At 35.8% G+C, this 128760-nt stretch overlaps 8 protein-coding genes across 10 annotated transcripts in view; 3 read left to right on the top strand and 5 right to left on the bottom strand.

Moving 5' to 3' along the window:
* Positions 1–13890: 13890 nt before the first annotated feature.
* Positions 13891–48562, top strand: LOC137406387 (uncharacterized). Its single transcript, XM_068092962.1, has 6 exons — positions 13891–13994; positions 30436–30562; positions 31688–32502; positions 36425–36492; positions 45606–45644; positions 47839–48562. Exons 2-6 carry the CDS (start codon positions 30478–30480, stop codon positions 48089–48091), a joined length of 1260 nt encoding a protein of 419 aa, XP_067949063.1. The 5' UTR covers positions 13891–13994; positions 30436–30477; the 3' UTR covers positions 48092–48562.
* LOC137407027 (uncharacterized) lies at positions 29724–30347 on the bottom strand. Its single transcript, XM_068093631.1, has one exon. It carries the CDS (start codon positions 30345–30347, stop codon positions 29724–29726), a length of 624 nt encoding a protein of 207 aa, XP_067949732.1.
* On the bottom strand, positions 43070–44508 carry LOC137406122 (tigger transposable element-derived protein 6-like). Its single transcript, XM_068092655.1, has 2 exons — positions 43527–44508; positions 43070–43383 (listed from the first exon to the last, which is right to left on the bottom strand). The coding sequence occupies exons 1-2, from the start codon at positions 44506–44508 to the stop codon at positions 43070–43072; spliced, it is 1296 nt and encodes a 431-aa protein (XP_067948756.1).
* A 2059-nt stretch (positions 48563–50621) lies between the features above and the next one.
* Positions 50622–73459, bottom strand: LOC137407320 (lithocholate 6-beta-hydroxylase-like). 3 transcript variants are annotated; one of them, XM_068093940.1, is made up of 12 exons: positions 73350–73459; positions 72386–72498; positions 70419–70461; positions 67516–67726; positions 67267–67349; positions 66260–66435; positions 65820–66056; positions 62496–62620; positions 59846–59967; positions 58839–58976; positions 55083–55245; positions 50622–51426 (listed from the first exon to the last, which is right to left on the bottom strand). In XM_068093940.1, the coding sequence occupies exons 1-12, from the start codon at positions 73421–73423 to the stop codon at positions 51331–51333; spliced, it is 1581 nt and encodes a 526-aa protein (XP_067950041.1). In that variant the 5' UTR covers positions 73424–73459; the 3' UTR covers positions 50622–51330. The 3 variants fall into 3 exon arrangements, with proteins under 3 accessions (XP_067950041.1, XP_067950040.1, XP_067950042.1); XM_068093939.1 differs by having other exon boundaries at positions 70419–70471; positions 72393–72498; XM_068093941.1 differs by lacking the exon at positions 73350–73459 and having other exon boundaries at positions 70419–70471; positions 72398–72494.
* LOC137406121 (uncharacterized) lies at positions 56083–57281 on the top strand. The gene is made up of 3 exons (XM_068092654.1): positions 56083–56267; positions 56358–56731; positions 56866–57281. Exons 1-3 carry the CDS (start codon positions 56083–56085, stop codon positions 57279–57281), a joined length of 975 nt encoding a protein of 324 aa, XP_067948755.1.
* Positions 57374–58486, top strand: LOC137406120 (caldesmon-like). The gene is made up of 4 exons (XM_068092653.1): positions 57374–57632; positions 57834–57949; positions 58038–58230; positions 58428–58486. The coding sequence occupies exons 1-4, from the start codon at positions 57374–57376 to the stop codon at positions 58484–58486; spliced, it is 627 nt and encodes a 208-aa protein (XP_067948754.1).
* Positions 73460–75771: 2312 nt separating the features above from the next.
* On the bottom strand, positions 75772–116913 carry LOC137407026 (uncharacterized). Its single transcript, XM_068093630.1, is given in 25 exon segments — positions 75772–76199; positions 77349–77511; positions 84825–84962; positions 85651–85772; positions 89007–89131; positions 90949–91197; positions 92059–92234; positions 94084–94166; positions 94267–94477; positions 96291–96339; positions 97573–97682; positions 100448–100563; positions 101358–101483; positions 102735–102815; positions 104065–104227; positions 108156–108293; positions 109532–109653; positions 110390–110514; positions 111250–111486; positions 112056–112231; positions 112354–112436; positions 112537–112747; positions 113099–113151; positions 114301–114406; positions 116772–116913. Coding segments are annotated over 25 exon segments (3333 nt in total). The 5' UTR covers positions 116846–116913; the 3' UTR covers positions 75772–76103.
* Positions 116914–117793: 880 nt separating this feature from the next.
* LOC137405865 (cytochrome P450 3A24-like) overlaps positions 117794–128760 on the bottom strand; it is an 11591-nt gene continuing 624 nt past the window's right edge. Inside the window, exons 2-12 of the mRNA XM_068092299.1 lie at positions 128476–128581; positions 127546–127598; positions 127039–127249; positions 126774–126856; positions 125150–125325; positions 123109–123345; positions 122733–122857; positions 121868–121989; positions 120955–121092; positions 120024–120186; positions 117794–118562 (exon numbers count right to left, since the gene is read on the bottom strand). Coding sequence (XP_067948400.1) covers positions 118467–118562; positions 120024–120186; positions 120955–121092; positions 121868–121989; positions 122733–122857; positions 123109–123345; positions 125150–125325; positions 126774–126856; positions 127039–127249; positions 127546–127598; positions 128476–128581 — 1510 coding nt within the window. The 3' untranslated portion in view covers positions 117794–118466. The remainder of the gene's footprint in view (positions 118563–120023; positions 120187–120954; positions 121093–121867; positions 121990–122732; positions 122858–123108; positions 123346–125149; positions 125326–126773; positions 126857–127038; positions 127250–127545; positions 127599–128475; positions 128582–128760) is intronic.

The raw sequence follows: 128760 nt of genomic DNA, 5'->3' as shown, positions 1-128760 counted from the left end.
AAGGCCAAAAATAATAATATATATTGCTATTTATATTTTAACCAATAGTTTTGCAGTTTTGTTATTGTACAGCAATTTGTATAAAACCTACTGTATTTCAGGTTTGAGTAACTATGAGTTTTAGTAGTGTTCTGGCCCTTCCTATCGCGTGTTTTCAACATTTTGAGGTAATTATTAAAAGCCATGAGTTGAATTGCGCAACTTCAGCAGCATCTTATATATATATATCATTCGCCAAACTCATTGTCTTGAATCATCAAAGTTCACTAAATCATTCAAAAGGAAATACATACACTTGTATCTCTAATTCTTTTATAGCTTTACCCTTTTACTGCCACCCATGTACAAACTAAGCTACCGGCCTACCGCCAGCCATTTCACCGAAAATTGCCAATTTAGCTTCATGATATGTACATGAAGCATGTATACAATTTTGTTTCAACTTCAAAGTTTATCTATAAACTTTTTGTAATATATTTTATTTTGTTAAAATGTTAACATATAGTGCTTTGCAAAAATCAATGTACCTTCACTTTGTGCATTGCTAAAGCTATGTGAAGCTACAATCGCTACGAAGCTAAAACGATGCTGTACAATGTCCCTTACACTTAAAAAAACCATTATTTTCACTATCATCATAGTCACTGCTGCTAATTTAATTATCTGTGTAATCACAAAAATCTGAATTTGAAATGACTATAGTGTCATCAACATACATGTAAGCAATTATATGTTTTCTGACTTGCGCGATACTTAACAAAACTTACACAAAAAATGTCCATTTTTATTTTGGAAATTCTCAAAAAAAAATTTGAAACTGCTTGGTTATTTTAGACTAATCTATTAGAGAAATATTCGAACCACACTGACAATACCATCAAAGTTTTAAAATCATCCGTTATGTTTTTAATGGATAATAAAATTAGGTGACCACGCATTTGTTGGAAAATTCGCAAAAATGTGCATACGGCAGTTGCTGATAGATTTAGCATAAATTCGCATACGGCAGGGTAAGAGTAAAAACCAACAAAATATTTGTCAATCTCCTGCCTCTAAACATGATATCTCAAATCTGATAATTACTCTCAGTGTTGACTGAGTAACTAAAAGTGGTAATGAGTAACCATGGAAAACTATTCATTTTATATAATTATGCAATTGCTAAGCAATTGCAACCATGACTCATAAAGACTAAAAAGAGCAATACTAAATCTCTTTGCTATGCTACATTCCTTTGATTGGTTTGCGCTATTTATATTATGTAATCTGCCAATAATAGATGAATAGAACACAAAAGTGGCATAATGGTTTATGTAAGCGTTTAAATAATACAATGCCTGTAAAAATTAACAACTTTTCTTACTGAAGCTATGGCTATATCAAATTATTACACTAATTTTTGGCTCGCATGTATAATGTGCTATTTTACAGCAACTTATTGCAATATCGCATACCTTTAATTTGATGTCTGCAAATCAGTCTTTGGTGTGGGCCATCAATGCTTCTCATCCAGCAGTTATCTATAACTAAAGCGTCATTGATTATTTGCAACTATACAAAGAAAAACTACTTTTGGGCATGCTGTTACATTCTTACGTCAGGTATACATTTGCTAGTTACAGTAAAACTTTGTACAGTATATTTTGGCCTATTTTGTGTTGGTGAATTTAAAGTTTTGCTTATCATAGTGACTTTACCAAAACGTCAAACTTTACTACATTTCAAAATACAACCTTACTGATATAATGTTTTATAGTTTATAATCTGTAATTATGTATATGTTAAAAAATATTATAAATTTCGGTAGATGAAACCTTGATTATTTTGACATATTTTGTATGCAAACCAACGTGTAATTAGCAACATACCTTTTCTAGGAAAGAACATCCAACTTTGTCTAATACTTTCTGCCATCTGATGAATATACCGACAATAATGCTTACCAAGTTTCTACAAAAAATGAAAAGATAATTCAAATAGCATAAACAGATATACAAACCAAAATTAATGCAAAATACACATTTTAGTTCACTGGTTAGGTTTTTTTTGGCAAACTTGAATGTCTGCCTCCTACTACTGAAGCTCTATAAAACAGCTAAGCTCTTAATTACTACACAATTACTACACAAGATTCAAACTAAATACTAAAAGTTTTAAAATTCAAAGGCTGCATATACCCACTTACTTGCTTATGCCTATGCATGTACTACTATTACTTACAAAATCATAACTGAAATACGCAAACTCTCACTATTCATGATAACAATAATACAATTACTTTATGATCATGTTATTCTAATAACAGTTTTGACTGTTGGTAGAACCACATTAATAACGTTACTTATCATTATAAAAAACATCAAAAATTATAATAATAATAACTGAAAATAGATTAAAGTTGGAGAATTAACTGATTCACTAAAATAACTATTAATTGTCAGCTGGCGTGTCTGTGTTGATGTTACAAAACTGAACATTCGTGTAACAATAATAGAGTCAAAAATTAGGACTTTACAAAAAGTTTTGATTTTTTCCTTTTTGGTAATATAATGCTGACCTTTCTTGACTTTTCTATGCAGAACAATATCAGCAGTTGGATGACATAAACGGATGTAAAAAATATATGAAACGTGTTCTGTGCTACATTCCTTAAAAATTATAATAATTGAAACATACTTTTTTCACGCTAGTCCTATTTCAATATTAAATAAAATTTATACTGCTTTTCTACAACTGTATGTTTCAAGTAAATAAACTGTAAATTGACTAAAATAGCATGAACAACTTACCGAATGTGACTTGCTCCCTTACATGTAGTCATTCTGCTGCTACCAAGCTCTAGTAGACTACATGGGTGAAGAACTAATAGTCCTAACAGCCACAGCAACATTATAACAGCCACATCTCTCTAGCTGTTATATACTGTGGTTATACTTTTGCCACTTTACTTCAATAAATTTAAAAAATCAATTCTTCGACTAAAAAACCATCTCTCAGGTATTGGGTTTGGATGCAAAGTTTCAAAAAAAGATTTATTTTGTGGCTGGATGCAACGGCATCGAAAATATGAATTGTACTGATTATAGACTTATTTAAACTTTTACTACAGCCATGCTTAAACATCAGTTGAAACCATAATGTGCAATTATTGTGAATTTTTACAAAAAGAGCAGATCAATGAGAAACCTTGCAAAAAAAGGGAGTGCTTAAATGGCAGTCTTGAAAACTCTAAAGAGGGTCAGCAAATAAATTGTAATGTATTGTAGTTTGTTAATATACAACTTTATTTCGCAAATCTAATAAAGCTATCATGAATATTAGCAAAACTGACTGTATCCGACATAGCTGCTAATTCTTCGTATTTGCTGATGCTTAGTCATAAACTTATTGCAATATGTTTTTAAATAGATTGTGCTATTAACTGAAACGATACCAAAACAGTTAAAAGTAAGAATGTTTTAAAATTGATATATGCCTCCTAGTTCCATATATAAGAGCCTCCTAGGGTTTATAATTTATTGATAGAAAATTACACATTTTTGTTGGATTTGTCTCCTCTTTTCTATATATATGAATATAGATATATAAGGCGATTATGGGAATCATGTTTAAAATACTTCTATAGGGTTGTTAAGCACTATAAACACTGCTAGAATTAGGAGGCTCCCTGGACGCCTCCTAATTTTTCAGAGCCTCCTAACATGGATTATATATTGATAGAAGCCTCCTAGTTGGGAAATATAGTTCTATATATATATATATATATATATATATATATATATATATATATATATATATATATATATATATATACTTAGGGACCTCAATAAGCTGAGAAAGCTACATAATCCTGCTAGCCTGTGTGAGAAGCTTTGCTTCTTAAAGCCTATTTGGTTTCCTTAACCCATGTTTCTGTAACATAGCCAGGCGCGTGAGAGACGCCTGCATATACAACAAACCTTAGGGTGATGTTGATAACATGTCTGTTAGCTTACTTGTGTTATGTTGTAATCACTAGCAGTGCTTGTAATATAGTTCATTTTTTGTTTATAGTACTGTAATCCTATATGTTGAGTGGACCTTATATTATATAAAGCTGAAACTAGCAATCTATAGTGTTCAATCAACAACTCGCAACGAACAAAATCATAAACTTCAGCCCCAAGGGAGGAACTGAAAAATTATCAATCTAGGACAATCTAATTCTATCAGCTTGCCTGCACTACCAAGTAGCATTGATACCACTGATCTTGAAGTTGAAGCTGTACACACAAAGCTTAGCAATCCAGCAAGACAAGTGTTAACTTTCTGGTTCCAAAACCCATACAAGATGGCTCCGATCTCTCTGATAAATGAAGCAAATTTAAAGAAGAATTTGATCATTTCCGCACTGCTGCTGAGAAATCAAATTCTGAAGACAAAGTTAAAGTAGCAATCATACTCAGATTCATAGGCCCTAGTGGTGTGGACATTTTCAAATCCTTCATTTTCACAGGTGAACAATCCAAAGAGGCTTATGCTGATGTAGTCACTAAGTTTGATGCCTTCTGCCAATTATTTAAGCGGCATCAACTTCTTTCTATTAAGCAGGGCGTCCTGAGCATTGACGAATATGTCACAGTATTGCACAAAGTGGTAAGAGACTGCCAGCTTGATGCAATGTATGATGATTGTATGCTCCAAGCACAGTTGCTGGGCATAAGTGATGATCAACTCAGAAGAAAGTTGTTTGATAACGCTGGTGGTGACCAAGGATTGAGTCTGGAACAAGTAATCAAGAAATGCAGAGTAGTGAAGAATTCAAAGAACGATATGACAGTCATACAGTCAGATGAATCTGTTCAAGTTGTTCAACCTAAGAGAAAGCATTCTAAACAGAACCAATCATTTGTTTCTAAAGATGATGGAAAATCCGTCGTAAGGTTCACTCGCAGGAAGACAAACAAGAGTCTTTGTGGTAACTGTGGTTTATCCCACCCCCGAGAAAGTGTCCTGCTTTTGGAGAGCAATGTCACAATTGCCACAAGCACAATCACTATAAATCTCAATACAGATCTATGAAGGGTGTGCAGATGGTCGAGGAAAAGATTGACAATTCAGAGAATTCTCCTCTATGTGTCCAAGTAGTTCGTAAAAACAGAAAGCTTTTGTCAAACATGGGGACACTCTCTGGTCAGAGTCGCAAACAGGTCAAGTTTCAGCTAGATGCAGGTTCATCTTGCAATATTATCAAGTTCACAGATTACGCTGATCTTGGCAAACCTAAGCTCGACAACAAATCACTCTAAGCCTCGTCAGTTTGATGGTTCCACAATAACAGCACTAGGTGGCTGCAATACACAGGTAGAAGGAACAGATCCCTACTTTCTGGTTCATAAGCAACTAAATCACAGTTTTCTGTTCATAGATGCTTCTTTAAATCTTGGTCTGATTTCAGTCAAAAAGGAATGGGCCAATTTAGTGAGTAGTAGCAATCTGCAAGAGATTCTGGGCAGCTACAAAGAGATTTTTACTGGTATCAGATGCCTGCCAGGGAAGTACAAGATTGAACTGGATGAATCTGTTGTACCACACCAGTGTCACAATCAAAAACACCACTTTCTATGGTCAGTGAATTAAATGAGAAATTAGACTCCTACACCAAGAAAGGAATTCTTGCCCCTGTTGATTACCCAACTGCCTGGATAAACAACAATGTATCTGTCTGCAAACCCAACGGTACCTTGAGAGTCTGCTTGAACACCTCTAATCTCAACAGGGCCACACAGCGCAATCATTTTCTCATGCCTATTCTGGAGGATGTGATCAGTGAGCTTGACGGGGCTAAAGTGTTCTCACTTTGTGACGCTAAAGACGACTTCCTTCAGATCAAACTGAGTGATCTCTCAAGCGACCTTACTACATTCTGGACACCCCTTCAAAAAATACAAGAGGTCAAGAATGCAATTTGGTTTGTCTTCAAGCTTCAAAGAGTTCTAAAGAAGGCTCTCAGATGCATTTGGTGGTCTCAAGAGAGTCACTGTGGTAGCAGAAAATATACTCATATATGAGAAAGAATCCACTCAGGAAGTAGAAATGCAGGACCACAACTCCAACCTCGAGAGACTGCTGACGAGAGCAAGGAGAGTGAATCTGAAGCTGAACAAAGAGAAATATAGATTTCACCTAAATGAACTACCATATATTGATCATATCATTACACTTGACGGTGTCCAACCTGATCTGAAAAAAAGCAGAGCAATTAAGGACATGGAGGCACCCAGCAACAGCGATGGACTACGTCGGCTTTCGGGCTATGAAAACCATTTGGCCAAGTTCATTCCCAACTGCTCAGCAGAATGTGAGCCTCTGAGACGGATAGTTGGGGTGAAACACGTTGACTTCATGGGGCGAGTAGATCAAACCAGAGCTTTTGCTCGAATAAAGTGTCTTATCATAGATGCCTCCCAACCAAAGTACTTTCGGGTCAAGGAACCGGTGGTTGTTCAAACAGATGCGAGCACTGATGGGCTAGGAGCAGTGCTCTTGCAGAATGGTCAACCTGTGTGTTATGGCTCAAGAGATTTATCAGCCAGCAGGAAGAACAACACCCCTATTGAACATGAACTACTATCTACAGTGTACGAAATGCAGAAGTTCAACCAGTATATGTTTGGTAATCCAGATGTGACAGCGCATACTGACCACAGTCCGTTAGAACAGATCTTCACTAAACCCATGAACAAGACGCTAAAAAGGCTCCAGTTTATGCTACTGGCTCTTCAAAAGGTATCCCATAAATGTACTCTACAAACCTGGTGTGGAGCAAATCGCTGTGGATATGCCATCAAGAGCCCCTGTTGACGAGGCAGACGCAGCAGGAGTGACGAATGGACAGATTTTCACTGTTAACCAACTGAGGACCTTCATGTCTGATCTGACATTACAAAACACAAAAAAAGATCTCCCCGTATGTGCGACTACATATTAGTATATTAAACAAAACACCAAGCATGATCTAACACTAAACATGCTACAGTCAATGATCGCGTCAGGATGGCCAGCCAGGCCAACAGATGTTACGGAACCACTGAAAGGATACTATGCATTCAGAGACGAATTGGTCATGCTTGATGGGGTCATTTACAGAAGTCCAAGTTTGGTTATTCTAGCACATTCCAGATCAATGATTTTGGACAAACTGCCTATCAGCCATCAGGGAACAGCGGCCACAGTGCGGAGAGCCAGAGCTGCAGTATTCTGGCCCAAGCTGTATGAAGACATTCATAGAAGAACAGAGCAGTGGGTTGCATGTGCTCTTGATGCAGCCAGCTAGCTGAGACTATTTATAGTCAAAAAATCCCAGACACTCCCTGGAGTAAGATTAGCAAGGATATACTGAATTACAAGGGCAAATAATACCTGATATTAGTTGACTACTTTTCAGACTTTTTTGAATGTGAGCTACTCGTCAACCAATAGTCTGCCATGGTCATTAAGCTGTGCAAGAAAACTTTCGCTCATTATGGCGTACTAAATCAGATACACTCGGACAATGGTTCACAATTCACATCATCAGAGTTTGCTAAATTCAGCCAGGAGTAGGGATTCACACACGCACGCACGCCTGCACACACACACTACTTATTTACCAGGAGACCAGCAGTGTAACGGCAAAGCTGAGGCAGCAGTGAAGATCATGAAACAAATCATGCGACCAGCCAAAGACCCATACTTAGCAATCTTGGAGTATTGAAATCCATATCCCTCACTCAGATAATGCTTAGCAATGCTACACGATCAACACTGCCGACAAGAAACCTCTCCTGGAAAGTCGATGTTCTAGATCAGAAACTCAAATGAAAAGAAACTGCCAAACATTCTTACAACAAAACTGCAAGAGATCTACCACCTCTGAACATGATGTACAGTTCTCCTTAAAGACGTACAATCAAAGAAGACAAGATGGTAGTGTCACGTGAGAAAAATAATAAAATAAATAAATAAATAATATGTAATAAATAAAATAATGTAATACATTTAAATTATATAAATATATTTTTGTTGTTGGTATAATGTATTTTTAAATTACTCGTAGTGTGGTGCAAAGCTACAGCTTTATCACTGAAGAAAATTTAATAATGTTTTACAATTATATATATATTTATTTAAACTAAATGAAAGTTTCAGAATTTAATAAAATGTAACTTATAAATGCAATCGTGCTTTTGTGTGTGTGGTTCTATATAATGTGTTGTAAGGTAGCACTCCTGACTGATTTTCTCACGTAACAAATAAATTTTTCGAACTGTCAAAGTGGCTCTTCCTGCCAGGCAAAGAAATGTTCTCTATATCAATCAACTTTCAAATCAATCCTGCGAATTTGTGCTTGATCTGTTACCGTATTTGCGATTCTGACACAAGTTGCCTTCTCCTGAATATTTTATACTTATCTGCCAGCTCAGTAGTTGTCTCGTCTCGCTTGGGCACCAATGTATGTTCCTCTGTAGAATGAGTGTTAGCCACTGTTGTTTTATCGGTATATAGCCTCTCTTGGGCGTCAACTTCAAATGCTGGTTGCAAGCTCAAATATCGTTGTCGTATCAACAATAGATTGGCCTATCTCAGGCTTCGATATAAAGTATATTTATCAATAACAAGCCTCACTTGGGCATAAAACGAATAAAGAAGATCGTTCAAATAATTCGTAGTATAATAAATGCATATCTCGTCAAAATGAGCGATAAAAGATGTCTTTAGAAACGTACAATTATTATCGTAGTGTTCAGCCAAATGGCTTTATCTCCTCGAGGTAAAACAGTAGTAAAAGGGGTATACAATTTCACCCATTTGGCCTCCCTGGCCCGCTCTCTCTGGCCTCCCTGGCCCGCTCTCTCTGGCCTCCCTGGCCCGCTCTCTCTGGCCTCCATGGCCGGCTCTCTCTCCCCTCTCTCCCCCTCTCTCCCCCTCTCTCTTTCCCTCTCTCTTTCTCCTTCTCTCTCCCTCTCTCTCTCCCTCTCTCTCCCTCCCTTCCTCCCTCTCTCTCCCCTCTCTCCCCCTCTCTCTCCTTCTCTCTCCCTCTCTCTCTCCCTCTCTCTCCCTCCCTCCGTTCCTCCCTCTCTCTATCTCTCTCTCTTCCTCTCTCTCTTCTTCTCTTTCTTTCTTCCTCTCTTTCTGTCTCTCTCTCTCTCGCGATCTATCGCCCTTTAATCGCTCTCAGAGGCTCCTTATATACAAGCCGTCTGAGAATAACATCTTTTAATTGGCTTCTAGTCAGCATTTTGCAAACTTTGTGCAATTGCTGACTGTGCATATCGCAACAGATCAGCTGTGGTGGAGCGGGTGAGCTCATCTTTCAGGGAAGCCCACTATGCTTGAAAAACTTGGCCAATTTTTTGAATGTGGAATTTATAAAAGTGTCTCTATCTCTTTTGTTTTTAGCTTTAAAAATCTAGAAAAATTCTGGAGTATGTATTTTGCTCCATTCTTTTCATTACTATAAATGTCATATTTTTAAAAAATTTATTTTAGCTTTGAAAATTAGTAAAGCTTTTTTTTAGGCTCTGCTTGCTGCTAGAAGCCAGCTCCCTGGGAAATTCTATGATTAAATGGAATCCCATAGAGACCTAGTTGAAAGGACTGTTTTTCATGAGTTTGATAGTTTCTGAGGACTGCTTTGACATTGTTAGTGTATAATAAAACAAAAATTTGCATAAAACATAAAATTTAAAACTAATATAAAGTAAAAGCATAAAATACAAAGATTAAAGTGTAAGCTCAAGTCATGCAGTTATTGTTTATGTAAGATACTCAATCTTTTCATTGTAGCTCGGGGATGTACGCACAGAGGCTCTCTTTTACTCTGTACAGGCTCTATATAGGATTGGATGGCTGCTCAGCTCTCACGTCTCTCCTTCCGATGTTTATGAAATATTTTGATGTGTTATGTTGAGTCTGAATAAGTATATAAATAAATGTATATATTACGGTGAGACACAGTGATTTGTTGTTTTCCGTCCAGTTAGCATCTGACATCCTGGGGTGGTCTGTTTGTTGTGCTAAGATGAATAGGTGATTAAATTTCCTTTCTGCGTGTATTGTTGTCTTCATAGGTCATAGTAGTTGCTGGTTTCCTGGACAAAATAGGTTCTCCTGGTTTTCTTCCAGAACTGATACCTGACAGTAGCAAGGAAAGGTCATTGAACAACTATCTGATCGTTTATATATGGCTCATATATGAACCAAGCAGTGAGGCGTAATCGTGTAGACCTCCGAACCTATCAAGAAGCTGATGTAAGCTCTGCAACCATCAATCAGTACAATGCCGCTGTCCAAAACCGTCCAATCTCAGATCTCTACTCAACCCTCAATGCCGCTGATTTCAGAACTGAGAATGTTTTTTCTGATCATACTATGGCCCACATACTAGTTAGCAATGACAATCTAAAGGGTACTGCAGATGAGAGTTCTCCCAGACCTACATGGAGACGATGCAGACAGCCGAGAACTATCAGACAGGCCGACGTACCAGTTACCAGTGACAATTCAAAAGGTATTGCAGGTGAAAGTTCTAGAACTACTTGGAGACGATGTAGATAGCTAAAAACTCCAACCAAGTTCAAGAACTTTGTGTTGCATAAGTAGATAAATAAGCACATGTGCTTTGTAAATGACAACAAAACTTGTTGTTTGTGTGACGCTAGCGGCTGTGCACTTTGACTTTTGTTAAGCTTAATGTAACCTGTCGACCGTTTGTACAATCTGATTTTTAATATTTATTTATCTTTGTTTGACTTTAAGGACGCTCCCTTTTAATTTAAGCAAAAATGGATGTTGATAACATGTCTGTTCGCTTACTTGTGTTATGTTGCAATCACTAGCAGTGTTTGTAATAAATTATCGTTTATTTTCTGTTTATAGTCCTGTACCCTTTGTCACGTGAGAAAAAGAAAATAATAATAATATGTAATAAAATAATATAATATATATCTAAATTTTATAAATATATTTTTGTTTGTATAAATATATTTTTGTTGTTGATATAATGTATTTCCAAATTACTCGTAGTGTGGTGCAAAGCTACAGCTTTGTCACTGGAGAAAATTTAATAATATTGTATAAATATGTATATAATTATTTAAACTAAATGAAAGTTTCAAAATTTAATAAAATACAACTTATAAATGCGATTGTGTTTTTGTGTGGTTCTATATAATGTTGTGTAAGGTAGCACTCCTGACTGATTTTCTCACGTAACAAATAAATTTTTCGAACTGGCAAAGTGGCTCTTCCTGCCAGGTAAAGAAATGTATCTATATCAATCAACTGTCAAATCAATCCTGCGAATTTTGTGTATGATCTGTTACCGTATTTGCAATTCTGACACAAGTTGTCTTCTCCTGAATATTTTATACTTATCTGCCAGCTCAGTAGTTGTCTTGCCTCGCTTGGGCACCAATGTATGTTCCTCTGTAGAATGAGTGTTGTTTTATCAGTATATAGCCTCTCTAGGGCGTCAATTTCAAGTGCTGGTTGCAAACTCAAATATCGTTGTCGTATCAATAATAGATTGGCCTATCTCAGGCTTCGATATAAAGTATATTTATCAATAACAAGCCTCACTTGGGCATAAAAAGAATATAGAAAATCGTTCAAATAATTCGCAGTATAATAAGTGTATATCTCGTCAAAATGAGCGATAGAAATGTGTCCTCAGAAACGTACAAATATTATCGTAGTATTCAGCCAAATGGCTTTATCTCCTCGAGGTAAAACAGTGGTAAAAGGGGTATACAATTTCACCCACTTGGCCTCCCTTATGGCGCCTTACAGTGCCTCGCGTTGCGGGTTCACAACTCGAGTTGTAGAACTCGAGTTGCACAACTCGAGTTGTGAACACGCAGCGCGACTTTTCAAAAGTAAGGTGCAATATACTGGTATTACGGTAGCATAACCGTAGATCTGGTTATGTTAACAATGGTATATCAATAGGCACCCGTTAGCTAATAGAAATTAAACCATGTATGTACTGTAAAACTAGAACTAATAGCGAATTATTAAAATTATACTGTGCCGAGTTTGCAACTCGAGTTGTACAACTCGAGTTGCACAACTCGAGGCGCCTCGAGTTGTGCAACTGATTGAAGATTATAGATTCTATAATCTTCAATCAACAACTCGCAACGAACAATCATAAACAAACAGGTGAGAGTTCCCTTTGTTGTACTAAAACTTATAATTTATTATTAATTGGTAGTTTATTAATATTTTGCAACTCATAGTTGACTAGTATTATTAAGTCGATATGTTTGACATTGTTCTGTTTGTCGATAGTGAGTTAATAGTAAAACAAGTGTGGATGAATAAATGAAACAACAATTTAATTATTTGAAATTAATAGTAAACAAATAAATAATTGTTTATAGCTTAATTATTCCATTCTTCGGGTCACCTGTGGTATGTTTTATTGTTTTAATTAAAGTTATATTATACATATTGATAGTAATAATATTACAAAGATATATATCTTTGGTATATATGTGTATATTATATAGTGGTTCTTATATTATTTTGTGTTGGTTGATTGATCAAAAAATTGAGTCATCAGTTCAAACTGTGTTTTGCTGGGGATTGCTAATAGTAATGAAAGTTTATAACACTACAATAAAAAATTCATTTTTTGGGCAGTATAATTAGTCAAAAACTGTAAAAGATGGAACACCCATATCATTTAACAGGTTGTGCACCACAATTTTACATATAGGCCTATATGTAGTATTTAAATTGCATGTCCCAGGTAGCGGCTTTCAGAGTTTGTCACTTCAGTCAATCAAAATAATTATAACAAACAAGAACTACATGCCTTCATTAGGCTAGAAGTCATTGTAGCACCTTCATCATAATCATTCCATAGTTTCATAAGTCTTCTCTGAACTGTCTAGAAAATTTCTTAGCCCTTTTTGTGATTTTTACTTAGCATACATGGCACTTAGACATGAGTTTCATTTTGATTACTGTCAATCTAGATTTTCTATCTAGGTTTGTAATTAGTTTGTAGACATTTGGGCATCATTGCTATATGCCATGTGGTTGAACCGCCGGTGCCACCCTTCCACCTCGTTGTTGGTTCTTGTAGATCTCATGAACTGCGACCATGAAGTAGGTGATGTCATCCATGTGAACCTGAATACTCAGCAAAATCTTCAAGTCTGTCATATCTGTTTGCCAACCTGGTCTAACATTCTTCAATGTGTTGAGCAGGCAGCATAGAAAAGGCTAAAAATTTGATAATTTTCGAATCTTACTGTCATCTTTGAATAGAATAGCAAATCCTAATGTCTGCACCTTTCTGTACACAGCTTGAGTTTAGTGAAAGTGACATGGCTTTGGCAGCTTTTCATAAACTTATAGGACAAGCACTGAATTAGTTCTTGTTGCAAAAAAGATCAACCTAGTTTAGTAAAGCCGTCGTGTTTGTATATTCTCATGTAGCCTGCAGTTTATAACTGTTGTTTATATCAATGATATACAGCCCAAATGGGGCTGTATATCATTGTTTATATGCTGTTTTTCAATAGCATCTGCTTAAGTAACCTTACTGCAATATATACGTAGTTTGGAAATAGCTATATCATAATGACAGCAATATGCATACTGCTATTAAATATTGCATTTATACATGTATAATTCAGTGGATTTGATGTTGTTTAGAAGTGGTTTTAATCATCGCGCGTTTTACTAAACCCGCCTTTAATTGGCTAAATTAAAATTAGGCGAGCACTACTAGTCGGTACCAATGATATACGGTCAGATCTAAAAAAGATAACTCGTAGGGTGCAGCCCCCATACGGCCCTCTATACAGCCCGCCCCCATACAGCCAGGGGGCTGTATATCATTGTCGGTACTGAGCCGCGAGGTTTTAGGTTCACTGTTTTAGGTTTTAAGCCGCTACCAACGTTTAGTTGTTTAGAAATTGAGAGTCAGTAATCCTTTTGTTTAGTCGTTTAGGAATTGGGTAAGTAATATTTTTGTTTAACAAAATATAGCGTAAGCATCATTTTCAGGCAAATCTTTAATGACAAATATGATATCTTCAGACCTGCCAACCCGAGAGCGGGGGCAATGCGTGAGATTTGGTTTTGGGGCAATTGATATATCAATGATAGTATATATAAAATTGTGGAAATTGGGAGGTTGGCAGGTATGAAGATCTTCTAGCGAAATAATATGACGTATTTACATTTAAGCTGTTTATCGTAGTTTTTTTTTAAAAGAAATGGTAACATGCTAACGAAACGGAAAGAAATCTTCTCAAAATACATCATAAATTATTCTTAATAATAATTATTATATCAGTATTATTAAAATACATCATCATAATTCGTTTATATATGAAAAATGTCCTTCATACGTTGTAATATGATTGCACTTTTGTAACGCGGTATTACATAAAATATTGAATAGTTACGATTATGTGCTGAACAAATAAAACGCTCATTGAAACAGTGGTCTACCTTGTTACCATTCTGAGAGCTTGAAAGATATTTTATTTCACTGTAATTTGTTATTTGGAAATTTCACTAAAACAAAATACCGACAGGGAATGGAGTCAGACCACTGGATATACAATATGTCGTTTGGAGATATCCAGACACAAACAAAGAATGGAGTAAGGCCAGAAGATATTCATACGATGCATGCAAGACCCATATTCAAGGCCTGGTAAGACCAGGCCTTGAATATGGGTGCGTGGTTTGGGATCCACATCTTAAAAAATATATTTTATTATTAGAGCAGACACAAAACCTAGCACTGAGATTTATTTTTAAGAAAAAAGGAATTACTAGTTTCACCATAGATATATATACCTATATATATAGGTATATATATATCTATGAGTTTCACTAATTTAAGAGAGAATACTTCTTTTGAATCGCCGGAGGAGAGACGATCCAGACTGCGTAAAAATATTTTTGATAGAATCGTCGGAGGCGATATTGATATAAATGTGGGAGTTAAAGTCAGGGAAAGTGGTTCTGATAAAGAGGGAAGGCCTCCTGCATTGTCTACTCGATTTGGGAAGTATTACTTGCCCCACATTAATACCGATCAGTTAAGATATTCTTTTTGGCCTCGGACGGTGAGGGAAGTTCGTGCCGAGGTTGAATAGCTAGCTTGCTCTTTTAAGCTGAGTTCCGCTATTTTTTTTTACCTCCATTGGAGGGTCTTTTGCGGAAAATTTTTATCTGATCTGATCTGATGCAACTGGAAGTACAGATAGCGAGCCACACCAGCATACCTGCCAACTCTCACGCATTGGGCGTGAGACTCACGCAATCACCCCAAAGAAAAAATGGAAATGCGTGAGAAATGCGTAAGATTTTTGCCCCAATTTCCACAATTTTATATACACTATCATTGATACATCAATTGCCCCAAAACCAAATCTCACGCATTGCCCCACTCTTGGGTTGGCAGGTCTGCACACCAGCAACAAGACACCCTGAAGGCATCAAAAGTCCAATAGTTAGAAAGCAGCCACGAGCTAATTAGGAACTCCAAACTGAGAAGAATCAACCACAGAAAATGAGTAAATAACATATCAAAGAAACCACCAAGAGAAGTAGAAATCCATCCCCCCCCCCGCCAGCTAACACCAAGCATTGACAAAAGAACTAGAATATACCATCTCATTAATCTGGTGAATTTCCATTGATGTACCCGAAGACAGTGCTTCCTTGTTGATCAACCTCAGTAACATAAAGACACAACCTGAACGCTTATACATCTACCCTCAGGCTAATCGAATGTCTATAAAAGAGAACAATTATAGTAGTTGATCATTTCGGGGGAAATCTAATAGAAGTTCAGATAGCCAAGGAGCCAGCATGACAGAGGAAAACTGTGGCGCCTTACAGTGCCTCGCGTTGCGTGTTCGCAACTCGAGTTGTACAACTCGAGTTGCCGTGTTGTACAACTCGGCCTGGGTTTTTGATGAACTCGAGTTGTGTTACGCAAAATTAACACGGGTTCGTAAAGAAAGCAAAGTGAATAATTGGGGTGTCTCATTTACAGAACATTTACAGAAAATTAATAATAATTTAAATGTATATACACATTTAAATTATATATATTGGCGATATTTGCGCATATTTGTTTCTATAAATATAACGAGACAAAAGCAATTGTAGAATGAAAAAGCTAACTAAAAAACAATCTATGTGGGAGCTGGGCCACTTCTTTTTCAAATGAAAAAAGAGTTATCTCTCTAGAACTTGACAAGAAACTGAATGAACATTGAAAATAAACAAACATAGAAATTATGTCGACGACGTTTAATGATGCACCAAAAAAATTCCATATAAAAATATACCGTAGCTAGAAAAAGTGAAATGATGAGATGTTCTCAAGCCGAGTTGTTTAACTCGAGTTGTTGTTGAAAGAACTCGGCTTGGGTTTTGATGAACTCGAGTTGTACAACTCGAGTTGCAAACTCGGCACACTATAATTCGCCATTTAGTTCTAGTTTTACAGTACATACATACATAGTTTAATTTCTATTAGCTAACGGGTGCCTATTGATGTACCATTGTTAATATAACCAGATCTACGGTTAAGCTACCGTAATACCAATATATTGCACCTTACTTTTGAAAAGTCGTGTTGCGTGTTCACAACTCGAGTTGTGCAACTCGAGTTGTGAACGCACAACGCGAGGCAGTGTAAGGCGCCATAGAAAACTAATAGAAACCCAAGATAGCTAAGGAGCCAGCAGCAAACAGCTTGCCCGAGGATTGACTCATCTAGAAGAAAGTACACAGCACACAGCAAACACGATTCACTCAAAGAGGTGGCAAGCCAGGAAACCATAAACTCTTGAGAGAAGAAACCATATAGCCCTGAGAGAAGAGAGTTTATTCAGCATCCCTGCTAATAGAAAGAGCTATTACTACACGCCGGGTAGACACATACTCATTGAATCTAGAGAGGCCATAACAAATAGGGCTAAGTATACCAGCATAATTTTATTTTGGCTTGGTCTAGTGAGTATTGACAGAATAATTGTTGTTTTGACCTTTTGAAAAAAAAGAGTTCACAGAGACTTGGAAGCTATTGTTGATTGTAAGATAATTGCCTACAGATAGTTAAGGCCTTGTAATCCTAACACTATTTGTTGTGAACATTGACACTTGGGCTCATTATTGGCAACAGTGCGATATTGTCAAAACACAAGCACAAAGAAAATTATAGTAGAGCCCTTCTCCATTGATTGATTTGTTGACTCAGTTTCGCCTCAGAGCAACAGTGTGATTTTTGTGGGTCAGAAGTGCCACTCAGTCTACGGTCAAAATTTTGTCTTGGGAGGAATTGAACTTAGGTCCAGAGTTTAACCATTACGCATAGAACCATTTAGTATTTTCACTCAGAAGAAAATAAAAGACAGTACATTTATTCATCATCATTGTTGGGACCCACTTACCCAATTATAATACAACAGTTTCTTGTAGGCAAAATCACTTGTACGCGTAACCTCTCCTAGGCTCAATGCAGAGCTGTCAACTTTCCCGGATTTTGCGGGACCCTCCCGGAATTGAGATTACCCTCCCGCAAAAATGAACTTCCCGTTAAACTCCCAGATTTATGTTTTGTGCTCTAGAATAAAATACCAAGCTATTTATTTACCAGTCGCTATAGCATTAACGCGATGCGTGTAATCTAATGATAACAAAAGACTCGCTGTATCGCCAAAGACACTTTTTTATGGCTTCGTGCATAGGACTATCCTTCGGTAATTTTACGGCCTCTGAACTAGACCACAGGTGTCAAACACATGGCACGCCGGCCACATGTGGCCCAGCATGTCATTGTAGGTGGCCCGGCGAGAGCTTAATTACTCGGAGTTAACTCCCGTATTTATAACGTTGCTAGGCACCGAGCGTGATTTATCTTGCCTGTGAATTTTATTTATTCTCTGTATCGTTATTTTTAAATTACATAAGAATAATTTTGATTAGTCTGAAATAAAATTTTCTGGCTAATCAAACAAACGTACAAATATGCCTCCATGATTTCTCAGACAAAAGTCATATCTAAAATACGACACCTGTTGCGACATCTAGCTAAACCGAAAATCATCGCTGTCACTTTAAAATTTATCGTTCGCGATCAATTTTTTTCAACTCCAGAAGTAAATATGCAGATTCAGATGGGGTAAGACAGTGAAAAACTGCATAAATCAAATCAAAACATTATTTTGAATGTTTTAAAGTTTTTACTAACTTTTAACTTTGTCAATTTGAATCGTTATGCTTGAATAAAAATGCACTTTTTAGGCTGTCAGCGGTAGTCAAATTAAAGTTATCATTCAATCTTGATAGGATCATATTGATTCTTAGAGCTGCCCCTGAAGTCTGAAAAGTCAAGAACAGAGTTACTGAACATATTTTTATTATTTGAAACATGTTTATGACAGTTTATTTGAGTTATATTGGGATGTAGATTTGCTATGCTTTGAAGGATAATACGCGCGAGGAAAAATTCGAAATTATAGTTTTGTGATTTTCATGTACATGTTTAACTGTATATGTATAAATAATATTCATAATTTTGTATTGTATGTAACAAATAAGTAATTTTAGTCAAACACTGTATATTGTGCAATTTCTTTGGTGCAAGTCTAACTTTGTTTCAGCAAATAATTTTTTGATTTTTTGCCGCTTACGTATTGATTTTATGTTGCTGTTGTTGCAATTATTTAGTGTTTGCAGGTTTAATGTGTGTATGCAAACAAATTCATGCTCTTAGCAGCTCACATTTTTTGATTTTACTGAAGGTATGCCCATGTTAATGGGTATGGTGTAATTTTTCTGATTTAAAAAAACAAAGTGTTCTGCATGTTTTGTTGTGCAACTGTTCTGTTTGCGACTTTAAGTAATAAAACCAGAGTTATTTAATATCAAATACTAGTTTAAGTTATTTTACATTATTTGATTAAATTTAGTTACAATTATAAGTTACATCGGGCCCTTTGAGGAAAGCCATTATGCTGAAATGGCCCTCGGTGAAAATGAGTTTGACACCCTTGAACTAGACACTCGAACATTTCAAAACATTTGTTTGTCGTAGGCTTCCGCGCCACCTACAAATCACGTGCAAAAGAAAGGGCCCACCTCTGATTCTCATTGCCAATATACATTATGTACATGTAGACCAAATTTCAAATGCTCATAAAATTGTGCCAACTTGTTGAAATCTACTTAAACTATATATCAATAGACTCAGCATTTACTCAGCTTTCTTTTGATGTGAGTAATTCCAGTGTAAATGGATTAGCAATGGATGAGCAAGTACTAATTAGCCTCCTTTGATCCTACTCTATTTTCGCTAATCCCGTCAAACAATGGCCAATTTTTAATTGGCTCTAGCTTTTGATTGTAGTGAGATATTCACTCACTTTGAAGTTTGTCTGACACTTCAACTCATTCTTGAGATGATATTAAAATTTTAGCATTCTGCAAAATTTAGAATTTGTGTATATAAGGCAGCGAAAACGGGACTTCAGGCATTCGCAATTTTGTCATCGACTAAGCATCATGGCCAAGCATCTGACTACTGAGGAACAAGCTGTCATTGTTCACCTCCACAAGAGTAATAAATCACAGAGAGAGATTGTTAGAGAGACAGGACACTCCAGGAAAAGTGTCAGGACAACCATTGCTAACTGGAAAGAAAATGGGAGCCTTGCTGAGAAGCCAAGATCGGGGAGACCAAGAAAGTCTACTGAGAGAAGTGAGAGAACCCTTGTCCGCATGCCCTTGCACGACCGTCACCTCACCAGCCAACAATTGACTAAGGAATGGAAAAATTCTGCTGGTGTTCAGGTTCATCCTTCTACTGTGAGACAGATATTGATCAAGTATGGGCTGAGAGGCTGCAAGGCCAGACGCAAACCCCTGCTCACGGAAAATCACCGAAAGAAGAGACTCGAATGGGCTAAAGAACACAGATACTGGACCTGTGCTCAGTGGAAAAGAGTGATGTTCAGTGATGAATCAACCTTTACTGTACAAAATCATGCTGGAAACAACTTTGTTCGGAGAAGGTTAGGTGAAGAATGGAAACCACAATGCATCATACCAACAATAAAACATCCGACTTCCGTAATGGTATGGGGATGCATGGCTGCGTCAGGTGTCAAAAGGTTGGAGGTTGTTTCTGGCATTATGAATGCTGCGAAATATGTTGAGTGTTAAAGAAAAAGATGCTGCTTAGTGCAGAAAAGCTATTTCCTGAAAGAAGGCTGCCTTGGTATTTCCAAGACGACAACGCCCCATGCCATCGAGCAAGAATTGTGAAAAGTTGGATCACAGAGAACAACGTCAAAACGATACTTTGGCCAGCCCAATCACCTGATCTCAACCCAATAGAAAACTTGTGGCAGAGGATTGGCTTAATAGTGAGCAAAGACAAACCAAGGTCAAAGATAGAGCTGATAGAGAAAATCATAGCAGCTTGGCACCATGTCGTTACCAAAGAAGAACTGCTCAAACTTGTAAACAGCATGCCTAAACGCTGTCAGATGGTCATTCGCAACAAAGGATGGCCAACAAAGTACTAATGACCTTCCAAAATCAACCCCAACGGCCCTTTTCAGGGCCACCAACACTTCCAAGAGAGTGAATTGTTCGACAAAAAGAGTTTTCCAATGATACTTTGTGTAATATTGATGAAATTAAATTACATGTAGGTCCAAGCAAAGATTTATATATATATAGCCCTTTGGGTGAGCATTTCATACGGCCTTGACATTTTCTTGTTTTTAAGTCGCGAGATTCTATCCACCATTCAGTCATGTCCAAAAAAGTCAAGTGCGCATAAAAATTAAAACCCGAATGGACCAAAGAATGGCCCTTCATAATCAGGGCCGTATCCTCTTATATTACAGCTATTGCCATGGCAGTACCATTTTTTGAGGCTCAAAATCTCGGAATTCACGTCAATTTTGCTTGATTTTAACCCTTTGGCTGGGGAAACGACCAAAATGTTGTTTATCGGTTGCGTGGAAAAATGACTTTTATGTCGCTTTCGGTAGACAAGTATAAAGCTGTCGTTTAGTAACGTTAAGCAAAAAATATGAATGCTAGAAAGTTTCAAATATCATCAACGAGATATTAGTCGATGAATTACAATATGAAACGATTATCTGAGAGGCTTTGTGCTAAAAGCTAAAGAAATCACTCCTCCTCGGAAAAGAATACAAGTTGGAAAACCCAGTCAACACCAGCTCGACTTTCAAAATGGTAAAATAAAAAATTATTTGATCCTGCAATCGTTAGTGATTTTTTGTCTGATCAGAATAAAAATAATTCAGATGATAGAAGTGATGTCAACTTTTAGTATATTTGGAATATACAGAGAAAAACGATCGTTATGGTAGCTCGCACGGCAACGTTATAGTGTTGAGCTCTACCGAAAGGAATGCTTCCAAGCATTTCATACAGAGACAATTGTGCATGGTTGTATTTTTTTTGTAGTAGTAGATATGTAAATTAATGCTAATGTACAAAAGATTTTGTTCATAGAAATGAATTTAAATTTGAGCTATGCATGTAACATGCATAGCTGAAACTTAAATCTGCTACTTGCTCAGTATTATAGACTATAGTATAAGTGCATTATTTTTAACATGGTGATCTATTAATTTTACTTTATAATTTCACAATATTATTTAATTAAATTATTTCATAGGAGACTACTCGTCTCCTACACCATTCAGCATTGAACATGGTGATAATTCTACCTCATGCTAGCTGTGGCCAACCCCTTTAGCAGCTTTCATTCACATTATATTTTTAATAAGCGTTGTTAAAGACAATCTCGATAAACAGTTTTATATTTAGAAAACAGGATTATAATGTCAAATTTGCTGTTAGAACATGTGCCCCATCAGAAGTCAAGTTTGCTAGATTTGCACCATTTTGACTAGTTATACTAAAAAATTTCCCGGGGGAGAACCCCCGGACCCCCCCCCCCCCCCCACCAAAAGGGCGCTCGGCACCCCTCTCGCACTCTCCCCGCAGTACCATTTTGCAAACAGGTAGATACTGCCCTGCCTTCATTGCATCAAGCACTAAGGGTAGTTGGAATGTGAGTTGAGCATAGTTTTAGAGCTGAAATCCAATTTTAACCTGCCTAGGTCCCCATTGAACAACTTGTCCGCTGGCGCGAGGCTTTAGAGGCTAATTTCTCTCTCATTTGCATAGCACCTGGTTGACAGGTCTCGCTCAATGTTCTGTGAGCGTAATCTCTGGATACCGAAAGACATGCATGTTTTTGCACACAGGCGGATGAGCATTTACGCGTGATGTAACCAGATTCCAATCTACGGCGGCTTTTCGTTTTTGAGCTTTTAAGAGCTTGTAATCACATTTCCACATATTTGGCACCTACAACACAACAGAGTAAGACATAATGAATCTTGATACCAAGTAACTGTAATGTAAATTTTGTTGGAAGTCAACCTTTAGTAAAAGCATAAATACGCCAAGCCAACAATTCGAAGCATTGTTTTTGAGAGTTGAAGATGAGCATTGATCAATCGATTTTCCTCACTTTTTACAAGTGAGAAATGAACATAAATTCTAATCATAAATCTAATTTACTAGCTAAAAATGCCAAAGAAAATGCTATGGCTAGGTAAAATTATAAAAAGTTGCGAAATGATTAAAAGGTTATGCAATGATAATTCGTGATAGCAAAAAGTTATAATTTTACTTATTAGATGTATTCATGAGTACTAAAATTAGCACTGTTAGTTTAGAATATATGTATAGGATACTCAAAGTTAAATTTACCTCCTTTCTAATATCTTCCTTTGCAGCATAACGCTGCTGACGCCTGTCAGTTCTAACCATAACCTGTCTGCCCCAGTCTTTATAATCTTAAACTCAGCGCGTAACTAAGGTAACTAGTATCTTAATAGAGTAAACCAGTAATAGGGTAACCTCTCTAACAACGAGACTCTTCGATATCACAGACGCTTTTTACGAGCGATAACATTTATTATGACCTATATAAAAAAATTTGTGCTGATGATTGGCTAATGAAGCGATCTTATATTTATCGCTCTTGGTTTCTTTTCAGATGTATCATTCGTTACGTCACGAATGAAGCACTCGCTCGAATCTGAGCTTTTTAAAAGTTGGCCTCATTCAAATGCATATATCTCTGGACAGGGTTAGCCTATAAAGACAAAAAAGACATCAAATTGTAGCTGATGTTTTAGCCTTTTATTGGTCTTAATTTCATTGAATCGACCTTTTTGACGAAACCACATCTTTAAGCTTTCCACCTTCCATAAACCATTCATGTTGCTGGGGGATGGGGCATTCATTGATAATGGTTTGCTTGGCTCTTCTCCATATTGCGGCCTGATAGGCAGCCCTAGATATATGGAGATTTAACTCATCTAGTGTGGGTGTTAGGATTGATTGTGATGTGTGAGACGGTGAGCAGAAGATCTTATACCATGCTTCATAGATGGAATTTGTCTCTTCACCATATAATCTGCATATGAATGTCTCAAATTGTAGGCAATAACACATCATGTAAACTGCAAATAGTTAGTTTTGCTGCTTACAAAATATGCAGACAAAAATGAAAATGTTTTCTTTTTCTCCCACCAAAATACCATCATCATGGAGTAATCATCATGAATTTGTGAAGTAATAGATATCTAGTCTCACCTCTTCTGCAGTATCACATTTTTTCTGTCTCTTCTCATGTCTTTTCTCAGCTCTTTCCATAACGAGTTTGTTACAATACTTATAATAGGCATAATGACATAACAAGTCTGAACTCTCATCAAAGTTCTCAATGCTTAGCACTTTTTGAGCAATTTCACTTTGAATGCTCTATTCTTCCAATATCAACCATCTTTTTGAATACTGTTTGGCTGTCTCAAATTGAACTTAGTCACTCTGACTAGGGCTTCATTCACAGAGTGATCAAGACAGTGAAACAAGCAGTCTTGCTGCATCCTTGGCATGGGTTAAGGAATGCTAAGAGTTGACTCACCTAATCTCAAATCAAAGCATTTGTTATTTTTCGAGATTATAAAATAGTTTTCTTTGTCTGATACAGCGACAACGAAAAAGTTAAATGTTATTGATGTAACTGAGTCATTATTAGTAATATTTTGTAGAAACTTCTACTGATCACTTTCTATTATGGGTTCATAGAGATCTAAGAATGTCAAAGTGGTGGGCAAGTAGCGGTGGTGTTCCATTAAAGGGTGGGGCTGTATTTTTTTCAACCCTGTTTCTATAGTGGCGTTCTATTAGAGGTGGTGTTCAAATAAAAGTGGTGTTCAAATAGAGGTTTTACAGTATATATTCATTCGTAAGTTTTAACGTGATGCGAGCAGTTTTATATCTGTTTGAAACAAACTTCTAGTTATTGGCAAACAGCTAAGTATATTTTTCTTTGGGCAAGTAAGGTGTACAATGTTGCTTGTTTCTAAGATTTCCATCTGGAGCTTCGAGTTAACATTCCATTTATTATAGCAAAATCGGTAAAGATACAAACCATCCTTGTGAAGTGTAAGTCACCATAAAGATTTTTACTGTGGCTTATTTTCATGTGTTGCAACTGTTGCATACGTGGAAAAAATAAATCCTTTAGCCGTCAACTCTTCCTGTATCCGCAATCTGCACTGTTTTTAGCTGCAAGTGTATCTAATGTATTTGCTCCTACTCAGGGTTGGAAAAACCCATGGTTTTTATGAAAAAAACCAGGTTTTTTGGTTTAAACTGGTTTATTTATAATTTGATCAAGGTTTTTGCAATTTCAAGTCTAATTAACATCACTTACTATAGCTGCTTGATTGAGTATTGAACATACCGTACAGGATGAATTTATTTGCGGAGTTATATTTCGCGAAAATTGTCTTTTAATGCATATTCGCGGATGAATTTATTCGCGGCTGAAAACTGCCACTCTCTTGGAAAAGTTAACTCTTACGTCTAGCAATAGAGTTAACCTTACGCATGCGCGGCTACGCGCAGTGCGCGTATTGTTTTCTATTTAGCTTACAACTACGCGTGGATCGTGCTAAGCTATAAATTCTTTGTTGCGTTCTGAGGTTTTCACGAATATTCATAGATTTGGAGGCCTTTGATGAACCAACAATTTGTGGTAAGTAATGAGTTTTTTCTCAAAACCATTTACTTAATTAGTTGAATTTTACTTTGGTTCTTCGGTATAACGCAATATTTATTTTTTCCATCCTTACCGCTTCATTATTTGTTTTAGTGTGAGAGAGAGATTTTTCATCATACACGCGAGTACAATGACTGCAAGGGTGGTATATGTCATTCTTAAAAGATCACCAATTATTCAGGGAGGTCTGGAAATTGAGGTAGAAGTGACTGCAGCTACTTACGAAGAGAATATATCTGTTTAAAAAAGGAACAAAAACGCCTTTACGAGCACAAATCTTTGGCCAACCGGCAGAACTTTGCAATAGTAAGCCACGAGGAGAGTTCTGATGATAACTTCCTTACCAGCTATGTAGTAGCGAGAGAATCGCCTTTAACATCTACCCAAGACAGTGACAGCGATATAGAGCTGCTATTACCACAATAACTAATCAGAGAGCACCATTACACACTAGTATTCACTTATCAAGAGTATCAGTTTAATTTGATTGCTCTAGACGATTGCCATATAGACTAAACTGTTTATATTTACTCCATTCATTGTTTGTAAAATTGTATTTGTTTTTGAAACATTGTATTTGTACACTCAAGTTTGTAATAAATTATAATATATCTATACATGAAATAAAATATATAATTTAATCATGTTTGCTGCAGCGATATCAAGGAGTTGTTGTCGATGAAGGGGTTGACTGGTTGCTTTTCTGCCTGGTTGCTTTGCTTCTAGGTTGACTGGTTGCTTCTCTGCCAATATTTCTGCCACGGTGAATATCACTACTTGTCTCTAGTTTTCGTAATCGGAGAAGGTTGTTTCATTCTCAATCTGCAGCAAACACAAAAAAGAAAAAAATATTAATAAGTGTTAAGAAAGTACAAAAAACAATACCTGAAGCATTTAATGAAAGCTTTTTAAACAAACGAATTAACTAATGCAGTTGATTATAGAAAAAACGTATCTGCACTGCAAAACAAATACATACCATAATGTCCAGATCATAATCGTCCTCAACTTCGGTAATAGAGATTGATGGAGTTGATTTCAATGTAAAAAGACTGGGAGAGATTTTTTGCGATGACGAAGCCATGCCGAATAACTTGTGAAAACCTTGAATAATTTTGTAAAGTTTGACGCAATGGCAATAAAACTCGAAGCCCAGCGATGATTTTAAAGAAGTTTTGGAACTCGGCTACGTTTAGTACTTCTGCCTAGTGGCTATTTTTGCGATGACGCCATTCTGCATATCTTGTGACAACCTTGAATAATTTTGTAAAGAAATGTGATGCATTGGCAAGGGTGTTAGCTCAAAGCCCAGACAATGATTTTAAGAATGTTTTGAAACTCAACTACGTTTAGTATTTATATTAAAAACCAACCTAGCGGCTAGTTTTTAATTTGATGCAGTAGTTATTCTCCCTTGTGATTAAAAATAGAACTAATTATTCACGGAATTTTATAATTCGCGGAGTTGTCTGTTCGCGAAATCGCGAATTTGTATAACCAACGAATATTTTCATCCTGTATGGTACATACATGTACAGTGCACCCTCGAGATACGATGTTAATTCGTTCCAGGGTTGGCATCGTATGGTGAAAAGTTCGTATATCGGGGTATAGAGACCATTGTAATTAAACAATGCAAACACCCCCTGGTCAAAATCGTCAATTTTTTTTTACAAAAATGTGTACATATTGACAATTAGCAACAAAATAGTATGTTAACTTTAGTAATTATAGTTAACTACAGTAACTGTATTGTATTTAGTGTATTTTAATGGTTATGATCTGCAATAAAACGCAAAATTATAATGTGTGTACCAAATGCAGTACGTACGTTAAGGAGTTCTTGCCTTCAAAAGGTACACATAACATACTCTGAATTCACTTCAAGTAAGTTTAGCTTGCTAAACCTACACTTAAAACTAAGTTTTAGTATGTATCAACTTTTTATCACGAAATTTTATCCTTCAGCAGTTCCTATCTTCACTTTCACTATAAACTTTAGCCTATCTGTTTGAAACCTTTTTCAACCTAAATCAATAAGGCCGAGCGATGCAGTTATAGAAAGCGGCACCTCGCACACTTGACCATTTAATGGCTACCGAAAAGAAAAATAAAATTTTATTTTCTACACAGGACGTACATACCTTGGGAATAACGTGGCTTTAGCTGGTACATGTAGCGAGTAAAGCAGAGATGATGCAAAAGCGTATCAATGCTAATTATGGTGCTGTACACTTGAAAATAAATTTAAAACGTAATGAATTGGAATTTTTTAGCAGGCTAAAAGAAGTTGTCCATTCCTGTCCAATTCTTCTACCTTTTCAACGAGAAAATTGCTAGCTAGCGCTTGTAAAAGGATCCAGAGAATGTGGTACAGTAGTTGGTCTTGTATGAAATGTGCACAGGAATCAATGTAACCATACATACAAAGTTTGTACGTATTTATACCCTATGGGGGGGACAGGGCTTTAGCAAGTTTCAGAAAGTAATGTGGATGCGTCAACTATCCTGAGCAGCTAGTTATATGCGTTACATACATACATACGATGAATTGTATTCACGTAGAAGATAACAAGCCCATATGCAAAGACATGGTTAAACAAGAGAATAAAACATAAAATCAATAAGAAACAAAATATGAAAAACATGCCACACAAGAGATAAATAATATATATTATACATGCATTGTTTTAATGTACCAGTCCACATCAGTAAATTAAACACATAAAATATTTCTGCGAATGCGGGTTTCCTGTATCTTTTACATCCTCGCCTTTACTAAATGGTTGCTCCTTTTGTATGCTGATCGCGTGCATGACCTAGCTCATTCAAATCTTGTGCTTGCTTTAATGGAGTTCTTGTTTTAATAATAATTGCAAATGCTGATTGGTTGCAATCATATTCCTTGACAATGTTGATAATACGGGTCCCTTCTTATTTACGACATCCAACTTTGTTGACATAGAAATCAATTTTCCTTCGTTTTGTAACGTTTGTATCGGTCTCAGATTCCATAGGTAACGAATTAAATGTAGATACTTGTAGTTATATACGTATGCTGACTTAAAAGTTTATAGTAAAAGGTATAATAACGCTACAAATGAATATTTGCTCTCGCTTGTGCATTTTACACGAAATTTTCCACGCGGATATGAGAGAAGTCGATCATCGTGTCTCTTCTAAACGTTCTAAGAATGTTTTCGGGAAACCATATTTCGGTGTCTTTTTTATTTCGACGTGTGTTATGAGCACACTGACGGCCAAATTTTAACTCGGGCGAAACTTTTCTCAAATTCGTATGGTGAAATAAAATTCGTATAGCGAGGTGAAGATATCACAATGTTTCACTTCGTAAGGTGAAAAAATCGTATATCAGGGTAATCGTATCTCGAGGGTGCACTGTATGTGAAATCATCTGTTGAAGATGGTACTGTTGGAGTTGCTATGGGAAAAAAGAGAGAAAACATGGAAATTTTAAAATGAATCTTTAAGCAGACATGATTGATGAAATACAGAGCAAAAATCTTATCACATAAAGTGAATATATTACATATAGCTCTATGTATAAGTAGGAATTTTAATCCTCGTGATTAGTTGTGTGGTGGTGCAGAGCATAATGCAGATGCATTGCTAGTGTTTGGAGCAGTGGCAGATAACTCAACTTCTATCACCTGAATACTAGCATCACTGTCTAAATTTGTGTTGTCAGCTTGCCATTTTGCTATTTGAGCTTCAAGCCTATCTGCGTGACCTTGCGTTATGACAGCACACCTATTACATTTTGCCTTAAAACCTTTGCCTTTTGCAGTTCAATTGAAAAACTGCCAAACAGTATCCTGTTTGCGAGGCATGTTGGAAATTTGAGGCACGACTTCAATTTTTCAAAACACAAAAAACTTGATAACCTGAGTTCTACCAATCCAACTACTTTGGCTTGTGCCCAATAAATGACATATTAGTTTGCAAACTTAAAGCTTTTGTCCAAAAGGATTTTATTGTTTTAATTTCTAATTATAAGCAATCCTTTTTCACTGACCAGACTTGAGAAATTATTCATTCATTATTAGAGACGATGATTGGATTAGTATATTTCTTGTGATTTTTATATTTCATCAGTAAAATGATCATCATATCACTTGATAAAACCAATTGAAAATGAAATTCACTAATTCATTGTTGCGCTAGGATTTCATGTAGTTTTAACTTAAGCTTTGCCATCACTTTACTGCTGTGTCCTAAATAAACTTCCACAGCTGATAATTACATAGAAATGCATTTCTGCCGCACATGAACCACTAAGATCTTAAAATATCATGTTTTTCACAAAAAATAATGAAAAAATCATAAAAACTGTTTTTTTCGACTGGTTTAAACCGAGCCAACCCTGCTTCTACTATCTAAAACCAATGACAGCGAGCAGTGCCTTTTTGATTCTTTAATTGTTTCCCATGGTTGATGCAGTTGTTCACTGGTGTAGATGTTAAAAGAGATAGCATATGTGACCCAGTGGACTAGAATGCCTGACCTACAAACAACAGGTCAAGGTTCGATTCCCAAAAGCCCACTGGTAGTGGTAGGAATGACATTCACCCCTAAATTGCTCTCTGCAACTGGGCATGTCTACAGTTGAGGTACCCTGGCCACTGGGCATGTCTACAGTTGTTGAGGTACCCTGGCCACTGGGCATGTCTACAGTTGTTGAGGTACCCTGGCCACTGGGCATGTGTACAGTTGTTGCGGTACCCTGGCCACTGGGCATGTCTACAGTTGTTGAGGTACTCTGGCCACTGGGCATGTCTACAGTTGTTGAGGTACCCTGGCCACTGGGCATGTCTACAGTTGTTGAGGTACCCTGGCCACTCGGCATGTCTACAGTTGTTGAGGTACCCTGGCCACTGGGCATGTCTACAGTTGTTGAGGTACCCTGGCCACTCGGCATGTCTACAGTTGTTGAGGTACCCTGGCCACTGGGCATGTCTACAGTTGTTGAGGTACCCTGGCCACTGGGCATGTCTACAGTTGTTGAGGTACCCTGGCCACTGGGCATGTCTACAGTTGTTGAGGTACCCTGGCCACTGGGCATGTCTACAGTTGTTGAGGTACCCTGGCCACTGGGCACAGACATGTTCAGCCTGGATTGCAGAGCCATTGTTTGTGCAATGATGCTCTCAATAAGCACAGCCTCTGCAAAGCGGATATGCACAAAAATGTTGGACATGAACTAATTTATGTTACAGAGTGCCCGGCTTTGAGTTCTTTTCTTCTTCATCAATTTCAAAATGGATTATGATATATTCTGGCCGGTAGCAATGTTGCTACTAATATGGTCTTGGATAAAGAAAGCCCCAAGAAGATCTCGAGAAAGTTAGTCTCAGTTACTATCCATTGTTTTTACAATATTTTTTCACAATTGAGAATAATGATCTTGCTTGCATTTTTGCAAAATTTTGAAAAATACCAATCACTTCATTTATAGGTTTAAATAGAAATAAATTTTGATTTTTCTCTTCTAGTCTTCTATTTATATGAATATTAGAATTTTATATATAATAATTAATATTAATTAATAATAATTATATATTAATAGTTATAATATTAAAAACCTGTTAAGCTTCGCTGTATCTGATTAAAACTGATACACTGGGTTTCGTTTTAATTTTCTGGTGAGCTAATGGTTTGCTATGGATTAAGAAGTAAATCTTTTCTTGTTTCCTGTTATCTGTATATTTTCCTGTAGCACATTCAAGCAATGCCATTAGTTATACATGTAGTTATTTTTAATTTAAAAATTGTTTGTGTAAACACTATACTACTATATTCTATCATCACCATAGAGTACTATATTCTATCATCACCATAGAGTACTATATTCTATCATCACCATAGAGTACTATATTCTATCATCACCATAGAGTACTATATTCTATCATCACCATAGAGTACTATATTCTATCATCACCATAGAGTACTATATTCTATCATCACCATAGAGTACTATATTCTATCACTCGCCATAGAGTACTATATTCTATCATCACCATAGAGTACTATATTCTATCATCACCATAGAGTACTATATTCTATCACTCATCATAGAGTACTATATTCTATCCTCACCATAGAGTACTATATTCTATCACTCACCATAGAGTACTATATTCTATCATCACCATAGAGTACTATATTCTATCATCACCATAGAGTACTATATTCTATCACTCACCATAGAGTACTATATTCTATCATCACCATAGAGTACTATATTCTATCATCACCATAGAGTACTATATTCTATCACTCATCATAGAGTACTATATTCTATCCTCACCATAGAGTACTATATTCTATCACTCACCATAGAGTACTATATTCTGTCACTTTCCTTAGAGTACCATATACTGTAACTCTCCACTTTTACGCTTGGTTAGTTGACAGCGCTAATTTCAAAAATGTTTTACTAGGAATTAATGACTAAAGTATCAATTGTAGATGCCAGTGTAGCTGGACAAGCTACTACCAGTTTATCCACTGATTCACAGTCACAGATATCAAAGTCTCTCCAACCAGTGATATATAACATATTACAATTTCTAAAGGACCTTTTGGATATATGGGACGTATTTGGGGCCACAGGGTATGTCCTGTTTACATTTGATTGCACTGTACAGACTTTAATGGAAAGACTACTGGTTCGTCATGCCCTTGACAGTTCAACTCCAAAAAAGAAAAAGGAGAGAATCAGGCAAATTAGAAATATGATTCATAAGCACGCACACACTCTAGCAGACGGTTCTATAGAAAATAGTCCAAAAGAAAATGCAGAGAAGCGACTCCGGTGCTATGACAGCCTCTTCGTCGACCACTCCATCCCTCTTCATTCTGAGAGTGAAGACCTAATTAGGACAGCATTCAACGAAGCTAAAGGAAGAGAGTTAGTAGGTCCAGTGCCTGATACATTAAAAGGTATGATGGAATCGCTCAATGATTCAGCTGTTGGAGATGCAGTCCAACGGATGCTACTGGAAGATGCTCTTCACCAAGCTCGCATTAGTGCTAATATACTCCTAAAACAGCTCCGAGCCAGACGTATCTCTATCTTTTGGACGGATAATGCAACGGAAATTAATATAGAGAAAGTGCATGCAGAAGCCAAAGACCATATGCATGACATGCTGTTGATCCGAAATGACACACTCCATTGGATATTCAAATGGAAAAATTCTGAGCTGAGAGACACCTACATGGACTATGTTAAAACAATGCAGAAACAGTTGGGCCTTTGTTTTTCTGGAGAAGAGATTGAGGTAGATATGGTGCAATATTTTATACTCTGACCAATCTGTATTAGTTATCCAGCATCAAACAGCATTGTAACAAAAGAGTTACAATAGTGGTGCTGATAATATTGCTTTTAGGTATTGGTTTTATTGAAGAAATATCCTTCACATTTTGTTTTCGCTTAAATGTGGTTTATTTGTGCTTTAGACCACAACTACCCTGCTCTTGGTGCTTATGGCTCCAAGAAGAATCATTTTTTAAATATAAATAACAATTGAAATATGAATTGCAGTTAGTTATTAAGTTGCAATTTTTTTATCCTGTATCGTAACATGTTTATTATTTTTTATCAAAGTCTAATTTATCATCATGGAGATCAAATAGTGTACTATCTGCTAACTTGAAAAATGTTTTCTGTGATGCGTGGAATTGTAAGAAGCTTCATTAACATAGAAGTCTTTCTTACTTGCGCCAACCATTCCAGAATCTATTTAGAATCTACCAAAGTTTATTTAGAAATATTTGATCATATTTTGTTGCGAATGGCATGCATAAGTATAAGCTCAAGAATAAAACAGCGATACAGTCATATTTCGACATACGAGCTTAATGTGCTATGGGACTGAGCTTCTATGTAAATTTAATCACATCTCAAGGCACTTTTTCCTATGAATGTGAAATAACTAAATACAAATTATCCGTCACCATACTATAAAAATATCACATAAAACAGAATATTATGGTGAAAAAAACGGGTTTTTGATTGTTCGAATCCAGTACCTATGCTAATAAAGTAACAAATACTTATTTAGTTGTTAAAATCTGCAATAAAGTGTAACATTACTATGCACTAGGAGTTTTTACCTTTGAGATCTATGTACATAGTTGCTAATGGCAGTCTGGGAGAAACTTGCTTGCAGCGTGCTCAGTAAATTAAACATATGTGACGCTAAGTAACAGAAACTTTGAATTAAACTTTGAATATATTTTACTCAACGCTCACTTATAGCCAAGCTTTTATATTTTTACTTCAATTCTAATGTCTAGTTTTTCATTACTTTAGGACACTTATATTTCACTAGTATTTAGTTTCGCGAGTAGCATACAGAGTAAAATTTTACTGCAACTTAATTTCGCAGCTTTGATGAGTGGTAAAGTATAGTGATGTGAAAATGAATGCGGTGGAACAAACATCATTAGATTCCTCAGGTCCAGTTCACCGATAAGAAAAGAAATTCAATTTGGGACTAGTTTGTAATTGTGAACTGCAGGTAGAATGGTGTGGGCGAGGTCGATAATTCAATTTGATGGCTTGCTGCCATTTGTTTCTTGGACTATCAATGAACAAAGCTATTCAAAGCTATGTTTTCGCTAGTTCGTTACATAGTTGATAGTTTAGTTTCGCGCATGAAATTTTCGTGAGAGGATGACTCCACGAAAACGGGAAAGTTAGATGAGGCGAATACATAAGTGTCCTAGGGTATCTGTTTCTGGTTTGGTGCTTTTTGCCTTGCATTCACTATAACCTTTAGCCAACTTTTAAAAACTTTTTAAAACTGTTTCGAGGAGAAAGACTGAGCAGCGGTGTTCTCGAAAGTGGCCTCTCGCATACTTGGCCATTGAGAACCTGCTTGTATCCCTAAGATTACTCCTAAATACATGAAGAAACTTGGCACTTTTATGTTTAAGTATGTACTTAAACATCTTTGGGTAGACAATAGACTTTTCAATCGCAATAGTAGTTGCATAAATGTCTTGATAAAATTCAGACATTCACTCTCTGTAAAAGTTTACCATTTGAGCTGTTAGTAACCTTTATGAAAATAATTATCGATAGCCAATTTCTCCGTTTATTTAGAAAATATCATATTTTAATTGTAAAAAAGTAAAATATCTGCATGCAACCTCATCAAACATGTTTCCTTAGGTTTTTGCAGTTTCAAGCGGAGTCCTTTTAAATTGAAGAAAAACTATATGTAGTGAAACTGGGTTGGAAAATTGCTGCATATGTTATATGACTCAGTGCTATTGGAATTGCACTCTAAAATAGCTGATCTGAAATTGATATTTTAGACATTCTTAAACATCTATGACGAGGTTGTAAGTGATTTCAATGCAGCATGCATAAAGTATTCCTGTTCAGTTTCATTTGATGTTTTATTGTACATTGGCTCAGTCTTGACTGAATGGCAGTACAGATCTTGTGGCACATGACTCTAATCGTTGGTGGGCTAGCACCTCGGCATCAGGTACCACCAAAAGGTTGATTTAAATTTACTGGATCCAGTCATTTATATATAAAACTTTTCTAAAATCTAAAATTAACAATTTTACTAACAAATCGTGGTTAACAAATTAACAAAATTTGATATTCTACTTGGTATACTGACATGTAATGACAATTATTGATTCTTGTTTAAATAATACATTTTTTATATTAACTGCTACAGTGATATCAAGATGACGACGAAACTTAATTGAGAAATACTGAAGTATTTTGAGATGATTGATAACAGAACTGAAAATAAGAAAATATATAATCTAATTACTCTACATATATAGTATAACGTTTTATTTAAAACTTCCGAGTGCTCAATAAAATTATGTAAAATAAAAATGGAGTGGTATAATATAGTATACATTACTAAAAGTTTTAGTAATTCGTATTATATGATAACTTAATTAATCTACTGATAGTTTTTTATGCCAAAATTTAAAGCAGCTTCACCATTACCACTAGGATTAAGCTGCAAACTACTTTTTTCTTCTGATATTATCACAACCTGAATTATTGCTTTCACAAATTTTTCCGTATTTTGTAATCTCTTAAAAAATTGCTGGTTCATAATGCATTTTGGCCACTTCAGCAATAAGAGAAACTCTCTGCAAGATAAAATCATATACAGTAGACGTTCCTATAACGTATACCTCCTATAACGTAAATTCCAGATAACGTAAAAAATTTATGTGAAGTTTTTGTTTCCTGCTACGTAAAAAATTCCATGTAACGTAAAGTGTCGAGTCGAGCGAGTCTTCAAAATCGATTTGGATGTTAGTTTATTTTGCCGCACTTGAAGAAAAAACGCAGTGCGTTTAGCGTTTTATCCATTATATATAACTTTTGCGACATTTTAGTTTGTCATAATAGATCATTAAATGTGTCGATAAAAAGGCGAATTGGATAGCTGCGCAAATGTTCATAAATACAAGAGCAATCGATTGGTGCAGGTGTACAGCGTCAGTCTACCAGTCTTAATGTCACGAGTTGGAGTATCGTCGAAAATTATCTTAATCCTAACCTTGACCCCTGGATATTGATAGACGACGTAAAGGTAGAACTGCTTTTTATAGTAAAAATATTTTGTTGTTTTGCCTTGTAGAGGTACAAAATATGTGTTATTAGCTTTACTTTGCAGGATAGACTTTGTTGTTTAGAAAAATAAGCAAATCGTTGTAAATGAACGTCGAAAATGTGCATTCCCTATCAACTTGCTGTAAATTTACCGCAATCATGGTCTATAAGACCAGTGAGAATGATCATGAAAAGGAGCAAGGTTGTTGATGCAAGCCTATAATTCTGCAGTTGCGGTACAGCCCACAAATTAAAAGAGTCAAGTAAAGTTTTTCCTTTTTTTGCATTACCAAAAGGGTGAGTTTGGAAAGATCTTGGAATGGATTAGGCAATTTACATGTATTTTACTGTTCTTATAACATAAATTCCCTAGAACGTAAACGTTTGTAACAGCTTATTTACGTTATAGCAGCGTCTACTGTACAGTTAATCACGGGACTCAAACTTATGCTTGCCGATAGCCATTGTCACAATGAACATATTTTACATTAAAATATTTGCGATTTTAAAAGTTTCATGAAGCTCGAGTTGTCAGTTGAAGTATTGAGGAATTTTCAAATGACATTCATGTTTATAATTGTGTATGCACATTGTAGAAATTACACAAGTTCAGTCGAACTGCTGGAAATGAAAACTCCAAGGGCTTCATTAGAGAGTGTGTCAGGTAAGTATTTAAGGTATTTACATTTATTGAACTTGCTATTAAAATCTTGATGTCTTAATCTTAAATATGGTAATATGTAAATATGATACTCTCAGTTGTTTGTAAAAGTATTTTTATTAATATGGTAATATGTAAATATGATACTCTCAGTTGTTTGTTAAAGTATTTTTATTAATATGGTAATATGTAAATATGATACTATCAGTTGTTTGTTAAAGTATTTTTATTAATATGGTAATATGTAAATATGATTCTATCAGTTGTTTGTAAAAGTATTTTTATTAATATGGTAATATGTAAATATGATACTCTCAGTTGTTTGTTAAAGTATTTTTATTAATATGGTAATATGTAAATATGATACTCTCAGTTGTTTGTTAAAGTATTTTTATTAATATGGTAATATGTAAATATGATACTCTCAGTTGTTTGTTAAAGTATTTTTATTAATATGGTAATATGTAAATATGATTCTATCAGTTGTTTGTAAAAGTGTTTTTATTAATATGGTAATATGTAAATATGATACTCTCAGTTGTTTGTGAAAGTATTTTTATTAATATGGTAATATGTAAATATGATACTTTCAGTTGTTTGTAAAAGTATTTTTATTAATATGGTAATATGTAAATATGATACTCTCAGTTGTTTGTTAAAGTATTTTTATTAATATGGTAATATGTAAATATGATTCTATCAGTTGTTTGTAAAAGTATTTTTATTAATATGGTAATATATAAATATGATACTATCAGTTGTTTGTTAAAGTATTTTTATTAATATGGTAATATGTAAATATGATACTATCAGTTGTTTGTAAAAGTATTTTTATTAATATGGTAATATATAAATATGATACTCTCAGTTGTTTGTAAAAGTGTTTTTATTAATATGGTAATATGTAAATATGATACTCTCAGTTGTTTGTAAAAGTGTTTTTATTAATATGGTAATATGTAAATATGATACTCTCAGTTGTTTGTGAAAGTATTTTTATTAATATGGTAATATGTAAATATGATACTTTCAGTTGTTTGTAAAAGTATTTTTATTAATATGGTAATATGTAAATATGATACTCTCAGTTGTTTGTTAAAGTATTTTTATTAATATGGTAATATGTAAATATGATTCTATCAGTTGTTTGTAAAAGTATTTTTATTAATATGGTAATATATAAATATGATACTATCAGTTGTTTGTTAAAGTATTTTTATTAATATGGTAATATGTAAATATGATACTTTCAGTTGTTTGTAAAAGTATTTTTATTAATATGGTAATATGTAAATATGATACTCTCAGTTGTTTGTAAAAGTGTTTTTATTAATATGGTAATATGTAAATATGATACTCTCAGTTGTTTGTGAAAGTATTTTTATTAATATGGTAATATGTAAATATGATACTTTCAGTTGTTTGTAAAAGTATTTTTATTAATATGGTAATATGTAAATATGATACTTTCAGTTGTTTGTAAAAGTATTTTTATTAATATGGTAATATGTAAATATGATACTCTCAGTTGTTTGTTAAAGTATTTTTATTAATATGGTAATATGTAAATATGATACTCTCAGTTGTTTGTAAAAGTATTTTTATTAATATGGTAATATGTAAATATGATACTCTCAGTTGTTTGTTAAAGTATTTTTATTAATATGGTAATATGTAAATATGATACTCTCAGTTGTTTGTAAAAGTGTTTTTATTAATATGGTAATATGTAAATATGATTCTATCAGTTTGTAAAAGTATTTTTATTAATATGGTAATATGTATAAAAAATATGATGTACTTGGTTTTTAAATAGGTTTGTAAAATGAAAATTGTGTACTAGCACAACATTGGGTAGAAAATTGCGAGATTGTTTAAATTTACATCATTGAAATTTGGAAAGACAGTTTATAATTACTCCTACATTTTCTTTCAGTTGTTTTGATCGTTTTAAATCTTTTTTTGACAATAATATGATTTTTCATAGAGAAATCCCAACATTGCTGTAAACTAACAACCAACTGATGGAAGCTTTAGGTAGGAAAGAATACAATTAGCAATGATATATAAGCGAAGTCAATCATGGGTAATTTGCACACAAAGGTAGCAAAATATCTACAACCAAACTGAATAGAACCATACCTTACCACTTATGATTAATGTGTTATTTCTGACTCTCAATGCTGATAAGTTCAGATTTGAGCCAATATACCACTATTTCCATGTCTGTGATGCCACCTTGGCTTATGACCTTTTGCTAGTTTGGTAGGCCAGGCTTTTTAGGGTTATATTTCAGTATAATGAAGCTATAATAAGCACTTTCATCATAGGCAGCTACTCTGGACAATAAATATTGAAGGGTTGAAAGAAGGGTTGAAAAATAAAGCACCATGGCCCGTAAAACCTTTAATTGAACATCATGGTGCTCTATTCTTCAACCGCTCCTCTATAGTGGCGGTCAATTGGAGGCGGCATTCAAATAGAGGCTGGCGGTCTATTTTTCAAATGGCTCGTCATAATTTTCGAAGATATATTTAGCCTTATTATGGGCAAGGCAAATGTCGCCTATATTCTGCTCTCTTGTTTCGGTGGAATGATATTAAACCTTTTGAATGCAATAAATCTGCTAACTTACCTCCAACTTGTCAAAGATCTCTTAATAAAGGTGCATCGAGAAACCGAGAAATATCTCTACCAGTTGATATCTATAGTTTGTAATTGACCTGCGATGATATTATAGCCTGTGTCTTTCTTGGCATTTTCACTTTTTATTTCATTTTATATCTATATTTAACATTGTTGAAGAAAAGCGTTTGCACTCACTGATATGTTTGCTACAGCTTGCAGCCAAAACTAGCTTTTTATGTGCAATAAAAGTGGAGTTATGAGCATCGAGCCATTGTAAGATAGTCGTGTTAAGATAGCCGTAAGAATGCTATTAAATAACGTACTATAGATCTGCATATTTATAAGTTATTCAATTATAATCTATCAAGTGATACCAATATATATTCATGAACAAGTGACATAAACGAACCATACTTATATTATCTGCAGAAACAAAAATTGATGCTTTTAAAACAAAAATATTTCCATCCAAAAATATATCATTTTCCATATCTGTGTTCTGATTGTTGCTTTCAATAGAACGAATATATTCTAGTTGTCCAATACCTTCCACAATATCTTCCGGTCTCACCTCTTCTTCTGCACTGCTGAACTAGTCGACAATTTTTGGCAGAGCAAAACTTTCACACGCTGCATTTAGCACTAATGCAACGCGTAAAACGTTATCTCTGGTCCAAAACTTGCGAGTCAGTTTTGATATATGTACATGCACTTCGAAGTATCAGGACCGCATTAAACAAGAAACCACTATTAGAATGAGAAAGTAATTATTTCTATAGCGTTGCTTTGAAAGTTCATCGACCATCGTAAATTTAAGCCATTTTTTGTATATATGTAGGCTACTTTGAAGTAGAAAGACCGTGTTAAACAGAGAGTTAGTACTAGCCTGAGACCGTTATCGATTATTACTACGGAGTTGCTTTCAAAGTTTTAATGAAAAAAACGAAAAGCTTTGGAATTGGACGAGAGAATTAATTGTTATTGATTTAAACGATTCATAATTAAAATGATTTTGTGGACACTTTTCGCCTTATCAGTTAATATTATGGTCTCGTAAAGATCAAATAATGTCAAAGGAGCGGTCAAATGGAGGTGGCGTTCAATTGGAGAATGGTGGTCTATTTTTCAACCCTTCTCTCAGGGTGGCGGTCAATTGGAAGTGGCGTTCAAATATAGGTGGTGTTTAATTAGAGGTTTTACGGTAAGCTAGTTATCTAGGCTATTCCTTATACATAAAATGACGTTGCACCATAACGGAGAGCGGTAGAGTATTTTCACCCACATAGTGGCATATATCGCCCAATCAATCCATCAATTTCGGGCAGCGCAATGGTTCAGCAAATTGTCTGGAGTATGGGAGGTTCTGAGAACAAATCTTCCGCGATACCAATTTTTCATTGCAAAATTTTAATAGCTGTAACTGGACATATCGAAGGGCAGACACACTAACTTTGAAATTTATATAAATACTAGCTGTGCCACCCGGCGTTGCCCGTGTAATAGAAGAGTATTTGAACAGAAAATTGATTGGTATTTAACATATAACAACATTTGCCATTCTAACTTTCAAACTACATATCATGAAAAAAAGGTTTTTTTGTCTTATAAACAATGAGAAGTAGTGAGAGTTTTGCTATTAGCCAGTTTAATAATGTGAGCGAACAGTTTCTCGTGACGTTATGCTATGACCCGCGTCATACGTAAAGCAGTTAGGTATTGCTCTGATATAATGACTAATATTAGCAGGCTAGCAATTCGACTTTCGTAGTCTAGTGGGCTAGGCGGAAAACTGGTGAACGGCTTGGTCAGAGATAGAATCCTCTTCGGTACGGAATATTTATTCCAAGATTTTAAGATCTATAGCCGGAGTTCCGACATGCGACATACTTTGAGAAACATATATACAGTCAAACATGGATAACTCGAACTTCAAGGAACCGAGCAAAAGTGTTCGAATTATCAGAGCATTCAAGTTATCAGAGCACTGTCACAAGTCCATATATTTACTTATTTATTAGTAGATACATGTACATATACAAACTATAATATAAATCAAAAGCACAAATGGCTTGTTTCAAATTAAATGCTTCTAATGTAAAGTTTAAAAAGTTTTCATGAAAAAGTATAGAGATTTTTCTATCACTTGAGATTGGTTTGTTGTTTGAGGTGATGTTATTGCCAGGACGTTTTTCAGATTGACATTGGCAAAACTTGATCGTTGTTGAAATGCTCAAAAGAAAAGACATTTTTTTCTTTTGAGGTTTTACCCACGATCAATTTTGCCGTTTTTTCTTGAAGTTTATGCAGATTACCTTACTTTACCTGGGATTCGTTAAGAGCAACACTCCGAGGCAGTTCTATTAGAAGTTTTACGAGGTTTAACGGTACATTCTATATCACTCACGCTTTTTTAATAGATACTTATTGAATGTACACACGTATTCTGTGTTTAGGTCAAACGATGAATAGTTTTTTTTAGCTCAGACAACGTATACTTTTAATTACAACATTTTTAAGACGTTTTAAACATTCAACATTCCGACGTTGATTCAACACGGAATCAACGTCAGAAAACTATTCATCACGGGCTAGCCGAGTCACGCACTCAAGGATTTTCGCCACGCACATACAAAACAACATGCGATTTTTGTTTTGTATGTGCGTGGCGAAAATTCTTGCGCGCGTGACCCGGCTAGCCCGTGCTATTCATCGTATCGCAGTATAAATCAAATCTCACCAAACTTTTAGAAAAGTCGTTGACAAAAATATTTTGCCGATGGTGGTAATAACGACGCTTATGAATTACGAAAAGATGAAGTTTACCTCTATGGCTTTGAATAAAGTGATTTTCTAAAGCGAAAACAACCATTTCGGTAGCTGTTGGGCAAAAAAACAGTTCGAATTAACAGTGTTGAGTTCGAGTTATCTATAGCAATTTATCATTACGTGGGAACGGACCAAAGGAAATGTTCGAATTAACCATGTGTTCGCGCTATCCGTGGACGAGTTATCCATGTTTGACTGTATATATATAGACTAGTTATGCCTCCCGGCGTTGCCCGGTATTAAAAATCAGCTTATAAACCATGAGAAGTGATGAGAGTTTTCTATCACTTGCTATTGACCTGGCACATTGCTCATGGAAAATTTAATAAAAAATCAACTTATAAACAATGAAAAGTAATGAGAGTTGTCTGCCACTTGGCAGGCAACTCTCCATCAAGTGGCAGGCCATGGCCAATTTTCCATTGGCAATGCCATGGCACATTGCCAATGGAAAACTTTCATAAGCTTGCTAAGTGCTAGACTTCTAATGACTGTACGCCACGACGGGGTGCGGCATCGTTGTCCAGCTACAGATATTCTAATAATAGCTATAGCTGGACATACAGAAAACATACTTTGAAAAATGTATATACAGTCAAACATGGATAACTCAAACTTCACAGGACCGAGCAAAAGTGTTTGAGTTATCAGAGCGTTCAAGTTATCAGAGCACTGTCACAAGTGCATGTATTTAACAGAAGATAAACGTACATATGCAAAATATGTATAAAGCGAAATCATAGATTGCTTGTTGCAAGTTATAGGGCCTCTCATGTAAGGTTTCAAAAGTATTTATCAGGAAGTATAAATATTTTTCTATCACTTGAGATTTGTTTGTTGTTTTAGGTGATGTACTGCCATGACGTTTTCAGATTAAAATTGGCAAAACTTGATCGCCGTTAAAACACTCAGAAAAAAGACCCATCATTTTCCTCTGAGTGTTTTAACAGAGATCAATTTTGCCAATTTTAATTTTAAAACATCCTGGCACTCACATCACCTAAAACTACAAACAAATCTCAGCTGATAGAAAAATATTTAAATTTTCAGATAATTTTTAAAACTTCACACGAGTACACATTTACGACCAATGCAAAAACGCATGCTTTACATCTGATCAGTTGTTTCATTTAAAAAACTTATCGAGTGTAGTCTGTGAAAAGATGTTTTGTTGAGAAAAATCAACAGTGTAACTGAGTGTAGATATAGCTTTTAAGCAGTTATTATAGTCCTTGACCTCTCTCGTATCTATAAAACGTCTGAGGACATCTAAAGCGTTGTTTGCATCAGCCATGGTAGGTGGATTAGGTTCAACAATCTCAGCCTCATCTTCTCCATCAGAATCATCCAGAGTACCCCAAGATGTCACAGACTGCACAATTTCCGCATCACTCAAATGCTCAGCAACAGTGACGTCTGCATCAACCGCTAAAAGCTCATCTGCAAAACAAAACTCTATTTTAAGGGAAAGTAACACTACGTTTAAAACATTTGTTAGGCACTATTGACGGTCATAAATGTAGCCCTTTATTGGGTCGAATTCATGATAATTTAACAGCATAGGCTATTTCAAGATTACCTACTTGCTGTCACATTTGATGTAGGATCTATGGTATGTAGTAGCAGATTTAGATTTCTCACAGTGTCACCTTCTTCATTATCATCAACAGTTGAAGTCACATCTGTTTGATCAAGGTTGGTATGACCGAGCCCGTGGTGAAAACAGCGAGCTATGGTTTCTTTCGTGACACAGTGCCATGCTTTGTGCACCCAGCGTATAGCTTGTAAAACATTAATAGATGCATCTGGCTTCTTTCCATGAGTGTCAATGTAATCAACGGTAAATTGCAAAACTTGCTGACGATAGTAAGATTTGAAATTTCGAATAATTCCTTGGTCCATAGGTTGCAGCACACTTGTGGTATTGGGTGGTGTGAATAAAAGCCTGATTGACATAAGCCTATTCATAGTTGGGTGTGATGGACAGTTGTCAATGACGAGAAGAACTTTTTTGTTTTTGCTGGTCATCCGCCGATCAAAATCTCTTACCCATGCTTGAAAGATGTCACTCACCATCCAAGCCTTCTTGTTGTGGTAATACTGACATGGAAGGTTAGTAACATTTTTGAAACAGCGGGGCTTTCCAAACTTTCCTATTACAATAGGAACTTCCTTCTCGGTGCCCGACATGTTAGCACAAAGTGCCACAGTCAGTCTTTCTTTTGACAGCTTCCCTCCACTACACTTCTCCCCTTTAAAGTGCAACGTTTTGTCAACCATGAGCTTGTAAAACAACCCGGTTTCGTCCATATTGAATATGTCATCATAAGTATACGTTTGAAGTAATGGAGTTAGCACCTCTTCCTTCCATTTTTCAACCTCTCCAACATTAACTGCAGCTGACTCTCCAACAACTCTCTGACCGCCAATAGAATGCCTTTTCTTCCACCTGTCGATCCAACCGCGAGAAACAGTAGTATCCTTTCCTAAATCCTGTAAAAACTTGTTAGCCTTTTCTAATAAAATTGGCCCATCGATAGGTGGGCCTACGCCTTTACCACACATTTGTCTAAACCAAGTCAATAACACCCCATCCAAATCATCGTGCGACGTTGAATGATCTCTTAACCTTGATGAACTTTGGTCACATAACGATCTTATTCTTTCTTTCTGTTTAATCCACGTTGACAATGTACTTCTTGGAAGATTTTCTCTTTTTGATATTGCAGATGACTTTTGTCCTGCTTCAATTTGCTCGATTATTTTAAGTTTTTCAAAAGGTTTTCACGCTTTTCCTTGTTTTCGTGAGGCCATTGCAAAGCGGATGTTTGGTATAGCGGACGCCGGGCCACGAATATATTTTTGACATTTTTTCTTTATATATCCACGTAATTATAATCACTCTTACAATATGCATTTTGCTTGTTGTGTCGATCTTTATTAAATTTTTATCGCTAATACTTTTTAACGTTTTTAGTTTGGCCGTAACTTAGCCGACGCGTTAGCGACCCCATTAATCAGGTTTTATACGGTTTCTTAATCAGTTCCATTATACGGTACGGGGGAAATATATATACACTATACACATATAGAGAGCGCTTTCCTCGCTAGGAAGGCAGAGTAGTCGTAGCTCCGTGACTAATGTAAATTCCTTCGGATTAAAACCAACTTCGGTTTGTTTTAAGTTGGTTCCTTTGGCACAAAAACTGTTCGAATTATCAATGTTAAGTTCGAGTTATCTATAGCAATTTACCATTACGTGGGAAAGAACCAAAGAAACCGTTCGAATTAACCATGTTTTCGAGCTATCCGTGGCCGAGTTATCCATGTTTGACTGTATATATATAGATGTTTATGCATAATTTGATTCAAAACCATATTCACCTGAATTGCTTTTACAGCATCACTTGGTATCTACTATCTACATTGTTATATTATTAACTATTTTTTGCAAATTTGATTAATTTCTTGAAAATTTAAGTTCCGTTTCTGTAGTATCTACTCTCAATTTTTCTTATTATTTGTGACCCAAGCTTTGTTTTAGATGATCTGTAAGAGGTTCTTTTAGTTGATTAACAGAATATTTTGCTTCTACATCTTTTTTTTAGCATGAGATAGTCATGTGTCGGACTATCTCAAACCTATATCAAAATGTTTTGTAGACTAATTGAAGGAATACCTGAGAAAGACGAAAAACTTAGGTAAGTGTTAATTGTTGTTTACTAGTATTATGGCTTACTAGTATTGTTTTTGTATTTATCATCTGGCTTTGCATAAGGATGAACTTGGGTAGTTATTTATATGGAGTTTGTGACTATCGCCTTGAAATGTTGAAAAATTTGTTGAAAGAGAGCTTCATGTTTAGAAATAAAATCATCTTAAAGATTGACTGGCAACAAAGTTCACATTACAGTTATTTGGTATCAAAAGATTCACGGTGTCTTACTCTGCTGTGTTGTAGGTGCCAAATGTGTGGAAATGTGATTAAAAGCTCAAAAACGAACAGTTATTCGCAGCCATCACGAAACCGCCGTAGATCGGAATCAGTTTATTTCTCTGACGTAATCAATCCATTTGGTTATTGTTTTGACACGTGATGTTCTCGCATGAATTGAAAGGCCAATAAAAGGCTCAATATAAAACTTCTCGTAGCACTAGTTTATGACAAACACTTCGGGTTTTACCGAAGAGCCCGTATCAAATATAGATGCTCGCTACTTCACAGTTTTGTTTCGACTTAGTCTAATCGTCTAGTCGTAATCATGTGACCCATACTTCCTGCCAAACAGCATGAATAATTTCTGCAGCATATTTCGATTATCGCAGCTAACCAACAGGCTCGTCATGTTTATCAGAGAATGATATGTACTCCTTCGAGCTAAGGTTGAAAAATCAATGAATTTCACGGTAGATTATAAGATATCAGTGCTGAAAATAACAGCATTACAATGATGTTGAAATAGACGCGAAAGGACAATAGACATGGTTTTATTGAATGCGTGAAGTATATTTGCGAAAATATTTCGACGAATGAGGTTGCATGAAAGTGTAACCAGAAGCCATCTCGTTCAACTATGTTCCATTTGAGCCATATTGGAAAGAGATTCTAATAGAGCTGGCACGGGTAACTCATCCGGTCTTGACCCACAAGGTCAGAGGTGCCCGGGTCGGGCCACTCGACCCTCGGGTCTTCCTATACAAAGACACGGGTAGGTTTATGGCTAAATGAGAGCGATTGTATAGCGATTTTCAAGTGCGTCTGAAATAGAGTCACGCTTAGTCCTAGCGTGGAAGGACTAGGCGAAATAAAACAAGGTGAGTGAAGACTGTATTTTTGCGTCTGTGACAATAGTCACTATAAAACTATAGGTTTCGCAACGTTTTTCGGCAAGAAATAATCAACGTGTAGGCGGTCTGAGAGTTCATGAAGAAGCCAGTCACGAAAGGGAAAGACCAAGTTATTTGTACAATATGCGAAAGCGAGTTGAGCTACAAAGAAGGGTCCACCTCAATACTATTGAGGCATTTACAACGAAGGCATCCTGAGGAAGTTAAAAGCGCGTCTAAGAACCTTCAATCCAGCAAATTTGTTTTATTTTAGTTTCTTTCACTAATATCAGAAGCTTTAGGGAGGTGACGGAATTTTGCTTTCCACTATGCTGGGTTATGTATTTCTATATTTGTCAAGTATTTCTTAACTAATCTCTTCTTGTTGATTATAATAGCAGAGTTAAAAATAAAATGTGTAATAAAAACACTAACCAAAGTCATGCCATTAATCTATCACCCATTGAGTAGCATTGATCCACCAATGTCTAGCCATAAATTGTAGATGGCATTTATAAACCAAGCCACAAAATATAATGATTGGTGTGATAATGGGTTCTTTTATCTTGGGTTATTGATGTCACAACATTAGGCTGTAATCGAACTATCTCTTAACCTTAAATGAATAAAAAAATCGCGCGTGCTGACCTGGCCTGACTCGATCTTGGCCCTCATTGCTGATCCTGAGTCTGGCCCTGCATTCCTTGGTCTCGTTCCATCTCTCGTTTCTAGTCTGCGGCAGTTTCGTGATGGCGGCGATTAACTGTTCATTTTTGAGCTTTTAAGAGCTTGTAATCACATTTTCATATATTTGGCACCTACAACACAGCAGAGTAAGACATGGTGAATCTTTTGATACCAAATAACTGTGATGGGAATTTTGTTGTAAGTCAACTTTTAAGATTGCATCAAAGTTCCATGCTGTGATTCATCACACTTACATAAATACATTTATTCCTAATGGTAACTGCTTTAGCATTGTGGCTGTTCACTTTGTTTACATCTTACTCAAGCGTACGATAGCGACTCTTGCTTTTACCTTGTCCAACAGCATTAGGTCTATTTTAGAAACCTTCATGCTCAATTGAAAGAAGTGGAAGCTCTCAATTCCATAATAGATGATAAGGATGCTGAAATCGACGAATTGAATGATAAAATGGACGAAGTGAAAGAATATGTGAAAACATTAGTTTTGTGTCCAAAATCTGAAGAGCACAACACGAGGGTTCTACAGAACATCGGGATTCTACGGGGTTCTAAGAGCGACGACATTCCACTTGACAATATAGAAGTTAAAACAACAAAGAACAACTCTGCATGATATCGTTTTAGTTTTACACGCAAGAAGCATTTTGTAGCAAACCACTTAGTGTAGTGTGTCAGTATTTTTAGTTTTAACACTTCGAACGTGATGGCCGGTATTCTGGCCTCGCTTGCAGTTTTAAAATAATTTGTTATGCAAATTATATATTTATAAAATCCTAGACAGCTTAACGTACTGATTTATTTATGTAATTTACAGCAGTGCCCTACCATTAGCGCTGAGATCATTAGCTACCACAGATGGCAATAGTAAAAAGTTTACTAGGGTTGTCCGTGAAACATACACAGCTTGCCACTGGTTTTAAGCCTTGTTTTGTCATGTCGCCGTTTTGGTCTTGTGATATAGTCTGCTGACATTCTTGTCAATAGCTCTGGTCTATTACATAATCATATACCATATTACATAATCATATACCATATTACATAATCATTTTGTGACGGTAATACATTGTTATATTCTGTTTAAGACAACTGCATGTGTGTAATTGATGTTAGCGACTGAACTTAACAAACTGAAATAAACTAATGGTTATATTATTATAACTAAACTAAATGCTTATATTGTTTACAGGTAAGCTGGCTGTGTGGCCTGCAAACCGAGTCATTAGCGGTACAGTGGACCCTTACGATTTCAATTTGTTCCAGTGTTGGCATTGTAAAGCGAAAATTTCGTATGGAGGCGTGTAGAAACCCATAGTAATCTAATACAAACACCCCTGATAAAAATCGTCCAAATTTTATATATGTGCAGTACATACAATTTTACATACGCTAAAAATTAGTAACAATATAATATTGTAACTTTAGTAATTATAGTTACCTACAGTAACTGAAGTGTATTTAGTGGTTAAAATGTAACATAACAATGTACTATATGCAGTACATGCTCTAGGAAGCTTTAACCTTCGGGGCAGACGTATAACTTAAACATTGAATTTAACTTAAACATTGAATTTAACTTAAACAATGAATTTAACTTACTAATCATATACTTGAAGCTAAGTTTTTGCATGTATTTTTAATTATTTTACTAAACTTGAACTTTTTCATCGGCTGAAATTTTATTACCTGTTTCCGATATCGTTTTCACTATAACTAATAATGAATAACACTGAACGGAGAGAGATTGAGCACCACAGCTCTTTCATGCATTGCGGGGGGGATTTCGATGAGTAGCATATAGGCATATTTGTTATTCAAATGTATTCATCACATTGACTGCCAAATTTGAATTTGAGAAAAGTTTTTGTTGATATATGGTGAAAAAATATTTCGATGGAAAGGGCTAAAAAACATTGTGTTCTACATCGTAAGACAAAAATATCTTATAACAGGGTCATCGTAACCTGAGGCACATAATTCTCTTATTAGTATACGCTCATTATGTTTCCATGATGCAGATAATCCGGATTTAGAGTTGTACGCCCGCTACGTTACCGTGCAATAAGTGTTTCAATAGACATTCGCATGTTGCGGATTAATAGAGGCTTCGTTTAAAAAGATCATAATTTATACGCCAGAGCTCATTGCGTGCATTCAGAACTGTTTGAATCAAATTAAGAACAACTAAGTGTGGGAAATGTTTAAAATGGAATAGATTAAGCGGCATTGTTTTGCACATCTACAAGTGCCGCTTCCATCCTTCGCACGCATGAAACATCGGTCAACAAAACTCATCTGACGCGAGTAACAAAACTCACCTGACTTGGAGATTCTTGCCACTTCCATCTTACTCGTAACGCAAATTGCGGATTAAGGCCTTAGCTAATGCTGAAGGTGCACCAGTCGTAACACTCGGCAACCTCTTATCAGGGCAAGTGAGCAACCAATAAACCCAAATAGCTGTTGGAGAGAGGTATAGCCTAGCTTATGGTGTTCAGAGCTTAACTAGCTTCCTTGAAAGCCCAGACTGCTCTACTGCATGTTTGGACAGCAATTTTTTCCATATTGCAACAACCAAACATACCTCACTTCTTGCTCACATATTCCTTGACAGTGTACAGAAATCAATAGCTGTAGTTCAGTTGTAGTTCAGTTTACTAGTGTTGAACTTGTGATAAACCTTTGTAACACAGTCTATGTGCAGCAGGTAAAACACTGGGTCATCCAACGGACTAGTTTGATGAGGCTGTAGTTTCAGCTTGGTAACACAGACAACTGAAGTCAAAACAAGCGACTGTTATCTTACGAAAACGTAATAACACTTTTTCCCCACTCACTAAACAAGCAGTGTGTACACTTTTCAAACAATCAATTGATTTTAAGGTGGATTTTTAGTACAGTTGTTGAACCATTTTGTGTTATTTTTTTAAATATTAATTTGCATTTCTTGGTGTTCTTTAGCCATAAAAGACAACTAAGATGAACACGTAGTTATGTTGTGTAGTCTCTGCTAGTTATACAATAATTCTTTATTAGTCAATGGTCAAAACAATTTTATTTTTGTTATAACTAAAATAGTATAGTGTAAATAATTGGAATATAAACTTAAAATTATGATAAATTGTTATTGAAGACGACATTAAAGATGAATGCATAGTTGGATTATGCATTTGCTGCTAGCTATATAATAATTTATCTTTATTAGATAGTAAAATATAAAATAATATACAAATACAAAATCATAGAAGTATTGATGCCAAGGTGAAACTAAGGCTATTTTTGTATTATCGTGATGCAATCAATGTTACTATGGTAGTGATGACACAACCTTTGCTGGAGAATATGAGCTGTTTATTAAGGTAACTGTCCGAGATACGCATTGCTGATACTGAAAATGCGTAGTGGAGATGGAGGAAAATTGTTTTTGTTTTTTAGTATCAAATCCCTTGAGTTGTTGATTGTTGCATTTGCTTGTAAATATTTTAGTCTTTTTCAGACCAAACCTATTCATTTTGTAAATTATTATATTGTAGAAATGTGTGAGAATTACTATATGGTGGCAGCTTGAGAAACACTAAAAGCTTATACTCTGTAAACTCAGCAATGACACTTGAAAATTGTAGCTTGCTCCGGAGGAACAGAAATAGTCATAATGATAAGTTTGAAAACAGGAGAAAAATAATAAATGCAAGAAAATAAAATTTCCTTGCTGAATTTTCAAAAAGTAATCTATTGAAGTCTCATCACCACTTCGCTACCTTTCACTGTGGTGTCATGAGTGGTTGTACAACCCATGACAGGTAGCAGTCCATAAAAATATACGTCTTTAACGAATAGCCTTAATTTGTAATATCATCAAGGCTGGGTCACTTGAGCTCGGCGCTTAGCAGAGATCATAATTGGCTTTTCAGGATCCATTCGAAAGTTCCTTGCCCACGTCAAAGGTTTAGTCTGAAAAGCAATAGAATAGTGAGCAACAGATGGTAGGTCTAAGTAGAATAATAGAACTGGGACACAAACCAAAACTACAATATGGCCGCAGCTGCTATCCAAATTTAATAGTTTGTTGTTTTATCACTACCTGTTTCTACAAAAAAAGACATTTTAACAACATTTTTACTGATTCAGTTATCATATTCTTGTCACATACAAAAGCATATGTTAATATATTCACTGATGACTGCAAGATTAAAATTTTTATTGGGAATTAAATTAGTACGGAATTCTTTGCAATTATGACTGAAATAACAGTTATCATGGAAACCATATATTATGAAACCCTGCTTGACACAAATTATAGAGAGAACATTGCTCATCAGTTAACCTGTTACTTCTATTGTACTCTGTCATAATATAATCACTTATTTTATTGTTCATCGTTATATTTATTGTTCATTCTTATATCCGCAGTCTCACTCAAGATTAGTTAAAAAGGTGCGTGTTCTCATGCAGTAGCACTGCTGTATTGACTCTAATGTTTTTATCATTCAAAGCAACACTAGTGCTAGTTTAAATAATCTTTAAGTTTGTTGAAACACTAGCTGAATGCCCAATGTCGCACAGGAAATAAAAACATTTGCCGTTCTAAATATACAGGTATTTATTTCTGTTATTTATATATTTATTTGTTATTTATTTATTCAATGAATTTGAGTAACTTGAGTAGCTAGTTTGAATCTTTACTATTGCTGGGTCTCCATGCTTCAAATGGATTTGAAGTTTCTTCCACTCTGAATCATAGAAATGATAAAATTTCAACGGATCCGCTTTGCCAAAGCGAATCCGTTGCCAAGGAATTTGTGAGAAGGCACTCGCAGTGCGACTACTATTCAATGTCATAGAAACGCTCACTACTGATAAGTTTGGATTGATAATACCCAGTTAAGTTCTTCTCAATGGAGGTAAAACTTCAGCACACTTCATCACACTACCCCCTAGCATACTAAGGGGGTCTACTAGTATATTCTAACTACTATTGCCAAAAATTTGTTGCTCATGTGACAATGATGAAATAATTACCTTTTTTATTTATTTTATTACCTTATTCATTAAATAACTGAACCTACCAATTGTACAGATTCCCACAGCGCTAGTGCCGACATCTTCCTACGATTAAATCTTTTAGCATAGAAAAATGTATTTTTTAATAAAGGTGATGGTCATTCATGCGACCTTTAAAATATTAATCTTATAGCAAGTATTAAATTATGTTGCTGTCTTGTAATGTATAAGGGGCAACAATAAAGAAAAGAAAATACTCATTAGAAATTATGGCCAAGTTAGTTCAACAAGTGTACAAAACGTGAATTGAAAGGCGACCATGACCTGATAGCGAGCCTACTTTAACAATTTATGTTGTGAAGAGTACATAACTAGTCTGAAAAAATCAATAAAGTGCAACTCCGAATTGTTAGAATGGTGAGGTGCGAATTTATCGGCAGAGATCAACTCCAAATCCATTAGAAGTGTGGAAACCCAGTGTATAATAAGAGCTGTGACTGTCCTTCCATCTTAAGCATTAAGAAAATAGATAGCACCTCACAGGAATCAAACCTATACATTCGGTGGATGCATGGATGTGAAGCTAAGCGCACCAACACTAAACTATGCAGAACTACACTAAACTAGCTTACTACCGCATGGAATGTCATGATCTCTCATACAATCATGATCTTTAGATAATGATAGATGATCTTATTATAACATGCTAATTATTCCTTAGTAACGTAAGGGGGCCATGTGGCATAGTGGATTCGCTATAACTTTATAGCTGTAACTGGACATACGATAAACAAACACTTATATATATATATATATACTAGCCGAATGATCAGCATTGCACGAGTAATAGAATATTACGTAATGAATTTGAGTAACCTACCTGGAAAGCTAGATTTTTACTAAAATCTTCTCTAAAACCATGCTCATGTTTTGGGCCAGCTTAACAATCATTACGTGTAACTGTCAACAGTGTTAGTTATTAACCCCAAGCAAGCGCTTCAAGTGTGGGTATCTGGAAGTCTCAAAATTTTTCATTGCTAGATTTGAATTGCTATAACTGGACACAGGGTTTAACAAAAAGACAAACACTGAGATTTATAAATATACACATGTATGTTTAATATGTCCATTTAATTTTACTCTAGTGAAAATCTCGATAAGAAATCTCATGTTTGGTGAATTGCATGTCAGAATGTAGACTATATACATTGTCGATATGACAGAAAAATAGTACGTTAATGCCCATCAATTATATCAGTAATTTTATCGTATATTTTAGTATTTCAGAGTCTTGGCTTTCGAATGATTCTATATTCAATACACAAAGAATAATAGAACTATGAAAAACAAGGTGTCAAAAGTATGTCCTGCAATAAAAAAACACTTGGTCGTGGTTCCCACAGTGTGATGTCATAATTAGCATTTTGCCTTACGTCGTCGATCCCTTTCGCTGCCATTGAGGCTGCGCTTTTCTGTGCCAATCGATGCTCTGAAACCCAGAGAGCACTAATAATAAACTAGGATTCTAGATAATCAACTATGCCCGGGATCATGCTAATGCCTGACCAATACAAACACATGTTCTTGGTTAATAGATTTTAGGTAATTGTTAGAGTTTGCTTTTTTCATCCTTTCGTTCATTTTAAACACTTATAGTAATTATTATCACATGGTTTTATATGATGGCAGTATATGACAGTATAATAAATATGCTGTCCTTGATAAAGGTAATAAAATCACATCGATTAAATTGTGACCTGCAGTGGCGTGGCCCTAGGATTATATGTATCTTGCACTCTCGCGAGATCACGCGATGCTTGAAATTAATTAGCTTCAGTCCTGCCCCTCAACATCACAATAAAAAGAGAGGGCTAGTGCATAATATCATCGGGAAAACAGTATGATGCTTAGAATCTGAGCTATTTATCATAGAAATAATCTGCACATGGAGAGCTAATGACACTGATTCCTTTGTCATGTTCATTGGTTCTTTGGAGTTGACCTACTTTCGCTTGCCACTAGTGTCATTATCGTAGTTGATAAATAAGCGGTAAGAGCACACAACACCGAATATGAAAATTGTGACGTCATTATTTGCGAGCCTATACCATTTTTGTGGTAGAGCTCTGGGAAAATCCTATAAACACCAACCAATGTCTGTCTCACCATGTCAAACAATAGCTCATTTAAAAGCCAAGATATTGAAAAACCCGAGTAAGCCGAAACAGTACTGATATAATTGATGTGCTTTGAGCTCAAATCCATTGGCTGTCACAGCCAGTGACTTGAAACCTAATCTTTTGTCGAGACAGTTTGACGTTTTGACCCACTATGCTATAGCCAAAAGTCTTAGTATCTTTGACTAAACTTACGAGACATTTCCATGAAAGGCCTACAATCACTATCAAATAGAAAAGTAGACAATCTTTTACTATGAAAACATACGTTTGAAGTCATTTACAAATAGCGGAGTGGCTCAGGACAACTATAAGTCAGAGCTGGTGATTCACTGAACCAGCCACACCATCATTTAGTTAATAATGCTTATGCTCAAAAGCATGAGTGTATTAAAGTAGACTTAGATATCGATGTAATGTTAGACTTACGGGTGTGCCTTCGCACGGCTCTAACACATAATTCTTCAGGGTTTTCACCATGGCTATTTTCATGTTGAGCAAGGCCAGTCTCATTCCAATACAGTTTCTGTTACCAAGGCCAAAAGGTATCCAAGCATATTGATGTCTTCCCTCTCGGTTCTCTGGACTGAATCTACAAGGAAACAAGTCTGTGAAACTTGTAAGTACACAGATCTAATAGAGATCATGCGAAAGAAAATGGTGAGCGGTTGTGAAAGTGGTAAGCAAGTGGAGAGATATTAGTTAGGTCAACAGGATTGTATGTGGACAAAAAATTAGTGAGAGGACAGAGAAATAATAGTTGAGCGGAAAGTTGGTAAGTGGGCAAAGAGATGGTAAGTGAGCAAAGAGATGGTAAGTGAGCAAAGAGATGGTAAGTGAGCAAAGAGATGGTAAGTGGGCAAAGAGATGGTAAGTGGGCAAAGAGATGGTAAGTGGGCAAAGAGGTGGTAAGTGGGCAAAGAGATGGTAAGTGGGCAAAGAGATGGTAAGTGGGCAAAAAGATGGTAAGTGGGCAAAGAGATGGTAAGTGGGCAAAGAGATGGTAAGTGGGCAAAGAGATGGTAAGTGGGCAAAGATATGGTAAGTGGGCAAAGAGATGGTAAGTGGGCAAAGAGATGGTAAGTGGGCAAAGAGATGGTAAGTGGGCAAAGAGATGGTAAGTGGGCAAAGAGATGGTAAGTGGGCAAAGAGATGGTAAGTGGGCAAAGAGATGGTAAGTGGGCAAAGAGATGGTAAGTGGGCAAAGAGATGGTAAGTGGGCAAAGAGATGGTAAGTGAGCAAAGAGATGGTAAGTGGGCAAAGAGATGGTGAGTGGGCAAAGAGATGGTAAGTGGGCAAAGAGATGGTAATTGGGCAAAGAGATGGTGAGTGGGCAAAGAGATGGTGAGGGGGCAAAGAGATGGTGAGGGGGCAAAAAGATGGTAAGGCGGCAAAGAGATGGTAAGTAGGTCGCAGGGGCGACGGTGAATGCGCGGAGCGACGGCGGGTGTGCGGAGAGACGGTGGGTGCAAAAAGAGAGACGATGGGTGCAAAAAGAGAGACGATGGGTGCAAAAAGAGAGACGGCGGGCGCATAAAGAAAGACGGCGGGCGCATAAAGAAAGACGGCGAGCGCATAAAGAAAGACGGTGAGCGCATAAAGAAAGACGGCGGGCGCATAAAGAGATACGGCGGGCGTTGAAAAAGATACGGCGGGCGTAGAAAGAGATACGGCGGGCGTAGAAAAAGAGACGGCGGGCGCAGAAAGAGAGACGACGGGCGCAGAAAGAGAGACGGCGGGCGCAGAAAGAGAGACGGCGGGCGCAGAAAGAGAGACGGCGGGCGCAGAAAGAGAGACGGCGAGCGCAGAAAAAGAGATGGTGGGCGCAGAAAGAGAGACGGCGGGCGCAGAAAGAAAGACGGCGGGCGCAGAAAGAGAGACGGCGGGGGCATAAAGGAAGCCGGCGAGCGCATAAAGAAAGACGGCGAGCGCATAAAGAAAGACGGCGAGCGCATAAAGAAAGACGGCGGGCGCATAAAGAAAGACGGCGGGCGCATAAAGAGATACGGCGGGCGTAGAAAGAGATACGGCGGGCGTAGAAAGAGATACGGCGGGCGTAGAAAGAGATACGGCGGGCGTAGATAAAGAGACGGCGGGCGCAGAAAGAGAGACGACGGGCGTATAAAGAGAGACGACGGGCGTATAAAGAGAGACGGCGGGCGTATAAAGAGATACGGCGGGCGTAGAAAAAGAGACGGCGGGCGTAGAAAGAGAGACGACGGGCGCAGAAAGAGAGACGGCGGGCGCAGAAAGAGAGGCGGCGGGCACAGAAAGAGAGACGGCGGGCGCAGAAAGAGAGACGGCGAGCGCAGAAAGAGAGACGGCGAGCGCAGAAAAAGAGACGGCGGGCGCAGAAAAACAGACGGCGGGCGCAGAAAGAGAGACGGCGGGCGCAGAAAGAGAGACGGCGGGCGCATAAAGAAAGACGGCGGGCGCATAAAGAAAGACGGCGGGCGCATAAAGAAAGACGGCGAGCGCATAAAGAAAGACGGCGAGCGCATAAAGAAAGACGGCGGGCGCATAAAGAAAGACGGCGAGCGCATAAAGAAAGACGGCGAGCGCATAAAGAAAGACGGCGGGCGCATAAAGAAAGACGGCGGGCGCATAAAGAGATACGGCAGGCGTAGAAAGAGATACGGCGGGCGTAGAAAGAGATACGGCGGGCGTAGAAAGAGATACAGCGGGCGTAGAAAAAGAGACGGCGGGCGCAGAAAGAGAGATGACGGGCGCAGAAAGAGAGACGGCGGGCGCAGAAAGAGAGACGGCGGGCGCAGAAAGAGAGACGGCGGGCGCAGAAAGAGAGACGGCGGGCGCAGAAAGAGAGACGGCAGGCGCAGAAAGAGAGACGACGAGCGCAGAAAGAGAGACGGCGAGCGCAGAAAAAGAGACGGCGGGCGCAGAAAGAGAGACGGCGGGCGCAGAAAGAGAGACGGCGGGCGCAGAAAGAGAGACGGCGGGCGCAGAAAGAGAGACGGCGGGCGCATAAAGAAAGACGGCGGGCGCATAAAGAAAGACGGCGAGCGCATAAAGAAAGACGGCAAGCGCATAAAGAAAGACGGCGGGGGCATAAAGAAAGCCGGCGAGCGCATAAAGAAAGACGGCGAGCGCATAAAGAAAGACGGCGGGCGCATAAAGAAAGACGGCGGGCGCATAAAGAGATACGGCGGGCGCATAAAGAGATACGGCGGGCGTAGAAAGAGATACGGCGGGCGTAGAAAAAGATACGGCGGGCGTAGAAAGAGATACGGCGGGCGTAGATAAAGAGACGGCGGGCGCAGAAAGAGAGACGACGGGCGTATAAAGAGAGACGGCGGGCGTATAAAGAGATACGGCAGGCGCAGAAAGAGATACGGCGGGCGTAGAAAAAGAGACGGCGGGCGTAGAAAGAGAGACGACGGGCGCAGAAAGAGAGACGGCGGGCGCAGAAAGAGAGACGGCGGGCGCAGAAAGAGAGACGGCGGGCGCAGAAAGAGAGACGGCGGGCGAAGAAAGAGAGACGGCGGGCGCAGAGAGAGAGGGCGAGTGCAGAAAGAAAGACTATAGATGGAAGAGAGACTATAGACGGAAAGAGAGACGGTAGGTGCTGCATACAGTATTTTATAATGCTATGTCACATTATTTGAAGATTTAAACACAGTTAAAACATGAGTAGGTCTGATAGGTAAACTTCAAGCTATTATAGTTGAGGTTCACTCACTAAGAGTAAATTTAATCAAACACCACCACTCAGAATTCTTTGGAGTTGGATTATTAGACAATCTGGTCTTATTCAGCACAACAGCTAAATACAGAAGTTGCGTTAGATTCTGAGCAGCCCTGTTGTGGTACTTAAATGGTAAAGCCCCTAAAAGGGTTATTGACTTACTTGAAGTAAAAGGGTGTTATTCACTTTTTATGAAAAGAGAAACTCACTGCTAGTGTACCAAATTGAAAATTTTCAGAAATTGTGTTGCAACTACCTATTATCAAATTTTTCCAACTGCTACACACAGTTCAGGTAATAATAGTGCTATGATGATAAAACATCCAACTGATATCCTCTGGCGGCAACTGGGTGTTCAACTAGTCTTAAGGTTTTTAATATTTGTACACTGACAGTAAATAGTTTATCACACGCGTATGCTAAAACAACATGGAAGCTCAAAAAAACTGCCAATCTTATAAGTCTAGAGGCGAAAGAATACCTTTCAGGGTCGAATTTCTCTGGGTCAGGCCAAATCTCAGGGTCGTGATGTATTGGGTAAACCAAAGCAGACACCATCGAGCCTGCTGACAGATGAACTCCAGCAACTGTTGTGTCTCTACCCACCAACCTCTCTAATCTAACAGAAACTGAAGCTATGTATTTGATGTATAAACTGATAAAAGTAGATATGACAGGTTTGGCCCAGAGCTTGTGTGACACGCGTAGTATGTGCTTGAGTAGCATGCGTATTATGTGTATATCAATTCTACTCAATGATCAATTGATATTCCCAATGAGTCATTTAGCAGTAAAGAAAAAGTGTGCATTCATACAAAGCATACTGAAACCTAAATCAAGTGCAAAATAAATAAAATCCATATGGCAGCAAACTGTCATCAAACAACAATTTTGAAAGTTGAATACTCAACTCTAAAGATGAAAATTATGCAAGTCGAAAAGTCAGTTTTGTTTAGGAGAAATGGGTATAAAAAGTTATATATTAATTATACACAAAATAGTTTGCTATATGCTATCTACTTGACTTTATATACATTTTAGTGCTGCTTGTACCATGTCAGTCTAATGTGCTGTGAGAGACCATCAGCTGTGTCAATGAAGCACAGAGCATATAGTAGAATTATTCATCCCTTCATGATCGCGGTGAACTGGTGCAGTAGCTGGAGTGTCGGATCACCAAGCTGAAGGTTCGAATCTCGTATGATGCAATATTTTTTCTCAGCCTCCAACCATGGTTTTGGAAAGATGGAAGACACGGCTTTTATTACATCAATGATTTATTTATAATATACTTTTCTTTATGTAGGTGTACACCTTTCACCCGCCATTCAAAAGAGAGCAGACAACCACAACTCTTCATATTTTACTTTTCCTAGCATTTTCTCTCCAGCCCTACTAGGTCAACCAAATCAAATTGGGTGACTAACAACATCTAAATCTAGTTGAGTTCTCACGCTTTTCGAGCTCTCCACTAAATTATAAACAAACCTCAGGGCAGCTGGATATAGTCTCATGGCTTCCTGTAGAACCCAGTCTACATACTCCATTTTTGATAGCTCGTCGTAACTTGCCTCTTCTCCACTCATATTTGTTGTTATCTCCTCATACACCTGCCGTAATGACAGGAATTAGGTATTCAATATTTGACAGCTTGTGATGTAAGACGCCAAAATGAACATCTGACTGAATGCCCTTGCAGCAGTACACCATTTCATATCACTAGTTCATTGTAGCCTAAGTTCTTGCTTATTCACCTGTTCATTATCTCTTCATACATCTGCAGAACCATAAATAACTTATGTCTGTAGTTGAAGGGGTTGAATGTAATGACAACAGACAAAACAAGCAATTATTATTTTTTATTCTACATTGTACCGGAATATCCAAAAAGTAGGACTAAGGAAGGAGCTACATTACTGTTTAAATGTTAAACATTATCCAGATGACTTAATAACTAGGCAGCAGCCAAGAGCTACACTCTATATACTGTACACACATTAGTTTAATATATAGTTTAATATTGTCTTTAAGCAAGAATTACAAACCAAAATGAGTTAGAAATTTCATGAAGAGATAGAAAGTAATATAACGAAATCTTGTAGTTGTAAACTTGAAGTCCATGCATGGGCTCATGGAAAACACAAGTGTATTTAATAATACGTTTTCATAGATGCATCTCATTGAACACACAGGTTTATTCTATGGGATGCAATAATTAAGATAGCTTCAGATCCCAGCTTAGATATAATTGGAGAAGGCGATGTAAAGCATGATGAAAAGTAAGAATACAGTCGACCCTATTATAACGTAAACTTCTTATTACGTAAATTTCAGTTAACGTAAAAATTTTATGAAAAGTTTGTATTTTGTATTACGTAATAAACTCCATATAGCGTAAAGCATCAAGATGGTTGAAGTTCTCAAATTTGATTTGAATAACGATAATTTCACAGTTAGTATTAAAATTGTGATTTTCTCTCTTGCCGCACTTGGGAGAGAAACAATGTATAGGGGTGTCTCTGTTACATATACTAGTACTCTGGTAGTCTGGTGAGCTGTGAGAGAATGTCATGTATGCTGATAAAGCACAGAGAATAAGTAGTTGTATAACATATAGAGGTATCTCTATTATGTATACTAGTACCCTGGTAGTCTAGTGAGCTGTGAGAGATTTTAAGGTGTGCCAACAAAGCACAGAGAATAAGTAGCTGTAGAACCTATAGAGATATCTCACTTGGAAGAAAAAATGACATATAGAGTATTTTTATTATATACACTAGTACTCTGGTAATCTAGTGTGCTGTGAGAGATCGTCAGGAGTGCCAACAAAGCACAGGTAATAAGTAGCTGCACAATTATTCAGAAACACTTGAACGCGGTTGATTGGTGCAGGTGTTAGAGTGTCGATCTAACAAATTGAATGTTGAGAGTTGAAGTATCATTGAAAGCGAATGCTTTATCCCCACTTTTAGAACCCCGGCTTCAGACCGACAGACAAACAAACAAGCCCCGCTCTTATTGTAGTAAAGATGTAGTTTCGTTTTACTTCATTCTAGACATACAATTTTTTGCAGTGTTGATCTTGCTGTGTAAAAAAGTGAAAAAAATTGTTTTAAATTGATATTGATGCACTCTTATCAACTCAATTACCCTAATCGTCGACCCTAAACTAAGTGTGGGTGATGAGAAAAAGAGAAAAGTTGTTAATACCAGTTACTGTATAACTATTAAATTAAAAAACCAAGTTTAGTTTTTTTCCTTGTAAAGGGCTAAAGGAGTGAGTTTGAAAGTTTTTGGAATTGATTGGGCTATTTACAGGTATTTTATCATTTATGTAACATAAAATCCCTATAACATCTACTGTATGAGCCAAACGGAAAATATGGTTTTCTAGCATAAATAGCATGCACTAATTTGGTTTAATATTTTCAGAGTAATGTGATATGTCTGGGTTCATTTAGGAAGGGGTAAAAATATGAAATCTTCACTATATTAAGAGCAATGTCCATCTGTAGGAAGCCACGAACGTTATGAAAAAAGTCATGGTAGCCAAGATTGCTACCAGCTGCACCCCTTAATCCCCTTTCTACATCTAAGAATAATTGTGTACATAGTTATTACACACAATGATCTCTCACAACACACAAAACTGCCATCGTTTTAGCAGGTAAAAAAATAAAGGTGCCACAGCTCACTAAAGTGAGAATTGTCTACTCTCAGGCTCAACGTAATTAGCAGTTTTCTATCATAGGAAATCTGTTGTGCTTGCAGTTAGTTGAGTAAATGCAAACTTTGTGTATCTTAGGACAAAGGTTTTTGGCATAAATAGCTTTTATCACCAAGGATTCTGATGTATTGTTGGAAAAAGACTATTTACAAAAACAAAATTGTTCTTTTATACTAGAGCAGAAACTTATTTACAGAGCATCCAGGTAAATACGTTTCTTTTCTATAACTTATTTGTAAAAGCGCTTATGTTTTGACCGACTCATTTTGCGCTTGAGGTCACTTGGGGGTCACGTGTGTTCATCGTAAATGGCTATTAACACCTTTGGATCATCTTTAGAAGGTTTAATAATGTTTTATAATTCTGCTGCTGAAAAATGTTCTTCACGCAGGTATTTCAGTTTAGACCCACCCTCTTCTGTATGTCAGGGTTGATGGTGAGCTCGTACAGTACATAATGCAGTGTCAAAGCTGTTGTCTCGTATCCAGCCATGAAGAACAGCACCGCATTAGCCACCACTTCATCTTTAGTCAGCCCTAAAACAGGAAGTCAGCCATCAAACTCCACTTCTTTAAAGTACCATACGAATTCTTATCATTTAAATGCAATCTTTACTATAATAAGAGCTATGTTCGACCGTCTGAAGCTGCCTTCAGAAATTAGGAAAAAGTGCATTGCCCAGGATTCAAATGTATAGCTTTAGCTTATCAGCCAGTCACGGTACCAACTTTACCACTCGACTACCATGTTACAGCATGGAATACTTATGCAGATACTTATTACACCTGATGATCTCTCACAGCCCATAGGGTTGCCTACATACTAGTCAGGTATAATTTGAGGTGGTGAATAGTAATTGTTGATCCGCATCCACTGACCATAGTGGTAGCCAGTGGAACCTTGTTTACAGTACAACGTAGGGTGCTACCCGATTTTTTAGCCTAGTGGCGTACAAAGTGAAAAATATGAAAATAATTTATTTTATGGTATGCGATGTGTATAAGCCTTCATTTAATTATATGCATATCTATATAATTGTAGTATCCCTGGCACATGGCTTTCAGCGATTCGTGACCATCATGATAGTCGCTGTCAATGACCTGTGAGAAATCTAATCAAGCCTTTCTGGCATACATACATGAAATTATCTATCAAGATCTCAGACTATGGATTCAATTATGCTTCATCGTTTAAGTGCTTATCTACCGTAAACAGACTCGTGTGCATTTGCCGAGACATTTGCAGGTTTTAGCCAGCTGGTGAATATAGATGTTTTCAGATTCCCTACTCATACCCAGTATGACAAAAAATTGAAAAAACATTATGTGCAAATCTATGAAGCCCCCTATAATTTGCCCCCTATCTTTACTATGATAAAGATAATTCTGTGCACTTGCGTTTTAGGACTCAATAAGTCCAATATAATTAACTTAAATTTTAAAAGTTTTATATTATTTCAATCTTCAAAGTGCACTCTTTTCTGTGATGTTATTTTACTGTTTGCAAGTTAGAATTTTAATTCTAACTTGCGTGTTACTCCCATTCAATGAGATCTGCTCTGTATTAATGAAGCATTAGTAAAAGTAGATTGGGGATCATTTTTCCTTTAAAACCATTAGAGGAAAATCTAGCATAGCGCACCTAGCACACAACTGTATCATTGACAAGGTGTACACAATAAGCATTTTTCATTGCAGGGAGTATCCATAAACTTGGAGTTATCTTCTTCTCACCACTTTCAGTGATATGTGACTATGTAATCTGCACCTCTATGTAATTTATAATCACTCTATGGATGACTTGAGAAAGAATCCAACAAGTCATTTTCAGCATAGTCAGATACACTGATATGAGCGAGCTTTCAATTGCTGTAGCCTAAAACCATTAAAATATATAGTAATAATATGTACTTTCTAAGTCAAGCAATCCTATTTTAAACAAGATCTCAGATCATCACTTTAAAGGTTGACTTGCAACCAAATTCACATTACCGTTATTTGATATGAAAAGATTCACCATGTCTTACTCTGTTGTGTTGTAGGTGCAAAATACGTGGAAATGTGATTACAAGCTCTTAAAAGCTCAAAAACGAACAGTTAATCGCAGCCACACGAGACCGCCGTAGTTTGGATTCTCTTTCCAAAACGGCTCAAATGTGATGTAGCTGTGGTAGATGGTTTCTGTTTACACTTTCATGCAACCTTATCGAAATATTTTCACAAATATACTTCACGCATTCAATAAATCCATGTCTATTGTTCTTACGAGTCCGTTTTATCGTCATTGTAATGCTGTCACTTTTAGCAGTGATATCTTATAACTTACCGTAAGAATTCATTTAATTTTTTAGCCTTAGTTTGAAGGAGTACATATCATTGTCTGATAATCATGACGAGCCTGTTGGTCACTTGTGATAATCGAAAAGTGCTGCAGAAATTATTTGCGAAGTATTGGGTCACATGATCAGATTACGACTTGCCAATTAGACCAAACCGAAACAAAACTGTAAAGTAGTGAGCATCTATATTTGATACGGGGTGTTCGGTAAAACCCGAAGTGTTTGTCATAAACAAGTGCAACGAGAAGTTTTATATTGAGCTTTTTCTTGGCCTCTCAATTCACGTGAGAACATCACGTGACAAGACAATAAATAAATCGCATGACTACGTCAGAGAAATAAAGAGATTCCAATCCAAGGCGGCTTTTCGCTTTTGAGCTTTTAAGAGCTTGTAATCACATTTCCACATATTTGGCACCTACAACACAACAGAGTAAGACATGGTGAATCTTTTGATATCAAATAACTGTTATGTGAATTTTGTTGCAAGTCAACCTTTAACTATTCATACACTGATATTCCTTGTACTTATCTACTGTCACTAGAGCCTACCTGTCTCACTCTCACTATTCTGTCTTGGTTATCATGTGCCCTTATGTCTCCCTTATGACAAAAACTATTACATTTTCAACACTGGGAGAATACAAGATCAAAATCTGAATGCCTCGCTTTGACACCCTGACATACTGAGGCTCCAACAGCGCCCTCAAGGTCTAAAGTTTTTGAGAAAACTATGGTAGAACCTACACATACGAAATAGTCTACAAACAAAATTCCAAGTTACCAAACATTCTTTCATAGAAATATTGCTGTAACTTATAAAAAGCTTTTTTAGACGTGAAAGGCTGAAAGGCTTTTTCTTTTTTTGTATTTTCGTTTGGTTTTATGGATTCGTACAACAAGTCTCACCCGACTTCAATTACTAGCAACAGTCAGAAAACAACAAGTGTTCGTTTTCACCTGTGTTTAGTGTTTACTTCTAACTTTTGATAACCTTTATTCACCCTGATCTGTACCCCCACTATCCGCAGTTTTCACTTAACCTATTGTTGTCAACCAATACCTAAGGTAATTAAACATACAGTTCAGTTTTAATTCATCATTTTGTTGTTCATTCTTCTTTCTGTATGTACTTTTTATATTAGGCAGCAAAAATGTCAGCGTAAACTCATTGCAGGTTTTACCTTCATTTATAATTTATACAAACATTCTGTCCGAGTTTTGTGGGAGTCGGAATGGATTAGGGTAGTTATATAGTAAATGTGTTCCAACTTAAAAAAGTTTCCATTTATGAAAATTTTTTGGAGCAAATTAATTTTGTAAGTAAAGGTTCTACTGTATATGAATATCCGCTTTGGGCTCATCTTGTTACGAACTATACAATAAGAAGTTCTTACCTTTGGTTGACCAAGCTCTCCCATATTTGTCAACTTGGGTTTCTGGATCTCTCAACGCAGGCTCATCTATTAGTTGATTTGTACAGAGCTGCACAAAATCCTTCTGTTTCAGATCATCTTGCCCTCTCTCAGTGATGATCTGGTTAGATAAGTCTTCAAAGTAGCTTAGTGCTTCCATGTTAATAAAGCTTAGGCCAAACTTTGACAACCATCTCTGCATAATGTTAGGGAGGAGAACTGCAACAAAAATTACATTAATATATTGTTAAAACTTAAAGATTTTCAGGCCTGATTCTCAGTTTCTGTACATTTTGTGAAGCTTTTTGTTGCCTAATGACACTATCAACAAAATATAACACGAATACTTCATACTGCAAGAGAATATACTGCGACAGAAAAGGGAATATCAAAAGGCAAATGAAGGCAATTCCGACACTTACTAAAAGAGAAAATTCGAAGAACTACAAGAATCTTTTCAACTAGAGTCGTTTTCATGTTGGTACCCATAGCTCTGTTAGCGTTGACAATCATTGGGTGGTCTTCATCTTGTAGACTCACCAAGTCAACTCCAAAAGCCGTGCTGCTGATGGTGTCCATTGTATAACCTCCCACCAACCTGTCAACACATGTCAACCAAATGTTTACCTACCACCAACCTGTCAACACATGCCAATCAGATTTTGAGCCTTCCACCAACCTGTCAACACATGTCAACACAAGTCAACCAGATTTTAACTTCCTACCAATCTGTCAACAACACATGTCAAACAGATTTTAACTTCCCAACAACATGTCAACACATGTCAAACAAACCTCGAATCACAGTGTAAGCGAAAAAATGTAATTGCTTTTTAAAAATGAGTTCAATATGATTTGTGTTTTTTCAATTTTGCTACATAATTGGTTGTTATGTTCTACATATGAATATATTTGATATTGTCAGGTAACAAGCTAAATAAATGGCACCCAGTGTATAAAACATTCGTCCATTATTAAAGAATAGTTTTACACAAGTAACCTATATTTGGCCATGTTCTGATTATTTAGCCTTTGATTACAGATTTTACACTCGACCCGACGGATTAAAGTGTAATCAACAAGAGCCATATCTCAACTGTTTTCATCCTTAGTGATAGTTCACAGTCTAGCTTCATAGTGAATGTACACGTTAAAGTTGTTTGTGAGGTTTTGATGAGCTCGGTTAGTTTCAATATGAACTATTCTGACGTTGCACCATTTTTCGTTCACTTTCATGTTTTTGGCTTATGCTTATGACTGTTTACATACAGAAGGAATTGTTTAGGTCATAATTATACCTTAAGAATTTATCATTAAAAATGTAAAACATTAAAAGTATTGTTTACAATACGATCTCAGCAGAGTCAAGGTGAAGACTTATTCCTGTCTCAGACTAAAAACTATAAACAACCACAAGTTGTGTACTTACTTTTTGAGGTCAAAAGGTTTTTCTTTTGTGTCAGCGACATACTTAACAAATTGATTAGCACAGACATCGATTCGAGCTTTTAGCTACAAGAAATATCAACCGATTAAACTTGTAGGTCAAATCTATCATATGTCTGTAACATTTTTATGACAACAGACAGACACCAACAGCCCGTAAACTGTCTAAAGCACCCAGAAAAAATTCGTTTTCAGAAACTGAGTGTATTAGTGATAACTTGCCAAAACTTACCTGCTTTAGCTTGCCAGAAGTGAAGGTTGGAGAAATGCAGGCTCGTACGTGTTTCCAGTGGTCATCGGTTAGCGACGTGAGAAAGCAATCTAGCGTGTTGCCAAAGAAAGAATCCTGTCTGTTTTCCATGCTACTAAAGTCTTTTATCATAGCAAGTCGTAGAAACTCTGGGTCAGCAACATTCAATACTGGTACTCGACCTCTGTATGACCTACAAGGTTAATTACAGTAACACCTCAATGCTCTCAATTGCACCATGTTAATATATGCATGTAAGCTAGGAACATACATGTATATGCAATATTATTAATGTAGTAAATACTAATGTAACGTAGCATTCCTAATTTAATCGAGTAATGTAAACCTCCTTTTACATAATAATAACTTATATAAAATCTTTTGCTTCATATCACAAAAATTTCATATAACATATTTCATACTGTATAACATACATGTAAATTGTCAAATCATGACAAGTTCTCAAATTCCATTTGAATAACGGGAGTCTCATAGTTAGCTTTTAAAAATATCCTTTTCTCTCTTGTCGCAACTGGGAGAGAAACAACGTATAGAGGTATCTCTTTTATATATACTAGTACCCTGGTAGTCTAGTGTGCTGTGAGAGATTGTTACGTGTGCTGATAGAGTACAGAGAATAAGTAGCTGTATAACATATAGAGGTATCTCTATTATATATATACTAGTACCCTGGTAGTCTAGTGCGCTGTGAGAGATTGTCATGTGTGCTGATAAAGTACAGAGAATAAGTAGCTGTATAACATATAGAGGTATCTCTATTATATATACTAGTACCCTGTTAGTCTAGTGTGCTGTGTGAGATTGTCGTGTGTGCTGATAAAGTACAGAGAATAAGTAGCTGTATAACATATAGAGGTATCTCTATTATATATATACTAGTACCCTGGTAGTCTAGTGCGCTGTGAGAGATTGTCATGTGTGCTGATAAAGTACAGAGAATAAGTAGCTGTATAACATATAGAGGTATCTCTATTATATATACTAGTACCTTGATAGTCTAGTGTGCTGTGAGAGATTGTCATGTGTGCTGATAAAGCACAGAAAATAAGTAGCTGTATAGCATATAGAGGTATATCTATTATATATACTAGTACTCTGGTAGTCTAGTGTGTTGTGAGAGATTGTCATGTGTGCTGATAAAGTACAGAGAATAAGTAGCTGTATAACATATAGAGGTAACTCTATTATATATACTAGTACCCTGGTAGTCTAGTGTGCTGTGAGAGATTGTCATGTGTGTTGATAAAGTACAGAGAATAAGTAGCTGTATAACATATAGAGGTATCTCTATTATATATACTAGTACCCTGTTAGTCTAGTGTGCTGTGCGAGATTGTCATGTGTGCTGATAAAGTACAGAGAATAAGTAGCTGTATAACATATAGAGGTATCTCTATTATATATACTAGTACCCTGTTAGTCTAGTGTGCTGTGAGAGATTGTCAGGTGTGCTGATAAAGTACAGAGAATAAGTAGCTGTATAACTTATAGAGGTATCTCTACTATATATACTAGTACCCTGGTAGTCTAGTATGCTGTGAGAGATTGTCATGTGTGTTGATAAAGTACAGACAATAAGTAGCTGTATAACATATAGAGGTATCTCTATCATATATACTAATACCCTGATAGTCTAGTGTGCTGTGAGAGATTGTCATGTGTGTTGATAAAGTACAGAGAATAAGTAGCTGTATAACATATAGAGGTATCTCTATTATATATACTAGTACTCTGGTAGTCTACTGTGTTGTGAGAGATTGTCATGTGTGCTGATAAAGTACAGAGAATAGGTATGTGCACAGTTATTAAGAAGTATTTAAAGGTGATCGATTGGTGCAGGTGATAAAGTGTCAGTCTACCAGCTGAATGTTACGAGTCTCATTGATAGTTATCTTTCACCCTAACTTTTAACCTTTAACCCTGGCTTCAGACAAACAGACAGACACCGCGCTTGTTATAGTAAAGATATGTTTTTGTTTCACTTCATCTAAAGTATATACAATATTTTTCTTTTTTTTCTTTTTGTAGTACAGGCATTTTTGTCCACAAAAAAATGAAAAAATTGATTTAAATTGACATCAAAGGTGTGCACTCTCCTTAAACTAAAACTGCCGTCGTCACTCTAAACCAAGCGAACGTGACAAGTAAGAGAGTTTTCCATACAAAGCAATAATACTGCAGTTACTGTACAGTTTTAAATTGAAAAGATAAGTTTAGTTTTTCATTTTTGAAGTGCCAAAGGTGTGAGTTTGGGAAGATCTTAGAATGGATTAGGTAATTTACAGGTAGTTAACTGTTCAGATAACATAAAATTCTTATACATATTGTAAACTTTCAAGGAATGGATTGTTTATGTTGTAGTAGCGTCTATTGTATATACATCTTATGAATATACACTTATTTAAAAAATTACATACTAAGATAGCTTTAAACTTGTAAAACTCTGGTTGGGATAAAATTGGGCATATTAAACTGTCGATATACCTAATTCATTGACTTTAAGGAGTGGTATTTCGAATTCAGGAAAATGAGATATATTTAATTTCTAAAAATCTTAGCACTACAAAAAAATTACGTTAACATCATTTTAAGTCCTGTATTAACATAAACAGGTACTATGCACATTTCGAACTTAATTCTAAAGCAGAGCAGACAATTTCTTGCTTGTTTTTGATATGCCATGAAGTCACAACTTAGTTGAAAAAATAATTAGGTCGCGGTGTTATTTTGCCGTTTTGCAGTCCAACTAACCTTTTTACAAATTCGTAAATTTTTACTTCCTCGAGTATATGCAAGTACTAAGAACTTATTTTAGGCTTTCAATTTTTGACCTTCTCACGAGCAATCTTGTACTCTTCACTCACCCAGATAACTTCCCATACTTCTTGACGAGTTGTGTGTCATTTACTGGAAGGTTCTAAAATAAAAACACATAAATGAGCAAAGGATTTTTCAGAAAGAAACCATCAACAGCTTCATGAACAGGTCTGAAGTAAACCTTATTCTGAAACCTTTGTATATGTAGACTATGTTGTAGTATGAATTTTATGGCTTTAAAACTAGCACAAAAATTGGCTTGCCCTTAAGTCCTCTTAAATCACACACCGGCGTATACATAAATATTTGCTGTCGCAAATAGATTAGCCGATGATAGTTGGTCTCAGTCAAGTGAAGGCCACGGCATAGCAGCTAGACTTTTCAGTATTGTTATAGAAAGTTTGTTAGAATAATTGCATTACAAAATTTGTATAGCAATTACTTGTGATAGCAAAAGTGTTGGTATGGCTATATGCATTGCTATAATCGCTCAAAGGAACTGGGCGCGTTAAGGATGGAAACGACCGAGTTAAAATACTTCGTGACACAAACTTAATTACAGAAAAGAATTGTTGTAAGCATATTTAATTACTTGAAGATATACTTGAAATGTTTTGTAAACAGTTTATAATAGTGTTTTTCATATAAATGTTACAAGTAAGAATATCTTTGTCCATATGCGTTTATAAATAGTTGTTTAAATGAAGCACTTTCATCAATGTTTGAAAATCAATCAGCACGCGTTAGAAATGAATAAAATTTGATTAAGATAATCATCGACTATTTCAGCCAATCATAAACACCAGCGTAAACAGGTTATAGTTTCAAAATGTGCAGCCTGTTGCCAAAGCATTGGCTATGCAAGCAAGGCATTCGCAGTGGTGCTTATCTAGGCCTTCATATTTTGACCTCATCGAATGCATAACGCATTATACATTGAAGCACATTGAAATATTTACAGAGTCAAACGTTGTCCGCATTTGCATCAAGTTTGATGATGATAGTATTATAGAACAGGTTTGCACTAATCTGTTTATAGATGCTATTTAGCTGGTTACTCTATTGGTAAGATAGAATTAGGTTACTTTAGCAAATTACTAGTAGAGATCTATATTATAAGTTGGTGAGGAGATTAAGCTCCTACTTCAAAAATGAACAGCAGTCATGTAGTGATAATAATAACCAAAAATCTATACCTACTCATGAACCAGGCTAGGCTTCTATAAGCCATTTGACAACAATGATCCATTGTAAGCCGGCTTGTACAGAAAGCTCGCAGTACTATTGATGTAGCTCTATAGAGCAGAGAAGGTCTCTAGCAGAGGAGGTTGAGAAAATCACTCGCGGTGAGTTATGAAAAACTATTAAAAACACTTTAGAGTTTAAACTATATTTGTTGTCTATACTTGAGTCAACGAATAGAGCAGGCTCAAGTAAAGAAACGCGAGTTTTAATCAACCTTTTCAGTAGAATTGTAGGTAATACACAAAACGTAATATGCAATACACAATCCCTACATAATACACAAAACTTAATACGCAATACACAATCCCTACATAATACACAAAACGTAATACGCAATACACAATCCCTACATAATACACAAAACGTAATACGCAATACACAATCCCTACATAATACACAAAACATAATACGCAATACACAATCCCTACATAATACACAAAACTTAAGGTTTCAGGTTCAGTAGATACACCAAACTTTAGGTTTCACAAACATCAATGTTATAACAATACTGTTTGTGAAAAGTGCATATGCACTTTTTCCTATCATACACATCACTGTATCTCTCTAATAGAAGGTTGACTTCATTTCTTATATATATATATATATTGTATATAGTACTTTATTGGCAATAATCTAGCTTTGAAATGCGTGAGAATACAAATTAGTTTAGCCAATAGCGTTCAATCTTTAAAGGAGTTTTGAATTGCCAGACAGAGTAACGATAGACCTCAAGTATGCAGATAAAGCGATTCTATTATAGCATCGGTACAACTCACTCCACCTGTTGTCACTATCGTAGATAGAAAAGTGCCAAATAAAGGTAACGGCCTCGGACCTGAGATTCCTTGTTTAGACCACGTCGTGAATGTCCATGTAAAATATCTACCAAGTAAAATTATACTACTGAAAGGACTAGTAGGAGAGAACAGTAAAATATCAGATACATGAAAAGTGAATAATCAGTGTGCTATCTGTCATAAGGGATTGTATCCTGTCTTCTTATCTCAATTGAAAACACCTATACAAGCATGCATGTAAATCATCATTTCATCATGCAGCTTACGTTAAAAAAAGCTTGGGTTCATTTTTAGTACAGAATTAAAATTTCAAGTCAAAATTAGTAAAATAGATACTGTGTTACCGTGTACAAATGTATATGCTGTATTATCACAAATGCACACAAGAAATAGTGAGTATATTGAAATCATCCATCGTTTTTTGTTGTTCAAAAAAGAGAGAATTTGGTTTCTATAAGTTTTAAATTATGTTTTCGCAAGAATCGATCAGCCCTGCATGCAAGTCTCGTTCCCGCATGCAAGTGGCTGGCACATGTTTTTGCGTGCGAGAAATGTGCATTACCACCGGTAAGCGCCTGCTAAGAATGATTCTCTATCAGTACATCTGTTTCCTTTCCTCCTAACCAGGTAATTATTACCCATATCTGATATTATAAGTAGTATAACGTTGGACTAGTGCGCTAGCAGTCCTGTGAGAGATCGTCATGCATAATAAATATGTGCTCAATTATTCTTAAATCTAGACAGGTGGTCGAGTGGTAGAGTGCTTGCCTGAGAATTGGAAGCCCAGGGTTCAATTCTTGTGCGACGCAGTCTTTTTTCCTAATGGTTCAGGTGGACAAACTGACATGGCTCTTATTATAGTACAGATTGTCCACGTACTCAACAGAAGTATTACAAAATATAAAGATCTAGGTAACTGATGGCCGAACTTACACATAGCCTAGGAGTAGAGCAAGTGTAAGTAGAATGCTCCACAGTGGAAGATCAAATCCTCCAATCAACTCCATCCCTTGTACCTCAGTAGTAGTTAGTAAACGACTGCACACACTCAACGACTGCACACAATTGTGAATGCTCTATGGATGAGGCGCATCGGCTTTATATGCAAAGCCTTTCATACGCTTGACTAGGGATGAGCTTCTTGCTAGTACATACAAACTCATGATCAGTAAACAAGTGATGTGTGCCAACACGGCCTACCAACAACTGAGTTATCATGATGCAATCCGCTTCAATAGTATGATGAATTTCTGCCAACTTGTCGCAAAATTAATTATACGCACAAGATTATTAGTTTGAGAGAAGTCATGCATGGCGCTCGTAAATCTTAAAATGAGCTATTAGACAAAACCTGAAACAGCTACAATTTTTTTTTGCAAAAACATGATGTCTTGGCAGCAAAACCTTACTGTGGTGTTGTGTTGAAACAGCCAGTGCTAGCAGTGACAGAGATTACAGAACTTTGAAAGCTTTCGTGTGAAGGCTCTATGGTTTATTTTCATTTTAAAAACATAAAGCATTCTTATATCTGTCTGCTTTAAAAACAGATACAAGTAGTGTCTATATATTATGCACCCTGTTATTTGGATTAGCCATGTTCTTGTTGCATTGTAGGATCTAAGGCTACATAAACTAGATTGACCATAGTGAGGTGGTGTCATGACTGTGTGAGCCTGCAAATTGCCTGAGGAAGGATGTCAGCTGCCCCACCACACAAATGCTGACCAATGTGCATAAAGTCGATCTTTCTAGTCTCTGGTCCAAAGGGGCGAGTACATCAACTACTAACTTTCTACACTTATTAGCATATAGGTTTAAGTTGAAGCCAGATGTTTCTCTCATCAACCTTGTCTGATCGCATAGCAGTGTGATCGTATCCATATTTATAATGCATACTAAATGTCTTGCAAAAGATTTACTGTCAAATAACTAATAAAGCCACTCATTCTGAATAATTTTTTCAACAAAAACATATCGGTATGTCATTTTATTTTTTTTGCCAATGTGCAAAATGTTTGGAGAATTCTATGTTTTAGTATAATGCTGACATAATTAATATCAATAGTTTTAATATCTATGAGCATATTACAAAAGTATCTTTTGTTTAACTAATGTTATGTCATCTCTGTTTGTTTTATCTGCCAAGCGCTTCTTCACTTCAGTGCTGGCAGGTTGACTGCTGCCTGTTATGAATCACTTCAGTGCTGGCAGGTTGACTGCTGCCTGTTATGAATCACTTCAGTGCTGGCAGGTTGACTGCTGCCTGTTATGAATCACTTCAGTGCTGGCAGGTTGACTGCTGCCGGTTATGAATCACTTCAGTGCTGGCAGGTTGACTGCTGCCGGTTATGAATATGGTGTGAATACTGTACATTGCTAGATTTTGGATCCTCGTCCAAAAATTGCACCGATTTTCAGAGAACATAGAAAAGTACACAATGTTTTTTAATGAAGCAAGAAATTTTTAATTTTGTCTGAGTGTGTCACTATTACATAATTTTACAAAAACTCAGGAATTGTCTATTGTCTGACACATCTGAGAGAAAGCCAGCTTTAGTATTTTTAGGACAGGTCTAAAGACGTTAGTCTGATATAGTACAAGACCACTTGAGGTTGAATGCCCGTCCTTACGCTACCAATGGTTCGTATAAGACTCAAACTACCAACCTACTGATCCCATGTACATGTAATTTTGCACTCTATTCACTAAACTATGGCTGCTTCCTAATTACAGTACACGCTCTCATAACATAAACCTCCAGATAATGTATAAAAGAATTATGAGAAGCTTTTGCTTCCTATTACATAAAGAACTCTAAATAACGTAAAGTGCCAAGTCGGGCGAGTTTTCATATTGGATTTAAACATTAATTTATTTGCCACAGTTGCGAAAGAAAAATGACGTGTGTATAGCATTATACCTATTGTATAAATATTATCGGGACATCCACACTTGCTGGAGTATTAAAAACAGCTTATAAACAGTAGCAGGTAATGTAGTTGCCTGCCATTTGCCATCAGCTTGGCATATTGCCAATGGCTAATTTGAGCAAGCTAGTATTAGTATCGCTAAACTTCCTAATAAGAGCTGTGGGAGCAAGCTTTAGTGAGGTTGTGAATTAATGTAATGCGGAAGCCCTATGCATATTTTAACCTAGATAGCCACTGTACCATTTGCGTGTCAGTTATTATCTGTGTTAGAAACTCAAAAGGAACGACTCCTGTTAACAAAGGTGAATGGTAAGAAACTAGTTTGTGTAAGCACTAATTAGGCCTCAAGCTCTCAATATATGTCTTTCAATGTTGGAGTTGTCAGCTCATTGCATAGATCAAATTCAATATATTGTAATACATATGCAATAATCAGCTATTATAGTTGTATTTGGTGAAGCTCTCAAAAAGGTCTACATAAATTCATAGATGAAATGTTCTCTGCTGTAAACCACAATGCCTCAGTACAGTGAGAGTTTTAATAAATTATAATAAAAATAACATTTTGTCGATAACTATTACATTTGCATAGTTAACAAGCCTTATAAATTTTCAGTGCACAGTCCTAGTTAGATATGACCACCGCTCTATCTTACACAAATACCTAACAGCCTAAATCTAAAAACAGTACATGCCTTTGTAGGTCTTTGGAAAATAGTCTTAATTCTCTGAAAAATAACCTTAATGATTTCCTTGTTAAGAGTCGGCTGCTTGTTTTCGGCGCCTAGCAGAAATCATGATGCGTTTTTCAGGGTCTAGTCGGAAATTCTTTGCCCACTTCATGGGTTTACTCTAAAAAGGAATAGAATTCCTTGCAGCACTCTGTACACACAAGTATAGAGTGCATGGTTGTGTTGAGATATACAAAAAAGATGCTTTTCAAACACTCCTTTTTCTGATTGAATCAGATGAAGGCTGAAATAGGTAAGCAAAATGGCTACTGCGTATTCTTGTCCTCCTACAATCATGCATTATCTTACAGTTTCTACTGATATACTACAGTGCACAGTCAGCAGGACAGCACAGTCAGCAGGACAGCGGCTTTTAATGAACACAAAAGCTACTTTTCTCACTGCTTTAGTATTGTTTTGCGTGTTTAAAAAAAGCTAAATCTCTTTCCTTCTGCAGATGAGAGCAATTGCATCTGCAAATCACATTCTGGGTTTACCTAAGTTTGTAAAACTGTGCCTTTGAAATTAGTTCATAGTTCAATATAGTACTTACTGTGTCTAGTCATGGACACGGCATGTCTCGGAAGCCTAGTAATAATCTATTTATACAAGTCTAAGTGTTTGTTGGTCTGTTAGTTTGTCGTATGTCTAGTCAGAGTGATAAAATATGCACAAGCAAACTGCTTCGCACCTGAATTGCACTCGGAAACACCAGTATTGCAGGCAAATAAAAATTTAAAATAATAAAAAATATTATAATTATACTGCTAGGTTGAAACTTTAGATTGTGAGTCAGCATTCGTAGAAGCTCCAAAATATCCCAATGAAAACAAATAGCCATCTGCAGCAAGCATCTCCTTTTCTATATCGGATAGCACAGTTTCACACACAGAAGACTCCATTTTGGAATAAATTATTCTTACGAGTAATTAGTTTAATTATATATTTCGACCAGTTGGTTTTAGACCAATTGCTTCGTTGGACCAAAAGTACCATCATTAAATGAGTTGATTTTAGATGAATTAATTTTGGCCCAATTAGAATTGGGTCAATCATTGTTAGACAATCCTCCGGGAGCGGTGAAAAAGGTTTAGGTAAACATTAAACTGACATCAAGTTCATATCCAAGTAACACTATTATTGAGTTGGCGCCATTGGAAGACTTGGAACTCCAATAGTTAGCTTTTCAAATGCCATGTCATATATTGACATCAACTAGATAGACCTGTATAATTTATTTAGACATATCTTGGTGTTAGGTTAGACTTACGGGAGTGCCTTCGCATGGCTCTAACACATATTTCCTCAGGATCTTTACCATGGCTATCTTCATGTTGAGCAAGGCCAGTCTCATTCCAATACAGTTTCTGTTACCAAGACCAAAGGGTATCCAAGCATACTGATGTCTTCCCTCTCGGTTTTCTGGACTGAATCTACAAGGAAACAAGTCTGTTAAACTTATGAACACATGGTTCTAATAAAGGATATGTGCAGAGAGATGGTCACTTGTTTAAGTAGCTTTTTGAATATTTATGTAAACATGAAAACTATTCTAGGCATGTATTTAACCACGCTATTCTATAAAGACACTCATGATAGTGTTTGAGGATCTGAAACAAACTCGTAGAAGCCAGTAATAACTGTCTGTAAAGATAAGCTTACACAAGTCTTGGTAGAGTTTATCAGAAAGTATTGATATTTTTTATCATTTGCAATAGATTTTGATGTTAAGGTGATTTGAGTTCCAAAATGTTTCAAGATTAAAAGTGAGAAAACTTTATCACGGTTAAAACATGAAGGTGTAATTATGACATCTATAGTTGCAAAGAGACCAACAGAATGAGAGACGTGATGCTGTAACTTGAATGTAATAACTGATATTAACTATAGCAACAAAAGCAACTAGTGATGTCACTTTGTTACATATTTGTTTCTGACCGTTTTAATCGAGATCAGGTTTTGTCTATTTTAGTTTTGAAACATCCTGGCAGTCAAATCATATCAAGTGTCAAAAACAATCACAAATGATCCCACGACCAAACACGAGCGAAGCGATTGGTTGGGAGATTTATGATAAATGCATATGTGCACACAACTCTCGAAAAATTATCCATTAACGGCGTGACCAAACCCGTTGTACCGAAATTCCTTCAACAAATTTAACCAATTTTCTGTAGAGTCGTTTAAGTATAATAATGATACAAAACACATATAAACCGATTTAAATATGTTACCAAGCCTTTGAAAGGTTACCGCAATATCACAAAACTTACCCATCTGATCGGATGACATAAATAGACAGATTAATTCGGCCTAAATTCAAAATAGAAACTTGAGAAGCCTTTTTTAATCAAAGTTAAGACCAGCCAACGAAATGCCAATAAGGCCGGGCGACAAATATTATAACCATTAAGTTGTCCAAATTTCACGAGAAAAACGTGCACATTTCACCAGTCTACAGCATTGTCTAATTGCCGAAGGTTTCTGTAATAAACGTAGACTGTTTGAGGCGTAGACCGATTTACAGGTACGAAAATGTGGTACACAGTTTTTCAGCCTACGTTTTTTGTCCAATTACCGAAGGTTTTTAAATTATCTAGAACATTAACCAGATTTCTTTACATCTTATCTACAAGCTAGGGCCGAACTACAATGCCCCTTTGTGACAAGAATATCTCTTTATTTCACTCAAGTTTGCAGAAAACTTTCAGACGCGTGAATGCTAATGCTTGCTTTCTGTTACATTTCTGTGCATTTCAGAGATAAAATAAACATATTTCATTATTACTGTTGTTAGTTAAATTACGTACAGTAGGTTAGGTCCACAGCTTAAATTAATATTTATTTTATTGTTGTAAAACATAAGTTTGAGATAGTAGTAGATTAGGTCTGATTTTTATACAACTTTTTGTTTTGCATAATTGACATTTTGAATTTCATTTCAAAACAACTTGACAACTACCATGGACATACAACCTCCCAAAAAACACCGCATCGTGGCAGTGGCCGTCCACGTGTCTCCCAATTATTACCGAGGAGGAGAAATAGAAGGTCCTCACAGCAACCATCAACTTCAAATGCTAATGTTCAACAACACGCTACTCAAAATAATAACAACAACTCATCTGATTCAGAGAATTCTTTAGTAGATGTTGTAGGCGATGTAAATGACATTGACTTGGCAGCCCCTTTGTTTCCAGATGATGATCATGATTTTATGGACATCGTTGACCATGAAAATATTGCACCAAATATTGCACAAAACAATATTGCCCCTCCCAATGCTGCCCCCTCCATCACATTCCTCATTTTCAATCTTTAGATTGTCCTGATTTTCAAGAGCTGCGTAACAATTTTCTATGCAGACTTGACAACAACATATCACAGCTCACATGTACTGGATGTAATGAGAAACGTTTTAGTACATACAATGCTCAAATACAACTATGTCATACGTGTCAACAAGTTAGACCTGATGCTGTTAATAAATTCAGTGCATCTTATGATCTTAAATTTTAAATGATTTTAATTTAAATAATCATATGATTTCAAATTTACATCTTATGTACAAGCTAGAGCCGAACTACAATGCCCCTTTATGCCGAGAACATTTTTTTATTTTGCTCCAGTTTGCAGAAAACTTCCAGACGCGTGAACGCTCATACTTGCTTTCTGTTAAAGATCGCCATCAAAACCATTCTACATTCAACACAGCCAACTTTCAAACTGTATATTACACAGCAGCTTGCCATTTTACTTCTAATATTGCATTTCAGAAATATAATAAACATATTTCCTTTATGCTGTTGTTAAATTACATACATTACAGTAGGTTAGGCCTACAGCTTTAATTAATATTTATTTTATTGTTGTAAAACATAGGTTTGAGATAGTAGTCTCTGTCAATTCTTGCTGACAACTACTTTTTCAACAACCAGCACTACCCTTTGTTCTTTCTATTATTCCATTATCAGGTCGTGGGCTGTATGACAGGGGAATTTCTAGTTAAAATATGCCAACACTTTATGACAAAAATCTACTAAAGTTTTGTGAAAGTTCATTTTTAAGGGCTCATTGAAGTTGTCTTAAAGGTTTCACTGCTAATCTTCTTGTTAGCAGGTTGGCACTGAATCTGATGAGAACTGGCATTAGTAACATTCCTTTACATACCTTACAAGATGAAATTATTCGATGGATTTAATAATTCACGAATTTGCGTACTGTCAAATCCGCGAATTATTAAAATCCGCGAATAACTTGTTTTACTTTTTAACGCAAGGGAGAATAACTACTACCTCAAATTTAAAACTAACTGCTAGGCAGAGTTAGTACATGAAGCTGAGTTTCAAACTCTTTTAAAATCATCGCCAGGGCTTTGAGTTAAGCCCATTGCCAATGCATCACACTTCTTTACAAATATATTCAAGGTTGTCACAACTTATTCAGAATTTGGCGCAGCATCATCATTGAAAAAATCTCCTGCAGTTCTTTACGTTGAAAAAAACTCATAACTTATCCCAAGTTGTTGGTTCACCAATAGCCTCCAAATCGATGAATATTCATGAACACCTTTGAATTCAGTCAAAAGTTTATAGCAGCATGATCGATATCAATTTCCTAATTAAATAGAAACCTAAATATGTGGTACACGCACGTGAATGTTTTACTCTATTGCTAGCTGCTTTCACGGATTAATTTATTCGCGAATAACCGCAAATAATTTAGCCCGTGAATATGCATGAAAAGACAATTCTGGCGAAATTTAACTCCACGAATAATTCCATCTTGTAGGGTAAGGCTTGTTTTGATGTCCAAACTATGTGAAACATTTATGTAAAACTAGTACCCTGGCAGTCTAGTCTACCAGGAGAGATCATCATCCAGAATAACTATCTGGACAGTTATTCCTTTATGCCACAGGTGTCAAACACGTGGCCCGTGGGCCACATGTGGCCCGTCATGTCATTTTACGTGGCCCGCGAGAGCGTAATTACTCATTCACACGCGACAGAGTTAACTGCCGTATTTATAACGTTGCTAGGCACCCAATGTGAGTTATCTTGCCTCTGAAATCTATCTATTCCTTGTATCGTTATTTTTAAATTACATAAGAATAATTTTGATTAGGTAGTCAGAAATAAAATTTTCTGGCTAATCAAACAAACACAATACAAATATGCCCCAATGATTCTCTGACAAAAGCTATAACTTATAACTAAAATACTACACCCATTTCGACATCTAGCTAAACCGAGAATCATCGCGGTCGCTTTAAAATTTATCATTTGCGATCAATTTTGTTCAACTCTAGAAGTAAATATGCAGATTCAGAAGGGGTAAGACAGTGAACGACTGCATAAATCAAATCGAAACATTATTTTTGATGTTTCAAAGTTTTTACTAACTATTAATTTTAATAATACTAATACTCGCCAAGAAAAATTCGAAATTAGAGTTTCGTGATTTTCATGTTCATGACTAACTGCAAATGTATAAATAATACTCATAACTTTGTATTGTATGTAATAAATAAGTAATTTTAGTCAAACACTGTATATTTTGCAATTTTTTTGGTGCAAGTCTAACTTTGTTTCGGCAAATAATATTTTGTTTTTGTTGCTTACATATTGATTTTGTGTTGCTGCTGTTGCAATTATTTAGTGTTTGCAGGTTTAATGTGTGTATGAAAATAAATTCATGTTCCTAGCAGCTCATAGTTTTTGATTTTACTGAAAATATGCCCATGTTAATGGGTATTGTGTAATTTTTCGAATTTTGTTTCATGAAAACAAGCGTTCTGCATGTTTTGCTGTGCAGCTGTTCTGTTTGCAACTTTAAGTAATAAAGTCAGAGATATTTAATATCAAGGACTAGTTAAGGTTATTTTACATTATTCGATTAAATTTAGTCACAATTATAAGTTACATCTCGCCCTTTGAGGACAGCCATTACGCTGATGTGGCCCTTGGTGAAAATGAGTGTGACTCCCCTGCAGTTTACGCTATCATTTGAATCATTGATGCTGTTGGTAGAGTGTCAGCTACCATGCCAACAATCATGAGTTCGAATCTCGTATGACGCAATGTTTTTTCCCAAAAATCTACTGTGGCTTTAGATAGATAGAATGACATAGCTCTTGTTATAGTAAAGAACTAGCTGTACTACCCGGCTTTGCTCAGGTAATAAAAAGGTCTTTGCACAGAAAATTGATTTGTATTTAACATATAGCAACATTTGCAATTTTAACTTTCAAACTACATATCATGAGAAAAGTGTTTTGTGTAGTTGAAATAAATTAAAAGAGCAAATAAAAGCAACTGTAAAGGTTTTCAAACTTTGTCAAACAACTGTAACTTTCAAACTTCATATCATGAGGAAAAGGTTTTGTGCAGGGCAACTAAATTAAAAATAAATAAAACAACTGCAAAGGTTTTCAAACAACAGTAAGTTCAAAATTTCATAACTTGAGAGGAGTGTTTCTTTGAAATATATTAGAAAGAAAAATGTAAGGTGGTTAAATGTAAATGTGAACTCATTAGAGAGTAATGGCTAAATATAGTCTATTTTACTACGACTACAATTAAAAATTATTTGGTATACAATTATATGATTTCAGTTTGTTTCAGTATTGGCATGGGAAAATTGGTATGCATAAACATTGTAGGCTATAGACGTACATAGAGTGGTACAGAAACCCATAATCTTTATCTGATGCAATCACCTCCCGATAAAAATCATCATCCTTAAAAATAGTACCAAAATACTACTTTAACCTTAGTAACTATAGGTACCTACAATGACCTTAGGCTTAGTGCATTTGTGGTTACGATTTGCAAAATAGAACATTACTGTTATATATTCATAATGTAACACGTTTAGGGATAAAGAACCACAGGCTAAATTAATATCGCTTAGATGTCTAGGAGACACATGACCCCCTTTAATATATAGTGACTGGAGACAAAGCTGACGGTCTCTTGTGATCTTGTATTCTCGGTGAGTGATAAATTGCTCCCTTGAGCTATATAACAATTACAATGTACTACGTGGAGAGTTCTCACCTTCAAGACAGACGTGTAACCTAAACGCTGAATTTAACTTAAATGAATTCAATTTACTACACATATACTTGAAGGAAGTTTTAGTATGTATTTTAGTAAACTTTAAACTTTTAACAGAAATTTCAGCATTTACGTTATCGAATCGTGTTTATTATAACGGATACCAGATATAACAGATATGGATAACTCGCCATGGTGAGTTTAGTGACGTGTATATATTAATAACGTATATAATCGGTACACTAATAGCCAAATTTCAAGTTTGAAATAAAATGTTGTTGATTTCGTGGGCCGAACAAATTTGCCCAAGCGGGAAAAAGACAAAGAAATATTGTGTTGCATATACTTAGGTCCCAAAATATTTCAATATACCGTAAATACCCGCGTATAGGACGATACCATGTATAGGGGGCAGTAGATATTTGACTCCAAAAATGATGGAAAAACTGTGCAACTCTGCATATGACGCATCCTAATTTTAGTCCTAATTTTTATAGAAACGGTGGTGTTTCATATAAATTTTCGTGAAGTGTCATGCCGAATGATTGGTGACAGCGATCGGTGCTGATGTTAAACGCCTTCCGGTGCCGAACAACAGACGATGTTAAATCAAAAACTGAAGCGGCACAATACAGACCTCGTCTTTATCCCAGCAGCAGGACCAACAGCGTAACCCTGGCAGCGTGTTCTGCAACGGATGGATGTCGTTGTGAAAAGGCCATTCAAAGCAGCATTAAAACAGAAATGGGCCGAATGGATGATTAATGATGAGAATACTTACACCAAGGACGCCAACATGAGGAAAGTCGACATGCCTATGATCTGTCAATGGCGACCATGAGTATAAATAGTGTAAGATTGAAGCTTCTATAATAAATTTTCGATATTATGATAAATGCATAATTTTTATAATAAAAATATCCATGGATAAGAAGCACCTGGGTCTTTAGGTCAACATCTTTAAAAAAAGTGCGTCTTATACATGGGTATTTACGTTAATTGTCCGCTTGAGAAAGATTGACCTTGAACCCATATATAGTAATTAAACCTTACGAAAAATATTTCTTCATAGGGGCATAGTAACGCTTGGCCGCATCGGTAAAATAATAAGCGTGCACTATTGCTATAGCCGGAATGACAACCAGATCCACAGACGACATACTTTGAAAAATATATATATAGATTGGCTGGTATCTGTTCTAAGTACATGTATGCCAGCATTGAGATTTATTTTCAAGTGAGAGAAATTAACAGAAATTATTATATGGAAACTCAGATATCATTTTGGTTAAAACTAGTTTGACCCTTGGCCACTTTGTAGACATACATGTATGTGGTCAAGCTGGTACTTAGCCCAGCATTAAAGAAACAATTGGCCACTCTGTAGACAGATGGTCGTGCTGCTACTTGGCCCAGCATTAAAAACAATTGGCCACTCTGTAGACATACATGTATATTGTCATGCTACTTAGCCCAAAATTCGGAGAACAATTAGTCACTCATTGCCAAGCTGTTGCTGTGGTCAACAGAGATAAACTTGCTTATCTAAATGTACTTAGTGTCCTCATTAAACACGTTAATAAATACCACAGATACGCTACAACGCTGATCTAATATCATGCATTAGCCAATATTAAATAAATGCTATTGCTAGAGTTGCGATACCTTGAACAACAGTAATATACCTTTCAGAGTCAAACTCCTCTGGATCAGGCCAGATCTCAGGATCATGGTGTATTGAGTAGACCATAGCAGACACCATAGAACCTGCTGGTAGATGAATTCCAGCAACTGTTGTGTCTTTATTCACCAGCCTCTCTATCCTACAATGTTAATAATTTTCTGTGTGTATATTTCAAAGCATTTTGTAAATAGTTTATGTTAGCTCCATGTTTTCTGTGAGATTTTTTAGTTCTGCATTCAGTTTATTACTTGATCGCTTGATATCTACATATCACCAATATGTGTGCCATGTCAGTGTGAGAGAAGAGTTGAATAAAAAGTAGACTATTTCTTTTACAGGACTACCATAAAATAAACACTTTTATTCTATTGTTAACAATAATATGATACACGGACAACAATTTTATTACACTCTGATGTACAGTTACCGTGCAATATAATTGTTGTTTAAGCAGTAATATTGAAATAACAGTATTTAAAGTAAGTTAGTATACTATTGGTATGCCATGAATTTCTTTTATTTGCCGAAACAGATTTATTACCACGGTTAGTACTGCTGAAAGTGTTAGATTTGTTTAATATTTGTTCACTGAACTTTTGGGTACAGGAAAAGCCAATAATGCACCCAAGTGAATGATGCATTTATGTGAATAATGCATTTATGTGAATGATGGAATTATACGAAACATGCATTTATTTGAATAGAGCATCTACATGAATCATGCAGAGAAATAATACAACAATTCAGAGACTTTCTTTACACCCATAAAACATCATTAACTCTATATTAACATCAGTGGGCCAAATATGTAGTGTTGTATAGCAAACCTTGGGGCAGCTGGATATAGTCTCATAGTCTCCTGTAGAATCCAATCTACATACTCCATCTTTGATAGCTCATCATAACTTGCCTCTTCTCCACTCATATTTGTTGTTATCTCCTCATATACCTGCCGTAATGACAGGAATTATTAAATATTTGACGAATTGTGATGTAGGATGGTTGGACTCGGATGTCTGCAATAAACATTTGACTGAATGCCCTGGCAGCAGTAAACCATTTCATATCACTAGTTCATTGTAGCGCAAGTTCTTGCTTATTTACCTGTTCATTATCTTTTCATACATCTGCAGAACCATACATAACTTAGGTTTGTAGGTGAATGAGTTAGCAAAGAGGTAAAAAGTTACTATGTTCTCCTAGAGTGATAGTGCATCGACACCTTGGTCACCAGTGCTGAAGAGCAATGCTGGGCCACCAAGTAGATCAAGTTTACATAGGGCGCTATAGCTGTGCGATGCCTTATGTTACGGCTGTAAAATTTCAGCAAATGGTACACCAAGACAACAAGACTTATGCGCAAGCACAAGTGCAAGGCCACTGGTCACTAAGGCTATTTCCATGGCACAACGATAGCGTGGGTGTTTTGCTTCCAAACAGCGACACTGAAACACAGCAGATTGAGAGTGACATAGCTGTTTTCATTATAGCATTGCAGCGCCATGCGAGGTTGTGTTGCTATGCTATTGCAATTTCTGTGAATAAGGCATTTATCTCGATAATACATTTATTTGGATAATGTATAGATGTGAAAAATGCATTTATATAAAAAATACAGCTATGCTGAACAATGCAGTTATGTGAATAAAGCATTTATGTAAATGATAAATTTATATAGATAATGCAGTTTTGTGAATAATTTATGTGAATAATGCATTTATATCAATAATGCATTTATTTGAATAATGCATTAAATTGAATAAAGCATTCATATGGATAATGCAATTATCTGAACAATGCGCTTATGTGAATTATTAATTTTTGCGAATAATGTGTTTATGTGAGTTGTTCATTTATTTGAGTAATGTATTTATGTGAATAATGTGGTCATGTGAATAGTTTATGTGAATAATGTATTTATCTCAATAATGGATTTATTTGAATAGTGCATTAATAAGAATAAATTTAATAAATGTAAAAAAATGGTTGTTTTGTCTTAGTTTGTTATAAAAATTATGATTGCAAGTTTAAAAATTCAGCTTAAACTCTTTTGGGTCCAAAATATTTAAACCTAGACAACCTATTGTTGGCTGAAAAACAACTTGTATTATAGAAAGAGTGTAAACTGACAGAAACAACAAACTTATTTTCATAAGCATCTGAGGTTCTTCATCAAAAAAGACTAAACTAGTCTAGGTAAAGGCCTTAACATAATGTCATAACATAACCTTAACATATGTCATAACATAACCTTAACATGCGTCATAACATAACCTTAACATATGTCATAACATAACCTTAACATATGTCATAACATAACCTTAACATATGTTATAACATAACCTTAACATGCGTCATAACATAACCTTAACATATGTCATAACATAACCTTAACATACGTCATAACATAACCTTAACATATGTCATAACATAACCTTAACATATGTCATAACATAACCTTAACATGCGTCATAACATAACCTTAACATATGTCATAACATAACCTTAACATGCGTCATAACATAACCTTAACATACGTCATAACATAACCTTGACATATGTCATAACATAACCTTAACATATGTCATAACATAACCTTAACATATGTCATAACATAACCTTAACATGCGTCATAACATAACCTTAACATACGTCATAACATAACCTTAACATATGTCATAACATAACCTTAACATATGTCATAACATAACCTTAACATATGTCATAACATAACCTTAACATAATGTCATAACATAACCTTAACATATGTCATAACATAACCTTAACATAATGTCATAACATAACCTTAACATATGTCATAACATAACCTTAACATGCGTCATAACATAACCTTAACATACGTCATAACATAACCTTAACATATGTCATAACATAACCTTAACATATGTCATAACATAACCTTAACATATGTCATAACATAACCTTAACATAATGTCATAACATAACCTTAACATATGTCATAACATAACCTTAACATACGTCATAACATAACCTTAACATATGTCCTAATAAGCAGATAAAATTTTAGCCAATCACAACATGTTATACAGAATCTAAAAGTATTGCACATATTTAGCATTATCCACTCAAGTAAAGTCGGTTCACAAACTAAAGATTTGCAGGAACTGGTAATTGTCTGTTAATTGTATTTCATCTGATTGTTAACTTTGTGTCTAACTGACTAACTGAATACTTTAACAGCATTACAAAGTTTTTATATATCAACTCGCAGCATTAAGTTAGTGCTTATTGCTATTTAGTGCTTACCTATTAAGTAGCGTTAACTGGCATTACCATCTATGTTTGCCTACTAGCATTAATGAGTTAGAATTAATGATAATATTAATATAGCACTAATGCATTTGCATTGATGCTATAACGTACTAATGCATTAGTGCTTTAATGTACCAACACATTATTGCTTTAATGTACCAATGCACTAATGCTCTAATGTACTAATAAATTAATGTTATAATGTACTAATGCATTAATGTTTTAATGTACTAATACAGTAATGCTATAATATACCAATGCATTAATGCTCTAATGTACTAATACAGTAATACTATAATGTACCAATGCATTAATGCTTTAATGTACTAATACATAAATTCTATAATGTACCAATGCATTAATGCTATAATTTACCAATGCATTAATGCTTCAACTTACTAATACATTAATGCTTTGATGTTCTAATACTTTAATGCACTAATGCATTATTGTTTTAATGTACTAATGCATTAATGCAGCATTAGCCTTTACATTAATAGCATTAATATACAAAAGTAAGGCTTTACATTAATGCTAGCATTAAAGTAGCATTCATTCATTAATAATATGCAGTGTTAACGCAATAACAGCATTAGACCTGTTATTGCATACTCTGCTATAGTTTGGTTTAATATTGACTAGTTATTTGAATGTTTTTTAATACAGCTTGGGTGATATATACCAACATTACCATGTCTGAGCATAAGTACGTAATTTATCCCATCAGTATTTAGCTTAAATCATCAGATTGGCAGTTACAATATTAAGCAATGCATATATTTAGTATCACGTCTATTTAAAAAAGCTTTTGTCAGTTGCTTAAGAAATCTTTTCAAAATCTTTTGGTAATTTTTAATTACTTATCACGAAATTTCAGTTTTACACTCACCCTCTTCTGTATGTCAGGGTTGATGGTGAGCTCATACAGTACGTAATGCAGTGTCAAAGCTGTTGTCTCATAGCCAGCCAAAAAGAACAGTACTGCATTAGCCACCACTTCGTCTTTAGTCAGCCTTAAAACAGGAAGTCAGCCACCACAGTTGTGCATAATCACAGTCTTAGTGCATAATCAGCCCCAAAACAGGAAGTTGGTTAAATCAGACAACTTTCTATCTGATTTCAAAGTTATGATGTCTTGAATGATTAGATAAATTTAATTAAAAAACAAACTTACACAAGATTTTAAAAGATTTTTTTAGATAGTATTGGTATTTTTCTATCACTTGCGATTGTTTTTTATGTTTGAGCTGGTCTGGCTGAAAGGATGTTTCAAGAATAAAATTGAAAAAACTTGATAGCGGTTAAAACGCTCAGATAAAACAAAAGTGCAATATTTACATCATTAGTTGCAATTGTTGTTATAATTGATATCAGCTATTGCGTTCATGTTGCAGTATTACACGTCGTTATTCGGTAGGTCTTTTTGCAACTATAGACATCATAATCACACTTTCGCTTGATCTGAACGTTTTAACAGCGATCAAGTTTTGTCAAATGTAATCTTCAAACATCCTAGCAGTCAAATCACCTCAAACATCATAAACAATCGCTAACTATAGATAATTCCAATACTTTTTGATAAAGTCTACTAAAGTTTTGAGCAAGTTCATTTTTAAGCTAACTCAATCGAAAAATTAAAATCACAAAAACTCGATCGAGGTTAAGACGCTGGTGTGTTAGGAGGAAACTTGGTGATTAGTAAATGTTACATACTAGTAGCAAATACATGTTTGTGATAGTAATTCTGACTTTTTAGTTTAATTTTTGCCTCAACTGTGCTTGGTGAACAAGTTGAGAATTATTCTGACTCAGAACTGATTGCGCAAGATTTACAACAACAGAATAATTCTATAAAAACCTAGAAAAGATTCCAACTCGAGTCTGTACTGAAAATACCTTCCATATGACCGGAGGCCTCAACTTAGCACATGTTCTGAGACAAGCTGTGTAGATGGGTTAAGAGTGCTTCAGTCTTGATTCAATTGGTATCTCTAAGGAACTAGACTAGCTGTTACAATTTATTTCATACACTGAGTATCTCTATTTTATAGCACTAGCATATATTAGTATCTCTGAAAACAGGACTAGCTGTTACAATACATTTCATATGCTTAGTATCTCATATGTAGGAAGTCCTACCCATTGACATTTGGCGATGAACTTTACTATTACAAAATATTTTTATTTCAATATTTTTTCAATTCAGAGTGGATCGAAGCAATTAAAATATTAATGCTAATGTTAAGACATCATCATTTATAAGTAAATGCTCTTTAGGAGGATATTTCATTTACAACTCATATGGTTTTGCTAGCTTGTTCATTGCGGAATGGCACTTTTTGGTGCAGACATTCTGGTGCCGGACTTAGCGCAGGTTGCAAGTTCAGGATTTAATCATCTATTGTTGTACCTTATAGCTCAATAAGTTTCAAGTAAATGAAAGAGAAAAAAGTGTACATACCAGCTACATTTATGTATTTGACAGATAAATTTCACGAGATCCTTTAATCAAATTATAGCGATGTGAATGTAAAAACTCATGCAAACATTATGTATAGGTGTATTTTGAAAAAAGATGTCTTGTGTGAAGTTTCGAGAGTAAAATAATGTTCATTGCATTTTCTTGTCAGTATCATTGCGTTATTTATTTATTGTATATAAGCATAAATAATTTTTTTGGTGTAATAAGTAGCACAAAAGGTCTTGTGTTATTTTTACACCAATCTGGCGCCAAAAGGTTTGGCAGCAAAATGTCTAAGCCTGGAAGTCTTAGACCAGTTAGTGGTCAGCCATTTTATGATATTTTTCTTGTAAGAAGCTAAAAATACTACCTTTTTTTGACCAAGCTCTCCCGTGTCTATCTATTTGAGTGTCGGAATCTGTCAACTTTGGTTTATCTATAAGCTGATTTACACAAAGCTGAACAAAATCTTTCTGTTTAGACTCTTCTGACTTCCTCTCAGTAATGGTGTAAGTAGATAAGTAAGTAGATATGTCTTCAAAGTATTTTATTGCCTCCACTTCAAAGAAGCTCAGTCCAAGTTTCAATAAGCAACTTTGAACAACGTATGGGAAGATAACTACAAAAAAAGTTGATCGCAATGATAACTTCTTTCCAATATTACAGTCATGTGCAAACGTATAAGACATCCCAATAATTTTCATACACTTCAGCTATAGGACTCAATAAACCCATTATATTCAACTTGAAAGAAAGTTATAAATAATTTTAATCTTAAAATTATATACTTTTTGTGTTGTTGCTGTATTGTTTGTGAGTTGAACTTTTCATTCTCCTAATTATATAATATTTTCACACACTGAGATTTAATCTGCGTAATTGAGGCAATAACAAAAGTTAACTGGTGGTAATTTTTTCTTTCAAGTCTTCGCTTTTAATTCATTGAGATATTCTCTGATGTTTGACATTTTTACTTTTGTAGTCGTCTAAAATGAGAAATTTTTGTTTCTTTAAGCATTCATTTCTCAAAATTGCATTCAGTGAAAAAATATTTATTTTTAACACTGCTTAGCGATGTAACAGCCAGAGTATAGCTTTTAAAAACTATTAGATAGGAAAAACAGATAGAGGAAATCCTGGGCACTAAAAGGATGCAATTTGTTTGTATTCTTGTCCTTTTAAAGACAAATTACAACTGGTTGTATATATTTCAGTTCAGAAATAATAGGCTATTTTCACTTCTGAACATGGCTGTATAAAGTTTTTCAGCATTGAGCCAGCTATGTGATTAGCTAAAATAATGATGTAAAAGTTTGTATTCATATCTTAAGGTTGCCTCTACATTTTTGTAGAGCAAACCTCTGGCGTCAGCTTCATCTAGGGAATTTATTGATCAAATTCTAGTTACTAAAAGCACATGTTGAACAGCAAACAACAAAATATATGAAAAAGATCTCGACAAGATCCATCTGAGGCTTACGAAATGGTAACGTTTGAAAAAACCATTTGATCTTGTAAGCCAAACTCATCTTCATGTTGGTACCCATGGCTCTGTTAGCATTGACAATCATTGGGTGCTCTTCATCTTGTAGACTCACTAAATCAACTCCAAAAGCCGTGCTGCTGATAGTGTCCATTGTATAATCCCCTACCAATCTGTCAACACATGCCAACCAGATGTTTACCTACCACCAACCTGTCAACACTTGTCAAACAGATTTTAACCACCCACCGACCTGCTATCACATGTCGGACAGATTTTAACTTTTCGTCAGCCTGTTAACACATGTCAAACAGATACAATGCTGCGCGGAATACTCAAAGTTTCGTTTTTAAATGAGTGTAAAAGCTCATACATAATCGAATGTGAGTAGTTTAACATTAAATTGTATGTATCAGTTAAGCTGATATTGATCAATACTACTAGGGTAGGCTACCACATATACCACATATATATACTATATATATAGTATATATATATATATATATACTATATATAGTATATATATACTATATATATATATTATATATATAGTATATATATATTATATATAGTACATATATATATCTATATATATATATTTCTATATATATATATTTCTATATATATACATATATATATATTTCTATATATATACATATATATATATATATATAGAAATAAGGTTGGCGATCTTCACCAGACATATATGTGGCTGAACAAAGGAAACCTAACGGCCAATACAGAGTCGCTAATCATGGCAGCCCAGGAGCAAGTGCTCCCAACAAGGCAACTCCAAACGAAAATCTATCACACTAGAGACGATCCTAGATGCAGACTGTGCAAAGATGCACCTGAGACCATCCAACACATCATCAGTGGATGCAGACAGCTAGCAGGGAACGCATACACTGAGCGGCATAATCATGTCGCAGGTATTGTGTATAGAAGTCTATGTGATGAGTATGGCCTTAATAAACCACAACACTGGTGGGAAGCTCCTGGTAAGGTCAATGAAAATGACCGCGCTAAGATCCTCTGGGACTTCTACATCCAAACTGACAAGCATGTCCTAGCAAACCAACCAGATATAGTGGTGGTAGACAAGGAGAACAAGAGGGCTACTATAATAGATATAGCAGTACCCAATGACTACAATATAGCCAGCAAAGAAAAAGAAAAGGTAGAAAAATATCTCCCTCTTGGAAAAAAAATTGAAAAATGCTGGAATGTAAGAACAACCGTAATCCCAGTAGTCATTGGGGCACTGGGCGCAATAACACCGGCGCATAAAATGTGGCTTGCCCAAATACCAACAACAATCAACTCAGGTGAGTTGCAGAAAAGTGGGCTATTGGGAACAGCTAAGATCTTGAGACGAGTGCTCAAACTCCCAGGTCTCTGGTAGGAGACCCGAGTTAGAGCAGAATTTACCACCCATACGGGGTATCCGGGGTGAGGAAACAATTTTATATATATATATATATATATATATATATATATATATATATATATATACCGCTATGTTGTATAATGTGGACAGAAATGACTGTACATCTGTGAGTGGTTGTTGGGCGATCTATAGCCTACAGACAATCTTTACTATGATAAGAGCCATGTATATGTACGCCTGTATGTCCAAATCCATGGTTGAAGATTTGTTGACAAAAGTTGCAACTAATATTAAGCTTACAATTTTTGGCATGGTGGATCAACAGCTGCACCAGTTGACCACTGTCTACCACTTTGGTGAACTGCTGTTCTTTATTGGCACGCAAGATGATATTTCAAGACACACTAGACTGCAAGGGTATACTATTAGTCTTTGAAGCTATTAATCCCACTAGTACATCGGCAGTCATGTGTGGCCTGATAGATCGTCATGTGGAACACCGATGTGCACAATTATTTTTAAATCTATTAACATGCTTTGGTTTTAATCTACATATTCGGGTTTGAATTCGGGTTTTTTGACGCAGATGGTTCTTATTTATTATAGTAAAGATTTTAACTGCTCATACTTACTTTTTGAGGTCAAAAGGTTGTTCTTTTGTGTCAGCGACGTACTTGACAAATTGATTAGCACAGACATCGATTCGAGCTTTTAACTACAAATAAACGTGAACTGCTTATAACTTAACCGTACACACAAGGTGAGTCTACTAGATGGTTCTGGCATTGATATTGAGAAGGCTTAAAGTAACTTACCTGATTTAGCTTGCCAGAAGTAAATGTAGGAGAAAGACAAGCTCGCACATGTCTCCAGTGGTCACCAGTCAAAGAGGTGAGAAAACAATCAAAAATGTTTCCAAAGAAATGATCCCGCCTATTCTCCATACTGCTGAAGTCTTTTACCATAGAAAGTCTAAGGAATTCTGGGTCAGCAACATCAAGGATCAGTGTTCGCCCTCGAAATGACCTATAAATAATGCTCAATTTTTCCATAACTTCAATAGCAGCAACATTCAATAATGGCACTTGACCTCCGTATGACCTACAAAGGCAAACTTGAATACGCTCAAACTAACAAAAATTTAAAATATAAAATACATGCACAAGAAGAAATCAGTTATTGTACTCTTTGGGTAGTTTTAGTTAAACAGACGCTCAATTTAAAAGTTGACTTGCAACAAAATTCACATTACAGGTTTTTTGTATCAGAAGGTTCACCATGTTTTACTCTGCTGTGTTGTAGGTTAAAAATATGTGAAAATGTGATTACAAGCTGCTAAAAGCTCAAAAACAAAAAATTAATCGCAGCCATCACAAAAACGCCATTGGTTGGAATCCCTTTATTTCAATAACCTACACATGTACTCAACTCAACATGGTTATTATTTGACACATGATGTTATCACGTGAATTGAAAGGCCAACAAACGACCCGATATAAAACGTCTCGTAGCACTAGTTTATAACAAACACTTCGGGTTCTACCGGAAAGCCCTTATCAAATATAGATGCTTGCTACTTGACAGTTTTATTTCAGCTTGATCTAATCATCTAGTCATAATCTGATCATGTGACTCATACTTCCTGCCAAATGGCGCAAACAATTTCTGCAGCATTTTTTGACGGTCCTTAGTGACCAACAGGTTCCTCTTGTTTATCAGAGGATGACATGCACTCCTTCGAGCTAAAGTTAAAAGATTTTTGGTTTTGAGATATCAGTGCTCAAAGTGACAGCATTACAATGACGATAAAATAGACACGTAAGAACAATAGACATAGTTGTATTGAATGCGTGAAGTATATTTGTGAGAATATTTCACCAAATGAGGTTGCATGAAAGTGTAAACAGAAGCACATCGTGTTCAACTACGTCCCATTTGAGCCGTTTCGGAGAGGCAAAGGATATTTCAACCTACGGTGGTTTCGTGATGGCTGCGAGTAACTGTTCGTTTTTGAGCTATTAAGAGCTTATAATCACATTTCCACATATTTTGCACCTACAACACAACAGGGTAAAATATGGTAAACTTTTTGATACCAAATAACTGTAATGTGAACTTAGTTGCAAGCCAACCTTCAACGCTAAATGGTACAATTAGCTTATATACTTAAAGTACAATGAAATATTGTATACTTAAAGTACAATGGAAAATTGTCTCTTTTGCTAAAAATACTTTATACATATAGTGAAGCTAAACTAAAATTTTGTGTTTAGAGAGCGGTAAAAATTCATTGTTAAAGTTTTAAAAAAATTTGAACTTTTTGAACTTTGCAAAAATTTAAAAAGTGTCACATATGCTGAATTTAATATTGCTAGTCACAAAGAACCAAGTTTAAATTGGAACATGATCTCAAACACTAATCATTTATTTTGGTTATCCTTCTTTTTCAGTTTTAGTTTGGTTGTATATTCTCACTATTTTGAGATGTTCCCTGAGCCTACTAGTGCTGTCATACATTCTGAAAAATTATCTCAACTTCTGTGAACAAATGTAATTTTGTTTACATTTTATACTATTATATTGTACACTCATTTCTAATTTAACTCCTAATTTAACTATAAACATGCTTCTTCATCTAATGCGGTCATGGCCCTTGCGTTTCTTCATCTTCTTCTGAGTAGATAAAGGGTGACTGACAAAGACCTTGTCCACACTCTGCTAGACCTTGTCATTAGCTATCACACTACCCAACAAGTTATGTAAATATGCATTGACTTGAACATACATTTAAATGAAAAATCTGAATATTTCTTGCGATCAACCCAAAGCTTGCACTCACCCAGATATCTTGCCATATGTTTTGACAATTTGGGTGTCAGTGTATGGAGCTTTCTAAAATATATAGGCATATGTCAATTTACACTTTTTGTAGAGGGGTCCTACACTGGCAACCAAACTTTCAGATTTTCTAACCGAAAATGTTACATGTACTTCATCTAATATGAGAAATTTAGGTGCATAGTAAATAGCTTTTGATCTGATAAGGAATTCTTATTCACTAGATGGAGCATTTCTAGACCTCCCGCATTACTTTCTACATGTCCATAAAAACTTTGGCTACTTTACTAGTCAATTTTAAGCTGACAATGTTTGATCATGTTATTCTCAGAGTTGTATGTCAGTTTAAGATTATGAGATAAAACTAAATCAAACTTTACTAGCCAACAGTTTTTAGAATTTAAAATTTGTAAACAAACCAATTGAGAGTTTTCAGAGTTCTGACATAGTATGCTGAAACTTGAATTTAAAAATGGTAATCTTTACCATGCCTGGCAAGGTATCATGGTAAATATTACCATGCCCGGCAAGGTATCATAGTAAATATCACCATGCCCGGCAAGGTATCATGGTAAATATCACCATGCCAATCCATCTAAAGACATAGTTGAAGGTTAAAAAAGATTGTATCATTCAAGCGTTGAACTCTAAACAATTAGCTTGGTGAACTGATTCCTTGCCAACTGCACCATCAATCCACCTTCTAAAATTTGGTAATTATTGTAGATATAGTTATTAAACTTGATGATCTCTCATGGCACAATGGACAGTCAGGACTATAGTTCATCCGTTTGTACAAAGCCACAGTTGAATTCTGAGATGAAAGACGTTTCTTACAGGACTTGAACTCACGCCATCTAGTTGACCAGCCCAAAACTTCTACACCCTGAGCTAATTATCTATATTCTAGCATCTCCAAGTTATTGTGTATATACTTACCGTATTCTTTGTGTATTATTTGCATACCAGACCATCTTTACGAGACGTTAGACTATCAGCGTACTAGTTTTAGATAAAAACTAACCGATTGTGGTATTTTAAAGCGCAAACATAACACAACTACTTCTTTTTCATTAATAGGACCCATGACAGATTTACAGCTAAACAATTTTTCCGTATTCATAATTCTAATAATGATTAAACCAATCAAAACGGTAGCTAGCTTTTTCTAGCCAATTACAGCGTCTCTTAATTTTTGACAGAAAACTCAACATCCAATGTTGATAATCAGCTCAGAGTTCTTAAAGAATAGATTACCAGACATTTTATAGCTTTGCTACCACTCACCCCGCTTCCAATACTTAGTGTCTAGATATAAGTGCCAAATACAGGCAGCGGCCTCGGGCCAGGGATTCCCTGCTTAGACCATGTAGTAAATGTCCATGTGGAATAGCTGCCAAGTAAATAAACACTGCTTTTTGAAAATTATTGGAAAGAACTGCAAGATATCTAATCTTTTGAAACCTAATGAATTGGAAGCTATCCTTGTGATAGTTAAAAATATATTAGATAGGGAAGTACATATCGAAATTAGCTTGTGGTTGCTCAACACATCTGAAAGACTTGTGTGACCTCTACGATATCACAACTGTTGATGCCTTCCTGACATTGTTAGAGAGGATCTTAAGCATTTTAGCCTAACATTTGCTCTTTGTTCAACTTTTCGCCTCATGTAATATAATATACTAGAATATTATATAATATATTAAAATATAATATTTTTTAACTTGTCCACAGAATAAAAAATTTCGAAATTTATTTTTTCAAATTATTGCAATTTTCAGCAACTATCATAACAAAGCAACAATTTCATATGAGTTGAACTGTGTTGAAGCTGTTTTATTTGGTCACTGACAGTTTAACCTTTTACGGTATATACCATTAACATCATAGGAAAGGTTTTCTCTGTTCACAATTGAACGCTAGTGTCATAGCTCAAATGCTTGTCTGTCAATAAAAACAATTTTTACACAAAAATGGTTTTGGCGATTAATATGCAAAATGTCATTCAATAATTTACATAATATTATAATCATAAATCCCTCACAGCGTCAATGGCGAGTATAGCAAAGAGCAAAAGAAGGGCAAATCAAAAGCCTTATTAATTGTCATACTGCATCGTCACAACTTTTCACTTTTTTAAAACTTCAACAAAATTTTGCTGTTTTCTACATTAACAGCAAAGCATGACAGTGATTTTAGGGTTTTCTTTTTAAAGGTGTGAAAGAAGTTACTCACCTGCAATGTTGTATATTTCAAAGAAGAAATGATATATAAATTTCAAATTTAGTATAGATGTTTCTCAATGCTTCAGCAATCTTTATATTTAACTACTTGCTCTAATTTTGCTGCGATTCATGTTGCATTCAAAAGTTGTCGTCTGTGAACAATAAGCAACAATATAAGCAGCAAACGATGTGCAATAAGTACAACAAGCAATGAGTAATTAGCAACAACAATGATCAACAAGTAATTAGCAACGAGCAATGCACAAAAAGCACAAGCATAAAGCAAAAAGTAATTAGCAATAAGTGATGATTAAACCATAACTGTCTCGTACAACTTTTGTCGTATTTTCTAGGTAAATCAGACACGCTGATTCCGATTTGGTATTCAAAATAAAGATTGGTTCACTAACTTTCAGAGTATTGAAGGCTTTTTTACAGCATTTTAATATCGGCCTTGTAAACAACACAATTGGCACAACAAGCTCCGCCCATAAATACGTGACATAACCTAGCTTTTTAGGAATGGAAGTTAGGGATGTTTATTCCGATCTAGAATTATAGAGATGGATGTCTTAAAACCCATTATTATCTAAATTCAGCCTTAAAAATAATCCCAGTCTTTTTTGAAAGGTAGATAAGCTATTTAACATTGCATATTTAAAAATGAGCTCAAAAAGTGCGATAACAACGCTAGCTTATGATAAAACCACGCTTTTGGAGCTCATTTTTCTCGGCGTTCAGCCTATTTAAACACCATGTAACAAGCTACGAGCAATTTTAAATAGTTTATCTACCTTTCATGAAAGACTGAGATTATTTTACAGGCTGGATTTAGATAATAATGGGTTTTAAGACACCCATCTCTATTATTCTAAATCGGACTAAACATCCCTAACTTCCATTCATGAAAAAGCTAGGTTTCGTCACATATTTATGGGCGAAGCTTGTAATGCCGAATGTGTTGTTTTCGAGACGGATATTAAAACGCTTTAAAAAAGCCTTAATGACTTTAAAGATTTGTGGACCAATCTTTATTTTGAGTACAAAATTGGAATCAGCGTGTCTGATTTACCTAAAAAATACGATAAAAGTTGTACGTGACAGCTATGGTTTAAAGAGCAATGTACCATAAGCAACAGGCAATCATCAGCATGCATGAAGTAGCAAGCACCATCCAATAAAAGATGAACCTGCCATTTTACCAAATTTTTAATCTTATTTCTGTTCAAAACCCAAACTTCATAATTTTGTGAATGTTGTTTTGCTTTGCTATTTGGGCTAAGGATGGCCTGCATAGAAAGTACTTTCAACTTTGCACGCCCGATGATAGGTTTGGCAAGTAAGAAAAATGCTTAAAATTGATGATTAAAAAGTAAAAACTGCAGTACGGCGGGCAATATTATAAAAAGCATATGGTGGATTAAGGAGTCATCCATCCTTTTTTGCACATACTTGTTGTTGGTAGTACATAGACAACTTCAACAACTCTCAAAAGTACAATTTTTTTCTAATATTGTAGAACATGGCCTACTTTTTCTACTTGTTTGCATTTGCAACTAGATATATTTGCATTCTATTGGTTAGTTTTATAATTAGTGTTATCTGGTTGAACTTGTCCATGTACAGTACTATGCAACGTCGAATGGTCAATATACATGTGTACTGCTCACCCACTCAGTACAACTGATTTGCAATAAAAATTACTTGATTAGCTTATACATAGAATTGTATGTTAATGCTTCTACATTCCAGCCTACTTGTTTGGTCTTCGTCGTTACATAGATTCTCAGCTATATCTAGATGAGTTATTGCATCCTCAGCACAGCTTCATATACATATTTGACTCATTTTATAAAGCAGTATCAATCTGTTGTTCAAATACTCAATGAAATGACTAGCACATAAAATTCAACTGCAATGTGTAACTTACACATAGCCTAGAAGTAGAACAAGAGTAAGTAGAATGCTCCACAGTGGAAGATCAGATCCTCCAATCAACTCCATCCCTTGTACCTCAGAAGTAGCTTGTAAACGACTGCACGCACTCTGATGTTTCAATTGTGAATGCTTTACAGTTGCGGTGCATGAGTGTTATATGCCTTTGATAGACTTGATAACACGCCGCCTGCCCTGCCCGTTATCACCAAATGTGTGGCCAAGGCATGACTAGTAGTTAGTTGCAATTTGCTCTACTAGCATAACAAGTCCTCGCTAACTTATTACAAAGACTAGATATGTTTAACCTTCTGGCACTAGCTCCCAGACTAGGCGACTTCTACATGCATAGTTTTTAGAATAACTAAAATGCTGAGAGGTGTAGATGACACAAATTGTAATGACACTACATACGAATTTCATAATTTAATCATGGTGCTCTAAATAAAGATCCTTGGCTGGAGATATGACAATGAAGCAATACCTTGGAGATTGAGTGTGATGTCTGCAGAGGCTGTGTCTTAAAGAACATTGTTGCACTAACATTGGCTCTATGATGTCGGCTGGACATGTCTGAGTCTAGTGGCAGTTTAAAGTAGATTGCCTTTCTTGTCACCACAGTAGCCTTTTTTTAGGAATTGAACCCAAACCGTTTCCTGTAGGTCAGGTGTTCTAGACTACCAGACCAAGGATGCTCTTGGCTTTAAGTACTAGCAACAAACAATGAAGTTGTTGAGGCGCTTGCTTATATAGATAGTCGGTGTAAGTACGAACTTGCAGACATCAATGCTTCTTTTAAAATGATGCCACACATTTCCTTTCAACACAATGAGCCATCTAGAGATGAATACCGTAAGTCCTCATGCTCAAGCCGCGTGGCTTGTGCTCAAAACCAGATGACTCACGAAAGAAAAAATAATCCTCCAGCAAGCCGTGTATGCCCTCAGACCACGGCTAATGACTGAGGTTTTGTCATCCTTGACCCTTTCAGGAGCGAGAGTGTTAAGAAGGGTTTTGCTATACCCCGTCCTCTTGAATAAGAAAACAGGCTACATCAGTACACATGAAAAGAATTTTCTTTTACTTCCAAGTTCGAATTAAAATTCCTAAACCCTTGCATCAAAAACTTACTTGCCATGCCTCAGCTAGATTTTTATTGCACTGTTAGAGGCTTCACGTTTATGGAAAGATGCGGTCAGGAATGAAACGGTTTTAAAAACCTATGACTGTGGTGAGTTAAACATTAGCGATAAATTCTTCTTTAGTCTAAAGTATTCCATAAACATGACCTTGAAAATAAACGAGTAGGTCGCCAAAATCCCTTACACAGAAGTGTATCATGACTGCGATTCTATGGTTAGAGTGCGGAACTGAGCAGAGACCGCATTTATCGAGAAGCCGCCCTAAGCTTAACGTAAGTTTTAAAAACTTGGCTTTAGCCGCGGCCTATGACCTTAAACCAGAAGCCGAGCCCAACGACAAGCCGCGCGGCTTGAGCATAAGGACTTACAGTATGCTGTTTTTTATAAGTTAGGCAAGAGTTAGTACATAACTTGCAGCTTGCATGCCCAAGATGCCTTGAAGCCTTTTACCTCTTTAATACGTGTATATGAAATATGAAAAAATTTAATATCAAAATAAAATATAGATACTGGTTTATAGTGGCATTGATATTTACACAAAGTTATTAAAATACTGAACCTGTTAAACACCAAACAAATAAAACAATACTATGTATGTACCAATTGCTTGTAAGTGCTTATCTGTGTTTGATACCCAAAAGGGACAACTCCTGTTACTAGAGGTATGAGCGAATGGTGAGAAGCTGGCTTGTGTAAGCACTAATAAAGCTTCAAGCTCTCGGAATGTCTTTCAATGTCGGAGTTGTCAGCTCATTACATAAATCAAATTCAATAATAAAAATACATATGCATTAATCAGCTATTATAGTTGTATTTGATGTTCTCAAAAAGGTAAACATAAACTTATAGATGGAATGTGCTCTGCTGTAAACCACAATGCCTCAGTACAGTGAGAGTTTTAATAGATTAATACAAATAACATTTCATCAATAACAATTACATTTGCATAGTTAACAAACCTTATAAATTTTCAGTGCACAGTCCTAGTTAGATATTACTCTACACAAATACCTAGCAGCCTAAATCTATAAACAATATACTCCTTTTGTAGGTCTTTGGAAAATAGTCTTAATTTTCTGGAAAATAGCCTTGATTCTCTGAAAAATAGCCTTAATTCTTCCCTTGTTAAGAGTCGGCTGCTTGTTTTCGGCGCTTAGCAGAAATCATGATGCGTTTTTCAGGGTCTAGTCGGAAATTCTTTGCCCACTTCATGGGTTTACTCTAAAAAGGAATAGAATTCTATGCAGCACTCTGTACAAACAACTATAGAGTGCATGGTTGTGTTGAGATATACAAAAAAAGATGCTTTTCAAACACTCCTTTTTCTGATTGAATCAGATGAAGGCTGAAATAGATAAGCAAATTGGCTGCAAATCTCACAGTTTCTACTGATACTACAGTGCACAGTCAGCAGAACAGCACAGTCAGCAGGACAGCACAGTCAGCAGGACAGCGGTTTGTAATGATTACAAAAGCTATTTTTCTCACTGCTTTAGAGCGCATGTATTGTTTTGCGTGTTTAAAAAAAGCTAAATCTTTTACCTTCTGCAAATGAGAGCAATTGCATCAGCAAATCACATTTTGGTTTTACCAAAGGTTTGTAAAATTATGCCTTTGAGATTAGTTCATAGTTCAATTTGGTAATTACTGTGTCTAGTCATGGAAACAGCATGTCTTGGAAACCTAGCAATAATCTATATATATATATATTATTGCTATATAATATATATATTATTGCTATATAATCTACTATATAAGTCTGAGTGTTTGTTGGTCTGTTAGTTTGTCGTATGTCCAGTCAGAGTGATAAAATATGCACACATAAAGTGTTAGATGTGTGCATATTTTTCCACTTCGTACCTGAATTGCACTCGAAGACACCGGTATTGCAGGCAAATAAAAATTTAAAATAATAAAGAATATTATAATTATACTGCTAAGTTAGATTATGTGTCAGCATTCAGCTAGGTTGAAACGTTAGATTGTGTGTCAGCATTTGTAGAAGCTCCAAAATATCCCAAATGTAAACAGATAGCCATCTGCAGGAAGCATCTCCTTTTCTCTATCGGATAGCACAGTTTCACACACAGAAGACTCCATTTATGCATAGAATATTCTTACCGGTAATAAGGTTAATTATATATTTCGACCAGTTGGTTTTAGACTATTGTGTCGTTAGACCAAAAGTACCATTATTAAATGAGTTGATTTTAAATGAATTAGTTTCGGACCAATTAGAATTGGGTCAAACATTGTTAGACCAAGCGCCCGGAAGCGGTGAAAAGGGTTTAGGTAAACATTAAACGAACATCAAGTTTATATACAGATAATATTATTATTGAGTTGATGCCAATGGAAGACTTGGAACTCAGATAGTTAGCTTTTCAAATGCCATGTCATATATTGACATCAACTAGATAGGCCCGTATGATTTATATAGACTTATAACTTGGTGTAATGTTAGACTTACGGGTGTGCCTTCGCATGGCTCTAACAGATAATTCCTCAGGATCTTCACCATGGCTATCTTCATGTTGAGCAAGGCCAGTCTCATTCCAATGCAGTTTCTGTTACCAAGACCAAAGGGTATCCAAGCATACTGATGTCTTCCCTCTCGGTTCTCTGGACTGAATCTACAAGGAACTAAGTCTGTGAAACTTACGAACACATGGCTTTAACAGAGGATATGTGCAGAGAGATGGTCACTGGTTTAAGTAGCTTTTTGAATATTTATGTAAACATGAAAACTATTCTAGGCATGTATTTAACCACCCTATTCTATAAAAATATCCATGATAGTGTTTGAGGATCTGAAACAAACTCGTAGAAGCCAGTAATAAACAAACTCGTAGAAGCCAGTAATAAACAAACTCGTAGAAGACAGTAATAAACAAACTCGTAGAAGCCAGTAATAAACAAACTCGTAGAAGCCAGTAATAAACAAACTCGTAGAAGCCAGTAATAAACAAACTCGTAGAAGCCAGTAATAAACAAGCTCATAGAAGCCAGTAATAAACAAACTCGTAGAAGCCAGTAATAAACAAACTCGTAGAAGCCAGTAATAAACAAACTCGTAGAAGCCAGTAATAAACAAACTCGTAGAAGCCAGTAATAAACAAACTCGTAGAAGCCAGTAATAAACAAACTCGTAGAATCCAGTAATAAACAAGCTCGTAGAAGCCAGTAATAAACAAACTCGTAGAAGCCAGTAATAAACAAACTCGTAGAAGCCAGTAATAAACAAACTCGTAGAAGCCAGTAATAAACAAGCTCGTAGAAGCCAGTAATAAACAAACTCGTAGAAGCCAGTAATAAACAAACTCGTAGAAGCCAGTAATAAACAAACTCGTAGAAGCCAGTAATAAACAAACTCGTAGAAGCCAGTAATAAACAAGCTCGTAGAAGCCAGTAATAAACAAGCTCGTAGAAGCCAGTAATAAACAAACTCGTAGAAGCCAGTAATAAACAAACTCGTAGAAGCCAGTAATAAACAAACTCGTAGAAGCCAGTAATAAACAAACTCGTAGAAGCCAGTAATAAACAAACTCGTAGAAGCCAGTAATAACTGCCTGTAAAGATAAGCTTGCACAAGTTTTGGTAGAGTTTATCATAAAGTATTGATATTTTTTATCACTTGCAATTATTTTGGATGTTTAGGTGATCTGAGTTCCAAAATGTTTCAAGATTAAAAGTGAGAAAACTTTATCACGGTTAAAACATGAAGGTGTAATTATGACATCTATAGTTGCAAAGAGACCAACAGTATGAGAGACGTGATGCTGTAACTTGAATGTAATAACTGATATTAACTATAGCAATAATAGCAACTAGTGATGTCACTTTGTTACATATCTTTTTCTGACCGTTTCAATCGAGATCAGGTTTGTTTTTATTTCAATCTTGAAACATCTTGGCAGTTAAATCATCTCAAACAACAAAAGCAATCGCAAATGATTGAAAAATGCTGATAATTTTTGACAAGATCTACTAAAATTTTGTGTAAGTCTATCTTTAAGGCTCATTGAAGTTGCCTTGAAGATTTTACTGCCAATCTTCTTGGCAGCAGATTTGCACAGAATCTGATGAGAACTGGCATTAGTAACATTCCTTTACATACCTTACAGGATGAAATTATTTGATGGATTTATTAATGAATATTAAATCCAAAATCGCTAATTAAATTAAATCGTTCGACATGTTCTCTTTCCTATAAATCTCAACATTCATGAAAATATAATGTCTGTAGCGTGTGGTTGCTATGATATTCCAAAACGTCAACAAATAATACTGTTTAAAATTCAATCCATCAACTTTAAAAACGAATTTCTCAATTTGTGGTGTCGACCATATTGACCAACACCTTCTTTGATAAAAACATGTATCTCAGGTTAAGTTGCTTCGATTTCAATTCCGAAAACAGTTTTGAAAAGCTGAGAAATTTTTTCATTACATTGGGCTAAAAAACAATTTTGTGATCTGACCTCGTTTGTATTCAAAATGATACGACCTGTCACAATTCGCAAATTTGAGTACTGTCAATTCGGCGAATTATTAAAATCCGCGAATAACTTGTTTTACTTTTTAACACAAGAGAGAATAACTACTACCTCAAATTTAAAACTAACTGCTAGGCATACTTAGTAAACGTAGCTGAGTTTCAAACTCTTTTAAAGTCATCGCCAGGGCTTTGAGTTAAGCCCATTGCCAATGCATCACACTTCTTTACAAATATATTCAAGGTTGTCACAAGTTATTCAGCACGGCATCATCATCGCAAAAATCTCTCCGGCAGTTCTTTACGTTGAAAAAACTCGTAACTTATCCCAAGTTGTTGGTTCACCAAAAGCCTCCAAATCGATGAATATTCATGAACACCTCTGAATTCATTCTGTAGGGTAAGTCTTGTTTTGTCGTCCTAACTGTGTGAAACACTCATGTAAAACTAATACCCTGGCAGTCTGGTCTGCCATGAGAGATTGTTATTTAAAATAACTATCTGGGCAATTATTCCTTTATGCTATTGTTTGAATAATTGGTGCAGTTGGTGGAGTGTCAGCTACCATGCTGAAACTCATGAGTTCGAATCTCTTACAATGCAATGTTTTTTCATCAAATTCCACCGTGGCTTTAGACAGATGGAGTGACATAACTCTTGTTATAGTAAAGATTGGCTGGTATCTGTTATAGGTACTGTATGTCAGAATTAAGATTTATTTTCAACTGAAAGAAATTAACAGAAATTATTATATGGAAACCCAGATATCATTTTGATTAAAACTAGTTTTACCCTTGGCAACTCTGTAAACTTATATGGGTCATGCTGTTACTTAGCCCAACATTAAAAAAACAATTGGCAACTCTGTAGACTTACATGTATATGGGTCATGCTGTTACTTAGCCCAACATTCAAAAAACAATTGGCAACTCTGTAGACTTACATGTATATGGGTCATGCTGTTACTTAGCCCAACATTCAAAAAACAATTGGCCGCTCTGTAGACATATATGGTCGTGCTGTTACTTAGCTTAACATTAAAAAAACAATGGGCCACTCTGTAGACATATATGGTCGTGCTTTTACTTAGCCCAACATTCCAAAAACAATTGGCCACACTGTAGACATATATGATTGTGCTGTTACTTGGCCCAACATTCAAAAAACAATTGACCACTCTGTAGACATAGATGGTCGTGCTGCTACTTAGCCGAGCATTAAACACAATTGGTCACTCTGTAGACATTTATGGGTCGTGCTGTTACTTAGCCCAACATTCAAAAAACAATTGGTCACTCTGTATACATATATGATTGTGCTGCTACTTGGTCCAACATTCAAAAACAATTGGCCACTCTGTAGACATTTATGGTCGTGCTGCTACTTGGCCCAGCATTCAAAACACTTGGCCACTCTGTAGACATTTATGGTTGTGCTGCTACTTGGCCCAGCATTAATAACAATTGGCCACTCTGTAGACATTTATGGTTGTGCTGCTACTTGGCCCAGCATTAATAACAATTGGCCACTCTGTAGACATTTATGATTGTGCTGCTACTTGGCCCAACATTCAAAAACAATTGGCCACTCTGTAGACATTTATGGTCGTGCTGCTACTTGGCCCAGCATTAAAAACAATTGGCCACTCTGTAGACATTTATGGTTGTGCTGCTACTTGGCCCAGCATTAAAAACAATAGGCAACTCTGTAGACATTTATGATTGTGCTGCTACTTGGCCCAGCATTAAAAACAATTGGTCACTCTGTAGACATTTATGGTTGTGCTGCTACTTGGCCCAACATTCAAAAAAACAATTGGCCACTCTGTAGACATATATTGTCATCCTACTTAGCCCAAAATTCGGAGAACAATTAGTCACTCATTGCCAAGCTGTTGCTGTGATCAACAGAGATAAAATTACTTATCTAAATGTACTTAGTATCCTCATTAGAGAAATTATTAAGTATTACAGATATGCTACAACGCTGATCTAATATCATGTATTAGCCAATATTAAATAAATGCTATTGCTAGAGTTGCGATACCTTGAATAACAATAATATACCTTTCAGGGTCAAACTCCTCTGGATCAGGCCAGATCTCAGGATCATGGTGTATTGAGTAGACCATAGCAGACACCATTGAACCGGCTGGTAGATGAATTCCAGCAACTGTTGTGTCTTTATTCACCAGTCTCTCTATCCTACAAAGTTCATGGAACAAAAGTGTTTATAAAATGGTAATATCCTGTTTGTTGGCAGCTTCACCTCCACATCGGTAAAAACTGTTTAATTTTCAGTGCTCAATATATTAATTTTTGTAAAACAATTTTTCATAAGATTTATAAAGCATGCAACATAAATATAATTTAATTATAAATATAATACCATGATTATTTTTTAGCTTTTGTATACAAGTTTGTTACAATGCATTTTTATTAGAAACAGTTTATAAATAGTAGCAGGTAATGTAGTTGCCTGCCACTTGCCATTAGCCTGGCACATTCCCAATACATGTACTAATTTGAGTAAGCTACCATCTGCATTGCTAAACTCACAAATAAAAGCTTCACAGAATATACTCGTCAGGTGACTTGCCTTATATAACGCAAGTCACCTGACGAGTGTATATATATACATGTATCTATATATATAAATCTGAAAATCCGTCAATTGGGATGTCCAGTTTTAGCTATTAAAATCTAAGAATAAAAGACCCGCTTCGTGCTGGATTTGATCACGGAACATCCGTTCACCAGGCAATAATCTAACCAATTAAGCTACGCAAAAAAACAATGGATTCATTAGCCAATATGAGTCGTTATGTCAGTTAAATTACGCATAGCACTCTGCATTATGTGACATCACTAAAGCTCTCTCTCACAGCTTTTATTAGTAAGTTTAGTCACACCGATAGTAGCTTACTCAAATTAGTCATTGGCAATGTGCCAGGTTTACATGGCTACAACTTTGTAAACGGCAGATCAGAGATAACCACAACATTTTCATATTTCAGCTAAATAGCTTCAGAGATAACCAGATCAGATCAGAGATAACCACAACATTGTCATATTTTAGTTTAAGAACTTCGGAGATAACCAGATCAGATCAGAGATAACCACAACATTTTCATATTTTAGTTTAAGAACCTCGGAGATAACCAGATCAGATCAGAGATAATCACAACATTGTCATAATTTAGTTTAAGAACCTCGAAGATAACCAGATCAGATCAGAGATAATCACAACATTGTCATATTTTAGTTTAATAACTTCCAAAAAGGTTGGATTGCTCCTAAAAACTCCCTAGTATAGTATACAATCTTTACTATTTTATCTTACACATTGTTTTCCTGACTCTAGTGTTTTGACAGAAATGCTTCAGGGATGCCCTAAGATTCATTATGGCTAGCAATAGTCCACTGAATCATGCCAAGCAAACCTCGGGGCGGCTGGATATAGTCTCATTGCTTCCTGTAAAACCCAGTCTACATACTCCATTTTTGATAGCTCATCATAACTTGCTTCTTCTCCACTTATATTTGCCATTATCTCCTCATACACCTACAATAACACGATAATTATATAACAGCAGTTTGAACATAGACTCGCACAAAATCTTAGTAGATTTTACCAGAAAGTATCAGTATTTTTTTATCATTTGCGATTGTTTTTGATGTTTTAGGCAATCTAGCTGCCAGTATATTTATAGATTAAATTGGAAAAAAAACTAGACCGCGGATAAAATGCTCAAAAGAAATGAAATCACTTGTTATCATAGCTATAGTTGGTATTAGCTATTGCGTTCAAGTTACAGCGGTACCTGTCTCCATTCTGCCGGTCTATTTACAACTATAGACGTCATAATCACACTTTTGCTTGATCTGAGCGTTTTAACCGCAATCACGTTTTGTAGATTACAATCTATAACCATTTAGGCTGATCACTTCAAACACAAACGGCAGAAGAATACCAGTCGTTTCTGATAAAACCTACTAAACTATGTGTAAGTTCATCTTCGCACGGTTCCGGGTAAATAAATTTTGGACTAATTTCTCGGGCAGTCGAATGCTAAGCCAGCGGAAAGAGGTTTACTGCAGGTAAAGATCTTGCTTATATGTACCTATCAATGTTTTTGAAGAAATACACAAAACGGTTAACGGCTTTTTTATCATGCAAATCATCAATCATACAAAAAATTGTACGACCGATGTTCAGTAACTATCTTATCTATATATTTAGAGTTATGACAACTGTTATTCTTTGTTGTTAGAAGCAATGAGTTCAGTTTTACACTCACCTTCTTCTGTATGTCAGGGTTGGTGGTGAGCTCATACAGTACATAATGTAGTGTCAAAGCTGTTGTCTCGTATCCAGCCATAAAGAACAGCACAGCGTTAGCCACGACTTCGTCTTTGGTCAGCCCTAAAACAGGAAGTTTGTCATCACACTTGGGTTCTTTAAAGCACAGTATTTTTAGCACTTAAATGCGTCCAGGTATAATTTGGAGTGGTGCATGATGATTGTTGATCCATGGCCTCTGACCAGACCGGTAGCTTGTGAAATCTTGTTGGCGGCGCAATCTAAAATTAGAATTGGCAAAAAATGGCAAATATTTTCACATATCAAAGATGAACCTGCTCAAAATTTTAGTAGATTTTATCAGAAAGTATTGGTATTTTTCTATCGTTTGTGATTGTTTTTGATGTTTGAGGTGATCTGACTGCCAGGATATTTTAAGAATAAAATCGACAAAACTCGATCATGGTTAAAACAACATTAATATTAGCTAAGATGCTAAGAACAATTGAAAGTGCAATTATCAAGTCTATAATTGCAAAGAGACTGACCAAACAACAATCAATCAAAAATAAATTAAAAAACAATCAAAAAACATCAATTTGAATGCAACAACAACTAGTAGCATCATTTTGCAAGTATTTTTTTTCTTAGCACTTTTATCATGATGAAGTTTTGTTAATTTCAATCTAGAAATATCCTGGCAGTCAAATAACCTCAAACATCACAAACAATCTCAAATAATATAAAAATGTCAATTTTTTTGATAAAATCTAAAAAAGATTAGTGTGAGCTCATCTTTAAATGGATACCTACACGGAGGTCATCTTACTTAGGAACTAAATACCAAGAAGTTCTCACCTTTGGTTGACCAAGCTCTCCCAAATTTATCAACTCGTGTGTCTGAATCTGTCAACGCGGGGTCATCTATTAGTTGGTTTATACAAAGTTGAACGAAATCCTTCTGCTTTGATTCCTCCTGTCTCCTTTCTGTGATGATGCGGTCAGAGACATCAATAAAGTAATACATGGCTTTCATATCAAAGAAGGTCAGGCCGAGTTTCATCAGCCATTTTTGAATGATGTTGGGCAAGAGAACTATAACAGACAAAGTAGACATTCTATTGCAGTTTGTAGTTGTTCACTCATTTCTGTTGAATGTAGCAAACTTTTGAACATTACTTGTTTTTTTCAAACGCAAGCACCAATGAAAAAGAAACGTATAAGAATACACAGTTAACCAACGTTTCTTCAAACTTCACTTCCTTGGGCTTTCAATTATCTAGACCATATCCATCATCTAGACAATTCGGCCGTGTCTGTCTGAAGAATGACAACCTTGACATTGACTCTAGCGACAGACGGCCCGAGCAATGCATGAATGTGAGTTTTCCGCCAGATTTTATAATTACTGCTATTAATATTATACTGTACCCTATTGTAGATATAACCATATTTTACTCTCTCATGTATACTGCGTATGCATCTTGTATGATACTGTAGCCTAGGGGTATGTGTGCAAAACAATATAGACTGTTTACTGGACAGTACAACACTGTACAGTGCTCCATTTTCCATGTCCAGGCATGGTCCAGCATGTCTTTGTTCAAACAAACAAAGTTTGTCTGTAGTAAGAAAAAGGTTAAAAGGCACAATTGACTACTCACTAAATGATAAAATTCGTAAAATTAAGCGGATTTTGTCAGCGAAGGTTGTTTTTGTGTTGGTACCCATGGCTCTGTTAGCATTGACAATCATTGGGTGGTTTTCATCTTGTAGACTCACCAAGTCAACTCCAAAAGCTGTACTGCTGATGGTGTCCATTGTGTAACCTCCCACCAACCTGTCAACACATGTCAACCAGATGTTTACCTACCACCAACCTGTCAACACATGCCAACCGCATGTTTACTATAATAGGAAGCAGTTCTTATTATAGTAAAGATTCTAACTGCCCACACTCACTTTTTGAGGTAAAATGGTTCTTCCTTTGTGTCGGCCACATACTTGACAAATTGATCCGCACAGACATCGATTCGAGTTTTCAACTACAAATAAACATGAACTGCTTATAACTTGACCGTACACACAAGGTGAGTCTACTAGATGGTTCTGGCATTGATATTAAGGAGCCTTAAAGTAACTTACCTGCTTTAGCTTTCCAGAAGTAAATGTAGGAGAAAGACAAGCTCGTACATGTCTCCAGTGGTCACCAGTCAAAGAGGTGAGAAAGCAGTCAAAGTAATTGCCAGCAGAAAAGTTCGTTCTATCCTCCATGCTGCTGAAATCTTTCACCATAGAAAGTTTAAGGAATTCTGGGTCAGCAACATCAAGGATCGGTGTTCGCCCTCGAAATGACCTACAAATTATGCTCAATTCCTCCATAACCAGACAAAATAGAAAAATCTCTTCAACCAAATCCAAACTTTGATATACTGTAGTGTACACTTGAAATGTTTTAAACTTGCAGAAAGATAAACAACTTGTTAAATTTTCTGATGAACATGAGTTTAAATTTTAAGCAGATTAGTTCTTTCCACACAGTACGAATTCACATTTCTTAGTCTTTAGATTAAAACTGACAATAACCCTACACTCTATTTTCAGCCAAGTCATAATCATTTTAGATTATGTAAATGTTCAGCTGCTATACACAAAAATCAAAAATATTTTGCTGCAGCTTTATGAAGCACTCTGAATGACTACTGACCCAGAGATCTTCCCATGCCGTTCAACAATTTTTGAGTCATGAAGGGGAAAACTCTGCAAGAGAAAACAACTCGCATCAAGAAAAAGAATGTAAGAACACAAACAATAATTAGGAAAAGGTATGACAAGTAAAACTTTAGATCTAACTATAGGGTGATCAGAGAACTAAATACTTGTGCAGAGATGAGCCCATATAAATGATTTCCTTAGCTTATAGGAGTCTTAAAATCCAAGTAAAAACATTTTCCAATGGCTATTTTTAAAAACACTATTTTATTAGTTTTTAGGTACTGGCTGCATTTAGTACAAATGTGAAGTTCTGATGCTAAGTGACAGATTTGGAAGGATTTATAATGAGGCAAGTTAAAAGCAGTCTTTTATCTATATACATATAATTGTCTGTACGTGACGAGAATCTAATCACCTGATCAACCAATAATTGAGAGGTTTTTAGTATCTCTTTAGAAAGACTATCTAAGAGAAGGTATTAGCAAAGTCTTAGATTTAAAGACGAACTTGCAAAAAATTTTAGTACATTTTATTAAAAAGTATCGGCATTCTTCTATCATTTGTGATTGTATTTGACGTATGAGGTGATCTGAGTGCCAGAATATTTCAAGATTAAAATTGACCAAACTTCAAATTAAAACACTCAGAAGAAAAATACGTGGTGAAAGACGTAACTAGTTGCGCGGCTGTCTGCCTACCTAGTTATTAATATCAGCTATTGCATTCAAGTTGAAGTATTACAGGTCTCTATTATGTCAGTCTCTTTACAACTATATATCATAACCACACTTTCGTTTGATCTGAGCATTTTAGTCATGGTCAAATTTTGTCGATTTTAATCTTGAAACATCCAGGCAGTCAGATTGCCTCAAACGTTAAGAAAAATCGCAAATAGAAAAATATCGATACTTTGTTAAAATCCTCTAAAATTTTGTGTATATGCAACTTTATAACATAAAGGCAAGAAATGGAACTGTCAAGACCTTTTAATCTGGCATATTTAAGCTCTAAAGCTGCATATTTGAGTAAATCAATGTAATCACTAATGATAGTTAATTTAGACACTGACCAATGGAGTAGCTATTTCAGATTTTATCTAGGTGAGCTCTCGAGTTAACTTGAACTGTTTTTACACTATTCTGGTTACAGATCTGTGCACAGAATTACAAATTTCTCTGCTTGACCCACACTCACCCCGCCTCCAGCAATCATTGCAGAGATAAATGTACCAAAGACAGGCACCGGTCTTGGACCAGAGATTCCTTGCTTGGACCATGTCGCAAATGTCCATGTGGAATACCTATGATGTAAAACCATGGCATTTAGAAACTGGCAGCAAACGGCAGCAAAAGTAATAAAAGAGATTGAGTGCTGACTGCGAGTGAAGTAATAAAGAAGGTCCAAATCAAGCGAGTCAAAACCACTTTTTCTTAGACACATTTTATGAACCTGCCGACCGCATTATAGCACTCTCAGCAACAGTTTCATAACATCTTTTGTATATTGGAAAAATAAAAAGATAATTGAATTCAATATCTACTAAGTATGTAAGTAATCTCTCCAGCATCGAGTATGATGTCTGCTTAGCCTAGTGCAAGTAGAGGCTGTGCACATTGTAAAGAACATCGTTATGCAAACAATGGTTCTGTGACCTTGGCTGGACATGTCTGAGTCCAGTGGCAAGAGAACCTCAACAACTAGAGACATGCCCAATCACAGAGAGCAATTTAATGTTGAATGTCATTCTTGTCATCACAAATGGTGCTTTTTGATAACCCCAACCCGCTGTTTGCCGGTCAGGCGTGCTAGACTACTGGGCCACGGCTGCTCAGCTGCTTTATCAGTCATATACATAGAGATAAAAAAGCAAAGGTTAGCTATCAATCTACGTGCTATGAATACAGTCAACTATGACATACAAAGACTGCCATACCTGATTCTATGTATAGATTTTTACCAACAATAAAACATGATCAAATACTTTTCTTGGAGTATCAAGTAGTTTTCAACATTTTCTCATGTTCAAAAGCATTTCAAAATATCACAACTTTGTAAAAAGTGTAATTAAACTAATAGAAACGAAAGATTATACCTAAACATAATATAAATAAATCAATCAAATTGAGTTATATTCAGTGTGATTTAGACTAGGTCCTATCATGTATTTCTATGACTAACCCTACTACCGGTTCCTATATATAGCAGAGCCTACTCTAAGGTAACAATATCCTTTCTTATCAATTTGTTAATTTAGGTTTGACATATACTTTGGGTATTTACTTTAATTCTGATATATTTTATAGAATGCATTTGTTTCAAAGCTATATGTAATGTCCTGAATCAACTATTGGTTTTTAGGTTCTGAAATGAACTGAACAAAATGATATATGCAATGCTATTTGTAATGCTAGAACAACTTGCTACACTGAACAAATTAACTTTGCATGTAGAGGGTTGGCTGTAGTCTATACAGATACTAGATAGACAGATGCTGGATCTAGTAGCTCTTTCATAACCTGGTAGCTTCTCTCTCTCTCTCTCCCTCTTCCTCTATCTATCTCTCTTCCTCCCTCCTTCCCTCTCTCTCTATCTATCCCTCTTCCACCCTCCTTCCCTCTCCCTCCCTCCCTCCCTCTCCCTCTATCGATCCCTCTTCCTTCCTCCTTCCCTCCCTCCTTCCCTCTTCCTCCTTCCCTCCCTCTCTCTCTATCTATCCCTCCCTTCCCCTCTATCTATCCCTCTTCCTTCCCTCCCTCTTCCTGTATCTATCCTTCTTCCTTCTTCCCTCCTCCCTTTATCTACCTCTCTTCCTTCTCCTTCCCTCCCTCTCTCCCTCTCCCTCCCTTCTCTTTGCATACTGGAGAGTTGAAGCGATAAATGGATTCAATTACTATGTAAGCAATCCATTGGAGATGGAGTATGAGGCCTGCTCAGCTTACTACAAGCAGAGGGCGTGAGTGTTTATCAATCAAAAACGTTGTTGCACAAAGCAACTTTCTGTGATCTTGGCTGGATATGTCTGAGTTCACTGGTGAGGAAACCTTGACAGCTAAAAAAGTGGCCAGTTGCAGAGAGCACTTCAAGGTTAGAAGTCATTCCTGTCACTACCAGTGGCCTTTTTTGGGAACTGAACTCAGCCTGTTGTTTGTAGGTCAGGTCTTTTAGTCCACTGGGCTACAGATGCGACATCTTTTTAGGGGGCGAGACTGTTCATTATTACAGCTAGTCACTGCTACAAGCTTAGACAGCTCTTAAAATCACAAGCTAATCAAAGAAGCATGGAGCTGTAACTAGTTTCATCTAGTAGTTAACTGCTCCCAATATCTTCCACCATTTGGACAAAGCATTGTCTCAAAGAGTTAACAGTCTTTGTATGCTAGTAGGTGCATTGCGAGATTCGGCCAGGCTGGCTATAGGCTTCACTGCATTTACCCCGGTTTAATATATCATGTGGTAGTACTATAGTGTTCATACTCCTACATACTACCAGACTACTTCCTTAGTCTTGCTGGTACATAGATTCCCAGCTATATCTAGATTTGTTGATGCATCCTCAGCGCAGCTTCATAAACATATTTAACTCATTTTATAATTTTATCAGTCTGTTGTTCAAATACTTAATAGATCGACTAACACATAAAATTCAGCTGCAGTGTGTAACTTACACATAGCCTAGAAGTAGAACAAGAGTAAGTAGAATGCTCCACAGTGGAAGATCAAATCCTTCAATCAACTCCATCCCTTGTATCTCAGTAGTAGCTAGTAAACGACTGCAGGCACTCTGATGTTTCAATTGTGAATGCTTTACAGTTGCGGTGCATGAGTGTTATATGCCTTTGATAGACTTAATAACACGCCGCCTCCCCGTTATCAGCAAATATGTGGCCAAGGCACGACTAGTAGTTAGTTGCAATTTGCTCTACTAGCATAACAAATCAGAGCTAGCTTATCACAAAGACTGTAGATATATTTAATCTTCTGGCACTAGCTTTCAGCACAGTGAGGCTTCTTTTTAAGGCTTAGCTATAATAATAATTAGAAAACTGGAAGGTGCAGATGACGCAAATTGTTATTGCTCTGTACATAAAATCTTATAACCTGCCTTCAATGTTCTATAAAGGTATTTGGCTTGAGATGCTAGCTGCAATGTTGGTCAAATGTGTAATGTTAGCAAACCCTTGAAAATGGAGTAAGATACCTGCTTAGCAGAAGTGGTGTATGTTTTTAGGAGTATTATTGTACAAACAATGGCTCTGTGACCTTGGCTGGACATGCCTGAGTTCGGTTTTAAGGACAGATGTCACGTCTGGTTGCAGAGAGAAATTTAAAGTTGGATGTCTTTCCTGTCATCACCAGTGACCTTTTTGGGAGTTGAACCCAACCTGTTGTTTGCGGGTCAGGCCTTCTGGACCATCAGGTCACAACTGCCTTCAGCCTGAGACATTAGCAGCAAATGGTTGTTGTCGAAGTACTTGCTTATATACATGTAGATAGTTGCTAGATTGCTTATATAATGTAGATAGTCGTTGTAAGTATGAACTTTCGGATAGCAATGCTTCTTTTAAAATGGTGCTACGCATTCTCTTTCAACACAATGAGCCATCTGGAGATGAGTATGCTGCTTGTTTATAAGTAATGCAGTTAGGCAAGAGTTAGTACATATAACTTGCAGTTTGCATGTGCAAAATGCCTTGAAGCCTTTATATTTTCAGTATGAGTATATGAAATACAAAAAAATTTTTATCAAAATATAATATAGATATAAGTTTACAATCGTATTGATATTGACACAAAGTTATTGAAATACTGAGCATGTTGAACTCCAAAATACTAAAACAATACTATATATGCATCAATTGTTGTTGTCAATGCTTATCTGTGTTAGATACTCAAGAGGGACAAATCTTGTCACCGGAGGTTGTGAATGAGTAATAAAAAGCTACCTTGCGTAAACACTAACAAGGTTTTAAGCTCCGAGAATGGCCTTAAACATAGGAGTTGTCAGCTCCTGGCATAGATCACATTAAGGTCATACTCGAAATAAAAAGTACAAACGCATTAATCCTCTGCAATGGCTGTACTCAATTTAGCTCTCAAAAATGTCAACACAAAGTCATAATTTTAGTATGAACAGTTTTAATAAATTATAATAAAAATAACATTTCATCAATAACTATTACATCTGCATAGTTAACAAACCTTACCAGTATAAATTTTAAGTGAACAGTCCCAGTTAAACATGACCAATGCTCTACCTTACACAAATATCTAGCGGTCTAAATATAAAAACAGTATATGCCTCTGTAGGTATTTGGAAAATAGCCTTAATTCTCTGGAAAATAGCCTTAATTCTTCCCTTGTTAAAAGTCGGCTGCTTGTTTTCGGCGCTTAGCAGAAATCATGATGCGTTTTTCAGGGTCTAGTCGAAAATTCTTTGCCCACTTGATTGGTTTACTCTAAAAAAATAGAATTCCATGCAGCACTCTGTACACACAAGTATAGAGTGCACGGTTGTGTTGAGATATACCTTGTGCACTGAGATAATAACATAAACATTTGCAATACCTTTTGTACTGAAACAATCATATACGCTTTCAAAAAGCTAAAGACTAAAGCTTGCATGCTGATATTGCACGCTGATATTGCGCGCTGATATTTCATGCTGACATTGCACGCTGATATTGCACGCTGATATTTCATGCTGATATTGCACGCTGATATTGCACACTGATATTGCACGCTGATATTACATGCTGATACTGCATGTTAATATCGCATGATGATATCGCATGCTGATACTGCATGCTGATAGTGCATGCTGATATTGCATGCTGATATTGCATGCTGATATTGTATTGCATATTTAAAAGAGAGTCAAAACAGATTTGGTATGATTGGTCTAACGATGATTGGTCTAATACCAATTCGTCCAATATAACATTTGGTCTAATACCGATTCGTCCAATATAACATTTGGTCTAATACCGATTCGCCCAATATAACATTTGGTCTAATACCGATTCGTCCATTATAACATTTGGTCTAATACCGATTCATCCATTATAACATTTGGTCTAATACCGATTCGTCCATTATAACATTTGGTCTAATACCGATTTGTCCATTATAACATTTGGTCTAATACCGATTCGTCCGTTATAACATTTGGTCTAATACTGATTCGTCTGTTATAACATTTGGTCTAATACCGATTCATCCATTATAACATTTGGTCTAATCACGATGAGTATAAAACTGACGTAAAGACATAGATAGTATGACAAAACTTAAATCAGAAACTTTTATTTATTACCCAAGCTACAGTAGCGGAAATTTTATTGGTTTAAATGCAAGTTTAGATAATTTTTGCGTACAAAACAAACTTTAAAAATGCAAAAAGAAGATAAAAACTAAAACAATAAACTATACTGTTAAAGCGAACTTTTAGATTATGTGCCAATGCTTGTAAAAACTCTAAAGTATCACAGTGTTAACAGATGGCGATCTGCAGCAAGCATCTTTTTTCCTCTTTTGGATAGTACAGTTTCATACACAGGAGACTCCATTTTGGCACAAGCTATTCCCAATGGCGATTAAATCAATCGAATAATTGGACGAGCTGGTTTTAGGTTAATCATGTCGGTGGACCAATCATATCATTAGACGATTAGTTTTGGACCAATTGGAATTGAACCAACTGTCGGTGAACCAATAGTCTGGGACTGGTGAAAATGGTTAGGTAAAGATTAAGCTGACATCAAGTTCATATCCAAGTAATATTATTATTGAGTTGATGCCATTGGAAGACTTGCAACTCAGATAGTTAGCTTTTCAAATGCCATGTCATATATTGACATCGACTAGATAGGGCTGTATGATTTATATAGACTTATATCTTGGTGTAATGTTAGGCTTACCGGGGTGTCTTCGCATGGCTCCAACACATAACTTCTCAGGATTTTCACCATGGCTATCTTCATGTTGAGCAAGGCCAGCCTCATTCCAATACAGTTTCTGTTACCAAGACCAAAGGGTATCCAAGCATACTGATGTCTTCCCTCTCGGTTCTCTGGACTGAATCTACAAGGAAACAAGTCTATGAAACTTATGAACACATGTCTCCAACAGAGGACACACGCAGAGAGATGGTCCCTGATTCAAGTAGCTTTTCGAAAATTTGAGTGAACTTGAAAACTATTCTAGGCCTGCGTTTAACTATGCTATTCCATAAAGACACACATAATAGCGTTTTGGGATCTGATGCAAACTCATGAAAACCAGCACTAACTGCCTTTAAGAGCTCAGTGAAGTGGCCTTAAAGGCTTTACTGCAAAACCTGCTTCTCAGCAGAGTGGCAAAGAATCTGATGGACTGGCATTAGTAACATTGCTTTAGGCAAGTCTTGTTTTGATGTCCAACCTGAGTAAAACACTTGTATTGCCATGCTGCCACGGCACCCAACATTTATAGAATAATTGGCCACCCTGTAGACATATATTGCCATGCTGCCAGAGCACCCAACATTCAAAGAACAATTGGGCACTCTGTAGACATACATTGCTATGCTGCCACTGCGACCAACATTAAAAAAAACAATTGGCCACTTTGTAGACATATTGCCATGCTAACACTTAGCCCAACATTCAGAAAACAATTAGTCACTCTTTGCCAAGCTGTTGCTGCGCTCAACAGAGCCAAAATTACTTAGCTAAATGTACTTAATGTTCTTATTAGACATGTTAATAAAGACCATAGATATGCTACAACGCTAATATAATATCATGCATTAATCAATATTAAATAAATGCTATTGCTAGAGTTGCGATACCATGAACAACGATAATATACCTTTCAGGGTCAAACTCCTCTGGATCAGGCCAGATCTCAGGATCATGGTGTATTGAGTAGACCATAGCAGACACCATTGAACCTACTGGTAGATGAATTCCAGCAACTGTTGTGTCTTTGTTCACCAACCTTTCCAGTCTACAAAGTTTATAGAATAAGAGAGTTGATGAAATGTTGTCTTGCTTGTGATACAAGTTCACTTTTACATCTATATAAATTATTTAATTTTTTCATGCTAAATTTATTAATGGGTGTAAAACTTTTATTATACACTGTAAACGGCATACTACATGAATACAACAATATTTCTTTTAATTTTTTTGTACACCGAATCTGTTACATTGGAAAACTATGAGGTTTGTTTTTAAAATTTTTCTTTTATGTAGACAAGCAGCTAGCCAAAGCATTAAAATGTTTTTAGTATTTTGTTTAATGATAAGTCATGGAAAAGATCAAGAAAGACAAGCTTTGTACAGAAACATTGAACATGGTTATAGTTTTATAACAGTTTGAATATGTTATTTTATTTATAAAAAATAAAACTATTTAAAATGTTTTAGGAACCTTTGTACAAAAAGAACAATTTATCAAGAAGCTGTTTTATGAAACACTCTGCCTATTTCTATTCGCAGTATACAAAACACGTTAAGTTTTTAGAGGAGCTTAAGGGCATGGCTATTGAGATAATTTTTTTAACTATAATGTTTAATAAATTTTTGCCTGTAATTTGTCACCTAGTTCCGCGATAAATATTAGCTTTTGCTATCACGCACATGGCCTCGTCATCACCTTCTCTGAATGCTCGTTGTCTAGTTTTTATTTCTTTTGTATATATTCATATATTAATGATGAAATAAAGCAAACAAACATTCATAATGGCTAGAAATAGTGTACTAAATATTGTTTAGCGAACCTCGGGGCGGCGGGATATAGTCTCATAGCTTCTTGTAGAACCCAGTCTACATATTCCATCTTTGATAGCTCATCATAACTTGCTTCTTCTCCACTTATATTTGCCATTATCTCTTCATACACCTGCAAGAATAAGATAAATTATATAACAATTGTTTAAAGATGAACAGGCACAAAATTTTAGTAGATTTTATCAAAAAGTGTCAGTATTTTTTATCATTTGCGATTGTTTTTTATGTTTGAAGTGATCTGACTGCCAGGATGGTTATAGCTTATAATCGACAAAACTTGATTGCATTTAAAACGCTCAGTTCTAGAGATCTAAAGACACCGACGGAATAAAAACGCATGACACTACAACTTGAATGCAATAGCCAATATGAAAGATAGTAATGATAGCAACTAGTGAGTCATTTCGAACGTTTTTTCCTGAGCGATTTGATCAAATGAACAAATTTTGTCAAATTTAGTTTTGAAACATCCTGACTGTCAAATTCCTTTAACCATCAAAAAACAATCGCTAATGATAGAGAAATGCTGATAATTTCTGATGAAATCCACAAATATTTTATGTAAGTTTATTTTGATTAGTACGGTTCCAGGTAAATAAATTTTGAATGAATTTTTCTGGCAACCAAACACTAAGCAATCATGAAATTTACTATAGTTGAAGTTTTTACTTATATACATTTCATTACCTTCAGAAAAGTATGTGAGAAAATATTAGCTGTTTTGTCTCATGCAAACCACCAACCCTACGCAAATTGTACCATCGATGTTCAGTAAAATATCTTATCTATATATTTAGAGTTATGACAACTGTTATTCTTTGTTATTAGAAGTAATGAGTTCAGTTTTAGACTCACCTTCTTCTGTATGTCAGGATTAATGGTAAGCTCATACAGTACGTAATGTAGTGTCAAAGCTGTTGTCTCGTATCCAGCCATAAAGAACAGCACTGCATTAGCCACCACTTCATCCTTAGTCAGCCCTAAAACAAGAAGTTTGTCATCACACTTGGGTTCTTTAAAATACAGTATGACTTCTTAGCACCTAAATGCGTTCAGGTATAATTTGAAGTGGTGCATGGTCATCATTGATTCATGGTCCCTGATCTGACTAACTTGTGAAACCTCATTGACTGTGCAACTTAAAGTTAGAATGTGGCAAATATTTTCGCACTTTAATAGGTCTTGCACTGAGGTCAGCTTACTTAGGAACTAAACAATAGGAAGTTCTTACCTTTGGTTGACCAAGCTCTGCCATATTTATCGACTTGTGTGTCTGAATCTGTCAACTCAGGGTCGTCTATTAGTTGGTTTATACAAAGTTGAACGAAATCCTTCTGTTTCGACTCCTCCTGGCTTCTTTCTGTGATGATGCGATTAGAGATGTCAGAAAAGTAGTTCATGGCTTTCACATTAAAGAAGGTCAGGCCGAGTTTCATCAGCCACTTTTGAATGATGTTGGGAAAGAGAACTATAAAAGACGGAGTAGACGTTTTATTGCAGTTGGTAGCTCATTCACTCATTGCTGTCAAAGGTAGCAAACTTTAGTACCAACGAAAAAGAACCAAATAAGAATGTACAGTCAACCACTGCTTCTTCAGACTACTGCCCTAAACTTCCAATTGATCAGACAATGTCTGGAGTTCCGGCGAATGTTCAATAGCTTCGTATCTACTTGACAAATGACAAAATTGACCAATAGGTGGCTTTTGTGAAAGACAATGCAAGCAACACATGCGCGCAAGTTTCCCTACAGTTTTTCTATTATTACTGCTATAATATTATATAGTACCTTATTGCAAGTAGAAGAACTGTAAAACCTCTAATTGAATGCCACCCTCTATTTAAAAGCCACCCTTTATTTAAATGCCACCCTCTACTTGACCGTCACCTCCATTTGACTGCCACTCTGACCATATTTGATCTTTATGAATATATAATATCAAGTGATCAGTTAAAAAGTGTCCACAAAATCGTATTCAAAACGAATCGTTTACATTAATAACAATCAATTCTTTCATTGTCCTACTCCAAAGGCTTTTATCTTTTTTTGTTAAAACTTTGAAAGCAACACCATAAAAATAATCAATGGCGGTCTTAAGCTAAGAGTAGTTCCTTTTTAACGTGGTATTGATATTTCGAAGTACATACACATATATAAAAACCGGCTTAAATTCAAGATGGTAGATGAACTTTGAAAGCAACGACATAGAAATAATTACTAACTCTCACAAGCTAAAAGTAGTTTCTTGTTTCATGCGATTTTAATACATTAAAAAACTTGCATATAAAAACGGTTTAAATGTTTTGGGCCAAAGGTTACGCTTAGTGAGCAAACGTTCATGCGTTGCAGTTGTGCTAAATGCAGCGCGTAAAGTTTTGCTGTGCCAAAAATTGTTTAGATGCTAATATCGACTAGTTCAGCAGTGCAGAACAAGAACTGAGCTCAGATGGTATTGTGGAAGGTATCGGACAACTAGATGTTCATTCCATTGAAAGCAACAATCAGAACATAGCTATCCGAGCAAACGATGAAAATATTTTGGTTTTAAAAACGTTAATTTTTGATTCTGCATGTAATATAAGTATGGTTCGTTTATGGCACTTGATCATGAGTATAGATTTGTATAATTAAAAAGATTGTAATTAAATAACTTATAAAAATAAAAGTGAAATAAAAATTGACAATGCCAACAAATTGCAAAAAGGACACAAGCTATAATATCATCGCAGGTGAATTGAAAGCAATAGATATCAACTGGTAGAGATATTTTTCAGTTTCTCAATGCATATTTACTATGAGATATTTGAAAAGTTGGAGGTAAATTGGGAGATTTAGTTTATCCAAAAGGTTTAATACTGCTTCATTGAAAAAAGAGAGCAAAGTATGTATAGGCGACACTCGCTTTGCCAGTAATAGAGCTAGAATTATCTTCCCAAAATTTTGACGAGCTATTTGAAAAATACACCGCTAGCCTCTATTTGAACGCCGCCTCTAAATAACCGCAACTATAGAGGAAGGATTGCAAAATAGAGTGCCATGGCATTCAATTAGAGGTTTTACGGTATATTTTACTCTCGTGTATACTGGATATGCATAGTGTAGCGTATCGTAGCTTAGGAGTATGTGTGTGAGATAATTTAGGCTATTTAATGTACAGTTATCAATGTTCGGAGGTTTTTAATGTCAGACATGTCCCAGAATGCATTAGTCTGAACAAATGACGGCGGCCTGTAATACAAAAAAAAAATCAAAAATACAATTGAATACTTACTAAATGTTAAAATTTGGAAAAAAATGCGAACTTTGTCAGCGAGGGTTGTTTTCATGTTGGTACCCATGGCTCTGTTAGCATTGACAATCATTGGGTGGTCTTCATCTTGTAGACTCACCAAGTCAACTCCAAAAGCTGTGCTGCTGATAGTGTCCATTGTATAACCTCCCACCAACCTGCCAAGACATGTCAACCAGATGTTTACCTATTACCAACCTGTCAACACATGTCAAACATATTTTAACCTTCCACCAACCTGTCAACACATGTCAATCAGATTTTAACACCCCACCAATCTATTTACACATGTCAAACAAATCTGCTTTTACACAAAATCTCATATTTGCTTAGACGGCAACTTAAGTATTGGAAGAAGCTGGCATTCTAGTTTTAACTCACTCTACTTTAATGTAAAAGTATATATTACATAATGATATATAGTAGCAATTATACAATTATATAAGTGTATAATATAAAGTGATGGTATACAAATAGTGCTTACCAAGTGCATGACCATGACTTTTTGAGTAACTGTTAAATATCTTACATTTATATTTTCACCATGAATGTCTTTGGCTCAAAGAATACACCCTGTTTTAAATCAATAAACGGAGCTTCTCCCATTCATGCCGCATTAAAAGGCGGAATTTGTAAAATCAAATAACACATAATTCTATACCTGCAATTGCCATAATAAGCAGTGATAAACCGTGGTCACACGATGGCCGAACCGACTTAGGTTTGGTTCGGAAGTTGTTTTACCGCGGTTCGGCTAAGCTACATGTCGCACGGCATCAGAAGCCACTTTGCTTCTTATATACCATACACATGGAGACAAGACACTGTTTCATTGGTAGCTTTTATGTATTTGAGCTAAATATTTCTATTGTAAACAAAAAACTTTGACGAACAATTAATAATTATAATTACGCAGCAGATTTATCAGAAGATCGTTCAGTTGCTCAAAATGAATCACTCGATACAAAGATTTTGCCAACTCTTCCCATCAACAAAATTATATTTTTTGCTAACATATGAATGTTTTTCTATGCTGAGTACATAACAAACAAAAATAGTCTTTATCATATAGTGCTATGGTTTTCCATAAATAAATCAGTCAACGATTCTTCGTCAGGATGAGTATGGCACATTACTTCTATTCTACACAAAAGAAAACCACAACCATTCTCTTACATTTATGCAAAATTTAAGTGCAACATCTTACATTTATGCAACACAATCACAAGTCTGGGTGAACCTTGTCGTAAATTGCTTCATGTTGTTTATTTAACGAAATAAAAAGATCGTCCTACGGTATTTCTTTTTTAACTGTTTGGACTCACATAACGAGAAATGTGACGCGTGCTCACTAGAATTTTAACTAACCAATAAGAGCAAGGGTTCGGCCACGAAATTTCGAGCAGGACCAAAATGGTTTGTTTTGGCCAGAAATGTCTTCGGCCGAACAGTTTACAACTGACAGCGACGTCGTTTTGCGTCGTTTAGCTCATTTAGGCTCTTGTGTGACCACACGTATAACTGGAAGGATAACAACGGTCAAAGACTATCATGCTGCCAGATGGGTAGATTTAAACAATAAGCATATTAACAGCACTGTGCTTACTTTTTGAGGTCAAAAGGTTCATCCTTCATGTCAGCAACATACTTGACAAATTGATCAGCACAGACATCGATTCGAGCTTTTAACTACAAGTAAATATCAACAACCTGCAGTTCAAGCATAGACATACAAAAAGAGCTCCCTTAGATATCTAAAATATTTTTACATCTACAAGTAATTATTATCTGATCGTAGTATTCTATATGCAAACGCATAGTTTGTCTCACTTCAAAAAAGCATGTTCGTAAATGTATTTGGAATAACTCACCTGTTTTAGCTTGCCAGACGTGAATGTTGGTGAAATACCAGCTCGTACATGTCTCCAGTGGTCACCAGTCAATGAGGTGAGAAAGCAATCAAAGTAATTGCCAAAAGATAAGTTTTGTCTATCTTCCATGCTGCTGAAATCCTTCACCATAGAAAGTCTAAGGAATTCTGGATCAGCAACATCAAGGATCGGTGTTCGCCCTCGAAATGACCTATAAATTATGCTCAATTCTCTGTAAACGGCCAAAATAAAAAAATCTCTTCTACCAAATCCAAACTTTAATATACTGTAGTGTACACTTGAAATGTTTTAAACTCGCAGAAAGATATACAATTTTTTAGATTTTCCTTCCGCATCATATAAATAACAAATTTCTGTATCCCTAGATTAGAACTGATAGAAATACTACAAACACTCTCTTTTCAGCCAAGTCATATCCATTTCAAGTTATATGAATCTCTACTTTATATATGCACTGACAAATATTAAACAAAATTTACTACTCACCCAGATATCTTTCCATATCGATCAACAATCTTTGAATCATGAAGGGGAAAGCTCTGCAAAGGAAAACAACTCTCATCAAGAAAAATAATGTAAGAACACAAAGATTACAAAAAGCCTGATAAGTATAGCTCATGGTTCTACTATTTGATGACCAGAGCACTAAAACGCTTATGCAGAGTTGATGCCATAAAATTGGCTTACCTTAGCTTATACAAATATTAAAATCTAAGGAAAAACTTTTTCCAGTGGCTATTTTCAAAGCAACCGTTTTGTTGGTTTTAAGGGGCTAGCTGCGCTTGATGGAACCCTAAAGTTCTTACATCATTTGACAGCTTTTGAAAGGATTCATAATGAGGGAAATTAAAAAACAGTTTTTCACCAAAATAACACTATTTCTTCATGTGATGAGCATCTAATTATCTGATTATTAAACAATAAAGAGGTTTCAGCACACTCTAGGCAAAATATATCTAAGAGAAGGTACTAGTACAGTTTTAAATTAAAAAAATAAAAACAGAAAATGGAAGAACCATCATAAAGTTTCAACCTGACCTATGCCAGCTTTAAATCTTGAAAAATCCTGGCAGTCAGATTACCTCAAACATCAAGAAAAATCGCAAATAGAAAAATATCAATTCTTTATGTTAAAATCCACTGAAATTTTGTGTACAAGCATCTTTAAAAATTAAAGGCAGGAAATGGAAGAACTAGCTTAAACGTTCAATCTGGCCTAAGCTAGCTCTAAAGCTGCTTACAAGAGTCAGCTAAGCTGATCAGTGAGGATAATTAATTTAAACACTGACCGATTGGAATAGCTATTTCAGATTTTGACTAGGTGAGCTTTTGAGTTAATTTGCCACTTGTTTTAGACTATTCTAGTTACAGATCTGCGCACAGCATTAAAAATTTATCTGCATGACCCGCACTCACCCCGCCTCCAGCAATCATTGCAGAGATAAATGTGCCAAATACAGGCACCGGTCTTGGACCAGAGATTCCTTGCTTGGACCATGTCGCAAATGTCCATGTGGAATACCTATGATGTAAAACTATGGCATTTAGAAACTGGCAGCAAACGGCAGCAAAAGTCATAAAAGAGATTGAGGGCTGACTGCAAGTGAAGTAATAAAAAAGGTCAAAATCAAGCGAGTCAAAACCACTTTTTCTTAGAGATATTTTATGAATCTGCCGACCGCATTATAGCACCTTCAGCAA

Source organism: Watersipora subatra, chromosome 10, assembly GCF_963576615.1.
Source record: "Watersipora subatra chromosome 10, tzWatSuba1.1, whole genome shotgun sequence".
NCBI classification, from domain to species: Eukaryota; Metazoa; Bryozoa; class Gymnolaemata; order Cheilostomatida; family Watersiporidae; genus Watersipora; species Watersipora subatra.
The sequence above is the reverse complement of the archived record's forward strand: the minus strand, read 5'-3'. Positions and strand labels throughout refer to the sequence as shown.

Excerpts from the sequence above, each read along its gene's own strand:
- LOC137407027 (XM_068093631.1), bottom strand. The coding sequence starts at position 30,347 with ATGGCTCTGCAATCCAGGCTGAACATGTCTGTGCCCAGTGGCCAGGGT.
- LOC137406387 (XM_068092962.1), top strand. The coding sequence starts at position 30,478 with ATGGATTATGATATATTCTGGCCGGTAGCAATGTTGCTACTAATATGG. Across the intron at positions 32,503-36,424 it reads TTTCTGGAGAAGAGATTGAG|AAATTACACAAGTTCAGTCG; the intron begins GTAGATATGGTG and ends TGCACATTGTAG. Across the intron at positions 36,493-45,605 it reads TTCATTAGAGAGTGTGTCAG|ACTAATTGAAGGAATACCTG; the intron begins GTAAGTATTTAA and ends AATGTTTTGTAG.
- LOC137406122 (XM_068092655.1), bottom strand. The coding sequence starts at position 44,508 with ATGTGTGGTAAAGGCGTAGGCCCACCTATCGATGGGCCAATTTTATTA. Across the intron at positions 43,384-43,526 it reads TACATCAAATGTGACAGCAA|ATGAGCTTTTAGCGGTTGAT; the intron begins GTAGGTAATCTT and ends TTTGTTTTGCAG.
- LOC137406121 (XM_068092654.1), top strand. The coding sequence starts at position 56,083 with ATGCGCGGAGCGACGGCGGGTGTGCGGAGAGACGGTGGGTGCAAAAAG. Across the intron at positions 56,268-56,357 it reads CGCATAAAGAAAGACGGCGG|AAAGAGAGACGACGGGCGCA; the intron begins GCGCATAAAGAG and ends CGGCGGGCGCAG. Across the intron at positions 56,732-56,865 it reads TAGAAAGAGATACGGCGGGC|AGAGACGACGGGCGCAGAAA; the intron begins GTAGATAAAGAG and ends GGGCGTAGAAAG.
- LOC137406120 (XM_068092653.1), top strand. The coding sequence starts at position 57,374 with ATGACGGGCGCAGAAAGAGAGACGGCGGGCGCAGAAAGAGAGACGGCG. Across the intron at positions 57,950-58,037 it reads CAGAAAGAGAGACGACGGGC|AAAGAGAGACGACGGGCGCA; the intron begins GTATAAAGAGAG and ends CGGCGGGCGTAG. Across the intron at positions 58,231-58,427 it reads TATAGACGGAAAGAGAGACG|CACAACAGCTAAATACAGAA; the intron begins GTAGGTGCTGCA and ends GGTCTTATTCAG.
- LOC137407320 (XM_068093939.1), bottom strand. The coding sequence starts at position 73,423 with ATGGAGTTGATTGGAGGATTTGATCTTCCACTGTGGAGCATTCTACTT. Across the intron at positions 72,499-73,349 it reads GCTCTACTCCTAGGCTATGT|ATATTTTACATGGACATTCA; the intron begins GTAAGTTCGGCC and ends TTTACTTGGTAG. Across the intron at positions 51,427-55,082 it reads AGCCGTGCGAAGGCACACCC|ACTAAACCTTTGACGTGGGC; the intron begins GTAAGTCTAACA and ends ATTGCTTTTCAG.